Source organism: Amaranthus tricolor, chromosome 15 (assembly GCF_026212465.1).
Source record: "Amaranthus tricolor cultivar Red isolate AtriRed21 chromosome 15, ASM2621246v1, whole genome shotgun sequence".
NCBI lineage: Eukaryota > Viridiplantae > Streptophyta > Magnoliopsida > Caryophyllales > Amaranthaceae > Amaranthus > Amaranthus tricolor.
In genome coordinates, this window is record NC_080061.1 from 1539170 (window position 1) to 1670194 (window position 131025).

Consider the following 131025-nt stretch of genomic DNA (forward strand, 5'->3'; position numbering starts at 1 on the left):
AAATCCTAGATTTTTCTAGATTATTTTAACATTGTCTCTGTCCAAAAAGCGCAAGGCAATAAGGTGGAATCTCAAGCAACTACAAATTAAATTATCATTGGTTGATTAGTTAATGGTAATATGTGCAATTACTTGATTGTTTCTACTGTAGATAGTTGGATAATATTAAGTGCATACCTTCTACTCAATTCAGATAGTCTTGTGTGAAAAAATAACACTCGCGGATATACCTTTCTTAGTGCCTACATGCTATAAAGAATAACTTATTTCACTATTATTGTGATAAATTGTTTTCTCAGATAATCTCAAAGTAAGTTTATATTTAAATTTTTTTATAAATTTGTATTAAAATGATTTTATTTAGTTCATATATAAAATGCGTTTTCATGATGAAGCAGTTTTATACAACAATTTGTGTAATTTATTATAAGGTAATTATTATAATAGACATCAAAATAAAATTTCGAGAATATTAGAGTATATACATATTTTGGAATATAATTTGTGACCTTTTGTCACATTGGTTCTAATATCGTGTTAAAAAATCAACTTAACTAAAAGTTTAAGTTGATGATTGAGACATTTGCTATTATATCAGAATACAACAATAATATTATCAAATTGTTTGTACATCAAAATAAATTAACCTACAAAAAAGCTGTCAAATTAACTTACCCATGATCCATAAGTGGGATTGAGAAGTGTTGTTTAGAAACGATAATAAGATCTTTGAACTACATCATCAGATCAGATTCTGTGCAATTTCCCTATGGATTGTTATATTATTAAAATGTTCGGTTTGTCTCATCAAATTTGTTTAAATATATTTTATCAGTAATATGAGAAATGTGTAGATAAGATGAAAAAGTAAATTAAATATCTAGATGGAAAAATGATAAAACATAATTTAGGATAAAAATAAAAATGAAACAAATTTATTACAATGACTAAAATGGAAAAATATAAGAATTTAATGAGACAAGGTATGATTCTCTTTACACGTTCTTGTTTTTTTATTGAGCTTGGGTCAGAAGTCAGAAGTGCTTGATGCTAGTTGCGGCTACTAGTAAGCAGGGAGATAAGCATCATTGAGCTGCGGAAAAACGCGAAACAATAATATACTCCATGCGCTTTCCAATCAAATGTGTGTTAGTACTTACTACAATACTTATGACTTATGACTTATGACTTAATGACTTTAAGTGGCTCTTTGAAGGACGAAATGAACAAAATATCTTAATCAACATCATCAGCACAAATGATTAGTGCTGTCCTAAACAGATTAAGGAATATATTTATATATGCTTATAAATTGTATTAGGGCTTGTCTAGGGCCCCTTTGAATATTATAATCTATGGCTTGTAATTTTTGACCATTACCTTAATCAGCATCCACCACGAAATGTATACAATGTGCATTGGATTTTGAAGTTTTAGTATTGGCAAGGGGTTTTAGGGGGTAAAGGAAAGATTTTTTTAAGATTAATTAATATTGAAGTTGGATAGCTGTAAAAATATAAGGGCAAATGAAATTTGAGTTTGTATATTAGTAGATTTAAAAAATGAAAATATGCAATTGATAAAAAGAAGGGAAAATGGCATTTTATGATCATGCCCTAATGATCAAGTCTAGTCAAGGTTGACAAGCGAGCCAAGCAAGTTATTTTGATCATCACCAATCATCATCACGACCAAATCCAAAATATTAGAATACAATGGGCCGAACATTCATTCTACATTTGTACACAGTCAATTTGGTTGTCACTTTTTGTAATATATTACATAATTCAATATCAATAGGGTTTTTATTTAAATAATCTGGGTCATAGCCTAAACAGACCCGAACCTAAATTCTCCTGCCTATCTCGCGAACTCTATAATGGATTGAGACAAGATTAGTTCAGTGCGGCGCATTGTCACATGATTCATTAAACTTCTTCCAAATCGCAAACAAGATAAGCAAATTATAGTTGATTTTGAGCTATTTTAGGGTTATTTTGAGCGAATTGCCAAAGAACTTTCATACCCCTAATAATCACAGAAATCTTCATTACTGGTGTTATCCAATCTATATCAAATCAAAGTTACCAAACACAGCTAAAACCAATTTCACAATGGGACTAATGGCTGTCATAATCAGCATGAACACCAAACACCGAACACCAAAGTCATTGCTGCACATGGATTATGCCTATAACAGGATAAGTCTTTTGGATTCGAGGCGAAGTTCTGTCATTTCAAAACTGTATCACTATTACAACAGCGAAGAACTTGTTCAGACATAATCTCCAAATAAATGATATGCTACAGAAATTTATGTGATAAACAAGGCAACAGTGCCAAAAAATTGAAGGTAGTACTAGTAAATAGGGTATAACTATCCAAACAGAATCTATTTTTTCGTCAGCTTTTTACTCTGGTAGTCTGGTGGAACCTAGAGACTATTTCTTGGGTTTGACTTCAAAATTTTCGCTTACGTATCTTGAAGCTCGATGATCTTATGACATCATCGTCTGCTTTGAGAGATCCTTCGAGCGCTGAAATGGATTCGGTTTTAGTGAAATAGGTGAAGAGGAGATAGATACCGTCCAAATAAGTGTTGGATTCTCTGGCTTTGTTCTTCTTTTTGATGCTGTAGGCCAGAGGAATTACACCTCGGTTGAAGACTTCAACGTACATTGCTCCCCCAGCAACGAGCAGCTGCGAAATCAGAGGTATATCTTTAATAACAGTTGAATCACTGCTCATAAAATGATACTATGTACATGATAAGATTGTAACAGGAGGGATGGATGGTAGATAGCTAAGTAACATCTTAATCACTATCTTGAAATCAAGTACAGCATGTAGTAAATAAACAAGTGTGGGAGAACATGTACTATATATTCTACCCAAACAGTGTCGTAGAAGAGGTAATAGAGATGGCAATCGTAGATTTGGAAAATAACCTACATGTGAACCCACATCGAAGAATTATAGAGGTTGACTTATATATATACTTGATGGGCTACTCCTACTAATACCAATTGGTTTTAGGATGGAACTTCATCGGGTTTGTGTTACAAGCCCAGTAACGAATTTATCAATCTCTTCGTTATTGCACGGGTAAGGTTGTGCACATTCAACCCCCGCCTAGGAGGCAGCATTGGGATGATGACATGTTATCAGAATAAATTTTAATATCTCCGGACATAAATCAAAGTGGCAGTTAACTGCCTAGGCTATAACCCGGATCGTTTAATTAAAAACCTTGGTGATATTGAGCTGTATAACATGTAACACAAAAAAAATGACATCCGAGTTGGTTCTCTACACGTGTGGAGTTAAATGTTCGGTCGACCCTATACTAGTACTTTGAATTCACCCCTATCCGGCCACTACTAGATACTATTCGTGTTTAGCTACGCAAGTTGTGTGCAACTTATCAGAAAACTGTAGTAGAGCAGTGTAGAAAACTATAGTAATTTCAATCCAAGATGAGTTTCCACCTATAAGTCAGTCCACTTTTCTGTATTTCTTGTGTTGAATGAATCTAGCATTTACAGTCAGCATATTAAACTCACGCGACCTATCCATCAAAGACCAACTTCTTTCTACATTGCTTTGTTCAAGAGATTTTCCTTAGAGTGCCCTAAACATATCTCTGATGATATCATAATGGGAGAGGGATTGATTTCTCCCTTTTAATCCACCACTTATTTAGCATTTGCAACCTTTTCTTTATAATGGACATAATCTTACTACTAACCAGGTAAGATTATCACCTCTGCTTTCTACAAATGAAAACAAATCTAAGTGACAATGAGCGAGATGCATTTATGTGGCTGTGTTTTCACTTCTCGTGAACCAAATACAATGCGTACGCAAACCAAGATATCACCTATGGCAAGGGCAAGCCTTCACGATGTCCTATGCACACAAATGGCAGTACCTAGGCTTTTTTCCCTAAACTCCTCCAGATGGGTTGCACAAAAATAGAATTCTAAAAATGCCCCCATGCAGGATCGAACTACAGACCTTCAGTTTACAAGACTGACGCTCTACCACTGAGCTATAGGGGCCTTGTTAATATCTAATACTCCCTCCTATTCATAGAGAATGGGACATTTGGGTTTTACACCAACACCAAGGAGGGTGGGGGACCACTTAAAGATGGGCAGAAAATTCTCTTTTTTCATAAAAGGCATTGATATTTATGTGTTATTGTGTTGTTGTAGTAAGGATAAAAGGGTAAAAAAATAACAATAATAGATTTGGAACATTTTCAGTGAATTGGTCTAATAAGAAAATATTCCATTTTCTATGAATACGAGGGAGTATAACCTTTGCAAACTGATGCTTTTCTACTGAGCATATAACAGAAACCAAGCGAGATAACTTAAACATAAAAATTCAAATATAGCAAAATTGTATTATGAAAATTTTTTCTGCTGTTCTTCTGTGGATATGTTAAAATAATGTAATCTAGAAAAATCTAGGGAGTAATGTATCAAGAAGTAAGTAAAAAAAATTCTATGATATCCTAGAACTATCTAGACTAACACCCTAAAGCTAATAGTCTAGAACTATCTACAAGTTGTAGAAAAGACTAGAAACATAATGATGGTGAAAGCACCAACATAGAAGCACTATATATATGTGTTGCATGCTCTCATTTGTAACCAAGCCACATAATACAAAAAACCTTTTTTCACAAAAGCCATCAACTTTCCTCTTTATTTTTCATACTAGCATCTTCAATATTTATTAATCAAAATCAATAATCCACTACAACTTCCGCATATTAATTCTAACATTTGGTATCAGAGCCACTAATCCAGCCTTTTTTTTCAATCATATATCATCCAAATTTCATATCAATACCAACTCCACATATATATAAATGGCCTCCCCTAACCCCAATTCAAACACAAACACAAACATATTTAATCCCCAAGTTAATTGGGTACCTATATTTAAAGAAGAGAAATTTGATCAATGGAGTACGCAAATGAAATCAATTTTCATTACCCAAGATATATGGGAAATTATTCAAGATGGTTATGAACAACCCAAAGATGCCAATGAAGAGGCTTCTTGGGATGACACTAAAAAGTGTCAATACAAGCAAAACAAAAGAAGGGATCATTATGCCCTCTCTATAATATATCGTGGAGTAGATGAGACGATCCTACCAACAATCATGACCGCTACAACTGCAAAGGAGGCATGGAGCACTTTGGAGACAAAATATCGAGGCTCGGAAAAGGTAATACTCTTCAAACTACAATCTTTATGGGGTCAATTTGATAGTATGCAAATGACCGATAATGAGTCAATTCAATCATATACCGACCGAGTCTCAAATATTGTTAACCAAATTCGATCAAATGGAGACACCATTGAAGATGTTAAAATAATTCGAAAAATATTAAGAACTTTAACCAAAAAATTTGATCATATTGTGGCTGCTATAAAAGAATCTAATAAAGATTTAAGTTCACTCACCATGACTGAATTAATGGGCTCTTTATTAGCACATGAAGAAAGAATGCGTAAATTTGAAGAGCAACCAATTGAACAAGCTTTTCAGGCTAAATTAAAATTTTCTAATAATGGAAAAAATATAAATGGCCACGGTAATAATTTTCAACCAAAAAAGGGCAATTTTAACAACCGTGGTAGAGGGAGAGGAAATCATAAAAATCAAGGGAGCCGAGATAACAACTCTTATTGCATATTATGCAAGAAAAACAATCATAATACAAGAGATTGTCGGTACAAATGCAAAAGATGTACTCGACACTCTCATTTTGAAAAAGATTGTTATTTCCGGCAAAAGGAAGAGGCTAATTTCACAGAAAATAATGATCAATTATTTTACACATGTCTGAATGCTCAAGAAGAGCAAACTGACACATGGTACATTGATAGTGGTTGCTCCAACCACATGACCGGAAATAAAAATTCATTTGCTAATCTTGATGAAAATATAAAATCACAAATAACACTTGGTGATGGGAGTAACCAAGTAGTTGCCGGAAAAGGAACAATTGTTGTTAAAACAAAAAACGGCTCCTCTAAATTCATCCCCGATGTCTTTTATGTCCCTGGGCTAGCACAAAATTTGTTAAGTGTGGGTCAGTTAGTCCAAAAAGGCTATATGGTAAAATTTGATAATAATCAATGCCACATATATGATAAGAAAAAGGGGCAATTAATCACTGCCACTAAAATGGCTCCAAATAAAATTTTTCCACTTAAAATGCAATTGGAGTTTAATACTGCCCTAAGTACAATGGTGAATGAATCCGAATTGTGGCATTTGAGATTCGGACATTTAAATTTTGACAGTTTAAAACTGTTAAAAAATAGAGAAATGGTGATTGGGCTACCACCAATCACTAATGAAATGAAAATTTGTGAGGGTTGTATTTATGGCAAAATGCATAGATCACCATTCCCAACCTCATCATGGAGGGCTAGAGCTCCATTAGAGCTTGTCCATGCTGATATATGGGGTCCTACCAGGAATCCGTCTCTTGGCGGAAAAAGATACTTTCTGTTGATTGTGGATGATTTTTCACGCATGATGTGGGTGTATTTCTTGGAGAAAAAATCAGAAGCATTATCCCACTTCATGCAATTTAAAGCCCTAACAGAAAAACAAAGTGGGCATTCAATAAAGGTTCTAAGAACCGATCGTGGGGGAGAATTCACAAGCAATGAATTCAACAAATTTTGTAAACAACACGGCATCAAAAAGGAGCTCACAGTCAGACGCACACCACAACAAAATGGTGTTGCAGAAAGGAGAAACAGGACAATTGCTGAAATGGCTCGGAGTATGATGCAAGGAAAAAATCTGCCTAAACATTTTTGGGCAGAAGCTGTCCACACAGCTATTTACATACTTAACAGGTCTCCCACAAAAGCGGTAAGAAGCATGACGCCGTATGAAGCTTGGCACAAAAGAAAGCCAAGGGTTGAGCACCTCAAAGTTTTCGGGTGCATTGCATATGCCCACGTCCCGAAGGAGAATCGGGATAAGCTAGACGGAAAAGGAGAAAAATGTATCTTCATTGGATACAGTGACGAGTCTAAAGGATATCGTCTCTATCAGCCCGAATCCAAGGAGTTGATCATCTCCAGAGATGTCATATTCGATGAAAAGGCGCAATGGCAATGGAACGAGAACGATGTTGAAGTTCCAGTAGAAGTCATTCCACCACCAAGCCCAGATGAAGGAGAAGATCCAATTCAGTCACCAACTCAATCATCAGCAAGTCCATCACCATCAACCAATCTAGGAACACCATCAAGGAGCCCAAGAAGTCCATCTACATCACAAAGCTCAAGGTTGGAGCCAAGTCACTCAAGCCCAGCTCAACAAGTTCGAAGATCACAACGAGATCGATGTCCACCAAGCTACTTGGAAGATTATCAATGCAATCACACCATCATGGCACTCTTTGCAGGAGAACCACAAAACTTTGAAGAAGCAGCTCAAGAAGAAAGATGGATCGAAGCCATGAACGAGGAGATTAAGATGATAGAAAAGAACGACACATGGGAGCTTGTTGACAAACCTCAAGACAAGGATGTGATCGGTCTCAGATGGGTTTACAAGATCAAGCACAATGAAGATGGCTCCATTCAAAAGTACAAAGCTCGTCTAGTTGCAAAAGGATACTCACAGCAACCTGGAATTGACTTCAACGAGACATATGCTCCAGTTGTCCGTATGGAGACAATCAGGTCAGTCCTAGCTCTAGCAGCCCAATTTAAATTGCAAGTTTATCAATTAGATGTCAAATCAGCATTTCTCAATGGGGAGCTAGAAGAAGAGGTATATGTCGAACAACCTCAAGGATATATAATCAAAGGAAAAGAAGATAAGGTGTATCGCCTTCGAAAAGCCCTCTATGGGCTCAAGCAAGCCCCTCGGGCCTGGAACAGCAAAATCGATGGATATCTTCTCCAAAATGGCTTTGTAAAAAGCCCAAATGAGCCATCACTCTATATCAAGACCCAAGGGCCAAAGTTTCTCATCTTATGCCTATACGTAGATGATCTAATCTACACAGGCACCGATCTGAGGATGATAGAAGACTTCAAAAAGAAAATGATGTCAGAATACGAAATGACAGACCTCGGAGCTATGAAGTACTTCCTTGGCATGCAAGTCAAGCAAAGTCCAGGTAAAATATTTCTCTCACAAGAAAAATATGTCGAGGATATGCTCAAAAAATTCAACATGAGCGATTGTAAGCCAATGGCTACACCAATGGCTACAAATGAGAAGCTCTCAAAGAATGATGGAAAAGAAAAGGTGGATGCATCAATCTACCGAAGTTTAGTCGGATCTCTCATATATCTTACAAATACAAGACCAGACATCGTTCATGCAGTCAGCATCATCTCAAGGTTTATGAGTGAGCCAAGCAAAGCTCACTTAGCAGCAGCCAAGAGGATACTCAGGTATATCAAAGGAACAAAAAGCTATGGGATAATGTACGAGTCCGAAGCAGACTACAAGCTCATAGGCTACACGGATAGTGACTGGGCAGGAAGCATCGACGATCGAAGAAGTACAAGTGGATACGTGTTCCAGCTAGGGTCCAAGTCTATCTCATGGTCATCAAAGAAACAAGCTACGGTAGCACTATCATCATCAGAAGCAGAATACGTATCAGCGACAAGCGCGGCATGTGAAGCAGTATGGCTAAGAAGAATCCTAAAAGATCTACAACAAAAGACAGAAGATGCAACTACCATCTATTGTGACAATATGTCAGCAATAGCCATGACAAAGAATCCAGTCTTCCATAGTCGCACAAAGCATATTGAGATACGACACCACTTCATTCGTGAATTGGTCGAGAAACAAGAGATCAAGCTAAAATTCTGCAAGACAGAGGAGCAACTCGCAGACATATTTACCAAGGCACTTCCAACAGAAAAGTTCATCAAATTCAGAAGACAGCTAGGAGTCCAAGATTTTTCAGATTAAGGGGGAGTGTTAAATAATGTAATCTAGAAAAATCTAGGGAGTAATGTATCAAGAAGTAAGTAAAAAAAATTCTATGATATCCTAGAACTATCTAGACTAACACCCTAAAGCTAATAGTCTAGAACTATCTACAAGTTGTAGAAAAGACTAGAAACATAATGATGGTGAAAGCACCAACATAGAAGCACTATATATATGTGTTGCATGCTCTCATTTGTAACCAAGCCACATAATACAAAAAACCTTTTTTCACAAAAGCCATCAACTCTCCTCTTTATTTTTTATACTAGCATCTTCAATATTTATTAATCAAAATCAATAATCCACTACAACTTCTGCATATTAATTCTAACAGTAGCAAAATTAAGTTCACCCAAATCGTTTGCCAGATGATATCTATTGTTTTCTTTGGATGTTACAATGCGCTTCCAATGCACTTCCTTTTGAATCTTTGATCACATTATTAATTAAAACTTAGTCTCTACTCCACAATTGTAACTCGATTCTCAATAATCCATTACAAGTCATCAGACACGGTTAAGATTTGAAAAGTCCAACGGGCCCCTAGCTAGTAATTTTCCATTATAGGCCGTAACTAATAACTATTAAAACGTTGTTTTTTAATTTTTTGAATGAGATCAAGGCACAGGCCTCTTTTGACCCTTATAGACTTTAAAGTTAACTAAAAAAGATGGTTTGCACTTATTGGTTTTTCGAACAAAAATAATTCTATCAACTTCTTAAAATCTTCACAATAGCATTGAATCCCAATCGTATTTGAATGCACTTTAGACATACCATATAGAGTATGGAATTTCGTTCATGTTCAATCAATTCAATATAACAATAATTTCACGCATGCAATGCCGATACACCAAGTATAAAAAGCTCTCATTTCCAACAATGGAAGAACAAAACAACGCATTAAAAATGTAAAAATGCCCTCATGCAGGATCGAACTACAGACCTTCAGTTTACAAGACTGACGCTCTACCACTGAGCTATAAGGGCTTCATTAATGTCTTAATTCATTTCAATTATTAAGACAAACGTATAATTATACTTCACCCCACAAAAACCTAAAAAACCTAAACCTAAGCAGACCATCTTTAAAGGCCAAAGCTCCCAACCATTTGCAAATTGGTACACTTTAAAAATTACCATGATGATACAAATTTCAGACTCAGGGAATACTCGACAATATTTATAAAAATAAATAATTAATTCATCAACTGTATATACAAATAAACATAAAAGGGTATAAATTAAAGTAAAATAAAATTACCTCTTCGTATTTCTGGGTAAGAGAGAGACGCTCATTTTTAGTCATATCGGGTCTAAGAACAGCCATTGTTTCATACTGTCGGAGCCCCGGTGGGCATTGTGGCTCCGGTTTCTCTTCAGAAATCGCTAAACTAGCAGGTGGAGTTGATGGCGGGTCTTCATCCAAACCCTGAAACCCACCTTCAAACAATGAGCCCGAGAAGTCCAAAGCTAAGGCCTTTACTGGCGGGCCGCAATTGGGCTGTTGATGGTGACGGTGAGAGGGTTCGGGCTTGGGTTGGAAGGTTTTGATTGTTTGGGGTGAAATTGATGGTGAATGGAGTTGAAAGTTTGGGGAATGAGTGAAGGGAAGTGGGTAAAGAAGAAGTGAGAGAAAATGCTACCATTGTTTTGGCCTATGTTTATTGCTTTGCCAACTATGGTTCGATATTGTGGATGTAGATAAGGAATAATTTCATTTATTAGTTCATTTTAGGGGGTTTAAGCCTTTCAGGAAATGGAGAAAAAATAACTAAATTATTGTAATCAATTTTTATTTATTTTATTAAAATGAGTTTGGCTTTTTAATAGATTCTTGGTTAGTTAATATTTTTTGGGTAAAGATTAGCTTTTAACTTATTGATTAGTTAAATTAATAATTTTTTAATAGATTTTTGGTTAGTTAATCTTTTTAATATAAATTGTGTTGTTACTTTGTTCTATTTTATTTCGTATTATTTAAATTAATAAAGCCAAAGGTTTAAAGATTTGGATTTTGGCCGAGAGTTATTTGAACTTTCATGTTTGTGATTTGAGTAAATAAATTATGCACTTATGATTTTGGGCTCTTACATTATAGTTTACAGGTCTATTAATCTTGTGTTGACCTAACAATTTGCTCCAACAAACTAATAAAAGATTTAGCGAAAAAATAACAATTTTAATTATGGCGTATTATTTTATATTTTGATAATAATTACAAGCTAAAATCTTTACAATATGATCTCAATTAAGTAGGATTAGTAACACTGAATACATAAGTGCAATACATCCACTCCCATATGCATATTCGCCTACCAACTTCATGGTCACCATCAATCCACCATTCCATCAAATTAAATTTTCATATTAACGTCGTCTACCAACATAGATATATATACAAACAATCTCCGTCCAATATCTTATTGAATATATTCATTACTATTGTATATTTGTACCCGTCATTTTCACCCATACACTTATTATATTATCAAAATATAATCAAAACTTTATAATTGATTATCATTAACTAAATTTATATCCATAGTGTGAAAAAGGTACACATATTTTACCGACATAGTATAATCACATTATATACGACGTTATAAAAACCAATGTTCTAAACTTGAAAGTTAAACCTCTCAAGGGACTCGTATCTGGCTTACACAGTAAGTAAAGTTCTCCAAGCAAATATCGAAGCATTTGGAAGACTTCGAACTCAACAAAAGCAGCGAAGAAGTCATGGATCCAAAGAGAAGAGAGCTTAACCAGACATTTGAACGCTTCAAAGCCGCTGTTGTCCGCAATGATTTCGACACTTCCACTCGTCTTCTCTCTCAACTCAAGGTATTACTTCTATCGTCTTTGTAAACCCTAATTTTGTTCTTTTTTTTTTAATTATTTTGTTAGATTATAATTACTCGGCTTTTCTGATTGACTAGATTTAGTCATCGCACTTGGATCATTAGGTTTTCTTTTGGTTATTGTGATATAAGAGATATGAGATTTGATTTGTGGTGATTTTGCTGGAAAATGTACCTAATTGCGTAATTAGGTTAAAATCTTTGTATTCGGCCATCTATTACACCGATTTGTTATTATTAGGAGATTTTCATCGGCTTGAAATAATCGATATGCAATGCTGGTTAGAATTTTATGGAGCGTTAAGGATCTGATTTGAGGCATTCTGCTGGAAATTGTACCTAGTTGCGTTATTAGGTTCGGATCTTTGAATTGAACTGTCTATTAAGCTATTCTTAATTAATTGGAGACTTTCATCGGCTTGAACTAATCTATAGTCATTGATGGCTAGAACTGTATGGTGTGTGTGGTTTGGCAGAACATGTTTTCTTTCGAAAACAGGTTTCCATGAAAATTATTTTTTAATAGAAAATGCTAATTAATATTCTTTTGTTTGATTTGATGGAGAAGTCACAAGAAAAATAGAAGATTTAGGGATGAAAGAGTGTAGGAAATTTGGTTTTCTTCTATAGTTAGGAAAATGTGTGCAAAGTGATGAAAAACTAATTCCACAGAAATTAGAAAAAGGTGTTTTCCACGAAAATGTTCTTCATACCAGACTCTCCCTTAAGGTGTCTTAACTTTGGATCCCTAGTAGTTATTTTGGGGGGTTGTGGTGTTGTAATGCGTTTATTGGGTTTAGCTAGGTTGCGAACTGGTGGAGTTCATCTCGAGATTTTGAAGTGCTTATTGTGAGTTTGTGACTCAAGAAGCTCATGAACAAGGTGCAATACTTTATCCATAGTATACTTGGTATTGTGAATATTAAAAACTTGTAATGAGAGTAAAAGTGAACAATGATCCTCTCTAAATAGGTAAAACCTTAATTAAATTTTTTTTTACAATATAAAGCTCTGGAATCTGCTTGAGTTTGATCATAAATGTAACAGCCAAGCTGTGCAACCTCATTTTGGGGTTCTGATTAAATAATACCCTGAGGTGGAGGGCAGTTTCAAGTTATCAACCTTAATGAATGAAAATTGCTGCAAGATTGCTTTTGTTGTGTTGGGTTTTCAATACATTTATTCTGGAACAATATGGCATGCTCCATCAAGCTGAAAGAGAGGTTAATTTATGTAAGGGTATAAAAATAGTATACAGTGATGGAGTTCTTGAAGTATGAATAGTTGGTTCTTTTGACTGATTGTGGTACTTTTGTTCACCATGTGACATATTAACTTGATTGATGTACTCAATTAGTTATGTGTATTATCGTTGGTTGATTTTGCTTATATGTTTCAGGTATCGCTGATAGAGTTCAGGAGCCTTCCACCATTGCTTGAAGCTACACCAGATGCTGTTAATGAATTGACCTTAGCAAGTAACTTTGCTGAACTTTGTTCATCTTTTATCGTGATATTGTTTTAAGTATAGTTTTTCATATTTTTTCATGCCTTAATTTATAAGCATTTTTGCATTTATTTATTGTTGCTATTTTCCTTGATTGTCTGATATGCCAGGGGATGTCTTTGAGCAAGCTGTTTTTCTAAGTGTCAAAATGGAGGATCAGGAAGCATTTGAAAGAGACTTTTACCAACTAAAACCTTATTACACTGATGCTAGGTAAATCCTCGTGCCTTCAAGACAAATCTTCCTTATATGTTAGTGTGGTGTACATTTCAGCGAGGAAGTAAAACCACAAGTGTTTTGTGTGTATTGAGGATTATTGCTTTAGTTTGGAAGGCACGTTTAGCCTTCCTGTTTTAACTCCCTAATCTTCCATAAGCAAACATCCACTTTTACACAGTTTTATGTCTACGCATATAAATGTGTATATTATTTAAAATTCTGGATTTACGCCAAATTAATTTGAGGCTCTTAAGACATGGGCTAGCTTATCCACTATATACGTTGCATCCACGACATTTGGTTAGGTCAACAACTCGTGAAAGTCTGCAAATCTCACTTGGACTTGTTATCCATACAATAGAATGTATAGAAGTCACAGTGTAAAAACAAGGCCACATCTCATTGAATCAGCCACGTTGTAAAAGTTTTTAAAACAAACAAACTAATATTTCGTGTTGTTACGTTGTAACTGCATCATGACATGTTATCCATACAATAGCATTTGGTTCTGACATGTTATTGCTGAAACAGGGATCGTATTCCACAATCTCCTCATGAATACCCAATCTTAGGCTTGAACCTGTTGAGGCTGCTTGTCCAAAATAGAATAGCAGAGTTTCACACCGAGTTGGAGTTGCTTTCATCAACTGCCCTGGAGAATGCTTGCATTAAGCATGCCGTAGAGCTGGAACAGTCTTTTATGGAAGGAGCATACAACCGTGTTTTGAGTGCTAAACTGTCTGTACCTCATGAAACCTACGTGCACTTTATGGATTTGTTGGCTAAAACTGTGAGGTAAATCCTTTGGGTAGAATTTGTGTGTGATACTGTAATTTGCTCGTTTGACTTATTTATATACTCTTACTAACTCCTGTTACTATTTAATGCCATTGCTTTTGTTATTGCTGTTTAAATGCTCTCTGTATATTGCAGAGACGAAATTGCGGGGTGTAGTGAGAAGGCATATGATTCTCTTTCACTAAATGATGCACGTCAATTGTTGCTTTTCCCATCGGACAATGATTTGCTGGAGTACATCAAGGAGGTAAGCATACCCATGAAAATGACTCAAATCCATTAAATTTAATTTCAATCAGCAAAATTTATTTTCACAATGACCTTGGGTGTAATTCTGACTAATACAATTAATCTAAGAACCTTGTCCGTGTTATGACATCTTTCTTTTGAAGTATTCCTATTTTGCTCCTGCATAATTTGTTAGCTTCTGAACATCAACTCAATTCGTGTGATTTTTAGGAGCATCCTGATTGGGAGATCAAAGATGGATGTGTGATTTTTCAGAAGTCTAAAGATTCTGCACCATGCAAGGAGATTCCATCTTTGTTGCTCATCAACCAAACTCTCAGTTATGCTAGAGAACTCGAAAGGATTGTGTAGTGAAGTAGCTCGAAACAAAGATGATTCTTCGTTCATGCAAGTTAAATGCATCATCCAATTGTAATTGGGACAAATTGAGCTTCAAAAGGTGCATATGCACAGAACACTTTCGTGATAGTTTTGTATTTGGATTTTAGCATTACATTTCAAGATCATTTCTCCCAGTCACTGACCTTCCAGTTAATTTAGCTTTGAATCATTTGATTGTCCGTGTTATCAATGTCTTTGCCGTCTCAAAAGTGTTATAGGTCTCTTTTAAGTTCACTTGATTTGTTGCTCTATAATTTATCAACTGGATGGATAAAAGGATCAACTAGTGTTTCAGTGTTTGCATTTTTTGTGCTGTAGTGCTGCCATGTCTTTTTGTGCCAACTACTATTGTAATGCTCCTAGATTAGTACAGCTCTCTCTTGGAATGAATAAAAATGCAAAGGGAACCTATGTATGTATCTGATGGGTTGAACCCATTTTCTACATATTTTTAAGACTTTACATCTGACATTCAACGGTAAGGATGACAAAAGCCAATAGCTATGCTACTCAAAACTGCTGTTGACGGCAAGGCATGGAAAAGCGATAAAAATGTCAGCGAACGGACATTAGATTCCCAAGTCAAAACTGGGGCAGATGAAAGATATATCGGACTTCTGACTCTTCACGGACATCTTGGACTTTTTGATGCCTACATCATCGCCAAACCATTCCTGAAGCACTGGGATCAATTTTGGATTACCCATTTTTAAAGTGGAAGCTGTTTTCCCAACATTTTCCGCATTTGTCTCTGGCAGTTTCGTAGAGAACTGCATAGAATTAAATTTAAGTTCACAATCTAATCAAATTATACATTTAAACTAGAAATTTCTAACATATTCCAAATACGAAGACAATGGTACCCTCAAACCTGATGGTGAGTTATGTCTTCCCTTCTTACAGATGAATGACTGTCTTTAAAGTCTGCTCCTGTAGATGTTTAGTCAGGTTAATTGTCCATATCTTGAAAATTGATGTATTTTAAAGTAATACGCAAGCACTTACCTTTGGAAGAGTCAAGGATAACTGATTTCTCAAGCCCTACACTATATCCAAATGTATTTTGGCTCTTGCTAGGAGATTCAAGTGCATTGGGTTTGATAGTCTCAGCTGTTTGTGTAAAGACGGGTATTTCTGCAGTATCAATGTTCTTTGCATAAAGATAGGGTGCTGATGAATCAATATCAATGGGTCCAGACTGAATAACATTGTCTTCATAGCAGGTGCTAGCTTGTACTGTATCAGCAGTCATTGTAGACGTAATGGTATGCTTCCCTGCTGCCCTGATCTCTTGACAGCAATCAATTTGAAGTGAACCGTCTATGTTGTGTTTCGAAAGGCACTGTTCAACTGGAGAATCTTTGACAACGTTATTGGTGTCTCTAGCTGCAGATTTTTTCAAGATTGATAATATTTGATTGGCTGCAGAAAAAATGAGCATGATACTGTTCAGCGATATATTCCCCATTTTAGACAACATTCCATTATTCAATGCCATTAAGGGCCAGTGTGGCACCAACCAAGGCTTCCAAATAGGCATGGTTCAGTAAAATGGATATGCAATACTTATTAAAGATATCTTGCTTTGAATCGATTTTAGCATCACATCACATTATTCCAAAAACTTCAAAACCAGGAAGAATTTAAGCCAGACCGAAAGTTTCCAGAAAGGCAAAGCTTACAAACCATTACGTAAAGGCATGTCTTTTGTAATGTTCTCCTTTTGTTTGATCTTATCTAATCCAGAGCTTCTCACACTATTGTAAACACGTTTGCTGGAAATCACATTACCCCGAGATTGTCCTGCATAGAGTGATGACAAAATTGAGCTCATAAACAAGTATATTTGTATAGCAAGTTAACAAGGACTTGCATCCAGGAAAAAGTTGATTGTTAAATAACAATTCTTTTCAAAATCAACATACCTATCACAATGGAATTCCCAGAACCTAGGTCATCCTTTTGTGTAGATCCTTTGCTTTGTTTTGCATGGGAAACTGAATTATCTGTTATCAGAAGAGAACCTCATTCAGCCAATTTTTATGGCATACTCAAAAGGAATTTAATACCACTACAGCCTGAAGCTTTAGTCTCAGCTATATTCTCCTTTAGGTTAATGATCCCAAATAATTGGGTGTTTAATGAATCTTTTGGCAAGTGTGAAGTGCAGATACCACTAAACAGCTTTTTCCATTGACGACCAGCAAGTGTGTCTGATTTCTCTGTAGCATTGTGATTTCTTCTTTGTATCTTCACATCTGCATCATCTTCATTGGCTCCTGTAGGATCTCCAATATCAACCAAATAAGCATCAAATGTCAATGATTCACCCGAACTGACAACTTCATCCTTCTTCAGAAATCTCTTATCTATTTGATTTTTTCCAGAGTCAAACAAAATAACCTGAAGGAGATAAAAATGAGTCCATGTACTCTATGTAACAACAGATTAGGCCTAAATAGTTTAAAGTTTAGTATATCAGAATTCCATGTATCCCATGTAAAACTAACTCTACTCTGTCAGTAAGGTCATACAGAATATAAATTCTTCACATCAGGAGGAGGATAAATAACATTTCCAATAAATTCGTCCTCGGCAGAAGGATTAAGTTTCTTAGACAGAATAAAAATAGAAAATGTCTCTAATCTCTATACAATTATACATTGTAGTGCATTGAGAAATACTGTCTTTGTTTTAAACTTTTAATCTGATTTTACGCTGAGGCACTTCACTTTTCCACGTAAAATTACATCAGATGGCTACATGGTATTAGATAGGTAGTCAGTGAAAAGGGTGCATGCAATTTGAACTACACGACCTAGTCACAAATTGGTGGTGTTGAGACTTTCACAACTTAGTTCAATAAGCCAATACTTGCATAACAACCAGCATTCTCTGAAAATAAGGGAAAGTTTTGCCTAATGGAGAGTGGAAGTGAGTTCTTCAAACCAGAATTCTTTACCACGTCATAATCATCAACAAATATTCTACAGATACATTTCCATTAGATCAATTTCATCTCAAGTACTTTAAATCACTTGTGAGTATGTGTTTATAAACCATTAGAACCAACCTGCCTTCCCTCGGAGCCACAAATGATCATTCTTATGAACCCATCATGATACTTCTTGGCCTTTTGTGTGATGTGTGTTGTATACAGTGCCTCCCATTCTACAATACGAAACAGATTTTTAGTAGAATAGAGAAAAGTATAAGCTGCAGAGCAATGTGCATAATCCCACTTCACATTTAGCTTAGCTATTATTGGGGAAATCCAAGATTGCTGAAAGCGCATGTGCGATATGTTAAATTTGATGTATTAGCAAAACTTAAAAAAATTAAGACTAAATATTCGGAAACGCTTTGAAATCTATAAGTTCAGTTAATCAATTTACAAACAAAAAATGATATCAAAATCATAATTTACTAGAGGCTAGCGGCCTTATTTTCAACCAACCTTTAAAAGAAGAGGTTGCAGGACTAGTTGGACTATGATGTGCACCATACTTGATCTCTTGATTTTTCTTGAACTCTGCAGTTAGAAGACATGAACAAGCCAAGTACTCAAACCTCTGGGCGTTATTGTTAGAATACATCGTTATTCTTTACTCTCCCTAAAAAGTTCCATAATCCCCAGAGATGAGCACAAAAAACACCCAGTTTACACAACTATGAGTACATACAGGCAAAATTAACAAGATATCAAGCTTAACACGGATCAGGAAGGCAACAAAAACCTTTGATAATCTTCTGAGATGGACTTAAGCAATTAAATGAAGGCTTTCTTCCTGCTGTATTAAGCTTCCGATCTTGAAAAACAAAAGGGAGTGAAGATCATTTAACACTAATAAAATTCAAAAACAAATCAAACGAATCAATTAGTATAAGATCCCCTTACTAGTGAAAGTATGCCTTAACTTTTCATCTTCTCGAACTGGCATTTTCTTGTCAGACTTATTATCGTGCTCAGATATAGGATTCAAATTAGAAAAAGCTGTACAGTTACTATCAGGATCACCAATATCAACTAGAAATGAAGCAAATGTCAATGATTCGCCAGATCGCACTACTTCATCTCTTGTCAAGAACTTGCTGTCCAATAACTGCTCACATTCATCATACAACGCCACCTATTATCCAAGCAATCAATCTGATTATCCAAAAAAATATTTTCATTCCAAAAACATTCGATTCTGGAAAGTAAAAGCAAACAAGAACTAAATTAACTTATGTAAGTCCATAACTTAAAAAGCTGAAATTGAACAATTCAGAGATATACTTTTGTCAACTATTATCACAATCAATAAACTGAACAACGAATCTAACTCTCAATAAACTTGAAATTACAGGAATTCTACTCCAATTTCACATGTAATTAAGTTCAATTCCGCAAAATTGTTCAGAAATACCTAAATTGATTCAATTTTGACAAAATTTGTTATAATTAGGGAAAAGTAGTCAAATCGATTACTTCGATTTCGTGTACATAAACGCAATAGGTCTTCGCCATTTCACAAATAAAATATAGTCAAATCCAAATAATTCAGATTTCTAGCAAATTGATATGCATTTCCATTATGAAATCAAAACTATTCTCCTAAACACAATAAATATGAATCGATTAATATGAAGAAAAAAGAGGAAGAGAAAAAACCTTGTTGTTCAAGAGATGAAGTATGCCATCTTGATAAACCTTTCTCTTCTGCTTCAAATGTTTTGTATAAGTTACCAACCATTTCTTCACATCTCCCATTCTCTCTCCTCGTTTTCTCTAGACAGTAGAGATGAAGAAAACATCAGTGGCGGGAGACTTTAAAGTTGAAACGCAGAAAAAAAAGAGTATATATATATGCTTTCTATTTACTGTAACAGAACGCGAAAATTTGGGCTTTTGTGACAGATGATTTTTTGGCTAGACTTGTGTTTTAGAGAAAAAGCCCATAGCTTGATCCTTTGTTTTATCATAAATTCTTAAATTAGAGGATTTTATTGTGAGATTATTTTTATCGGGCTGATTTATGTATATTTAGTGTGTTAAAGTGATTATTTACAAATTTAATTGCTCAATCAGAGAAAAAGGTTAATTATAGGAACTCGTCTCATAATGACACGGTCTCATACATAACGAGTTGTTTTTTAATTTGAAATGAGATGATTGTGTATGCTCGTCTCAAGATGAAATGGCCTCGTTTAAGATGAGTTGTTAAATAAATAAATTTATTGTTTAATATTCAAAATAATATTTATAAATTCTCCTATGAAACAAGTAAAAATGAGTATTTTAATTGCAAAAGTAGATATTTTAGTTATTTTAGTTACGCTATTCAACCTAATTTAAGATAGACCGTGTAAAATTAGAATCACAAATTGTTTTGAGAGACGGTCTCTCCGAGAGACGCATTAGATTTATGGGCTAAAGAGCTCAATTAATACAAATTAAAGAAAAACGATCTCTCACAAGAGTAGCTAAATTAAAATTCGTGTAAAGTTGAACTTTCCTTGAAAACCACACAATCTTAGGCCAGCAACAAAATGGTTCATTTGGGCTGGATTGGGTTATTTTTAGTCAGGCCCATTTACGTTATAGAGCTTAGACCAAGTAGTTTTGTCAATGAAACCTCACTTGGCGTAAAAGAAATGAATTTGACATGAATAAATAGGAATAAAATAAGGGTTTGTCGGCTCGAGATAAGTATTACTTTTCCTAATTAGTATATGTTAATTAATCTTTCTACTTGGTGAATGAATCTTTTCTAAAATAATATTCCCATTTAAGAAGGTCGAAGAAGCACATCTCTTCAAAGGAAAAGTATAGAAAAATAAACAATAGGAGGTTGAAGAACAAATCTAGCTTTATGACATATGACATAGCAACTAGCAATGTTGAGTGTGACAAGGTGTGATATTATTATAACAAGTTCTCATCATCATAGAAAAAGACAAAAGATATTTGATTAATGAAATTTTGTTTTGGGATCATGTTATTTAAAAAATTTCCTACTTTTACTACAATGATTGTATATTAGTAGTAATAAATAACAAAAAAAATTATTTGAGATGGTCTAATAGTGAAATAAACTTCACACATGGATTAAATTGTCGAATTATATAAATTTTATTAGCATATAAATTTTATGTTTTGATTCACAAGAATAGCTTATAAATAATAAATTAATTATATATATTTCGCTCTATGCTCCATAGGTCATCATAATAACTAAGAAGAAGAAAACTACAAAGTGAGTAGGTTTGAGTTTGTTAACAGAATTCCAAATGGTAGTTTTCATAGTATATTGTGTTTTTGAACGATGGAATTAATGAATTTAGACTTTGAATTTAAGAAAGTAATTGAATTATTTTTAAGCTTCAATTAGATAAAAAGAAAAAAGAATCAACACTGTATACTAAGCAAGATTATAAGGTAACTTATTAAAATAACAACCATAAAGCTAAGTTAATAATTTATATATAGTTTGACCAGAAAGAAAACTTAGCTAACTGATCTAAAGACTAAAATTGAGATTCGAGCCGTATTAAATTGTTACGAGCTTTGAACTTAAATTTATAATTAATTCATGATTAAATAATTACTTTATTATTAAGCAATCGACTTTCTATTACTCCTTGACATAAGCTCATGAGTTTTTTCTTACTACATGCATGCCCACGCAAGGCTCACACTATGCCATGCAACCATCGATCAAGCGTGTGCAAGTGGCTTGAAAAACTTGTATAGTGTATTAATGGTAGCTTTATTTTCCACTTGCAAGAAAGGCCTAGCTTTGCTTTGCTTATGGTTTAATGAACAATGACCTTTACTTGTTGACTCTAAATCCTAAACAAACCAATTGAATGTCTTTGCTTGTCTCACTAATCACACACTTGACCACTTTCTCTAATAATTTTTTGCTAAAATATCTTCCCATAACAATTGAGAGTAGTTGTAAATGTATATCTCCCACCTTAGAGTATTTTATAGTAAGTGGGAATATTATAAGAGCATGAATTCATTTAAAAAAAAATATTATATTCTTGACTTTATATTATTCAAAATAGAAAAATATTAATCACATACAATCGTTATTAAAACGAAATATAAGACATTAATTATGTTGATTGATGTATCATTTTATGATAAATAATCAAAAAATTTTACATGCAGGTTAGGTGGAGGATGGCAAATCTAGTATGAAATCAAATAATGTCGATAATATTTTCTTAAAAAAATTGGGCTTAAGGAGATTAGAGCTCAAGTCAATGCATTCACATAACAAAACTTTTGGTATATGATTTTATATACTCAAGTGGACTGATTTTGAATTCATCCTTGGGTGGGAGTCAATGCGAGAATTGAAACCATCTTGTTTGAGAAATAAAATACTTGTCGTTATGATGACAAAACATGACACTCGAATCTCATTAAATTATTAGCCTAATTAATAACATTAATAATCAATTTAATTAATGTTTATATATACTCCATATGGATACATATATGTCATATATAACCTGTATTTATTTTTTGTAAAATACTCCGTAATTGTTTAATTTAAACATAAATCATAATATAAATTAACTACTAGAGATGAATGGCAACGAGGTTGGTGGAAGCAGTTGAAAATGAATAAACGTCGGTGATGATGAGATCAGTAATAATAAGTGATTGGTTGGGGTTTAATGGAGGGTCTATTAGATTTACCATATGATGTGATGCATGTTTTTTTTGTTATGGAACTAATTACGTGTGCCACTCATCATCATCTCCTTTTCTTTTTTCTTTTTTTCCTTTTGTCTTTCTCTATATTTTGTCTTCACCATGTTAACTCACTTTTGCTGCTACCCCCACTTACTCTAATTTCTTTCTTTATAATTATCATTACTATTTTGCTACTTAGCTAATTGTACATTTGTACTTAAATTAAAAGGAAAATCTTTTAGGGTTTAAAATTATGCTACTTATGTTAGTATGTTTAATTCATATTAGTTGTGATATTATGCACGTTTGTTTGTATTCTGGGATTGGGATCAGTGGCGGATTTAGGATTCGAAATTGGGGCACTAATTAATAGACGAAATTTCGACGGAGTTTCATTTGTAAAATTAACAATTAATTTTTAAATTTTGAAAAAATATGACAAGTAGAATCACAATAAATTTATCAAAATTGTGATCTTTTTCTTAAAAAAGTTTCTCGTAATTAAATAGCGTTTTCGAATAAAAGAATGCTAGTAATTATCATCTATCTTATTCACATGCATTACCTGAATTAATAACTATTTGAACTTATTTATTAAATTCATTTCTTTGTATTCAAAATAATGTAACTAGAGAAAAAGTTAAATATACTCTAAAAATAATGTGTATGCTGTAAATAAATTGTGGATTGATCTATTATAGTGCACATTCTTTATTAAGATTGTCTCACCGTGAAACGACCTCAATTGGGTCACCTAAAGTATTTTTAAAAAAATGTTTCTCATACAAGTGGGAATTTAGTTTTCATTGTTTTCTTTATGTTTTTTTACTAATGGGCTACTTGTATGGGCCCGTCTCACAGTTAGACGACCTCATACAAGACTTGCTAAAATAAATCAACTAACATAATAAAAAAGTGGGACAAAATAAATAAATAAGACAAAATTACTAAAATCAGGGAGTATTTATCATCAAAAAACTTTAGTATTAATTTTACACATTTACTCTTACCTATAGAAAAGTCTACTTTGAATTTTTTTTTTTAAAAAAAAAAACGCCTAGGGGCACCTGTCCCCGTAGGCCCCTATATACATCCGCCACTGATTGGGATAAACCGGTAAATATTATAGTTGAATGGTGTCCTTAATATAATATACGCGCATTTCTTCTGTGATTTGTGTGGCACATGAATTGGGTTGATGAGTGATGACTATGACTATGACTATGACATCATTAGGATAATGGGGCATTGAACAATTTGATATTTGGACAGGTCCTTAGAATTCAAATATCTTATACGTTTTTAAATTATATGATGCAAACTCAAAAGTGTGATTGAGGGAATATTATTTAAAATCGAAACCATAATTTTTATTTAGTGTAATTTAGACATCAAAGCATTAGATTCAACGGTACGCATATTTTAAAAAATTTTAAAGCTATGCTATTAATATAACAGCTACTCTTTTGAGAGATCGTCTCTTAAAGAGACAACTTCAAAATAAAAAGTCCACATTTTTATTTTCTCTTTCATTTATATTAATTAGGCTATTTAGCTCATATATCTAATACTTCTCTCGAAAAGACTATCTACCAGAATAATTTGTGTTTTGAGGTAACATTTGTGAATTTCGACTATTAAATAACTATAATCTGAAATTTGGGCCAACCTTTATCTTAAGTTTTCACTTCGTCCTTTATCATTGCTATATTAAGCTCCGTACCATTGGAAGGCTGTAAAAAAGATAACACTGTAATGGTCATTAATTTGACAATACAAAGTTACACAGTTGAAGGCGGCTTGAAAATTATACTCCTACAATCCAATTAGAATATTTCATTAATTCAATTAATTATTTTTTGAATCAGTAATTAATTAATTTTAGTAATTACTTAATTTTATCAAGTAGAGAAGAGTCTTCTTGTCTGTGGTGCGGCGAATGGTGAAACTTAATCAGGGTTTAATCAAAATTCAAAATAAGAAAATTTTGCTGATTCGTGATTTGCAATTGGGCAAAGAATTTGAAGCTGAAGAAGCCGGTGAATCTCTTACGTCTACTACTACTAGTACACCTACTCCCAGCTAGCCGTACACAATTTGGAAGATCCTTTACGTGAATTACTATACGAAAGTGACATATCTAATTGTGTGCGATTAATTTATGCTCAATAATATTTTTTGTTTAATTATTATTTACTAGTTTAATCAATTTTGATACTTCCTATGAAGCTTCCTAATGACAAGTATATGTATATATTTTTTAAAGAACAAGTATATGTATATTACTAACATAATTCTTCTTTTGTCTTTTTTTAAGATTGTTTTATTTAATGTTATTCATGAACATAATTTAAGTGACTGTCATATTATAATTTTGACAATCATTAGCCATTAGGAGTGAAAAATAACATATATGTTCAATTATATAATATGACAATTGAACTATTTGATTTCAATTATTGATATTTAGATTGATTTTTTTACATTCGAATATTTTAATATTATAAGCTAATATTTTAGTCCAGTTGCTAACAATAAGAGTGTTTTTCTCAATTTATTTAATATTTTATTTATTAATTTATCAGCACGTCAATTCACATTAAATTCAACCTTTAAAAAAATAGCACATGCAGTGCATAATCGAAATAGAAATAATAAAATATTATAAATTTCAAAAGATTACGATCTTAATAATAGAATTTGAAGTATGATAAACTTTAATCTCTCAATTGCAAAGTAGAATTTTTTTAATTAGACTAATGTAACACTATTGTTAATTAGAATATCATCAATTTCAACATAATAGGTGTTCCACGAGTAAACATATGGAAAAGGTTTCATTTTAATCATGTCATCCATGCTATTTGATTTATTAGAATATAGGAGTTGACATAGCATATTATACCTAGTTCTTTAGCTTTATTTTATATATATGTTGTTCAAACGAGTTATACACTAACTATTAATATAAATTACCAGATCAAAAGAACATAGAATTATAGGTTGATTATTGATATTATCATTGTGAAAGTAGGAGAAGCTCTCAAAACAGTAGGGGGATCAAAGGCAGTTGGACCTGATAAATTTCAATTGAGGTGAGGAGGGGTTTAAGAGAGGAGGGGATTCATTGGTTTATTAACCTCTTTAATGTCATCTTGAGGTCTAGTAAGATGCCAGAAGAATGAAGGGATTGTTTAAGAACAAAGGAGATGCACAAGTATGCGGGAACTATAAGAGGATCAAACTTCTAAGCCACACTATGAAACTGTGGAAAAGAGTGATTGAGAAAAGAATTAGACAAGAGACAGTAATTAGAGAGAACCAATTCGAATTCATGCTGGGAAGATCAACCACCGAGGCAATTCATTTTTTGAGGAGATTGATGGAAAAATATAGAGAGCGAAAGAAGGATTTGCATCTAGTGTTCATTGACCTTGAGAAAGTGTACGATAGCATACCACGAAGCATCGTTTGGGTTAGCCTCAAGAATAGAGGTATTTCACGTTAGTATATTGAGGTAATACAGGACATGTATGACAGAGCGTCGACTAACATTCATACACCGGTGGGTATGACAGAGTCTTTCCCAATTAAAGTGGGACTACATCATGGATCAACATTAAGTCCTTTCATTTTTACGGTCATTATGGAGGAAATCTCTAAATCCATCTGGGAGACCGTACCATGGTCCATACTTTTCGCTGACGATATAGTTTTGGTCGCGGAAACCGAGGAGGCTAATAGTAAATTGGAAAAGTGGAGGGAAGCCTTGGAGGGTAAGGGGTTGCACATAAGTCGTACGAAGACAGAATACTTGCGATGCAATTTCAGTGTGACAAAATCGATAGGGGATCTGGAGGTGACCATAGGGGGAGAAGTTGTTGCATGTACATCCAAGTTCAAATATTTGGGATCGATGATTCAGAGTAATGGAGAGATTGATGGGGACATTATTAATCGTATACAAGTGGGTTGGTTTAAGTAGCGAGCAGCAACCGAGGTGCTTTGTGATAAAAAGTTCCCGAGAAGATTAAAAGGTAAATTTTACCGTGTCGCAATTAGACCGGCGTTGTTATATGGGACAGAATGTTGGCCCGTAAAGAAGGTTTTCGAACAGAGATGTATGGTAATACTATGATGGATAGGATAAGAAACCAGGAGTTCAGGGAGAAGTTAAGGATTGCACCTCTCTCCGCAAATATGTGGGAGAACAGGTTGAGATGGTTTGGGCATGTGCAGAGAAAGACCCATTACGCCCTAGTAAGAAGGATCGAATGCATCATAGTGGAGGGCAAGAGAAGTCGAGGAAAATCTAGGAGAACGTGGGAGGAACAGATTAAAAGTGACATCCATGAACTTCACCTCTCCAAGGATCTGACCAAGGATGGGGGCAGATGGCGGCGCCTCATCTACGTCTTAGATCACTAAACCCTTCCCTTTTACCAATCGTTTGTTATCGTTCATTACCTTTATTTATCGCTCTTTACCTCCTTCACTTTTATCCTTTTTAGTTATTTGTACGTATTCTATTTATTATGTTTGTAAGTTGCAGGTTTCTCTCTCTTTGAAGACCTTTCTCTAGCTAAGTGACTCTTTGACCGCACTCTCCTCTATTGTCGTCTTTCTTCCCACCCTAGACCCTGACCATAGTTTTCAATGAGTGGGATACACTGAGTATGATGATGATGATGAGATCAAAATATTAATTTGTTATTATTAGTATGCATGCATAAGACTATTATTGTTAGAAGATTCATGTAGACTTTTAGTTGATGTTGTTAATAGTAACTCAAACTAGCAAGCACCATTGAAGAAGATGAATATGGGTCAAAAAGGTAGCCCGCGGGGGGCGGAGAAGCTGCTGCCCAGGTCCGCGGGGCGCGGAGTGCGTTCTGTCTTCATTTCGCGGCTCGCGTAGTCATACCTGGCTCGTGAAATGGCGGTTTCTTTTCACGGGAGGTGTCTTTTGGGACGGTTACTTTGTGTTTTATTATGTAATAACTTCCTTTTATTGGGCATTAGTATATAAACTCCCATTATAGGGTTAATATATGATGATTCACAAATTGAGAGAGATCACAAGAGAGCCATTAATTTGTGAGTGTGATTGAGATTCATCTTGTGATTCTTTGTGAGAATAGTGAAATTATTTGATCTTGGTGCCGGTGGACGTAGCTATCAAATTGATAGTGAACCACGTTAAATCTCTTATGTCAATTCCTTATTGTTTGCATTGAATTTTCTTCTTATTTCATTATTGTTCGTCGAACTTGCTTCCACCGTCGCACAACAGTTGAGATGTGCATTAGTTGTTCAATTATATTTCAAAAGTGTTATTTTAAATTATAAGTGTAGAGGTAGTAGATATATGTCCTCTTCATACTTAGAGGTTGACGATAAATATTATATTGCACTTAAAATGTGTGATGGATGAAATTTAACGGTAAATAGTGGGAAGAATAAAATGTTAGTAATTTGAAAAAAAAATTGAAGACAATCAGAAAAAATTGTAGAAACTTATAAGTGGGAAGGAGGATTGGAGGAGAGAGACGAAATTGGAGAAGATGAAGTACTGAAATTAAGAAGGAAGCTTAATCTCTAGTCATTTGAAAGGGGTATTTATTCTTGCTAATATGAGTGGGGGAACAAAGGAGTGTAATCAGTTATAAAGTAACGTGAAGTGTTATTCCAAACTCAAAACAAACACCAAGTAACAGAAATCTTTTTCTATTTTCGTTTCCAAACTTAAAAAATGCATACCAAACACCACATAAATGCACCCTATATTAAACTATTTTATGAGCAACGACATCAAGAAAAATTATAGCACGTAGTTATTAATATTGATTTATTTGGGAGATAAGATTTTTAGAGATGCGAATGAAAATAAAAATTGCAAATGATCAAATATTAGTTGCATATTTGTTTGCAATAAGCTTGGATGATTTTCTTGTATCAAGGATTAATTTTTCTGGCTGTAAGTGAACCTTGAATTGCACTCTAATTGGATAAGGAATTGATACATGAATATGACAACATAAGAAGAGGTGGGGAATAGCTTTTTTTTATGGATTAGTAGTTCCATATCCACACCATGCATTTTTGACATTTTCTTCATATCTAGGATGATTAGAGATAACGATTTCTAATTCTAAAGAAGTATTCAAGCATTACTACTTGCAACTTTCTATGTATATCAAATGTTTTATTTTACTATTTCGACTATTTATTAACTATTCTTTTGTATTATTGAGATTGTTACAATTAACTGTATATTTTAAGAGTTTTAAGGATTTATATTGGGAGAAACTTAGTCATAATTTGTATTAGTGATAGCATAATACTTATTGCATGTCTAATAAGTAGATTTGTACACGTGTTCATGAAGTAAAAGCTTCTTCTAATTCAGTTCCTTGAGGTTGATTGTAGTCAAAGACGATCAAAGGAGGTTGAATGAAGGTCGTCAAATAACCTAAAAATGCTCCTTTAATCCTTAAGTTGTATTTCTTCCATTTCAAATTAGTTGTAATATTGGCAAAAATAATACTATTTATTTATCACTCTTAATATGTGATTAGTTTTTAGTCTATAGGTTAAAATATAGTCAAAGATCTTGTTTAATTTGTCTTATTACAAATATTATTAATATCAAATTTTTATAATTTTTTATTATTCAGAATTAGAAATATTAAGGATTGAATTAATATATTAGATTGCGTGAAAAAGAAAAAATGGAGGAAAAACTGAAATGGAGGAAGTATGAAATATGAAACTAGGATTGTTTAGACAGATTTGGAAAAAGTTGTAAAAGCTTTTTTATAACTTGTAAACTTAGTTCACTTGGATTATTAAGGACATTTGTAGTAGTTGGATTTGTATGGGTATTAAAAGTTAATTAAATTTATTTTACGAACTCATTACTGATGAAACTGTGATAAATGATCGGAAATTAGACTTGACCAAATCATAGAATATCTTTAATTTTATTATTATGAGACACAATTAATATTAATTAGGGCTTTAGGTCTAAAACAAGATCAATTGTAGTGATCTAATAGAGCAGGCTAAGAAAATAAATTTGATAGAGTAATTTGTGAAATTATAAATTTAAAGTTTAAGCATTTTGCGAATTATAAATTTTAATATTTTTTTTTTTGTAAATTACAACTACTAAAGTATCATGTCTACAATGTTAAGGTCAATTCACCAGATTTGACCACTTTAGAGGTCGAAATTTTAGGTTAAGTAGTTCGAATCCAATAATATGGCCTAAATACTGTAGATATTGATACTTTGGTGGTTGTAATTTCCTAAAAAATTATTAAGGTTGTACTTCGAAAAAGACCTAAACTTTAAAATTGTAATTCATAAATTATTAAACCAATAATATATAATGTTCTTTTTTTCATCTCTTTTCAACCTACGAAGTTTCTCTACTCGTCGTTAACTCTGATCCCCTCGGTAATGTTCGAACCTATGCATGTGACTCAAGTTCAATTGAGGGCATGCTTATATTAAGGTTCAATATATATAGAGAAAATAAATATCAAAATAAGAGAACTATTTATGAAATATAAGAATTAGTTGTGAAGTGTTATAGAAAAACTTATCTCTTTATTTTTGGGGTAAATATTAATTTGGTAAGATGGTGGGAAATATGGGCATGCTTATATTAAGGGTCAATATATATAGAGAAAATAAATATCAAAATAAGAGAACTATTTATGAAATATAAGAATTAGTTGTGAAGTGTTATAGAAAAACTTATCTCTTTATTTTTGGGGTAAATATTAATTTGGTAAGATGGTGGGAAAATATTTCCCTCCTTCTACCCCAAATTAGGTTGATCATTTTTTGTTTTCTTCGTCTCCATAATATACCATTATATCATTTCTCATTTCAAATTCACTTTCACTTACCTTCATTTGTATAGTTTGAGTTTTATTTTTCCTCTAAATTTATACCCAGTATGCATGATTTCTACTGACGTATATTATTTTGAAAAAAATCACTATCATTTATAACTATAAAAAAGTTTTTTTTTTTTAATCTATCTGTTTCTTTTCAAAAGTCTCATTTGCTTTTGATTATTATTCATTAATCACTTTTAATTTGCGTTTTATTATAAATATATATATTAAAATATAATTATATAAAATCTTGTTTAATTCATTTCAACATAAGTTTATTAATATCTAATTTTTAAAATATTTTAACTATACATAATTATAGTTATTTAGTATTAAATTGGTGTATTGACAAACAAACAAAAATTAAATTAAATGGGACATAAGTGATTATAATTCATTCCTGTTTGGTAGCATCTGAGATATGTTTGGGTGTTGCTATTTTTCGCCACCCCTTTTCATTTTTTCGCCACCCCCCAAAATTACTTAATTGCCCCTGAATTTAAAAAATTACAAAAATGCCATTGGAGTTAAAACATAATTAATAAATGTAAATCACGCTTAATAACACTATTAAGAATTTAATGCGGATGATTTGTCTATATATATCGAATTCTGAGATGCGTTTGAAGTACGAATTCAAACACGGTACTATCTCTCTAAAAAACTGGTACTATCTCTCTAAAAAGTGTTAAAGAAGTTGTAAGGCGTAATTGGTTGAATATGGCTAACGAAAGCGACTATGAGTCGGATGCGGTACGTAAAACTGTCGTTCGGAAAAAAAAAAAAAAAAACAAGTCGCAGAAATCTAGGCGACTAAACCAAGGTTCAGTCGCACAAATCTGGGCGACTAACCCATGGTCCAGTCGCACAAATCTGGGCGACTGATCCATGGTCCAGTCGCCCAATTTTGTGCGACTGGACCATGGGTCAGTCGCCCAGATTTGTGCGACTGGTTTATTAATTTTTTTTTTTATTTTTTTTATTTTTTTATTTACGTATTAATGTTTTTTTAAATTATTATTATAATTATTGTTAGTACTATTATTATTATTATTATTGTTGTTGTCATTATTATAATTTTTATTGTTGATATTTTTATTTTTTAAATTTTTTAATATTTTAATTTACGTAATTTATTTATTTATTTAATTATTTATTTATTTATCATTGTTATAATTATTATTATTATTGTTGTATTTGTTGTCATTATTATTACTATTATTATTGTTATTATTTGTCTTGTCATTATTTATTTATTTTAAATGTTTTTAAATTTTTTTATTAACGTAATGTTTTTATTATTATTAAAATTGTTATTGTTATTGTCATTATTAGTTTGATTTATCGTTATCTATTTATTTATTTATTATTATTATTATTATTATTATTATTATTATTATTATTATTATTATTATTATTGTTGTTGTTGTTGTTGTTGTTGTTGTTGTTATTAATCCAATTATTATTATTGTAGTCATTAATGTACTTAATTTATATCATTTCAAATGTGCAGGAGTTTGAAAACTTTGGAGACAACGTAGACTACTCCGGTCACTTTGTTACGGATAGGGAATTTATCTCCATAGATGAGTTACATAGTTGGGCCGATGCGATAGCAATAACAATTGGTTTTCAATTTACACGTGCTTCTTATAAAAAGAAAGAAGGACGTTCCAGAGTTAGTTGTTATTTAAGATGTCACCGCTATGGTAAACTTAGGGGTGATGTAGATAATGTAGATAATGCTGCCCGACCTGGTTCTAAAAGTAGGAGTTGTGGGTGTAAATTTATGATTGTAGGAAGTAGTCGTAAACCAGGAGAAAGACCTTGGACGGTAAGGGTGTGTCCGGCAAATACACCTCCACAACATCAAAGCAGGTGATACCCCTGATGACTGTGGTGCGTGGGTGCTCATTCAGCAACGCAGCAGCAGAAAAATTGTAGGGAGTCCATTCAACCTGCATACAGGCCAAGTTAAAAAAAAATTTCCTACAAATAAAAAACAACATGCATGACAAAATGTAATGTAAAATACCTGAGTCTCTGTCATTGAGTCCAGAACCTTGCGGAACTCCATCAACCTGTCCAGCTCACGACCTACTTTCTTCGTCGTCCACATCTCCGCCCTAGTCATGTTTGGCACATCATCTCGGCGAGGATGAGGGCGGAAAGCGGGGAAGTACTCATAGATCCATGTCTGGAGCAATGTGAGGCATCCAGCAATGGTCTTGCAACCAGCCCTAGATGCCATTCCGAGCTGCCTGTACAAGAACGCCAAGGTCACCGCACCCCAGGCCACGTCCTGTTCATCGTCGTTGACGACAACTATCGGGTGAGGTCGCATGCCAGTCCTGGTCTTATCCGCCAACAAGGTAGAGCCGATGACAGCCATGTAGTACACTGTGGTCTGGGTATCCAAGGCCTGCGAACTATGACACAGTCGCATCAGTTCAGCAACGCTTATGCATCCGCTGGTGAATGAACCTTTACGTCGAAGCTCAGACAGAGGCTCGCCGACCAGATTGATGATACCAATCTCCCACTCCGCCTCCGAAGGCTCAGTCGGCAGAAAACCATCAATAGAAATGCCCAATATGCGTTGCACGTCGTGCAACATAATCGTCATCTCTCCCCAGGGCATGTGAAAGGTGTTCCTATCCGGCTGCCACCTCTCGACGAACGCCGATATCAAAGCAGAGTCGATGTACTGGTGCATAATGACCGGTAGTCGACCGAGGGAAGTGGAAGGTAGAAAATCGACTAGCTCATCGGACATATCCCTCAGTCCGATGATGGACTCCACCGGTCTCTTCCTAAAACGGCACTCCAGAATCGGAGGCGTACGCTCGGAGCCGTCATAAATAAGTTTAGCTATGTGCCCGCCATAGCTAGGGATCAGTCGCGTATCTGTCGGCCCCCCGGGCTGGGGTGATGTCACTAACCAGTCCGTGTTAGTGGACTGTGAGGGCCTGCCCCGTGGCGGCTCATTATCGACAAAACTTCCTCCTGCACGCTCAGATGCGGCGGAAGAACTCGGGCCGCCAAGGGCAAATCTGCCGTCGGGGCCACGAACTATAGTCCAGTCCAATGGGGCAGGCTCAGGAGCTTGGAACTGAACATCATCAGCATCATTATCATCATCACTATAAACCCCCCAACTACTCTGGAGGCTATCAGCCTGGTCATCAAAATGAGTACGCACTTGGTTCAGCGTACTCTACCTTTGGGCCTCACTGTGTCTGGCCGCCTCTTCCTGCCTAGCCCTCCTAGCAGAACCCGTGACCCCCCTCTCATGCGGGTCCCCTCTGAGTAAGGTAGGCCTAGAACTATTACCTCTCAACAATTGCCTAAAAAAACCCTTTCCTTTTCCTTGATTACCAGCCATTTTCTACAATTTTTTACGGTTTCATTCAATATTATAAATAATAATATTTCTAAAAACATAATAATCATAAATAAAATATGGAAAAAAATAACATAAAAAACAAAATAATTAATTAATAATACAAACATAAACAATTATATAACAACAAAAAATTAAATTATTATTAACTATCACAATAACAGTAATAACATAAAAAAAATTATATTTATAATAATAATCACCTTTTTTTAAAAAAAATCAAAAAAATTATTAATAATAATCACCTTTTTTTTTCCAAAATTAAGTACAATATTAACATTTTATTAAAAAAAATATAAAAAATTATTAATAATAATCATGTTTTTTTTTTATATTTCAAAATTTAAAATTATTATTCCTAAATAAACGGAAAAATTAAAAACAAATTTAAAATAAATAAATAAATAAATTATTTACAATATTAACATTTTATTAAAAAAAATATATAAATTTATTAATAAAAATCAGGTTTTTTTTTTAAATTTCAAACTTTAAATATATTTTTCCTAAATATAAGGAAAATATATATATATATATATATATATATATATATATATATATATATATATATATATATATATATATATATATATATATATATATATATATATATATATATATATATATATATATATATATAATCAGTTTTTTTTTTTAAATTTCAATTTTTAAATTTATTACTCCAAAATATACAAAAAATTAAAATAAAAAAAAAAAGAAAATGAGTCACCCAGATCCGGGCGGCTGGACCCCGGTTCAGCAGCCTAAAATTAGGCGACTGAACCGGGGTTCAGCCGCCCAGATCTGGGCGACTCATTTTCTTTTTTTTTTTTTTTTTCCGTAAAATATAAATAACATATATATACACTTACTAAAAAAATAAATAAATAAACATTACAACATACAAATTTAAACTAATAATTTATAAAACAAAACATAAACATATATTTAATAATAAATAAAAATAACAATAACAATAATAATAATAAAATTAATGATAACAACATTAACATATATTTAATAATACAAAATTAACAATCACAATAATAATAATAAAATTAATAATAATAACATTAACATATATTTAATATTAACAAAAATAACAATACAATAATAATAATAATTAAATTAATAATAATAAAATTAACAAAATACATACGAAAAATAAAAAATAAAAAAAAAAATTGGAGTCACCCAGGCGACTCCTATTTTTTTTTTTTTTTGATGATTAAATTTAATTAAAAATAACTTACCTCGATTGATAAATTCCGGATTGAACTTAATTTTTGCTCCCAAATTTTGCTTTTGTATGTTGGTTTTTAGTCGTAGTGAGAGAATTTTTAGTGTGAGTGTGGTTTATATAGAAAATTTTAGGTTTAATGGCATAATTGTAATTTTTTCAAAAATCAAGGGCAATATGGTAATTTACTAGGGGGTGGCGAAAAAATGAAAAGGGTGACGAATTATAAGAATTGTGATATGTTTCAGTGTTGTATGGACAAACCCAATTCCAAACCCCACTTGAGGTTGACATGGACAGCAGACTTTGCTACAGTCACACAGACAAAGAAACATGTACACATACGGTGGTGGTACCACCCATCTCTTAGGTTTCTACTTTCTAGGCCCTGGTCCATTTTATTTGTGTGGTGAATGGCAAATTTTAAATAATTTTATGAAGAAATAATTTAATTTGAAATCAAATAAAACTTTAAAAAATGAATTATTAGAATAATTTGAAGATTTATCTAAATTAAAGGTCGTAATTGAAATTCTAGTAGAGAATATAATATATAGTAGAGATGTGATTATTAGTTTTTTTTTAAAAAAATATTCGTTAAATCATCATATCATTAAAACTCTTTGAGATGTAGAATTGACTTACTATTTAGATTTATTTGAAAAATTACTTTTGGTTAGCTTTTTATAACTTTTGACTTTTTATTTATTAGCTGATCAAACATTTAATATATTTGATAAATAGTTTTTAATTTGATTGAAAACTAAAATTTTATATTCAAAACAAAAAATGTTTTGAGTATCTTTTTGTAGTTTTGGATTTTCGCCAACTATTCTAGTTTAATAAACAGCTAGCAAATCGACTATGACTAATTTTTAGTAACATGTCCTTCACATCTGACGTGTACAACTGACTAACAAAACTAATACTACTGACAACCAATCAAACAAACCAGCTAAATAATTCAACTAACTATTGAACCTCCCTTTATCTTCAAATGATTACTTTGTTTTATTGAAATGCAATGAATTTCAATTTAATACTTCTCCCACTTATTCGTGTTACTTCTCATTTGACTTCCTTCTATTAAATTTATTTTATTTTTATTTAATTTGGTTATTGTCCATACTTTTTTTAATTTTCATTCATATATTTAACTTACATCATCTCATTTGAAATTCTACATATATTTCCCACATTTTCAAAAAATACCATGTAATATATATTTTTTAATTTTCCCACCAAATATAAATCAGATAATTTTCATTAGACAGAGAAAATAAAGCGTTCATCTTAACTTTTTTGACACACTCTGATTTGTTTTCTTAAGAACTCAATAGCTATATTCCCTTCCTTCCACTCATTTTGCGTAATCTTTACGTAGGTTTATTTTGCAATAATTTTTTATTTAAAAATAAATTCAATCACCTTCGTTCAATTTTAATTACACATTTAAACTTTCCTCTAATATTATTCATACAATTTATTACCCTAAGTGATTATTGTGAAGAAGATTTAACAATAAATTATAATTATGTGGTAATTTAAAATCTAAAATGATTATTTTATGCAGAAAGTAATTTTTAAACAGTAAATATTCGCATTTTAAAACTTTAAGCGAAATTTTAAATAAAAAGTGGATACATTTTAAGATAGTCAATGTAACTTTTTGTTGACAATTATTGTACGGAGACGCGGATAAACTCAAACATCTTGAGGATAAGTGAAGTCTTTTACTCTATGTCTATGTCACTTTCACAAGAACTTAGAAGTTTAATTTCCTTCTGTATAATACTATTTTTTGAGATTTATTTCAGAGTTTATAAATTAAAGCGCATCTTTACAAAGCTAATGAAAAAAATTCTTAAAAATATAAGGCGTAATAAATAATATTTTTATTGCCTATTATTGTTGATTTTTATAAATTTTTATAAAAAAATCACTAGTAACTCATATTATTTATCCAAAAACGTAAAGTATTATTGAATTTAAATTAAGTTAATATCAACCTTGTATATGACAACATTTTAAACCCTAACAAAATTTAAAAATTTAATTATAATCTGTTTTACTCTTGTTAATCTACGACCATAACTATCATCTGAATAGCCAAAAGGCAATAGGTAATAGACAAATAACACTATGAATCACATAAACTTATTTTCATTCCTAAAAAGACTGTATATACTTTTATAAGATACTCCTTATTAATAAACTCATGCAAACCTAACAATATATATAAACCTTGCTAAGAATTTTATTAAGTACTCCCTTCGTTTGCTTTGATCTTCTCGGTTCTTAAGATAGTAATTTGAAATGTTATATGCATATGAAATCTTTACTATGTTTAAATAATCTTAAGTGATCTTTATATTTATAATTTTTAATGCTTAATTATGGTTCTAACATATTTTTCAATAATTTGTATTCCAAAATTTTTAATAGTGTTAGAGCTAAAGTGAAAGAATATCACGAGTTTAAATTTTATATACCCCTTATTATTTCAACTCGAATATTTAACGCTATTATAAACCAAACATGTATTCAATTTACATTGCAATTTTATAGAACTCTTGTGAAAGAAGAAGTAATAGAATCATAACAAACACTAATATATATAACCATCAGCTTAAATTTAGTTTAGTTGGTATTTTGATAAATTATAAAAAAAAAAATACATGTGAACACAATATATAATTAAAATGAGGAAATTATCAACCGATCCTTGTTGAGGATTCATGTTTCAAAGCAACTCCATTAATGAAATACCGTCAGCCCGACCACTAAGTAATGGGCCCAAAGAAATCTAAAATGCTATCAATAAAGATTCCAATATACCCTCCTAAGTCCTAATACATCAAAAAAAATATATACCCTCCTATTATTAAACAATTCTCAGTCGTTGATAATAAAAGTATAAAAATAAAATAAAATCTTGGTATTATTAGTTGTTTGTTGCCCTAGTCTCGTTATCGCAATTCCAAAGTATTTGAGGGGAAAGTGTACTTACTTTTGTACGTTTATTTGGAAAAACAATAGGGTGTTGGTATAATAGAAATAGCTTATTATAATATTTTAGTTATAAATAAAAGGGTTAATTTGGTTGTCAAATTATTTAATGTTAATATTTAGTAAATTAATTAGATGAAATAATTTATTATTATAAATAAGTTATTATTATTTTAATAATGGATTTAAAATTAAGTATTGAATTTAAAATTAGCTGACTAAATACTGATTTCTATGGGTTGGTCAAAAATCAACTAGCTGAATTGGGTGAAGTGTTGAGGAATCTTTGAATCACAATTTTGATATTAAGAGTTTGATATTTATCAATAATTTGAGGTTAATTAATATGTTGTTTTTATATAAAAATTTTTCGTTAGATTTTAAGCGTATAATAAATATTGATATATTTGAAAATTTGAGGGAGATCAATGTAATTAGTTATTTTTATGAGCTCTTTTGTGATTTAAAGTTTAGATTTTTAATGTATTTTGTCTACCATTCAGACTTTTTAAATCTTAAAACCAAATTAATTTTGATAAATTTTTAAATCATCCAACATGCGAATATCATATTACTTTTTAAAATAATACAATTGATAGAATGATCTTTTAACCTAAAATGAAAACTTGAGTAGGATTTGGATTTTGGGTACTTAGATCGTGGGGGTGGGAGAAAGAAAGGGAATCGTGATCACTAAATAATCAAAAACTAATGAAGAAAGTAAAGTACTTTTGATGTCCAAAGCAGCTTTAGGCATATAAATAATTCATGTTTAATATTTTATAATCATAAAATAGTAATATTCTAGCTAGATTTATGTACTATAAAGTCATGCAAGTGAATATATAATGAGAAAACAAAAAGGAGTTGGTAGAGGCCCTCAATGGTGCACCATTAATTAAATTAATTATTAATTAGGATGTACTTTATTTTTCATGTTACTTATAAACAAATTTTATGTGAAACTTAGCTCAAATATAAATTTGTATAGATTTTTATGATTTAATACTAGGTGTACTGTGGGCGATGACTAATAAAATAATCCCAATGTATTTTATAGAGCAAAAGTGCATTAAAACAAAAGTTTGTTATTCATAAAAATACTTCTTATGCAATTTTAAAATAAGAGGAAAAATCTAAATGAAATATTAGTGACTGCATTTGATAAACAAAAAGAAAAAGTAATACTCCGCTATGTTTTTTTTCTTCTCATTAACTTTTTTTAGATACCATAGTAAAGTTGAAAATCAAAATCACTTTAAAATAATAAGTATATATTTAATTAACCCAATAAAGTTGATTTCACTGTGAAACCATCACATTTGAGAATTTGTGTTTATAAAATATAGTCAATATTTAAAGGGCATTATTATTTATCGTCTTCCTTTTCATTTATCGTCACCCCTATCTTAATGAAATGACGAAAATGGCCATGGACTTAAAATTTGTTTAACACACTTTTCAATCTCACTTAATAACATTTTTATCACTTTAAAAACAATAAATCAAAAGTTTTAACGTAATCTCGAACAAATTTTTCACGATCCTATATATATTGAATTTCCAATATTGTAACTGCATAATAAACGAACTCAAACACGGTAATATCTCTCTAAAATCTCTCTAAAAACGCTCTCTGAGTTTAAACAAGCTAAACGGTGGAATCAATTTAGAATGGCTAACGAAAGCGACTATAAATCTGATTGGGTATGTACTTTAATCAATAAAAATGGGGTTTTTTTTAAAAAAAAAAAAATGAAGTCGCCAAAAACGTGCGACTGAACCATGGCTGAGTCGCACGCGACTCAAATTATTTATTTATTTTTTTAAATTTTTTAAATTTTTCTTTTTTATTTAAATTATTTTTTATTTTCTTATTATTTAATATACGTTGTATTAAATTATTTTATTTTATAATTTATATTATTATTATTTAAATTATTTAAATAATTTTTTATTTATTTTGTAATTTATATTATTATTATGTAAATTATTTTATAGTTTATTTTATTATTAATTAAATTTTTAAAATTATTTTATTTTATAATTTAAATAACTTATAATTTATATTATTATTATTATTATTATTATTATTATTATTATTATTATTATTATTAATATTATTATTATTATTATTATTATTATTATTATTATTATTATTATTTTCTTATTATTTAATATTATTATGTATTTTATTATTATTAGAATTATTTTATTTTATATATATTTTATTTTAGTTGAAATTTTAATTATTAAAGTAAATTATTTTCTATTTAATATTGAATATTTTTATTATTAATGTTTGTTTGTATAATGTTTTATTAACCTAATCTATGGTTTATTTCATATTTTAAATTTGCAGGACTTTGAAAACTTAGGGGACAATGTAGATTACTCTGGTAGATTTGTTACGGATAGGGAATTTGATTTCGTAGATGAATTACATAGTTGGGCCGATGAGATAGCAATAGAAATTGGTTTTCAAGTTACACGTGCTTCTTATAAACAAAAAGAAGGACGTTTTAAAGTTAGTTTGTATTAAGATGTCACCGCTATGGTAATATTAGGGGTGATTTGCATAACCTAGATAATGCTGCCCGACCTGGTTCTAAAAGTAGAACATGTCGGTGTAAATGTATGATTGTAGGAAGTAGTCGTAAACTAGGAGAAAGACCTTGGATGGTGAGGGTGTGTCCTGGGGAAAAAGGAAGACATAACCACCCGTTCTTAGTGTATAGAGATGGTCGTGTAAGGGCAAATAGGTTGAATGTAGATATTCGGCAGCACATACAAGAGCTTAGTGTAACTGGCATGCAACCTGCGTTTATCATGACCTCAATTAGACAAAACTTCCCTGGTTACTAGTATGAATCAAATATACAATGTTAGACAGTCAATTAGGAGAGAAAAGATGGAAGGTAGGACTCCCCTTCAACACTGTCTTTATATGGCCACAGAGCATAATTACGTGGTTTGGACAGACTTGGATAGTGAAGGGGAATTGAGCAGATTATTAGTTGCAAATCCTACATCCATCCAGATTATACGTACGTGACCGTATGTTGTGTTGATAGATACAACGTACAAAACAAATAAACAAAATTGGCCGCTGTGTGAAGTAATCGGAATGACGCCAACCATTCACAACTTCTTGGTTGCGTTTTTTTTTTATGCGAGATGAGGCGGTTGTGTCATATTCGTGGGTGTTGGAGGAATTGAGAGATATTTTTGGCACAGCTCAGACTCCTAGCGTCATTGTAACTGATCGAGACGAGGGTTTATCTGCAGCTATTTGTGATGGTTTCCCAGGTAAAAAGGTATTGTTGATTAATTATTGTTGTTCTGTTTATTGAATATATCTTAATTACATTCAATGTTCTTTTTAATGTAGATGTGCGACATTTGTTATACGTATGGCATATTGCCAATGATTTAGAGAGCATGATGGACAAATCGTGTGGCAGGGAAAGAAATCAACAAGGACAGATATTCAGGAAAACTAGATGGAACCCTTGGTTAACAGTTCTACACTCGCCGAATTTGAAGACAGATGGGAATCGATTGTGAGTACCTGGTCGGGTAGGAACAGAAAGGTCGTTCGATATTTGGCTGGAATATGGATTCCACTTAAAGAGAAATTTGTGCGTGCATGGACGAATGACTGTTTTTTCATAAGTTTATAATAATTGATTATAAATTTATAATAATAATATTAACATACATAATTTTTTACTCCCTCCGTTCTTTTAAGTTCTTCCACCTTACTATAACGGGTAGTATCATAAGTTTTTCCACTTTAGAATACTTTCTATTTTTAGAAAGTTTTTATCCCACTTTTACCCCTTAAAATCCCCCTTTTCTTTTAATGTACCCATTTTCTTTTATTTATAATTATTTTCTCTCTCACACTTTCAATACAATCATTACTTCACACTACTATTTAATTAAAATAATACCCACTATAACTAAAGATTCTCTTTTTCTTAATATGTGTGAAAAACCCAAAGTGGAAGAACTTAAAGGAACGGAGAGAGTAACATAAACAACAATTATTATTGACAACAACAATATTAAACTAATCATTATCAACAAATATAATTTAACAAAAAAAATATTATTTATTATTATTATTATTATTATTATTATTATTATTATTATTATTATTATTATTATTGTAATTAATTTTCTAAATTAACAACAACAATAATAATAATAATAATAATAATACTATTGTTCCGTTCAGGAACCTGTAGTTGAGCCTTATTTGTTCTGTTGGCTTAACTTGTCGTTTTGCTTGTTCCTTTTGTCGTAGTTGCTTAAGCCAAGTTCTTGTAATGCCGTGTGTGGCTTTTTTCAGATATCTCCGCTTCTCCCGTGCACATGAAGAGTGAGGTGGAAAACTCTTCCCAGAAGGTGGGCCCTACTTTCACATTGATGCAATTGATAGGGAGAACCCCCTGGATATCTGGGTTTATACCCTGTTTGTAAAGTTATTTTGTTTTGTGTTAATAGAAAATCGTTTGACAAAAAAAGTAAATAATAATACTAACAATAATAATAAAAAAATATTTAAAAATAAAATAAAATAAAAAATTAATAACAATAATAATATAATAACAATATCAACAATGATAATAATAATAATAATAATAATAATAATAATAATAATAATAATAATAATAATAATAATATTTAAAAGAAAAATATAAAGTTAATAATAATAATAATAATAATAATAATAATAATAATAATATTTTAAAAAAAATAAAAAAAACAACAACAACAACAACAACAACAACAATAATAATAATAATAATAATAATAATAATAATAATAATAATATCAACAATAGTAATAATAATAATAATAATAATAATAATAATAATAATAATAATAATAATGATAATAATAAATATATTATTTTTAAAAATAAAAAAATAAAAAAAAATTAAAGGGTGAGTCACGTGCGACTCTGCCGCGGGTCAGTCGCACAAAACCCACCTTTAATTTTTTTTAATAAAATTATAATTTAATTAAATTCGAATAAAAATTACATCGATTAATTGCTTGCGTTTTGAATGCCTTAGCTTTCGCTCCACAAATTTTATGTTGTAATTTTGTGTTTTAAGAGTGATAAAGGTGTTATTCAGTGAGGTTGGAGTATATATAAGAAATTTCAAGTCAAGGGATAAAATCGTAAATTCATTAAAATAAGGGTGACGATAAAATGAAAAGGGTGGCGATGTTTAAAGATTGTGTATTTAAACCCTAATAGTTTATATACAAGGAATATAGGAGTAATAATAGTTTTAATTAAAAATTTAAATATTACAAAATTTTTATTTTTTTAAGTGGAAGAAACACGTTTCTCCCATCCATCTATGATCTACCCAATAATATTGATGAGTTCTAAAAGTATACATCATGTTAATTTCAAAATTAATGTCCTATTTTTATGAAAATTATCTCAAAAAGAAAAAATAAGCCACCATTTATGAACAAAAAGGAAAATTTCCAAAGGGTTAAAAAGGGAGATTGAGAAAAGTGATTGAAGAAAATTGAATGCAATCAAGAATCTGGTGCACCATTCAAAAAAGTCCCAAAAATTAATTAAAAATAAAAAAAATAGGAGTAGATATAATTAAGATTCTAAATTCCACGAATTACGTACGAAGCAATCAGAGTAAAATACAACTCCATAAACAAAAAAAGCTAAGAAAGAAAAGACATTACATCAAAGATTACAAAATCTTATAATCCACATCAAAAAGTGTAAGTCTAATTATATCCACATCAAAATTAATTTATTTGTTCCGAATACTAATACTTCTATGTAAAAGAATTTAACTCCAGCAATATTCACTCATTTTAAAATATTAATTAAATAACTGTTTAAAATATAAAATTCTTATTTAATTATCATTTCTTATTAGATATCTAATACTCTGATGTTCAATTAATTTTGAAAATAAATACTCTCTTCGTTTCTTTTTTTTCTTCCCATTTATTTTTTATATATTTTTCAAAGCAATTTTCGAGTCTCAATATCTCTAAATATGCTTCATAAAGAATTATAAAAAATATATGATAAGAAAAAGACGAATTTAACAACATTTCACATGAACATATTTTATTTGCAATACATTTCACAAAAATCTTAATTAAATTTCTCTCTCTTTAAAGTAAAGTATTCCAAATAAGAAGAACATTAGAAAATGAAATAAGTAGAATAACTTGTACCATTGAGAATATTATCTACAAACATATGATGATGTCAAATGATTTTAGGGGATGTTTTGCCCGTAAGAATAAGAATTGTGAGATTTATATGTGAAACTTGATTTGAAACTTGGAAAAAGACTTTAAGAAAAAATATTTTAAGTCTTTGTGTGGTAAAATTTTAGAATGAAAAAAAAGTAATTAAAAATAGCTACAAAGTTTTTTTAAAAAAAAAACAAAATTTACAAAGTTATCAATTTACGCTAACTTATATTTTATTCCTTTTATTTCACTAATGAGAAAATTGTCATTTTCTTACAAATCCAAGTCTCATAACAATGTCCTCCTACCCCTAAGAGATTAGAAGGTGGGGCTTAAAGAGTTGAGATTTCCAAGTCTCATACACATTCTCCCATAAACAAACATGTTAATTTATTTAATCCATTTCTCAACTCCTTAATGCCCTGATACCTATTTTATAATAAGTACAAATTTAGCTCTTTGATAACTAAAGATAATTGTCGGAAAAACTAACAATTTATGAATAAAAGAAATAAAATAGTACTTCTTTGATTACTTTAAGCTTGTCGAACTTTTGTTGAGTTTGTTCTTTTAATTTTGCAATATTTTTCTAAAAAAATTTCAATCATTCTAATTAATTTCATCTACATATTTTTTATTAATATTTACAATTTTATATAATTCAAATATCTCTATCACCGTAAATCTATATAATAAGATTAAATATGAAAATGTATAAATACTCATACTTCACGTTCTTAATACAAGTCCACAAATGACAACCCTCCCACTTGTTTTTGCTTTACTTCTCCATGGAAGAAACATTATGGAGAGTAAAAAACTAAATCAATAAAAATGATCCTATTCAATAACACTCCTTTTCAATAACACAGGTAAGCTAAGCAAAATCTTCCTGCAAAATAGAAAAAAGAGAGAACATGTGGATTCCATTCTTATAGAATATATCACCATCAATTTCCTTGAAAATATTAATAATTTATTATTCCTACCACAAACAAAATAAATAAATACAACCCTTTTTTATTTTTTTATTTTTACTCATTATTGTATAATATTTATTTTTTTTAAACATTACTCCATAAATTTATGTGAACAATTCCCAATCCCTATCTATCTCTCTCCTCTTCAAGAGCATTTTTACAACAAACTCAAAAAAATAAAAATTCAAACATTGAAGTCATTCATTGATTATGTCCGAAGCAGCAACAACAGAAATTGAAGAAGAAAATCATCAAAAGTCTTCCTCTTTATTTGCTAATTATAGTAATAATTTTCCAAGAACTCGGGAGTTTCAATCAGGTGTGACGCAGGCGCAGCTACACCATACAATTCTAGGCCCTTCATCATCAACATTCATGGACCTTGATTTTGGGGATCTAGATGCTTCTTGGTCGTTTGATCAGATCCCAACTTCCCCAGTTCTTATTTCTACTTCTGACCAACCCTTTTCCCCTCTTTGGGCTTTTGCTGATGATCGGAATCCTACTGGAATTCGGATTCCTGCTGAACTTTCTCGATTTACTTCTTGTATGTTTTTTTTTTTTTTTTTTTTTTCTGCTAATAATGGAAAGTGTGTATTTTTTAATTATAATGGGAAATTTACTGCGTAAAAGTTTTTTTTGTTTTTTTTTTTCACTTGTATTGACTTTAATTTGTTGGGTTTTGAGGTGGGATTTGTTTGTTTGGTGAATTAGCAGGAAAAAAATGAGGATTCAAAAGTTAAAATTGATGGGTTTTTTTTTTATTAAACAGTTTTGATGAAGAAGAATGGTTTTTATTTGTTATAGTTTGAATTGGGTTTTATTTATTTAGTGAATTCAGAGGGAAAAAAAAAGAGGGTTTAAAAGCTAACATTGATGGTTTTTTGATTTTAGAAGTTTTAATGAAAAAAAATGGTATGTTTTGAATTGGGATTTGTTTGAGCAATAAAATGAGGGTGATCATTGATGAGTTATAGTTATTGTATTATTTTGATGAAGAGAATATAAACTTTTTAGCTTGAGATGGGATTTGTTAGAAAAATGGAAAAAGCAAAATGAGGATTGAAAATAATGCGTTTTTATGATTATATTGTTTTGATGAAGAAAAAGGAACAATATTAGCTGGATTTTACACAATATACTCAAATACTATCTCTTTTGACTTTGTTTGGTATGTTTAAATTTAGCTAATTTGCAATATAGGGAAGGTCAGGTGTGTCAATGGTGGATATGTCTATTTGAGTTAGGTCTTTACTGTTTAGTAGAAACTAGAGTCCTAAATTCCTTGATTTTCTTGGGCCTAATTGAGTAATTAATTGGAAAATTGTAAATTGAAAAACACAAATTCTTTTGAGAGACGTTCCCTGATTTGGTCGGCCCATTATCATCTTTTAGCTTAATTAAGCTTTAATGGATTGAGCCTGAAAGACGTCTCTCAAATAGACGGTCTCTCAAAAGACTGACTGATTGAAAATTGGGAAGTTTTGACTTTTGGATATAAAATGGTTAATGTAATTTGCTAAAATATTGTGATTTTGGTTCTTAATGATACTTATTTTCTTGAGATTTGTTTATTGTAGGTAATCCAGAACCTGCTAGTGAAAATGGAGGGGATGAGGGTGGTGATGACGACAACGATGATGATAAGAAGAAGATTCCTTGTCAAGTTTTGGGATTCACTCCAATAGACAACTTTGATGTATCGTTTATCATCAAAGAGAGAATGACACAAGCACTTAGGTATTTCAAAGAGTCAACAGAACAAAACCAGATTTTGGCTCAGATTTGGGCACCAGTAAAGAGTGGAAACAATTATGTGCTTACAACTTCAGGGCAACCCTTTGTTTTAGGGCCACACAGTAATGGGTTGAATCAGTATAGAACTGTATCTTTGATGTATATGTTTTCTGTTGATGGAGAGAGTGTAACGACTCTCGGGTTGCCTGGCCGTGTTTTTAGACAAAAGTTGCCGGAGTGGACACCAAATGTGCAGTATTACTCTAGTAAAGAATATCCTAGGGTTAATCATGCTAAGCATTATAATGTCAGAGGAACCTTGGCTTTGCCTGTTTTAGAACCTTCTGGGCAGTCTTGTGTTGGAGTGCTTGAGCTTATTATGACTTCGCAGAAGATCAACTATGCTCCCGAGGTTGATAAAGTTTGTAAAGCACTTGAGGTTCGTATATCTTCTTCCGTAAAGGCGAATTGATTAATGTTTCTTTCGCCTTTTTCAACCTCTCTTCCCCGTGTTTTGGTTGAGAAACGTTTGCTGTGAATTGGGGTTTAAATAAAATTAAAGTTATTTATTTTTAATACATTTTTGTTCTGTCTATATTTGCTGATTGCTGCATTATATTCTTAGGGTGTGATGGTAATTGTTTGTGAGAAAAATTTGGGAGTTAGAAGGGATGAGAAGTTTTTTTTGAACCCTTCGTGTTTATGTTATGCATTTAGAGTTTAGACGTCATCTGACAGATAGAGTATATAACATATTATACGGCTTCAAGTTTAACAATCAGCTTAATACCATGTCAAATGACTGATTTAACCAGAAGCTTAAGTTGATGGATGAAGCCCAAGGATATGTTATATACTCTATCAACGGGTTTGACTTTGAGGTGGTGATGGAAATATGGGTTTGGTGAAGATTAAGCATGGATTACACTAAGGGAAGTTTGATATTATATGAGAAATTCACACTAGAGTTAGGTTGGCTCGTGCCATTTTCAAGGAGTACTTCCAATTGCACTTTTCATGTATTTCTTCCTGATAATGCAGTTTTAAGTTTTTGATACCACAAATTGAGGAGAGTCAAAGATTAAGAGATGTAGACATGTAAAGTATGCCATTGCTTACTATTGAAGTGTTCATGTTCTTTTCATAGAGTTTTAGCCACAAGGATCCTTCCATTTGATTTGCGATATGTGTGGAGCAAAACGAGTCTGAGCGATTCATATATGGCAGGATTATTTTCGCTTCTTACAATATACTAATATTCGAAGATTTTGGTAGAAACCTATATGAGAAGTTGAAAGTTCTATATCTAGGGTACTCCTGTTTTCATTATGAAGATGTCAATGAACCGTGTTTTAGATTATCTCTGTTTCATGATGAATTTCACTTTGAATTAAGTCAAGATTTTTTGTTGAATGCTTACATTAACTGTAATCTTATCTCATTTTCATTCAACTGATGTATCTGAATGTTTATTAGTTTAGCAAAGTAAGGAATAATCTTTTGATTAGTCTTGTTTTGTGAACCATCAATTTTTCTATGCAATGAATATCTTTGTGGAAAAATGGCATTGCAAGTTAGAGCAATAGTTAGTCTTTCTATTACTTCCTCCAGCCTCCGACCAACTCATTTTGCATCAATCGTCATTTTGGCTTGTCCTTCTCATTTTCCATCATTTCTATTTTTCGACAATGGCGAACCACTTTCTTTTAATCTCATTCAGTTTAATTTGATCTGCACAATCAATTCTCTCTTTGTTACCAATATTCACTTTTTTCTTAAATAACACTCTATTTCTCTTTGATCCAAAATGAGTGGGACGGAGTAGTATATTATTATGCATACAACATATGGTTAGATCATTTTCCCGCTTTAATCTGTTCTATGATGCCTCAATTAATAATTTCAGCTCTTGCGCAGGCAGTAAATCTAAAGAGTTCAAAGATTTTGGATCATCCCAATATCCAGGTAAACGGTCATGCAATGCTTAAGTTCCACTATTTCCATTATCTTCAACGACTAATACAGAGATGATCCCATGTCCAGATTTGCAATGAAGGTCGGCAAAATGCACTTGCGGAAATCTTGGAAGTGTTAACTGAAGTATGCGAAACATACAAATTACCCCTAGCGCAGACTTGGGTTCCGTGCAGGCATAGAAGCGTTCTAGCGTATGGAGGCGGTCTAAAGAAAAGTTGTTCCAGCTTCGATGGAAGCTGTATGGGACAAGTATGCATGTCCACAACCGATGTTGCATTCTATGTTGTAGATGCTCGTATGTGGGGTTTCCGAGAAGCCTGTGCTGAGCATCATCTTCAGAAAGGGCAAGGCGTTGCTGGGAGGTCATTTTCATCCCATGGTTTGAGTTTTTGCCGCGATATTTCACAATTTTGTAAAATAGAATACCCCTTAGTTCACTATGCTCGTTTGTTTGAGTTGACCGGAAGTTTTGCTATTTGTTTGAGAAGCAAGCATACAGGGGATGATGATTATGTTCTCGAGTTTTTCCTTCCTCGTAACTTAACAGACAGTTCAGAGCAGCTCAGTTTTCTAGACTCGATATTGTCGACAATGAAGCACGATCTTCAGAATTTGATGGTTGCTTCCGGGCGAGCACTGGAAGAGGAAAGAAAACATATGGAGATCATTGAAGTGTCATCGGATGAAAATCTGGACTTACAAGTTGAATCTAATCTGTCGACTAGACCTTTACCGGTGGTAGAAACAATAAATGGCGTGCTACCATTCGTAAAGAATTCTCCTCCCCAGTTGGTGGAACCGGATGCTAGACTTGCGGGAAAAAGTGTTGGTGGGGCCGGGGGAATCCGCAATGGAATATCTCTAACTGACAATAAAGAGCCAAAGAAAGCCTCGGAAAGAAAACGTGGAAAAGCTGAAAAACAAATTAGCTTAGAGGTTCTTCAGCAGTATTTTGCTGGGAGTCTAAAAGATGCCGCTAAAAGCCTTGGAGGTATTTATTTGTTATAAATGAGTACATTTCTGACGGGCAAGTTTTTAAGAAGATTATAGATGGGTTGTGTTAGAGTATATAACATATGTTGTTGGAGTATATAACATATTTTGGGTCTCAACCATCAGCTTAAGCTTTTGGTTGAGTTGGTTTTTTGACATGGTATCAGAGCCAACGTGACAAGACGTCATGGGTTCGAATCTCAACCACCCATTTAAAGTGGAATATTCAGCGCCTATGCGCATCCATCCTCATAACGTATCCTGGGGCCTTAACCATCAACTTAAGCTTTTGGTTGAGTTGGTTCCTTGACGGTTTTTAAATTCAATGACCTAAAATTGATAATTTTGTTTTGAACAGTGTGCCCTACAACAATGAAGCGGATCTGTAGGCAGCATGGCATATCACGTTGGCCGTCTCGGAAGATCAATAAGGTGAATCGCTCCCTTACAAAACTCAAGCGAGTGATTGAATCTGTCCAAGGTACTGATGGTACATTTAGCTTGACTACCCTTGCTCAACCTACTATCCCTGTACCTGTTGGGTCTATTACATGGCCTGCTGGTGCGAATGGGACTTGTCAACAACAATCACCTACATATGTACCTGTCGATCTTCCGGACGAAAGGAGTGAAATGCCGCAACTTAGACAAAGAGTTGACGGGCAGACTAGTGGGAGGGTATCGAGTCATGAAGAAAGGATTCACGAGCCAAATGGGTTTGCGTCTAAAGCAAGTGGCTCTCGGGAAGTAAGTGCAGGGACGTCAACTTCTCATGGATCATGTCATGGAAGTCCTGGAACTGAAAGCACCCCGCAAAATGGTCATTTTGTTCCCAACTTTCACGAACAAGCCGGTCATTCAACAGGTTTGATTTGTGCACAAAATGGAGAATTACGTTTATCCGCTGGTTACTCGATCCCGGACACCCTCCTTGCGGCCCATCATCCTCAAGAAGCCTTTGGTGGCATGCTTCTTGAGGATGTAGGAAGCTCGAAAGATCTGAGAAATCTTTGTCCTTCAACAGCAGAGGCTAATATAGATGAGACCATTCCCGAACACGGATGGATAAACCAGCCTTGTTCAAACCCGTCTCCTAGAGTTGCAATGAGTGCTGCTGGTATGATGCCTAGATTTTCTGCTAGACAAGATATGAAGACCATTACAATAAAAGCCACATTTAGAGAAGATATAATAAGATTTAGATTTTCTTTGAGTTCTAACATTGTCGAATTGAAAGATGAGGTGGCAAAAAGGTTTAAACTCGAAGTAGGCACATTTGAGATAAAGTATTTGGACGATGATCACGAATGGGTGTTGATAGCTTGTGATTCGGACCTACAAGAGTGCTTAGATATATCAAAATCATCGGGAAGCAATATGATTAGATTGTTGATACAAGACATATTAGGTAATCTTGGAAGTTCATGTGAAAGTTCGGGGGAATGAAAGAAAGGCATTGAACAGTAGGTACTTGCTTAGGTTGTAACTCGTAACCTATTCTTGTTGAAGTAGTATTAGGATGGTGGGTAAGTTAGATAGTGTAGATCAGTGTAACATGATTTGCTTTTTGAATTTACGATTCGCTTAAATTTGCCCAAGAATAGCCCAAAACTGACCATAATTTGTTTTTTTGACTCGCAATTCGCGAGGAGATTAGCGAATCATGTGACACTGATGTAAATTGTTGTATCAGTTGGGCTCTTTATGCAAAATTGTATATAGTTTGCTGATTTTTAGGGTTTGCACAATGTGGATGTTCTTCTCTTTTTGGTTCAGTTTTGATGAAGTTTGTTCACAGTTTCTTGTAATTGTAAACAGAACATTTTAAGTTATATGACATGGTTTCTCCTGGAAAGAAAATTACTGATTCACACTTGTAGCTTTTTTGTTGAATAGTTCTCCGTGGTTGAGATACTGGAGCAGCTTGTGCTGCATACTGCTCCATTTCAAGTTGTACTCGACAAGGGCATTAGTAATAAGATAACACAAATTCTTGTGAAAGATGTCTCTTTGATAGATTATTTCTAATTGGCCTGGTCCAAAAAGGAAAATATAGAGAAAGCTCCTCAGTAGGCATTAAGAATATTGTAAGTAGGCATTTAGAATATTGTAAATCAGCAGGCATTCAGTATATTGAAAGTAGGCATTAACGACATTGTAAGTAGGCATTAAGAATATGGTAAGTAGGCTAGTTGGCTAAGTTTCTCGGTAGGCATTAAGAATATTATAAGTAGACATTTTAAGTACTTTTTGGGTGGGCATTAAGCATATTGTAAGTAGGCATTAAGGATAATGTAAGTAGGCATTAAGAAAATAGTAAGTGGACATTAGGGTTTAATGGACTGAGCCTAAGAGACAGTCTCTCAAGAAACCGCTAGATAATTAGAGAATAAGACAAAATACACATGAATGAAAGATATAAATATATGAGATGCATGAAGAGAATTAGTTTGTGGCCGAGAATGAAATGAGATCACTGCTAAAAAAAGGAAAAAGTGCAAAGTTATAGTAGTAAATTTGTTTTTTAATTTGAATTGTTAGGATAATAAAATGAAAAAACTTGAATTTTCTGAATACTTCTATTAGAAAAAAAAGAATTGTGATTTGTGTAGATAATAATAATTACATAAAATTATAAGAATATTTTGATAAAAGAAATAGAAAAAGCATTACAAATTCTTCAATTGAAAAGTGTAATAAATTGATAGGAAGTGAAGAGATGTCGTTTTATAGTTTAGTGTTTGACATAATTTTCACTCAAATTCATAACATGAATTAAATTTTGAATTGAGAATAATAATATATATGCTCAAAGTTATACTTTATGTCTTGGAATATAATTTTATGCTTAAATTTAATATTTATTTATAAAATTAATAAGTTCAATTTAACTGATTCAATTATTATAAATTACAAATAAGTCTCAAATAAATTCTTTATCTGTTAATATAAGATGTAATTTTAATTTACTCACAAGTCACAAAATTGAATATTATATGTATGTCATAGTATTGAGCTAATTTTTCATAGTTGATATTAAATTGTGAAAATAATAATAATGATAATAATGTCAATACTCCCACCATTGACCCCTCCCCCAGTAACAACCCTCGGCACCACCACTTACCCTTACAACCCTCACTCCCCTACCAAAATCGACCCCATCCCTATCGTCCAAAATGAGAAAAGTGACCAAAATTGAGGATCATGTGTGAAAGGGAGAGGCATATATACCTTACTCAAGGATCGTTTAGATGAGTGTTTATGATGTGTCTTAGTGTAGGAACCAAATAATGCAAGTTAGTGTACTGAATGACAATAATAAAGAAATAATTAAAACAAAAATTTAAGGTGGTTCACCAATCAATGGGTTATATCCACCATCTAGCCTAGATTGTATTAATGTGTTTAAAGAAGATAAACAAACTTGAAATGAATTACAAATGGAGGTTTAATGTAAGAAGAGAGGAGTTAATTAGGGAGTAATCTTAAGCAAAAAGGATGCTCTAACAAATGAGACTTTGGGTCGTCTAAGTAAGGCTAGAACAAGAGTATTTATAGGGGAAAAGCCTTGGTGTCCAAGGTTTGCTTCATTAACTGTAACAAGAGCGGCAATTTCGATATATAATTAGCATTTAATAATAATGTTTAATACAAAAAAAAAATTGCGGAAGTCTCAAAATGCCGAATTGTTAAAAACTTTAAATCATAAAACTAAAATTGTTTAAAACAAAAGTAAAATATTATTACCTCTGATAAGAAATATTGTTTGCTCAAAAAGAAAAAAATACATCATCATCAAGTCATCAATAAAGATACAAAAAGCAGCTAAGTTCTCGATAAATAGTAATTGCTGCGGCCTGGATCGAAACCTGAACTAAATCCTGCAAAATGCTGCCATCCATGATACGGATGACAGCCGATTGAATCGGTCAGCGCTTTAACGCCGAGCATAACTTCCTATCCAGCTCAAAATACGGAAATTATACGCTACATTTACAAAATAATAATTTAAGTACGGACTTATACTTAATTGACACCACTGTATACTTTTACCATGTTCTTTTTCTGTTACATGCTTTTAAGTCATTAAGATACCATTCTCGATCCTGACAGAAGTACGTTACTGCCACTTATACAATTCGGTAATCTTAACACTTGAGTAAGTTCATTTGGTTAATGCTCATAACCGTACCATGCATCATAGCATCAACACTAATCAAGTTTGTCACTGATCAACAAGCACATCAATATGACACATGATATATGTAAGGGTCTGGTTAGGTGAGAACCGTAGTCCTAAACCCTAACTGTGGTGGGAGTCACCCCTCCAATACAATATTTATGCTCGAGTTCTACAGGATAGGTAGCGAACCCCCTGTCTTACACCGCATTTTACGTGCCGGCCAACACGGACGCCGGGATTTTACATGCCGGTCCATGGTTCGACATTACCTTACTATCAGGGTCATTCAATCAATACATTTCACACAAGTACATCACATTTTTATTACTCCAAGTTGACTTTGAATTTGAATTTGACCAACCTAAGTGGTAACTTCATTTATTTAATATAATTCTTAATCATAACGTTTAATTTACCTTTACGTCTTTATATGTTCATTACTTAATTTTTACACATTAAATTTTATTTATAACTTTATTTTAATAGGTCACTAAATTCACACTAATAACTTAATATTTTATAAATAGTCTCCAAATTTGTATTTTCCACAAGTAGCTACTAAAATCTATTTCTTTTGAAATAAGTTCCTAAAATCAAAATTTCCAACTTTAAAATAAATAAAATTTTATTCTCCTCACAAAATCAAACATTCTAATTAAAATTCAAGTTAAACTGCAACCTTTGAATAAGTTTTCAAAATTCAACAAGTTTACCAAAATTAATTATTTCAAGTTTGGAAAAACAAGTAAACTTATTAGATTCGCAAATGTCAATATTCTAGTTATAAAACAAATAAAACTTATAATTTCACAAAAATCAATATTTCACACATAGTTTAAGAACAAGTTTACTAAAAATACTTTTACATCTTTTTATATAAATTTTGGTCAAATAGTTAGCAGATAAAATATTATTTTGTACTAAATAGTAATTAAATGTCACAAAAGTTTTGTTTTGTTTTTTTTTTTAATTATGAAATCTCATATATTTAAGAAAATCACTTCAATATTTAATAACTTATAAAGCTTTCTCAAAAATAACTTTTAAGATTTTATTCTAATATTATCACAAAATAGCTTATAATAATATAAAAAATAAATCAAACTCTTTTTCTTTTTAATATGATAATGGTCGAATGGCCTATGAGTATTTTGGGGCCTTTATCACTAACAAAACAACTTCATTTAATTAATTATAGTAAATTCAAGATTTAAATAATTAACATAACCATTAAAAAAATATAAACTTTACACAATAACTTAGAAATTTACTATAACTTTAAGGATAAACTTAAATCTTAGAATAAAGTATAATAACAATATTCTTAATATAATCATACTTAGTAAACGACGTTCATAAAATAACTTACTACCTTATAAACTAGTTTGAAGGCTAACATAAACATATTAATACAAAATTCTAACATAAAATAAATTCTTAAATATAATAACATTTCTAATGTAACACATAACTCATAAATATACTAGCACTAGTTTATAACATAAATCATGCTTAATATCACTAAATATAATTTTGCACTCAACTTCCTAAACTTGTTCAAAGATTATTAAATTAACATACTAAAAATACTTTTAGCATACACATACTTAATATAATCTTGATTATAATTTCATTAAACTAAATTCCACTAAAGTATATCAACATATTTTATACTTTGCATATTATAAAGTAAATATAATGTAAAATTCCACAAAAAGAGTAGGGTAAGAAGTTATACCATACTAACACCAAGGATTAGTACTAAGTACTAAGTACTAATTAAGAAAATAATAAGAAATAAGATCCTCCAAGATAAATAATAATGCTCCAAAGATAATTAATCCCAACTCCCAAAATAATGATGATGATTCAAGCTAAATAAAGAGTGTTCTAAGCTCCATGTTCTTTAATTTCTTCAATTAATAAAGGTATTAATGTAGTAAGATTTTAATGAAGTGAAGATATAAGAAAGAATGTTAGAAAGATTTGATGATGGTGGTGTAAGTGATCTCATGGCTAAGGGGGTATTTATAATGGGTTTGGGAAACTTTGTAGTTCATTAGATTGTACGAAAAAGAGTGTTAGGAGTATAGAAAAAGGTTAACTTGTGTAAGTGATTTAGAGTGTGTAAATGAATGTGTAAGAGTTGGAGTGTGTAAGTGAATGTGTAAGAGTTTGGAGTGTAGAAGAAGGTTAGCTTGTGTAAGGAAATGGTGATAGCTTGTGTAAGTGATGAACATCATGGGTTACCATAGAAAGGATTTTGGTTCATCAAAATTTTGTTTTAGTATGTACAAGTGAATATACTTTAAAATAATGGGTAAATTTGATCATGAAAATATGTAGTTTATTTAAAATTTTGCTTAAACTATACTTAATGTTCATAATAAAAATACGATTCATTTTTATGTATAAAATAATTATATCAAAATTATAAGGTTAAAATAATAAGTAGTAATGTTAGTTTAAGGAAGAAAGTTAAAAAGTAACGTTTTACAAAACCGTGAATATAATAATAAAATTTCACTTTTCGTACTATAAAATAATAAAATAATATTTTAGAGCTTTTAAAAAGATTTTAAACAAAATACTATTTTAAAGTTTAATATTTGAAAGAAATTACAAAATCGGAAAAGATTTAGGAATTAAAGATAGTTTGAAATGGATAATCAAAGGATTAGAGATTTGAATTGAAAATTCAAAATAATTAATTGGAAGATTAAAATTAAGAATTTTGAGTCTGTTATATTAACACTTAGTAAAATGTACTAGTGTACTTGTTTGATTCTCCATCATCTAATTGCAATGTAGTACTTGGTGCTTAAGGTTTGCTTCATCCAAGTACTCATTAACACTTGGTAAAATGTACTAGTGTATTTGTGTGATTCCCAAACAACCAATTACAAAGGAGTACTTTGTACTCTTCTTACATACACTAAAATGTTAGATTAAATTTCCTTATTCTTATTTTGATTATTTGATGAACAAAAGTCACCAATAATCCTAGCTAGGTGTTTCCCTATAAGTTCGAATTTGCTTCAAACCAAGACTGTATGGCATGACCTTAAACCCACGGTAAACAAGGCCCTATTGATGCAACTTAGAGAAAACCCACCAAACAGATTCTATAAAACTCTAGTCCATAGTTTTACACCCATTTTCACTACCCAAATTTTCGAATGAGACGGTTTTAAGTGCTTTTTTATTAGATCGGCCTAGTATGCATTTACAGACTTTAAATAATCACTGATAACCTTAAAGTGATCACTTACAATTTTAAAGTGATTAATTATAACCTTCAAGTGATCTTTTTGATCATTTACAATATGTCAAAGTGATCACTTTTAAATTTAATAGTTTTGAAGTGATCACTTACAATTTTTAAGTGACCAATTATAATCTTTAAGTGATCGCTTGAGCTACAATTTAAAAGTGATCACCCTTTGTAGTTTTAAAGTGACCAATTAGTAAAATGAGTAGATAGTATGAGTACGTCTTATAGTGAGACGACACCATATCAGACTTGTTGAATTTTTAAATCTTTGATTGTTATTTTATAAAAAGTTTAAAAATTAAGCATTGTATGAGAATAATTCTTAAAATAAGTGTCTCTTCATCTCAACATGTGCAAAGGATTGGGTCGCTAAGTTGTTAGTAACGACCCATTCGTAAAGGAGTGGTTCGACAACGAACCATTTGCTTTCTACTCGAGTGTCCATTTGGGCGTATAATATATCTTTGAAAAACTCTTAAAATACTCTTTTTTACGACAAAAGTATGGAAAGTTAAGGCATTCTGATTTGTAAATCATAGTTATGACTAAAACAAATGAATAAATTTTGCAATATTCATTAATTATTCTTAATTTATAGTGTTTTTTAATTTAGATGTTAAAACATTGTAAATAGAAATCTTATTTAATTTATCATCCATTTTTTTATAATTTTATTTGAAATTTAATTTTTTTTTTATAATTTTTAATTATATATAATTCTATTAAAAAAAATGATTGGTTAGTTTCTAAATAGAAATTCACGCGTTTTGGTTGGTGTGATTAGAGTAAAGAGTTGGCATCACTTGGAAATTGCCTCGGTCATGTGGTGGCCACATGGGGTTAGGAGTAGGGCTGTAAAAACGGGTTAAAAGGTCGGAAACAGGTCGGTCAAAAACAGGTTCGGTAAAAAACGGTCGGTCAAAAGCAGGTCGTATAAGTCTTTCGGTACCGGTCGGTTTATTCGGTATCCGGTCGAATCCGGTTTTTTTCCTTGGCGGGTGTCGGTCGGTATGGGTCCGGTATTTATCGGTCCGGTCATTACCGGAAACAGGTCACATTCGGTCGGTCAAAAACGGTTTTTTGCAGGTCGTAATCGGTATACAGATCATAACCGGGCGGTCAAAATCGGTTATCGGTCGGTCACAATCGGTATGCGGGTCAGAATCGGTCGGTCACAATCGGTCGGTTTTGGTCGGTATCGGTTCAGTTCAATTTAGTTGAACCGGGATTCAGTTCTGTTCAGTTCAGTTTTGGTTGGTATCGGTTCGGTTCAATTCAGTTAAACCGATATTCCGGTTAATTTGGTTGATATCGGTTCAGTTCAATTCATTTAAACCATGATTTAATTCAGTTCAATTATGTTCCAATTGTTCTGTTCCAATTTGGTAAAAAATCGCATCGTGTTGCCTCATAATGTCATTGATCATGCGTTTATCCATGATGGGAATGATATATAGAAGGTGGAACCTCACATCAAGTTTTATAGATGTCGTTAGGTTATGAGTTTTATGACATCAAATTCAACTAATCAACTCCGTCTAAGTTAATTAATAGATCATAACATGTTAATTGATCGACTTCATCTAATATCAATTAGACAATTACAATTTACAACAATAATATGTTATTAATGTCACAATGTAAGTTTGTTAGATTGTCTTAATAATATATCTTCATCACTGATTGAATTGACCTTCGTTTGTCCATGGGGTGTGTTATTTTCAACTAATGTGATCGGTCATAATGATATGACTTGTTCTCATATATCTAAACCGTTTAAGTTTATACGAGATCTTATTTTACTGCGTGGATGAAGTCAACAATGTATTATAAAGTCGATCCAAGTTATTCGATTTGTTTTTCATTATAGTTCGTTCTATTTAAGTTAAATAATCGATCATCTACGCTGATAAGTTTGATTTTAAACGAACTCTATTTAAGTTAATTAATATATTTGATCATAGGTCTGGTTATTTCAACTTGATAAATTGATTATAATTGATATATATTTGATCATATCAGGTTAATTATTTTCAATTTGATAAATCATGTTGTTATCAATGTTGAGAATGATAGAAGGTGAAACCTCACATCAAGTTTTTATAAATGTGGTTAAGTTATGAGTTTAATATATATATTCAACTAATCAACTTCGTCTAAGCTAAGTTAATTAATAGATCATAACATGTTATTACAGTCACAATGTGAGTTTGTTAGATTGTCTTAATAATCTATCTTCATCATTGATCTGAATTGACCCTTGTTAGCCCATGGGTGTGTTATTTTAAGCTAATGTGATCAATCTATCTAATCAATCTAGCTGCCAGCGATCTAAGTTAATTGATTGGTTTTTCATTCTATTTCGTCCTATCTAAGTCAATCATGACAAGTTAACATGTAAATCCATCTACGTTGATATGTTTGATCATAGGTCTGGTTGTTTCAACTTGATAAATCGATTATAATTAATTAATATATTTGATCATATCATGTTAATTATTTCTATTTGATAAATCAACTCGTGAATTATTCTAACGATTATCTTTTTGGGTGTAATTTATAGACTTTTCAATTTCAATATAGAATTATATAAATACCAATAACATTATAACATTGTTTTTTTTTGGCAAATAAAATAATAGTTGCATAATTAGAAGTATATATATATATATTTTAGAAATAAGAAAGAAAGAGGTTTATTTATTAAAATTAAGAAGTTTATTTAGAAACCATTAAATCAATGAATTACTCATATTTTAAAAAAAAATTTAGTTGTAAAAAAAAAAAACACATAAGATTATCCCATTGGTGCACAACCTCAATACATGGATTGTCAACTTGGCAAAAGGCATGATAAATCATAACCCTTCATTTTGAAATCAATTAATCTAAACCATTGATTAAACATACTCTAATATATTTAAAAAAAAAAAAAAAAAAAAAAAAAAACTAATATGAACCGTTAGATCAAGGGATCTAATCTAAACCGTTGATAAGCCCAAACCCTAACTTTCATCCACTTTCCTCATTTTCCACTCTCTCCTCACACGGCTGTCCATAACGGCTCTCTCTCTCTTTCACTCACTGATATCTCTCTCTCTACTCTCGTCTCTACTCAGTACTACTACTCACTGATATCGGGCTCGTCTCTTTCACTCACTGATATCTCTCTCTCTACTCTCGTCTCGTCTCTAATCCAGGTATTTTGTATTTTTTTTTCTTTGTTGTTCATTTTTTGTTCATGTTCAATTCTAGGTTTTTGTTAATTTTTTTTTTTCTGGGTTGTTTTCTATTTTTTTGTTCGTATGATGAATGTTTGGGTTAATTTGCTAAATCAGTTGCTAGATTCATACAAAATGGTGGTTCTGAAATTTTGTTCGTATGATGAATGTTTGATAAGATCTTAATACTAAATCAACCTCTTCACTTGTCTTTACTTAACCTTTGAATAAAGGAGATTTGTATGGCAATCTCCTTCAACTACCCATTTATCTTTCATTCTTTTTCTCCAATAAAGATTTAGATTAGAAACTTCTTCTATAGTAGACTTGACTTCGGTATTCTTGAACCAAACTCATTACTATTTATCTCTCTAAAATGGTGGTTCTGAAATTTTGTTCGTATTGACTGATTTTGATTAAAGTATCTTCTTGATGTTTATAGGAAATTTTGGTCTGACTAATATAAATTCAAATGTACTGTTTATCTTCTTGATGTTTTTAAAGTCGTTTTTTGCGCTCTAATTTTTTTTTTTTTTTAAGGTATGGCTGACCCTGCTGTGGCTGTCCCCGAACAAAGAAGAGTTGTTAAACATAAAAAAATTACGTCACCGGTTTGGGATCAGTACCATGTATCGTACCCCAATGACGTACGGACGGTAAAGTGTAAATACTGCGATTATGAGGCGGCAGCACCAGGTAGTGCAGGTACAACTAATTATAAACGTCATACTGAGGGCTGTAAAGGTTATAAAGAGTTCATAAAAAATAACCCAAACGCTAATGTTGTGTATGATCATGATACTTACGTGCTTAAGTTTGCTGATTCGATATTATATCATGGATATTGTTTGAGTATGGTAGAGCATATTAAAACTAGAGAATTGCATCGTTGGTTAAATCCTAATGTCAAAGATGTGTCTAGATATACGATAACTAAATGCGTAATGGGTGAACATGAAAAGTACAAAAAACTAGTATTTGACAATATGCAATCTTGTAAGAGTCGTATATGCTTAACTTGTGATGGATGGACAGCATGTACTTCGCGTTCATATTTTGCCCTTACTGCCCATTTCATCGATGATGATTATAAATTGCATTCCCTTTTGTTAAATTTTCGCCGTTTTCCCCCACTCCACGATGGTGAATCTATATTCATGTTTGTGAAAGGTTTGTTGAATGACTGGAATATAGGTAGAAAAGTTTTTTCAATCACACTTGATAATGCTTCCTCTAATAATAGGATGGTTGAAAAACTAAAACGTGATTTGCACTCCTCTTCTCCTCTCCCTTTAGATGGCAAGTATTTTCATATAAGGTGTTGTGCTCATATTTTGAACCTTATTGTTAAAAAGGGTTTGAAACTTGTTGATAATTCCGTGACTAAGTTACGTGCGGTTGTTATATATGTTGATTCTTCTGATTTTCGACTTACAAATTTTGAGAAAGCTAAAATTGATAAAGGTTTGCAATCAAAGGGTAAATTAGTTTTGGATGTTTCCACTAGATGGAACTCTACTTATGACATGATTCATAGGGCTCTTGAGGTAAAGGATGCTATTGATTTATATCTTGTTCGTGAAAGGGATATTGATGTTGATATTATTTCTGAGAATGAGTGGGATACAATTCAAGATATTTGTGATTTTCTTGAGCCATTCTATGAGATTACCAAGCTTTTTTCTGGTTCAAAATATCCCACTGCAAATTTGTACCTTTCTTGCATAATATGTATTGAAAAGATTTTGACTGATTCCCACCAAGATCCTAGTGATGCTGTGAGAAAGATGGCTGCTCCTATGTGGGAAATGTTTGATAAATATTGGTCCGATCATTCTATGGTTCTGTCTTTTGCCTTTTTACTTGATCCACGTTTTAAGATGACTTTCCTTAGTGATTATTATTCTATGCTGTATGTACCTACTGCGGTTGAACAAAAGGTAAATGATGTGCTTGCTGCGTTTGTTGCTTTATATGAATGTTATATGAATACCACTCAATCTGCTCCTGTTGCACCCTCTCCGTCAAACCTTGGTCCTCCTCGTCCGTTCCAAATGCGCAAGTTACGTCATGATTTTCCTCGTATTTCTGCATCTAGGACGGCGAGAGGTGATGTGGACTCTTATTTGGCCATGTCTCTTGTTGTTGATTATGATGGTTTTGATGTTCTTGAATATTGGAAGGGACAGTCTACTTCTTATCCAACACTCGCACTAATGGCTAGAGATATTCTAGCCATTCCAATTACTTCTGTTGCATCTGAATCTGCTTTTAGTGTTGGTGGTCGGATCCTTAACAAATTGAGATCTTCTTTGTTACCAAAAAATGTTGAAATTTTGGTGACAACGCGAAATTGGCTATTTGGGTTTGAACCCGAGGAAAATGCGAAGGAGATATTAAGTGTTATTGAGGAAAATAACACTGATCATGATGATAATGCTTCAGGTAAGTGTAGTGCTCTATGAAGATTTTTTTCTTGTAATTTGGTTTTTTACCAAATTATCATATCTGAGCGCCCAATTTATATTTTATAATTAATTTATATTTTTTTTATTTTATTTATTATAACTTTCTGTCGTTTTTCCATCTCATGCTCTTAATCATAATACTCAGTATCTGAAAGTTGTTACTTTTATATGATCTTAAGGTACACTAAGTTTGGTGGAGCAGTTCCTTACAGATTATTGAAAGGCGGTGTCGCATTGAGGACTAGGAGCAGGAGATCTAAGGTGGTGATGGAAGAGGAGGAAGAAGATGAAAGTGATGAAATGAGTTATACTTCTGAGAAAATTAAAGAAAAGAATGTGTCTGTTACTCCTAAAAAGAGGAGTAAAAAAAATGGGGATAACAAGGGTTCTGTTTCTCCAAATGGGTCTCGGAATTCTCCAAGATTGAGGCAGAAATCTAATCAGTTTAGTTTTGCAATTTCTTATGCATAACTAAAATTTGGAAAAGACTTTTTGTGTAGTTAGGATTATTGATGTTTATATTATTGGTAGGGAAAAAAATGTAATGGATCTATTTTAAATTTCGTCTAAACTATTAAATGAAATGAAAGTGGTTTATCAATTTCATAGGTTAATATTTTGTATTGGTTTATATTGTTATATGTTGATTTTAATACAGTATTAATTAGTCAGGAAATTAACCTGAACTTGGTAATTATATTGGTTGCAAAGTATGAACTATGTTTATGCAATTTTGCAATTTCTGAGTTTTGTAAAATTTATACTTAATTTTTTAGAAAAGAAAAAGGCTTTACTAAATTACTGAGTTAATATATATTAACTTATAATTTATATATTTATTTTATAAAAATTTATATTTAATTTAATTTTTATCATATAGAAATAATATAATTAAGTTTAATTTAATTATTTTATATAAAATTTTATTATATTTTGACAACTTAGAAGAATTATGTAGATAAGTTCGGTCCAAAACAGGTTCGGTACAAAACAGGTTCCAGGTTCGGTATAATACAGGTTCGGTACAATATAGATTCGGTCAAAAACGGTCGGTTAAAAACGGGTATTAAGCGGGTCGAAAACAGGTTTCGGTCTGAAAACAGGTTCGGTATCGGTCGGTCACTGTATGATAAAAACAGGTCGAAAACGGTTTTCGGTTTAAAACAAGTTCGGTACCGATCGGTTTCGGTATGTGTAAAACAGGTCGGAAACGGTTTCGGTCACCATTCGGGTTCGGTAGCGGTCGGTATCTGGTCACTTGTATTCGGTCAAAAACGGGTTCGGTATCGGTCGGTAACAAGTCGGTAAAACAGGTTTCTGACCACATTTACAGCTCTAGTTAGGAGTGTATTTCTTGAATCTGAACTTTATTCGATTGTGTGGCTGGTGTGATTTATTAAAGCTGGATCACATTTACTTGACTTTGACTAAAACAGGGTGACCACTAGAAATTAGGATGACAATAGGTTGGATATAGACCGAATTCAAGTGGACATAAATTTATTTTTGTTTCTTAACGGAGGATTCAAATTCAGATTCAATGGGTTTAAAAAATAAGACCTTGATATACCAAAATAAATTCAGACTGAGTCGAGAATTCATTGTCATTTCTAGTGAATAATATTCTCTAGCTTTCCATATAAAACAAGAAAACAAAATTTTACCGAAGAAAAGACTAAAATAATTCTAGTAATAGAACATCCTAATTAATAATGGTGATTTACAAATCATCATTAAAAACAAAAGACATAATAATATAATAAACAAAATAAGAAAAAGATAAAACAAAACACCAAAAATTTCCCCAATAAAATTGTGCTACATAGTGGTGATTTATCATTTTTCCAAATAATCGTAATCTACTTAGACTTTCTCATTCTAGTAATGAAATAAGTTTAGATGAATAAATAAAAGAAAATTAAGGGTAAAGGAAAAAAAAGAAAATTAAGGGTAAAGGAAAAAAAAAAGAAGGGTAAAATAGATTTTATGTAGATATTTTTTGTAAAAATAAATATGTATCAAGTAATTTGAAATGATTAAAAAAATATATATAGATGGAGAAAAGAAGTTAATAGCTTATATTATGAATCAAATTTAGCTAACTACTTCCTCCCTTTCAAATTACCTGCAAACAATTGTATATAATAAAAAATTATAAAATTTTGATATTAATAATCTTTGCTTCGAGACAAATCAAACAATATTGCACTTGACTATGTTTTAACTCATAGATTTAAAATTAATTACAAATTAAGGATGAAAAGTAAATAGTGCAAATATTACTAATGTTGCGATTAATTTGAAATGAAGGAGGTACCTTATATCAAAATCTGCCACCGGTAGCACGTATGTTCCTCTTAGTTTATTAGGGTCTCCTAGTTTGGTACTTCTATTTTTTTATCATTAAATCATTATCTTGTGAATAAATTGTTTTTTTTTTACGGTGACGAGTGATTAAGTGAAATAAATCTAAACTATTAGAGAGAAACCTAATTAAATAAGTAATGTACCATAAAAATGCGATAGAGCCAAGAATTAAGGAAATTAAAGTTAAAAATTCGCTTTAAATTAAAGAAAGGAATGAAATTTAAACAAAAGAGATTAGAAAAGAGTGATTGAGTGAACTATGATGTAGTCAGATTTAATATAGTGAAGAATTGAAAAAAGGCAAAAGAGTGTACGCGTGCAAATTTAAAAATGGAAGAAAAGGGTACTTGTGGCCTGTGGGACTTGAAGAACCGACCTTATAGATAAAAAAAACAAGTAAAGAGTAAATAAATCATTTTTCAAAATATTATTGTCAACTAAGCTCCTTTTCAGTAAGTATATATTCATTTATCCCTTAAGAGTATAATATTTACGTAAATCTATGTGAGAGCTTTTAAGAATAAATATTGCAATTCTAATGAAACAAAAAGAGTATGTTCATATAATCATATTGAATATTGAGACAATAAACCTTATCATTTTCCTTAATCACTAAAAAGAAAATATATAATGTCATTAGATAATATACAATACATATTACATAATATACTCAATTTATATTTAGCATAAATATAGATGATCAATGAGTGGTATTGATTGGTCTCCTAAATAAAAATTCACGCGTTTTATTATATATTCCATTTATTCTACAAATTATTGACATTGACATTGACTAAAACAGGGGTAGTGGTATCCTGTTATTTATGCAATTGAGATTGAAGAGGAGGCTTTACAATTATTAGATCAAACCCACTCTTTATTTCTCTTCTTTTTGCTGGAAAAATATACTCCTATGGCTACTCAATCACTTGACATTCTAGAGAAACATTGGTCACGTGTAAGGAGAGAAGAGGGGACCGAGGCTTCCCGATTGTATCCGGACGGCTACTTGGAATTGAGGGAGGATCCAGCGGCGTGGATTCAACATTATCCCCAAGATCGTCTTCAGCTAGTGCGAAGATTGAAGTTGGATTATTTATTTGTTAAAGACGATGCGCAGGAGATCGGAGATTCCATTGGAGAGCTGAAACATCTCACCCACTTTTCTATTATATCGGCTAGATACCTCAAGTGTCTCCCTAACGTTATCACAAGGCTGCACAATTTGCAAGTTTTGAATATTTATTGTTGTGCTAATCTTCAAATATTACCAGCAAGTTTGGGTGAGTTGCATAACCTTACACATCTCTCTCTTTCTGATTGTGTGAATCTCCAAAAATTACCAGCAAGTTTGGGTGAGTTGCATAACCTTACACATCTCTCTCTTTCTGAATGTGTGAATCTCCAAAAATTACCAGCAAGTTTGGGTGAGTTGCATAACCTTACACATCTCTCTTTTACATTCTGTATTAATCTCCAAAAATTACCAGCAAGTTTGGGTGAGTTGCATAACCTTACACATCTCTCTCTTTCTAATTGTGTGAATCTCCAAAAATTACCAGCAAGTTTGGGTGAGTTGCATAACCTTACACATCTATCTCTTTCTAATTGTGTGAATCTCCAAAAATTACCAGCAAGTTTGGGTGAGTTGGATAACCTTACACATCTCTCTCTTACATTCTGTACTAATCTCCAAAAATTACCAGCAAGTTTGGGTGAGTTGGATAACCTTACACATCTCTCTCTTACATTCTGTACTAATCTCCAAAAATTACCAGCAAGTTTGGGTGAGTTGCATAACCTTACACATCTCTCTCTTTCTGAATGTGTGAATCTCCAAAAATTACCAGCAAGTTTGGGTGAGTTGCATAACCTTACACATTTCACTCTTTGTTATTGTGATTCTATCAAGTCCATTCCTAATATGAAAGTGGAGACTCTTTATTTTAAATCTTTGGAAGAAAATCACTTTCCTAGCTTTGGAAAACTAAGCAACCAAACATCAATCCTTGGACTTTCTCAAATTCCCATAAATTCGGATGGTATGTCTCGACTATTATTTCTTGACCTTCAGAATTCACAAATCAAGCACTTCTCTGTTCTCGGGAACATCAAAACTTTGCCCAAATTGCAAATACTGTTCCTGCCTGAGTGTTTCAGACTTGAAACATTGCCATTTGATTTGAATGATTCTCTCATCATTTCAATTGATAAAACACAATCACGCAAAACCTGGAAAGAACTGAAGACAGAGATGATGTGCTCATTCTCTGATCCACTTACTGGATGTGAGTATACTTGCTTTTCTACATAATTAATTACATTTGTTTACTACTCTCAGTATTTTGTCTTGTGTTTTTTTCAAAGTTTTGGTTTTTTTTTTTTGGTGTTTTTCAGTCTGAAAATTTCTTTACTACCAAAAGGTCTAATTAAGCTAATAGGGAACAACAACACTCAATTTCTCGTACTTAATACTTCTTCCCATTCATTTGAGTTGTCCCATTTGAGTTGGACACCCATATTAAAAAAGTGGGGGGACTATCTTAAATAGTTTAGGCATGTGATGTAGGAGTATTGGTAATGAAGTTGATTAAATACTAATTATTCCCTCCAATTTGAATAAATTTAAATTTAGAGGGAAAATTTAAAATTGTTAAATTACATAATTAAAATTACAAAATTTTCATAGCCATTAGTTAAATTACATAATTAAAAATTACAAAGTCTTCATAGCCATTAATTAAATTACATAATTAAAAATTACAAAGCATTTTCAGTCTTAAAATTTCTTTACTACCCAAGTCCAATTATGCTAACAGGGAACCTCAATACTCATTTTGTACGACTACAAGTACAACTACTTTTTAATGTGTACAAATATATTAGAATTTAAGAATAATTCTCAAACTCTAATATAGGTATGAAGTACTTTGATGAACTAATAACAATTTTAATGAAAAGACAATATTTAAAAGGAAATAAACAATGCAAAAATGACACAAGTATTTACAAAGTTCACTCAATGTAGGCTACAACTTCGGAATGTGTAGTATCTTTGTTTATTCTAAAATAATAGAGTTTTAACAACTTTTTTAATGAAGGATTACAATTAAGAGTAAGAGATTATAACTATGTGTTTAGGCTAAGGAGTTTGTGTTTGATGTGTTTGATGTGTTTGATTATTACAAATATGCATACGAGCTTTCTATTTATCGGGGTGATTGCATTAATGAGTATACATTAAGGCCTTGAGTTAATAGCATGATAATCAGCTCCAAGAACATGAATAGTCGAAAAACAACATCCTAGGCCTTCTACGAGCACCTTTTGCAGAGCCAGATTCTTGGACTTTTAAGCTTTTCCATTTAGTATATTAATTATACACTTAGCTATTACCATTAAGCCACATGTTTACATTGATTCTCATTCTTAAACACCACTTTAATATCATTTTAACACCTATTATAATTCACATCTTAATGTACTCTATAAAGACACATTACTCACCTGAAAAATTCTACATCACATATCAATGCATAAATTTTATTTATGCATTCAAGTCACAATTATTTGAACAACATTTGTTGATTTACTGATTCAAAGTTAGTGCTTTTTAAAAAGTGGATTGAAGTTTTTATGTTCTCCGCTAGTAATTTTTAGTGGTTAGAAATTCTTTTAGTCAATTGTTTTTATATTAAATTAAGGAAAATTTCACATAATGATCTCGAGTTTTTGGCTTTTTCACATGGTGGAGTAGTGACCCTAAGCTTCTAACTTATCTACTTGGTATCTAAAAAGTCAAAAATTTTGTCAAATTTATGTTATTTTTATCCATCATAACGAACTTTTTTTAAAGAAAAAGGTCCAATCATTGTTAACCGCACTTTTTCAAAAAGTTGCACGAAATAAGTACTTAATTTAACAAAGAATTTAACATTTTGTCTAAAATTAAAAGCGGGTCACATTTTAGATTAAAAAAGTATTTTTCTACCATATGGAAAATTGAAAAACTTAGTATTACCTTTAAGAGTCATTTGACATCTAATGAAAATCAACATATATGCATGCAAATACATAGTAATTGAGATCATATAACATTCTATATTAATATAAGTGTAATCGATGTAGATGATAGATGATATTTGACACCTTTACATATCATTAACAATATCAATAATAGAATCTTACAAATATTATTTTTGGAACCCAATTAGACATCTACGACATAAATTATTCTAATACAACTTTTAATGAGGGACTTTTTTGACCTGATATAGTTTTCATAAAAGAATTGAATTCGAGACAACTATATCATTAACAATATCAATAAAAAAATGTGATAAATAAATATTATTTTTGATTTTTGTTGATCAAATTAAGGTGAAAGAAACGACTATATCATCAGTAATATCAATTAAAAAAATCTTACAAATATTATTTTTGGAACCCAATTAGACATCTACGACATAAATTATTCTAATACACAATTTTTAGATAAATAAATATTAAATTGAATTAATTTTCATCTAAATGAATTATATGGAAAGTTCAAATGCATACTTTATTATTTGTGTAGTTAATACTATTTATTATAATCATTTATCATTTAATAATCATTTAATAAAATTAACCTATTTGTTTATTATACTTATACTAGAATAAAAATTAGTGATTAAAAACTAAAGTTTGGTACATGAATTAGATATATAAACTCATTGTTAAAAGTTGCTAATATAAGCATTGAAAAAAACTATGCGGTAATTTTTATTTTTTACGTTCTATGACACATTATTTTTTACGTTCTATGACACATTAAAGATTTGTACTTTGTACGGGCACATATACTAGTAATTGCAATTTTTGCGCTCTATTGGTTTATGAGGCCGAGGATTAGTGGCCTTGGCATTTTCTTTCTATATAAATTTATAAAAATATTACTAATTGGAGTACTTCTATCCGTATATTTTTATGAAGCAGCTCAGAATCCCTTCAATATATCTCCTGATGAATGCCTATTGCTGAATGAAGCTTCAATGCTATTGAATCGTAACTTTTATAAATCAGTGCGATTGCTGGACTTGTCAATATGCGAAGATGATGCTGAGAAGTTAAATTCCATAAAAGAGCTGTCACAGCTCACTCACCTCTATATCAAAGGAAGCAACATTGATCTCAAGTATCTTCCTAACACAATCACAAGACTCAGACATCTCTCCCTCCAAGATTGTGACTATGAGTCCTTTAGTGATTGCCTGGATATGCTAACCAACTTGGAATCTTTGGATCTAGATTTGTATGGAAATGAATTGCCAGAAAACATAGATGTTTCAGTTTTAGTCAGCCTTAGATGTCTCACCCTACGATATTGGGATATAGAGTCACTCCCTGATAGATTGGCAAAGCTTTCTAACTTGACAACTTTAGTTCTCCACCGCTGTTACTTTCTCAATTCACTGCCACCAGATATGAATCTTGTCAAACTCAAGCTTATTCATACCTTTATCCGCCCACTTCCTACAGGTCTACGCCACCTTGAAATTATATTATATGACTCTGAATGTGATTTTTTTGAATATTATGAAAATACTGATTTCAAGGAATTGGTCAACTTGGAAACACTCTCAATAACTTGTAACCGTACAAAGTTCCTGCCTAGCCTAGAAGGACTGTTAAATTTGCAAGAACTGCAACTTAAAGACTGTTTCAATCTAAGAAAAATGCCAAAAATGGGCAAATTGAGCAATGTGTGCACCATTGATATTAGCGGTACGAGAATCAAGACCCTGCCTGGTTGCATTACAAATTTACACAATTTGAAATACTTGATCCTCCCCAAGTGTTTCAAAAAAGAAAGCTTGCCACATAACTTTAAAAAAGAGCCCGTTGTAACTATTGATGACATACATGAAGCGTACTACAAGTATATGGGCTTCCATGATTATTATGAAACCTCTAGTGAAGACGACTATGAGAAAACATCTTACACTGAGGAGATAGTCAATGAAGAGGATACCACAATATCACAAGAGGGTCACAACACTGTGCAGACTCCATTGCATCAACTGCAGAATTTACCTGGTGATCAGACACCTGTTCTTGGAGGTTAGTTATATTTACATCACAATCATTTGTTATAAATAAGCTTTTCCGAATCACGTTCTCGTTATTTGAACCAGCTTCATCAGAATCTGGACAAGCGATTATCAACGACAAGGTGGCATCACCAAAGTCCATATATTTAGATAATCCCGAAGTCCCTCAGTTTCCTGAAGGTGTGTGCTTTTTCTTGAAGTGCCATTATATACATTTCAAGTCATTTTCACATGAAACCTGATGCAATCAACAATACTTTGATGCTAATAGTATACATCTATATTTGAAATTTGGTTGCTCGTGAGAACAGATCTAATGGGTGAATATAGCCGCCGTGTGCAAAATGTTACTTCAGGAAATGAAGTAAGGAGAGCACATATGCCTAACAATGAAAATTTGATTTTACCCCAAACAGAAACATTGTCTACATACAAAGGCATTTCGATTGATACTGCTAATAAAGTTGAAGGTATAATTCCATTCTGTACATCTATCACTTTCTAAATATCAAGCCTCATTAAAAGGATTGCCAATGCTTTGCGCGGGTGTAAAGTTTTTTTTTGTTAATACAGGACATCATTCTCATGGAAGAAACACTGCAATATGCGAAGATAGCCAGCATGCACTTCACAGTTTACAAAACCAGCAGACCGAACTCGTAAGTTCTAGAAACATAGATGTTTTTAGCTAACTCTGTTAATGGCTTACTTGCACATTGTGTTGGAAATAATAATAATTGCTTTTGGAAATTGGCTAGAATAACAACCATCAAAGTGATGATAAGAAGGTTAATACACAAAAGAAAGACATTCCGCGTGAGAAGATACAATCACTGATTTCCTTAAACATGACGATTGAAGAGGCTGCAAATGATCTTGGTGGTATAGAACTACCCTAATTTATGATTGTAATTATTTGTTATTTTTCGACATGTGCTTCATAGCTTTCTCTCTTTTCTTAATCAATAATCTTATTTGATGCTAATTTCAGTTGGAAAGTCTACATTGAAGCGCAGACTGGAAGACCATGGCATAAAGTGGCCACGACGCAACACAAAGATTTGTAAGGATGCAAAAACGACAAAAGACGATGTTGAACCGTCTTCGAGAAAATGTTCCTCACAGTTCAATTTGGTGAATCCTAATAATCTAAGAGACCAGAAACTTGAAGTTGGAGTAAACCAACTTGCAGCATTGCCAAATAATGTACCATTTGAGTCTAATGTTGTTAATCACTCATCCAATCCCACCTTAACAACAAGAAAAGTAGAATCGTCCAGTACTCGATTGAAGAGCACAGGTATTTCGATTTACGTGATAGTTTGTCTTACATCGATAAATTAAAGATGGTCTGCACAATTTATGTTGCGCGACAGCGAAAGCAGGATCGATGAATAATAATAAAACAATAAAGAAATTCAAAAAATAAGAAAATGACACAAGAGATTTAACGTGGTTCACTATCAATGTGATAGCTACGCCCACCAGCACCAAGATCGAATAATTTCATTATAAACGCAAAGATTACAAGATGAATTAAATTCCGATCACACTATGCAATGGCTCTCTTGTGATCTCTCTATATGCTTGTGATAAACCTTAACCCTAATAATTGGAGAGTATTTATATTAAACACCAAAGGAAAAGAAATTAAGGCTTAAATAAAATAATTAACCGGCCCCAAAAACGTGAAGAAACTGCTTGTCTTCGATCCCGTAACCGTAGCCGAGTCGGCTGCAGCAGCTCCACACAAAAATGCCGAGTCATCGAAACTTGCTGGAAAAAAACGTGATTTTGGCAGACTCCAACCGCCGAGTCGGCGGTCCTTCCTCTTCCACGAAAGCCAACTCGGCTAAAGTCTTTGGAAAAATCTATCATTTGCTTCATTCATAGCCGACTCGTCTTCAACCTTGGGCCACCAAAAGCCGACTAGGCTTTTGCTACTAGAACGTTCATGACTTCCATCTTCATGATTCATCTTAAACCCATGGCAACTTACTTAGTTTGGGTCACCATTAACAACAATCTCCACTTTGACGAAAACTCGTATTCAGCAAACAATCTCATCAACACATATTGAACATATCTCAAGCCAAAATATGATGCACATGCATAAGCCGTACATCCCGATAAGTCTTCAACCAATACCCATCCCGACAAGTCTTCACCCAAGACCCATCACGTACTGGTCACCAAGTTCCGGGCAAGCTCCACCTTAAGGCCAACATGCCTACAACAGGAGCTCCCAAACACCGCCCCTAAGGGCCTACTACATCACATAGTAATCAATAATTAGCAAGTCTAAGCAATGTTTAAACTTATTAAATGGAACATACTTAGTAAAGAAATCAGCTGGGTTGTCAGCGGTCCCGATCTTTTTTACCTTTACCCTCTTGTCAGTACGCAAGAATGATTCTTGACATCAATTTATGTCATTGAGCCCTTACTCCCAAAGTTATATGGTTTTGGAAAGTTATCTCCTTGTCTTATAAAGTGTGTGCACCTTACATTTGACAATAATTCCAGCTCATCCACTTTACAATTTACAATTTACATGTTAATGTTAAGTACCTTATTTACTGCTTTTTGTTATACTTACCTTTTTTGCAGCACCGTATGCTCCAGCGATTAATAAGATGACACTAGATTGTTTTAAATATATGAATTACCTTCCGGCAATCATGCAACCATTCCTTGAAGGTTGGTTAAACGTGAATGCAGATGGAAATTGTGGGTTTCGAGTAGTGGCTGATGCATTTCATGGTGGCGAAGATAATTGGGCTCATGCTCGCCGGTCAATGCACAATGCGCTTGGTTTAGATACAATCTATAAGAGATTATATGGAGGCGAACAAGAGGTGAGAGAAGCAATGAATCGTATATTGTGGCATAATAATGTTGAAAGTGCACCACCAGAGCACTGGATGACGAGTATCCAAGATTTGTTTGTCATTGCCACGTTCTACAATTGTGTGGTGATTTATTTTAGCTTCGGAGCAACAACTGCTTTCCATACTATTCTTCCACTAAGAGCTCTCTCAGGCATACAAAGACCTTATGGTGAGTTGGCTATTGCTCATTGTGGTACTCCTCCGCATTATATTAGAGTGTTCTTGTTGAAAGATGCGCCGTTGCCACCTGTAGCGAGCTATTGGCATAAAATGTGTGATCAAAGTGTTAGAGGATGGGATGAAAATTATGCTGCGCGACTGGTATTTTGGGAGAAAACTCTCAATATCGGGACTCGTAATGGCCAAATTTGACTAAGGTTTCTTAAACATATAAAAGATAAAATATATCTACGTGAGACTACGTTAGATTATTCATTTTAATATATATTTTTTTATTCTATATTTTAAATTTATATGATATGTATTTAGAGATATGAGACTAATTAAAATATATTTTGAAAATTGTACAAAAGTAAACTCGAAGAAAAAAAAATTTTGCTTTTCGAGTACTCCATGTTGATGATTGGTGACTCGAATCGAGTCTTGATCGTGGTTGTAGATGAATTTAAGAAGAGCGAGTGAAGATATGGGTCAAAGGCTAGGCAACGACTCGTCGCTTCTGGAGTAGAGAAAGCGACGAGTCGTGGCTTCCTCTCTGAAGTCGCATTTTTTGGTTAGAAACTTTGTCACGAGTCGTGGCTTTTTTGGAGACGACTCGTCGCTTTTGACGGTTATGCGTTTTGTCTTATTTTCACGTGGGTTTTTGACGGTTATTTGAGTTTCTTGGAGCCCAAGTATCTTTTAGTTAGGTTTTAGTATATATATCTCCTTCTATTAATGCTAGGGTTTGATGATTCACAAATTAAGAGAGATCACAAGAGAGTCATTATTATTTGTGAGTGTGATCGTAATTCATCTTGCAAATTCTTTGCGATCATAGTGAAATTATTTGATCTCGATGCCGGTTGATGTAGCTACAACATTGATAGTGAACCACGTTAAATCTCTTGTGTCATTTTCTAATTATTTTGTTTAAATTCATTTATTGTTTTATTATTGTTCGTCGATCTTGCTTTTGCTGTCGCATAGGGAGGTGACAAGGCTAATTACAAAAATTCTTTCACATTGTTTTAGGAATAGTTCAAAATTACTTAATTTGGACGAGCTATATTGTTAAGTTAGATTAGGAAAATTAATTTTGAGGTTAAACAATGTAACCGTCAGTTTAATGGATTAAAGCAAATGCCCACAAATTGCTATGAAATTAGAAGCAGTAAACAGCAAGCAGCAGGCCCACCAGCAACTTTAATAATTAAAGCAATTTTACAGTCTCTCAGGAGATTAGCTCCTTGGGAATATCTAAAGTCTCAAGCAGAATGTGCATTGGGCTTACGACCAGTGAGCTTCTTTCTCGACCCACGACTAACAATTCGCGGGACTGGCCATTATTCGCAATCCGCAAAGGCCATTAACGCGATTTTCCAATTTTGCTTTATTTTCTTATCTTTTTTGACATGATTTTTACGGTATTGTTTTTAATAGCTATATAACATTACTATTTTATAGTCTTTTTGACTCCACTATTTTCATAATACTTGTAATTATATTCTATGAAATTAAACTTTAGTACAATTAGCATACTTATAATTATATTTAAATTTTTATTAATAAATAGACATTAAGAATTTTATTAATAAATAGATATTTATAAATATCTAATCAAATTGTACGAACGCAAACTCTTTTCACCTTCCCTAGCCTCTCCTTTCCCACATCGTATCCTTCTCCTTTACCATTGTTCTTCTTTTCCTTCTTTCCTAATTTTTCTTAACCCTCACCATTTTTCTTTGTTTCCTTATCTTTCATGTTCTTCCATTAAGAATTCATTAAGGTTGATTTTAATTTTCACACCATCTCCCTTGCTGATTTTTTCTTTGTAAATTTGTGCTTTCTCGGTCAAAGGGGATTTTAGGTTTGATTTTGTTCTCGCCATTTCCCTTGTCAATTTTGTTCACGCCATTTCAATTCATTAACGTTAATGTTAGGGTTTATTTAGGGTTGATCCATTTTTATATCTGGAATTTTAGCCTTTTGATCTTGTTGGGTATTACTTATTTTGATGAGTGGAAGATCTGTAAAAGATTGCAGCTTTTTCTCATTCAAAGGGAACATGGGTTCACATTTTTGCAATGGTAAGGTTTGTATTCAACCAATTTTTCTTCCATGTTTAAATGAAAGACAAGTAGAAAGCTTTTTCTCACTAAAACAGCCTTTTTGCAGTGGAAATGGGTTCATATTTTGTATTCAACCAGCTTCTTCTCACTAAAACAAAAATGCTGACAAGGAGAAAGCTTAGAAGTACAAGGTATATTTGAAGTTATTGCTTTCCATTTGATCAAGTAGTTTAATTTATATTGATTTCAGTTGGGTTTAGGGATCAAAGTTTAATCTTATAGTCATGAGAATGAGTTTTAAGATTTTGTTATACAATTGTAAGTTTACTGTAGGATTACTAGAAAGCTTTCACTTGTAGTTTGACATAATCATAATGCCGGATCATAATCAAATAAGTTGGATTGTGTTAAACAAATTGTGCATACTTGAAATGCTGGATCACCAAGTGCACTAATCTGAGAGTAAATAAGTAAGATTTTGCTATATAATCATAATTAATGTCATTCTCCCCTCAATAAAGCTTTCACTTGATTTTGATATAATCATAATAAAACATATAAAGGTGTTGGCTTTTGTGATGGAATTCAAGAATTCATCTTCCCGTATTCAGTTTCAACAACAAGAAGATGAAGGATTGAAAATATTACTTGTAATTGATGTTTCAATCTCCTTCTTGAATAAATTACTTTATCTTCTTCCAATGATGTACTAACACCATTTTGTCAGACAGGGGTAGTCAAAATTCTCTAATGTTGTAAAAATCTATCTATTATCCAAACGGGTTGTCAGGTAACTTCGATGAAATAAAAGTTCTCTCTTCATAGAAACGCAAACTCAAACATTCAATCCAACAAATAGAATTGAATTAGACTAAGGATATGCTTGGATTGAGAGTAAATATTAAAAAAAGTAAAAATCAAAGTAGGAAGACAAAGGTAATTAGAAATGAAACTAATATAATTTTACTGTTGGAGAGGGGAAAGAATTAGTTGCAAAGTAATGAGAAAGGGATATAATAGCAACTAATTTCTTCTTTGTGGAGTAAAAATTTCCTCCAAATAAGGAAAATCATCCTCCTTTTTTATTTATTATTTTAATTTACTCTTATTTTACTTAAAAATTCGCTTTAAATTAAAGAAAGGAATGAAAGTTAAACAAAAGAGATTAGAGAAGAGTGATTGAGTGAAGTATGATGTAGTCAGATTTAATATAGTGAAGAATTGAAAAAAGGCAAAAGAGTGTACGCGTGCAAATTTAAACATGGAAGAAACAAGGGTACTTGTGGCCTTTGGGACTTGAACAACCGACCTATGTATAAAAAAACAAGTAAAGAGTAAATAAATCATTTTTCAAAATATTATTGTCAACTAAGCTCCTTTTCACTAAGTATATACTCATCTATCCCTTGAGAGTTGAGAGTGTAGCATTTACGTAAATCTATGTGAAAGCTTTTTACAGTAAATATTGCAATTCTAATGAAGCTTAAGGAGTATGTTCATATAATCATACTCCCTCCTATTCAGCTTAAATGTTCCATTTGACTTTTCACGCTTGTCGGGGCAATATTTTAACCCTTAATATCTTAAATTATTCTTAATTAAAAATTATAAAAAGTTAATATTAATAATCCTTGTATTGAAATGAATCAAACAAGATCCTACATGATTATGTTTTAACTTATAAATTAAGAGTAAAATACAAATTAAGAGTGATAAGTGAATAGTGCTAAAAAGAAAACCTTATTATTTAGCTGGATAGATCCTACATGACATTTAGGCTGAATAGAAGGTAGTATTTAATATTGATACAAGTAAACCTTATTATTTTTCATTAGTCACTAAAAAGAAAATATATAATGTCATCAGTTTTTATTTTCTTTGTTTAGATGGTAGATAACATAAATAGATGATAAATGTGTGGTACTGGTTGGTCTCCTAAATAGAAATTCACGCATTTTGATACGTATTCCCTTTATTTCACAAATTATTTTATCTAACATTTTTTTAAAATTCGTGCTATTAAATTTATTATTTTTTTATTTTTGAGAATATCCATTACTTTTTATTTGATTTTAATTGGCTTTTTAAATTATCTACTTTTTGGTTTCCTACAATTAATATAGCACAAAATTTCGTGGGACAAAAAAGAAATTATATTAGTATGACTGAAAATTGTGTTGGGGACTTGGGGTCATGTCATGTATAGTAGTGATGGCCAGCTGGGGATAGTTGACTATTGACATTGACTAAAACAGGGGGAGTGGTATCCTGTTATTTATGCAATTGAGATTGGAGAGGAGGCTTTACAATTATTAGATCAAACCCACTCTCTCTTTCTCTTCTTCTCATCTTATGGATTCTCGATCACTTGACATTCTAGAGAAAAAGTGGTCACGTGTAAGGATAAAAGAGGGGACCGAAGCTTCCCGATTGTATCCAGACGGCTACTTGGAATTGAGGGAGGATCCAGTGCCGTGGATTCGACTTAATCCCAATGTTCTTCAGCGAGTGCGAAGATTGAATTTGAATTTACCTTATAAAGACGATGTGGAGGAGGTTGGAGATTCTATTGGAGAGCTGACATATCTCACCCACTTCTTTATCCGATGGGCTAGATCCCTCAAGTGTCTGCCCAATTTGCACGTTTTGGAAATTCGTCATTGTTATAATCTTCAAGAATTACTAGGAAGCTTGGGTGGATTGCATAGCCTTACATATCTATCTCTTTATAATTGTTATGATCTCCGGGCATTACTGGCAAGCTTGGGTGAGTTGCTTAGCCTAACACATCTCTCACTAGGACGGTGTTATAATCTCCAAGCATTACCGACAAGCTTGGGTGAGTTGCGCAGCCTAACACATCTCTCACTTGAAGGGTGTTATAATCTCCAAGCATTACCGGCAAGCTTGGGTGAGTTGCGCAGCCTAACACATCTCTCACTTGAAGGGTGTTATAATCTCCAAGCATTACCGGCAAGCTTAGGTGAGTTGCGCAGCCTAACACATCTCTCACTTGGAGGGTGTTATAATCTCCAAGCATTACCGGCAAGCTTGGGTGAGTTGCGCAGCCTAACACATCTCACTCTTGATAGTTGTAAAAATCTCCGGGCATTACCGGCAAGCTTGGGTGAGTTGCGCAGCCTAACACATCTCTCACTTAGATGGTTTTATAATCTCCAAACATTATCGGCAAGCTTGGGTGAGTTGCGCAGCCTAACACATCTCTCACTTACATGGTGTCCTAATCTCCAAGCATTACCGGCAAGCTTGGGTGAGTTGCATAGCCTTATACATTTCACTCTTTGTTATTGTGATTCTATCAAGTCTATTCCTAATATGAAAGTGGAGACTCTTTATTTTGAATCTATGAAAGAAAACCACTTTCCTAGCTTTGGAAAACTAAGCAACCAAACATCAATCCTTGGACTTTCTCAAATTCCCATAAATTCGGATGGCATGCCTCCACTATTATTTCTTGACCTTCGGTATTCACAAATCAAGCACTTCTCGGTTCTCGGGAACATCAAAACTTTGCCCAAATTGCAAATACTGTCCCTGCCTGAGTGTTTCAGACTTGAAACATTGCCATTTGATTTGAATGATTCTCTCATCATTTCAATTGATAAAACACACACACGCAAAACCTGGAAAGAACTGAAGACAGAGATGATGTGCTCATTCTCTGCTCCACTTACTGGATGTGAGTATACTTGCTTTTCTACATAATGAATTACATTTATTTACTACTCTCAGTATTCTGTTTTTGTTTTTTTTTTTATCAAAGCTTTTTTTCTTTTTTTTTTTTTTGTTTTGCATTTTCAGTCTTAAAATTTCTCTACTACCCAAGTCCAAAAGGTCCAATTATGCTAACAGAGAACCTCAATACTCATTTTGTAGGACTACAAGTACAACTACTTTTTAATGTGTACAAATATATTAGAATTTAAGAAACAATTCTCAAACTGTAATATCACCAAGATTGAAGGTATGAAAAGACAATATTTAAAAGGAAATAAACAATGCAAAAATGACACAAGTATTTACAAAGTTCACTCAATATAGGCTACGCACACGCTTTCTATTTATCGGGGTGATTGCATTAATGAGCATACACTATTAAGGCCTTGAGTTAATAGCTTGATAATCAGCTCCAAGGACATGAATAGTCGAAAAACAACATCCTAGGCCTTCTATGAGCACCTTTTGCAGAGCCAGATTCTTGGACTTTTAAGCTTTTTCATTAAGTACATTAATTATACACTTAGCTATTACCATTAAGCCACATGTTTACATTGATTCTCATTCTTAAACACCACTTTAACATCATTTTAACACCTATTATAATTCACATCTTGATGTACTCCATGAAGACACATTTAACCATCACACTGTAAATTACACTTAACTCACCCGAAAAATTCCACATGGTGGAGTGGTGACCCCTAGCTTCTAACTTATCTACTTGGTATCCAAAAAGTCAAAAATTTTGTCAAATTTACATTATTTTTATCCATCATAACGACCTTTTTTTAAAGAAAAATGTCCGAACACTGTTAACCGCACTTTTTTAAAAAGTTGTACGAAATAAGTACTTAATTTAACGAAGAATTTAACATTTTGTCTAAAGTTAAAAGCTACAGGTCACCATATAGATTAAAAAAGTATTTTTCTACCATATTGAAAATTGAAAAACTTAGTATTACCTTTAAGAGTCATTTGACATCTAATGAAAATCAACATATATGCATGAAAACACATAGTAATTGAGATCATATAACATTCAATATTAATATAAGTATAATCGATGTAGATGATATTTGACACTTTTACATATCTTTTTCACATTGTTGTTTGATACAACTTTCAATGAGGGACTTTTTTGACCTGATATAGTTTTCATATAAGAATTGAATTCGAGACAACTATATCATTAACAATATCAATAAAAAAATGTAGATAAATAAATAGTATTTTTGATTTTTGTTGATCAAATTAAGGTGAAAGAAACGACTATATCATTAATAATATCAATTAAAAAAATCTTACAAATATTATTTTTGGAACCCAATTAGGCATCTACGACATAAATTATTTTAATGCACAATTTTTAGATAAATAAATATTAAATTGAATTAATTTTCATCTAAATAAATTATATGGAAAGTTCAAATGCATACTTTATTATTTGTTTAGTTAATACTATTTAGTATAATCATTTATCATTTAATTATTCATTTAATAAAATTAACCTATTTGTTTATTATACTTATACTAGAATAAAAATTAGTGATTAAAAACTAAAGTTTGGTGTACGGATTAGATATATAAAGTCATTGTTAAAAGTTGCTAATATAAGCATTAAAAAAAAACTAATTGGAGTACTTCTATCCGTATATTTTTATGAAGCAGCTCAGAATCCCTTCAATATATCTCCTGATGAATGCCTATTGCTGAATGAAGCTTCAATGCTATTGAATCGTAACTTTTATAAATCAGTGCGATTGCTGGACTTGTCAATATGCGAAGATGATGCTGAGAAGTTAAATTCCATAAAAGAGCTGTCACAGCTCACTCACCTCTATATCAAAGGAAGCAACATTGATCTCAAGTATCTTCCTAACACAATCACAAGACTCAGACATCTCTCCCTCCAAGATTGTGACTATGAGTCCTTTAGTGATTGCCTGGATATGCTAACCAACTTGGAATCTTTGGATCTAGATTTGTATGGAAATGAATTGCCAGAAAACATAGATGTTTCAGTTTTAGTCAGCCTTAGATGTCTCACCCTACGATATTGGGATATAGAGTCACTCCCTGATAGATTGGCAAAGCTTTCTAACTTGACAACTTTAGTTCTCCACCGCTGTTACTTTCTCAATTCACTGCCACCAGATATGAATCTTGTCAAACTCAAGCTTATTCATACCTTTATCCGCCCACTTCCTACAGGTCTACGCCACCTTGAAATTATATTATATGACTCTGAATGTGATTTTTTTGAATATTATGAAAATACTGATTTCAAGGAATTGGTCAACTTGGAAACACTCTCAATAACTTGTAACCGTACAAAGTTCCTGCCTAGCCTAGAAGGACTGTTAAATTTGCAAGAACTGCAACTTAAAGACTGTTTCAATCTAAGAAAAATGCCAAAAATGGGCAAATTGAGCAATGTGTGCACCATTGATATTAGCGGTACGAGAATCAAGACCCTGCCTGGTTGCATTACAAATTTACACAATTTGAAATACTTGATCCTCCCCAAGTGTTTCAAAAAAGAAAGCTTGCCACATAACTTTAAAAAAGAGCCCGTTGTAACTATTGATGACATACATGAAGCGTACTACAAGTATATGGGCGTCCATGATTCTTATTATGAAACCTCTAGTGAAGACGACTATGAGAAAACATCTTACACTGAGGAGATAGTCAATGAAGAGGATACCACAATATCACAAGAGGGTCACAACACTGTGCAGACTCCATTGCATCAACTGCAGAATTTACCTAGTGATCAGACACCTGTTCTTGGAGGTTAGTTATATTTACATCACAATCATTTGTTATAAATAAGCTTTTCCGACTTAAGTTCTCGTCGATATTTGAACCAGCTTCATCAGAATTTGGACAAGCGATCATCAACAACGAGGTGGCATTACCACACTGCATATTTTCAATTGAACCCCAAGTCATTCACCTTCCTGCAGGTGTGTGCTTTTGCTTCAAGTGCCATTATATACATTTCAAGTCATTTTCACATGAAACCTGATACAATCAAACGATACTTTGATGCTAATAGTATACATCTATATTTGAAATTTGGTTGCTCGTGAGAACAGATCTAATGTGTGAATATAGCCGCCATGTGCAAAATGTTACTTCAGGAAATGAAGTATGGAGAGCACATATGCCTAACAATGAAAATTTTATTTTACCCCAAACAGAAATATTGTCTGCATACAACTGCTTTTCGATTGATACTGCTAATAAAGTTGAAGGTATAATTCCATTCTGTACATCTATCACTTTCTAGATATCAAGCCTCATTAAAAGGATACCCTATGCTTTGTGCCGGTGTAAAGTTTTTTTTTTTGTTAATACAGGACATCATTCTCATGGAAGAAACACTGCAATATGCGAAGATAGCCAGCATGCACTTCACAGTTTACAAAACCAGCAGACTGAACTCGTAAGTTCTAGAAACATAGATTTTTTAGCTAACTCTGTTAATGGCTTACTTGCACATTGTGTTGGAAATAAAAATAATTGCTTTTGGAAATTGGCTAGAATAAGAACCATCAAAGTGATGATAAAAAGGTTAATACACAAAAGAAAGACATTCCGCGTGAGAAGATACAATCACTGATGTCCTTAAACATGACGATTGTAGAGGCTGCAAATGATCTTGGTGGTATAGAACTACCCTAATTTATGATTGTAATTATTTGTTATTTTCCGACATGTGCTTCATAGCTTTCTCTCTTTTCTTAATCAATAATCTTATTTGATGCTAATTTCAGTTTCAAGGTCTACATTGAAGCGCAGACTGGCAGACCTTAATATAAAGTGGCCACGAAGCAACAAAAAGATTTGTAAGGATGCAAAAACGACAAAAGATGATGTTGAACCGTCTTGGAGAAAATGTTCCTCACAGTTCAATTTGGTGAATCCTATTAATCTAAGAGACCAGAAACTTGAAGATGGTGTAAACCAACTTGCAGCATTGCCAAATAATGTACCATTTGAGTCTAATGTTGTTAATCACTCATCCAATCCCACCTTAACAACAAGAATAGTTCAAGAGTGCCCAACGACAACTCAAGGCAATATGGATGATAATCAGCAAGACCAAGAGATTGCAGTTGAACCACCACATGAAAACTCAAGCACCTTTGTTGTGAAGGCTACTTGTAATGGACATACAGGAAGGATTAACTTCTGTTTAACCAAGAGTATTGACCAACTAAAGGAAGAGGTAAGGAACAAGTTAGAGCTTGAAGAGGATAATTTTTTTATGGAGTATGAGGATGAGGAGCAAGAATGGGTGATAGTGAATAGCATTTCGGACCTAAAGCATGCGGCCTTGTTTCATTCTAAGTCGTCTTCTAGGCGAAATGTTAGATTGAGAATCATTCCCAAGAAAAGTTGCTATTCAACATCAATGACAACGCCTATGTCACAAGTCATCCATGACAATTTTCAATCTGATACTCACCTAAGAGGAAAAGTAGAATCGTCCAGTACTCAATTGAAGAGCACAGGTATTTCGATTTACGTGATAGTTTGTCAAACATCGATAAATTAAAGATGGTCTGCACAATTTATGTTGCGCGACAGCGGAAGCAGAATCGATGAACAATAATAAAACAATAAAGAAATTCAATGCAAACAATAAGAAAATGACACAAGAGATTTAACGTAGTTCACTATCAATGTGATAGCTACGCCCACCAGCACCGAGATCGAATAATTTAACTATGAACGCAAAAATTACAAGATGAATCAAATTCCGATCACAGTATACAATGGCTCTCAAGTGATTTCTCTATATTAACCTTAACCCTAATAATTGGAGAGTATTTATATTAAACACCAAAGGAAAAGAAATTAAGGCTTAAATAAAATAATTAACAGGCCCCAAAAACGTGAAGAAACTGCTTGTCTTCGATCCCGTAACCGCTGCCGAGTCGGCTGCAGTAGCTCCACACAAAAATGCTGAGTCATCGAAACGTGATTTTGGCAGACTCCACCGCCGAGTCGGCGGTCCTTCCTCTTCCACGAAAGCCGACTCGGCTAAAGTCTCTGGAAAAATCTATCATTTGCTTCATTCATACCCGACTCGTCTTCAACCTTGGGCCACCAAAGGCCGACTAGGCTTTTGCTACTTGAACGTTCATGACTTCCATCTTCATGATTCATCTTAAACCCATGGCAACTTACTTAGTTTGAGTCACCATTAACAACATTCTCCACCTTGACGAAAACTCGTATTCAGCAAACGATCTCATCAACACATATTGAACATATCTCAAGCCAAAATTCGATGCACATGCATAAGCCGTACATCCCGATAAGTCTTCAACCAATACTCATCCCCACAAGTCTTCACCCAAGACCCATCACGTACTGGTCACCAAGTAAAACAACTCATAATGCTCCACCTACATCACAAGTTCCGGGCAAGCTCCACCTTAAGGCCAACATGCCTACAACAGGAGCTCCCAAACACCGCCCCTAAGGGCCTACTACATCACATAGTAATCAATATTTAGCAAGTCTAAGCAATGTTTAAACTTATTAAATGGAATACACGAGAATGATACTTGACATCAATTTATATGTCATTGAGCCCTTACTCCCAAAGTTATATGGTTTTGGAATGTTATCTTCTTGTCTTATAAAGTGTATGCACCTTACACTTGACAATAATTCCAGCTTATCTATTTTACAATTTACAATTTACATGTTAATGTTAAGTACCTTATTTGGGGTTTATATTTACTGCTTTTTGTTATACTTACCTTTTTTGCAGCACCGTATGCTCCAGCGATTAATAAGATGATGACACTAGATTGTTTTCAATATATGAATTACCTTCCGGCAATCATGCATCCATTCCTTGAAGGTTGGTTAAACGTGAATGCAGATGGAAATTGTGGGTTTCGAGTAGTGGCTGATGCATTTCATGGTGGCGAAGATAATTGGGCTCATGCTCGCCGGTCAATGTACAATGCGCTTGGTTTAGATACAATCTATGTGAGATTATATGGAGGCCAACAAGAGGTGAGAGAAGCAATGAATCGTATATTGTGGGATAATAGTGTTGAAAGTGCACCACCGGAGCACTGGATGACGAGTATCCAAGATTTGTTTGTCATTGCCACTTTCTACAATTGTGTGGTGATTTATTTTAGCTTCGGAGCAACACCTGCTTTCCATACTATTCTTCCACTAAGAGCTCTCCCAGGCATACAAAGACCTTATGGTGAGTTGGCTATTGCTCATTGTGGTACTCATCATCCGCATTATATTAGAGTGTTCTTGCTGAAAGATGCGCCGTTACCACCAATAGCAAACTATTGGGGTAAATATCGCGATCCAAGTGTTGAAGGATGGGTTGAAAATTATTCTACGCGATTGGTATTTTGGGAAAAAACTGTTGATATGGAACTCAAGATGCCCAAATCTTATTAAGGTTTTTGATACTTCAAACTACGTGACATTTTTATAATGTGTATTTAAAGATATTAAAACTCAAAAAATTTAAGTTGAAAATTATACAAAAAGTAAATAGAAAGAAAAAAAAACAAAAGGAGTATGAATTTTTTACCCTTTGTTTAAAGAAAAAATAAATTCAAGCAAATTTTCTTTATGCCTTTGAGTACTCCATATCTTTTATTAGTCGGGTGAGATCGCTAATTATAAAAATTCTTTCACTTGTTTTTTAAGGAATAGTTCAAAATTACTCTATTCGAACGATTTATTTTGTTTAAGTTTTTCTTAGATAAAAACTGCATTTTATTTTTACTAAAAGTGATAAGAATTAAGAGAAAGGTTGACTTTTAAAGCTAACCATTACAATTATATAACTTTATCCATTTATTATTTTAGGATTGATTTTTTTTATTAATATACACATCGGCCATTATATTCATAATCCTACCCGCTGCACATGAATATCATAATACCATATAAGTGATTGACATCATAATACCATATAAGTGATTGTGATTAAGATATACATTTCAACAAATCTTCACCTTCACAAAATACAGTCAATTCCACCAAAACACAACACATCAATTAAACATCTTCCGAAAACCAACTAAATACAAAGGGATGCTACCAAATATTTCCTCCGTTCTGAAATACTTGCTACATTTCGTTTTGGGCACTATTTATCGTTTAACCTTATTTTGTATATTGTGGCTAATATGTAAGTAAAAATATAGTCAAGTGGGATCTTGTTCAAATCGTCTAATCGTATACTTTCATAATATTAACATTTTATAATTTTTAGAAGTGCATAAGTCAACATATAAAATGAACAAAATAACATATTGGATTGCGTAAAAAGTCAAATGTAGCAAGTATAATGGAACGAAGGAAGTACCCTTTTTTGCAAAGATGTATCCATCTCGAAGAGATGCACCTCCTTTAAGGAGAGTTTGAGCCCCACTCAAACCCAATCTGAACCAAAGACGAAAATTTGAAAAAAATAAGAGCATTGAACAAATTCCAAAAATAAGCTCCGTGAAAACTTTATTCCCAAAATAAGCGTCCGTACATTCAAACCTAGGCTTGATATAAGTCGTTGTTACTAACAGCGAAAATAAAAAAAAATTAAATAAAAGCCTAAGTCGCTGTTACTAACAGCGACTTAAAGAGTTAACCAGTCAACTCTTTAATCTCGTAGGTTGGAATGAGCAAGTAACTGAAATAATGAAAAAGACTTAAGTCGCTGTTACTAACAGCGAATTTATTATTATTTTTTTTTTAATTAGTAACAGCGACTCATACCAAGCCTAAGTTTGGATGTACGGACCCTTATTTTGAGAATAAAATTTTTACGGAGTTTATTTTTGGAATAAAGTTGTACAATACTCTTATTTTTTTCACATTTTCACCAAAGACAACCACAATTTTACCCATAAGCCCATTAAATACATGGAAGTAAACATCCAACCCAAGAACACCAAACCACAAACCACAAAATTTTGAAAGCGCAATAACCTCGTATCAATGCTCATCTTATGTCTATGCATAAAGATCGCATCCACCAATAAGAGCATTTTTACTCATGACCTAAAAAAAATCATCTTATTATTTCATAATTTTTTTCTCTCCTAAAGTTCATCCTTCAACCTAATTTAATTAATAATAACCTCTTTTAAAAGGTCATCATCCTCTCTTTCTTACTTTTTTTCCACCCCACTTTAATTTCTCTCCCTTAATTTATCTAACATTTATCATTATTTTTTTATAATAATATTTTCATGTAAAAAGTTAATATAATTTTTTATTTGATCAAAATAGATCTACTATTTTATAATTAAAAAAAATTATTCTTTTAATAAAACTAATATTTTTTAATAAATATAAATGTAGAAATTAATGATAATTAAGGTAAATTTGTTAATTTCAAATAGAAATTACAATGCGCATAAATAAAATAAATACACAAATTAAAAACCTAAATTTTTAAATGATACATTAATTGCGGTTCCCTCCAAACTTTTGAGGAACATAATAAAATGAATTTGGGATATTTTGAGGAATATAGTAAGAAGAATTTGGAATATTTTGAGAAATGAAGGATTAAATGGAGGATTTTGATACTGAATATGAACACTTTGATTGTTAGAAGATTTTTTTTCTTGGTTTTTTTTTTACTTGGATTTCTTTCATAATTTGGGTTATTTAAATCCATATTTTTTGGGATTATTGAAATGATCATTTTGGTATTTTTTAACAAAAAAAAAGTAGGAAAATAAGAAGAAAATATATAAATATAAAATTATGTCAAAAAATTATCAATATGAATCTCATTTTATAGATCTTAAAAAAATATGACCGTTCGTATAATTTTAAAAAAAAAATTAATTAAATTCGAAAAACGGCTATTTTTTGGCAACCAATCAAAAGCAGCCATATGGGTTGGTAGATGACAGGGAGTGCAGGGAGAGCTGCTAGTTTCCATGAACCAATAAGAACGAGACACGTGGCAATTTTTTTGAAAAAAAATTGACCAAAAAGAGATTATCATTATTGATGGTCTAAGCACGTCATTTCATTTTCATCTTTGTGGGATACAAACACACGTTCATGCTCAAGGAATTATGATGACATCAAAGAACAGAGTTTCAAATTATATTTTTATTTTGAAGGGAAACAAAGCCTAGAATTGATATCCACATTACATGACTTTATCCCACCTTCTCAAATGGCTAGCAATTCAATGAAACTAACACTCCGCAAACTCACAACAATGAACAACTTTTCAAAGACTACATTGCACGTACTTATATTATTACTTGTATTAAATCTCTAAGATTATGTAGTATTATTACTTGGAAGCTGGAATTATCTTCGATCCATACAACTCAATTTAGGTTTCAAGATGATAAACATCTATGTATATTGAATAGGGGAGCAATCATGGTTGTTTGGGACAATGTTTAAATCCTTCATTTTTTGCTACAATTTTGGATTTTAATGTACTATTTTTTCTTCTCCTTTATCTTTTGTATAGTTTTTTAAGAAAAATTGAGCTTTAGTCTCTAATTATGTATATCATGAAAAATACACGTTTAGACAAATCTAGTAAAATCTCATAAATATAATTTATTTTTATACTTCTTCCGTTCCATTACACTTGCTACATTTTAATTTTACGCATTTCTATGCGTTATTTTGTTTATTTATATGTTGAATTATACAAATCCAAAAATTATAAAAAGTTTATAATATAAAAGTATACGATTAGACGATTCAAACAAAATCCCACTTGATTATATTTTTAGTTACACATTAATCGTAATATATAAAATAAGCTTTAAACGATAAATAGTATCCATAACCAAAATATAAGAAGTATTTCAAAACATAGTAAGTAGTTCCAAAAATCTTAATTAAATCTCTCTTTAAACTGAGATAATCTAAACTGAAATAAGATTAAAAAACTAAAAAAGTAAGGAAATTAATCCTTTAGCTGTGTACAATCATCCAATTAAGAAATTAAAATATCAGAGTTGGTCGATTTGGAGACCCTCCTTTTTCCATGGTAACGGTGACTCAAACTAGCAAACACCATTAAAGAAAACGAATATGGGCCAAAAGAGTAGTCCGCGAGGCCCGGAGCAGCCTCTGCCTTGGTGCGCAGAGTGCGTTTTGTCTTCCTTTCGCGGCTTACGTAGATGTACACAGCCCGCAAAATGACGATTTCTTTTCACGGAAGGTGTCTTGTAGGACGATTACTTTGTGTTTATTATGTTATAACTTCTTTTTATTGGCATTATTATATAAACTCCCATTTTAGGATTAATGCATGACGATTCACAAATTAAAAGAAATCACAAGAGAGCCATTATAATTTTGTGAGTGTGATTGAAATTCATCTTATAAATTCTTTGCGATCATAGTAAAATTATTTGATCTCAGTGCCAGTGGACATAACTATCACATTAATATTAAACCATATTAAATCTCTTGTGTTATTTTTTCATTGTTTGCATTAAATTTTCTTATTATATATTATTCATCGAGTTTCTTATTATTTATTATTCATTGAATTTATTTCCGCTATCACACAACACCATGTTACAAAACAGAGTTTGTCATTGCTCAGATTATCCGATGCTCTAATTACTTTTTCAATTGAATGATTTTCGTCACGCCTCAAAAGCCATATCTGTACAATCAAACTCATAATGGGTTTCTTTTGTTCAAGAACAATTCCTTAATCGCCACAATTGGACATTTTATAAAATATATAGAATCATCTTGATAGTCAAGCAGATTTCTCAAACAAATCAATTACCCAATTTATCAAACATATATCAATATGACCACAATGTAGCATATAATTTCCCAGAATCACTGATTAAACTTCAAAATTCAAAAGGTACAAATTCTGAAATGAATTGAACAAACATCAATGTAGAATATTGAAAAAGCCTAATTAAATTCCATTTAATATTAACCGTTAACTCAACTATTACAATAGAGATTAAATGTTATGATCTCCGATTTTTCATAAACCCTAATAACATCCACCGAAAACAACAAAACAATCTAGTCCTAATACCAACCTCGATCCAAAAACAAATCTAACCACCAAAACCGTAAAGAGTACGTCCCTGCCTCTTTAGAGCATAAACAACATCCATGGCGGTAACAGTCTTCCTCCTAGCGTGCTCAGTGTACGTAACTGCATCACGAATTACATTCTCCAAAAAAATCTTCAAAACACCACGAGTTTCTTCATAAATCAATCCACTAATCCTCTTAACTCCACCTCTACGAGCCAAACGACGAATTGCTGGCTTTGTGATTCCTTGAATGTTATCCCTCAACACTTTTCTATGCCTCTTGGCTCCTCCCTTCCCTAACCCTTTTCCTCCCTTTCCTCTTCCTGACATTTTTTCTCTCTTTAATTTGAGATTTCTGAGATTGAATTGTTTTATGATTTGATAGAGTTGGAGATGAGAGAGTAGAAAATGGGTTAATATAGTGGGACTGTGGTCGAAATTTTGAGATTTTGTCTTGGAGGGGGAATTACCGCGTTCATGATATCCGTTAGATGAGATTGTATCTGACGGCTTTAAAGACGATCCGTGTGCTTTGCTGCCAGAAGTTGTGGAGCGTGGATTTATTAAATCTAACGACTATTATAGGTTTTGTGTTAAAGTTAAAGACCACTTTTTTTATAAAAAAAAAATGTCTTCATAGGGAAGGATTTGCTTCTTGATTCTTGAATGCGCTAATGTAGTTGGATGTGGGCATGTCACATGTGACCCATGTTTACGGCATGTTTGATAAGTGATAATTTTAGTTAAAAAATTTTTTTGCTACTTTGATGTTCATACTTATCCAACTTCAATCATCTCAATTTCTTCATAAATTTTATTTTAAGGCATTACCATTGGGGGATGCAGGTATTCGGTAGTAATGGAAATTTATAAATAAAAAAAAATTGTGATCAAAATTTCATTATCGTGAGGATGACATGAAACTTTTAATGAAATTTTACACTACAAATCACTTCCATTACTACCATTTGATACCATTAACCAAACTGGTCATTAGTGTAAAAAAACAAATATAACAATTTAATTTCACACATTTTTATTCGTATGAAAAAGTTTCTTCTTGAGACACGCTTTCATAAGTTCAATAGCTCAATGAATATAAACTTATACGCGACTTGTAGATTTGATTAATTGGAGTTGTATTACAAGAAAAGTTCGCATAATTAACCAATATAAGTAAATGTCTTGTAAATTAAATATTAGATTATGTTTAACTAGGTTTCTTATTAGTCAAGTCAAGTAAGAATCTCAAATTAAATATAATGTTGAGTTATATTTTATTAGATAACTGAAATAATAGAGTCCAATTTGGCTCAATAATAAGTTGTGTTTTTAATTTTTTTGCGTTAAAAATGGGATTCTCTTACAGTACTCTTATTTTTTAAAAGCAAAATATGGGTAATACATTATTCAACATGAAAAAATCTCGTGACTTATACGAGTCAACTGCTAAAATTTTCAAACCTTCTTCATTCTACATATTACCTAAGTTAAAGTAGTTTAAGATGGGCACCATTTTTATTAAAAAAAAAAAAGAATAAACAACAAATTAAAGTGCAAACACTAAATGGGAATGAGAAATCCATGATTGATCAAGCCGTTGTAGATTGTTATTCTAGCAAGGTCAATAATCAGCTAAGTGGATTTGGGCTTCATGGAATCTGAGCCCGACCGTTTTGGCCCAATTTTTCAGAGTTCCCATTGTAAACTTCTGATAAGCCCATTGCAGATTTGGCTTTTCTTGCTGCAAGTTGTTCCTTGGTGGACTTGTAATATGTTGCATATAATATTAATTGGACCAATGCAAACAATGATCCCAAACCATTTGGTGCCTGCATTTGAAAACAGAAACCATTTGTCATTATCTTTTGCAAATTCAAAAAATAAGAAAGTAAATTTTAAAGAATATATATATATATATATATATGAGTAATTACCTAAAATAATTCAATTTTTTTATGATTTTTCTACAAAACATTCCAATTATTAATTAACTATGAATTATTCCTATTTTATAGGGTATTTTCCTAGAGTAAACTTAAATACCCGAATGATCAGCTATAGTAGGTAATGTACCAAAAAAGCAAACTGAAAATTAACATTCTTTTCGACATTTATTTTAACTTATCTTTTTTTAAAAAAATAAAACTTGCAATAGCGAGTCATCCGGTTATCTGAGTTTGCTCTGGACAAATACCCCATAAAATTGGGATTATCAATGATTAATCAATAGGAGGGATTAATATAGGAAAATCATAAAAAAGTTGGATTATTATGGACAATTTTTCATATATATATATATATATATATATATAGATATTCACAATTCCGACTACATGAGAAAGAGAAAGAGAGATAGAGGCTTACGGCAATGTAAGGATCCAAGGGAAACAAGGCATAGATTGTCCATGCAATGCCATTAGCAAAGGCAGCCAGTGACAAGGTGAAGGGCATGTACTCCACGCTTTTTGTTGTTATTACCAATTTCTGTTCACAACACACAAAAATCAAAGATACTAATAAGTTAAAGTATGGACTCGATCAAAAAATTAGGCCGATGATTGAAATTACTTGATATATTTTATCTAATTGTCAAGGAATAACCAATTTATCCAAAAGATAAACCTAATGGTTTAGTTGATTCCTAGTATCAAATTAACTAACTGATACTTTTTGTCTAAACGAGATTTGATGAAATTAATCCCCATTCATTTTCTTCTACTATTAATTTCAATAGAACTGTAAAAAAAATTATTTTTTACTTGACAAAATAATTGAATCAACTAACTTGAGAGCTTAATTCTTTTAACATTCGCAACAAATTATTAATATTAAAACTCCTCGTCCTCGTTGTGTTTCACCATTGTAGATGCTCTTAATGTCACATGGTGAATCAAGGTCCAAGCCTAAGTCATCATCCAAGTCATTTGAAAAAGGATTCTAATACTGAATTGGATGCCATTTAATACAAAAGACTAACAGTCGAGTCTCGAGTTGGTTAATCACACATTCACACGTAAAAGATAAGTACTATTTGACCTATAAATAAATTATCAGTATTCTAGATTTGCCACTACGTATTGAATCTTATTAATTTAAATAATTTAAGGGACTAAATGAGAGAAATTAAGGAGGATTAAAATTTAAAGATAGGTTGATGATGTGCAATTACCATAACGGACAATGGAGAAGCATACATGAGGATGTTGCAAATGACACCAATAACACCAACAATGGAAGATCTACGTTTGGTGGTATGAGCAAAAGTGAGGACCAAGGCAGTCATAATTCCAACAACTATAATTTCACCAATTGCAATTAATACAATTTTGATCCTCTTTTTCTTGTCAGAGTAAATCACAAAGAGTATTAAGTAAAGTAGTTCAATGAAGAATCCTGCCCCATTTATTGTCACCACCAAAATGCTATGTGGATGGATGAATGGCATGCCATATACAACCCAAAGCATGCAATTCACGAATGTGGCTAAGTATGGAATTGGTGAGTATTGCTCCACTGTCTTCTTCTTGCATATTCCGATGAACGTCGGCCTAGTAATAACATAATAGAAAGAATCATGATCATCGATACAACACGTCATTATTCAATAATATATAGTCTAGGCAAAGTCAAAAAAATAAAAGATTAGAAATTAGACAATATATAATTGAAAAATATGTGTGCAGATTAAACTAGAAATATAAATCGTAAGAATAAACTGCGAAATTAGCTAGCTAGGTCGCAAAATCAGGCTTCCGTCGACCTCATGTGGCTTTGTCCGGTTTCCCCTGACATGCAACAATCTCAAATGTTGGGTGATTTCCATCTAAATGAGATTTTAAGTATTTAGTTGTATGTTATGCTATATAATAACAATGAGGAATCATAATGATCATACAAAGAAGTATTTATAATGTTTGCTTTGGATCTTAACACTTACATTATTTATCTCAAAACCCTTTTCTATTCGAGGAAGATGTGGTGGTGCAAGGACTTGATTAATACACGATCATTTTGTATTTGACTTTTTAACAAGTTTGTTGTTTGACATGATAGCTGGTCATATAACTAAAATCAATTTTATAGGTATCGTTTTAAGTCAAATGAAAAAATATATAGCTTTTAAGCTAAACTGAAAATTTTTGGGTAGTTTTCTTATTGCCTTTTATTTGATTGTGTTTTCCTAATTAACAACCAAAAATAAATGATTGATTTTCTTATATATTTCTATTATAGTCGACTCTAATACTGCGGGTTGATCAAAAGCCATTTCCCAAACATCAAGCACTACATGATTAATTTTGTTACCTAAGATATTGTACACTTATCTTTTAAAAAATCATCCCAAATCACATGAAAAAAAAAATTTATTTTTGAAAAGTATTCTTTTAATTAAGTGATTAGAAATGATGATTTTATTAAAACTGATTGTGATTATTTACGTAATATAATTTGAGATGGCCGTATTCAAAAAATAAATATAAATATGTTAAGAAAAATTAAAAAACAAATATATTGCTAACATATTAAAAGTTTTCAATTAAAACTCTGATGTTGTTATTTTATTATTGTGTTGTTGTTGCTAATATATTTTTCTGTTTATTTATATATATATGTGCACAGCAACATTTTTTGTTTGGGGACAGCAGAAGATGTTGCTTGTTCTTAATCTTCTACATACACTAAGAAGTAAGTTTTCATTGCTAGAATTCCATTGCGAATAAGGCTAAGCTAACTTACACCGGAGATAAAAACAAGACCAAAGCTGTTATATTTCCTGCATCCCAAAACAAAAACCAATTAATAAACTACAAAGTGTTAGGAAGAAAATTTATAGTGCTTTCTGGATTTATCCTTTTCATTTGTTTTTGTTATACCTTTTCACATAATATGTCAAATTGGCATAAACAAACAAAACGAACGTATCAATTTAGATTGATACGATGAGAAATAACACAAAGATTAAAAAGTGTAAAAGTGAAAAAGAAGAAGATATGCAAGTATAATTTAAAGAAATTGGTAGACACATTAAAAAATAAAAAAGTTACAAAGTAAATAAATGACTCAAAATAGAAATATTGGCAAATTCATAAAAATAAAGAGAGTTATTATTAGACAAAAATAATAGTACTATATTGTAGTTACCGATAATTCCAGCAGCAAAACGAATTGCTCCCGCTGAAACCATGATTACTTGATTTTAAGCAAAATAATTCAAGTATGAAGGTTGTTGTTGCAAAATTAAGAATCAAATTATAGAAAAAAAGAGATTTATATAGTTGGGACGTACAAGAGAATAATTTTGGTACATTAAATAAAACTTTTCCTCATATAATTTGAACACCAAATTCCAAAAAAACTACCAATAAATGGAAAAATAAGAAAGGCAACTAAAATTGTTTGTTGAATTGCATGACATGTATAGAGAATTTATAGGGAGAAATTTTTTTTACAAATGCGTGAAAAATTGTGGCACTTATTTCTAGACGCTTAAATATCAAATGGAGTATATATTATTATCTCTAGCTAGTGGTATATACTCATATCTCATCTCATGTCTCAAATTGTTGTAAAGGCCATACCGATTAGATTCACACTTTAAATTCGTATAAATATGCTCATTAATATTTACACCCTCCATAATATTTTTGCTATATAATCATTTAATTGCATGTATGCCACTTGCCATGCAAGAATGAAATTGACAAAACACTAATGCAAGTGGAGAAGGAGTGTAATGTCATAGTTAGGGTTTGTTATGTATGATTTTTTTTTAGAAAACAAGTTTATACAAAAGAAATTAAGTTTATTCAATTATATGAATTTTTATTATACACTTCTATTTTTATAAAAAGTTAAAATAAATTAAGATAAATTCAGATAGTTAAGGCTAATTAATAGGCTTGATTAAGTTCATATAATAGATGTAAAAATAAACTTACTCATGCTGAGTACGAGATGATCGCAAGCACCTAATTAAATTTAAAGTTGAATATCAAAGGCCAACAAAATCGCTAATAGGTTCATTAAGTTCATATAGGTTCAGTTAATACATTTAAATTTAAAATACAAGGTCTTCAATTTGATTATTACCTTGGTAATTTCTAATAGAAAAAAGGTCAAAGTAAATCAAATTTATAATTGAATTAAAAATATGACAAAATAAAAATAGCTTATCATTTAATTACTCCCATGATATTTTACTATTGAGAAGATAAAAAAAAACTATCAAGTTCATATAATAATTTTTTGAACTATTCTTGTAAGAGATCGTCTTTCAGCGAGATGACCTGAAACAAAGAACTTATATTTTTATAATATATATAAGATGGATTATTTAACCTAAATATAACACGACTCATTCAATAACACCTTCTCTTACAAAAATGTGTGAATTCCTATTTGCTAAATGCTACTATGCGAAATCCCAAAATTTAAAATAGCTCTAAAAGTTGTCGTGAAAATCAGGCAAAGCCCATATTACTTGGATAACATTTGACTCGTAGATAAGTACGCATTTTCTTCCTATTTCCTCTAATTGCACTTGAAAATTTTCGAAAATCATACAACCTCTTGATCATCAGATTTTTTATGTTATGTTATTCCAAATTAGACAAATACTCTCTTTATCCCTCTCAAATACACCGGTTAAATTTTGAGTAAAAATTAGTATAAGAAAATTGTGTTATAGAATAAGATAAAAAAAACAAATAGATGATATGATTGATTGGTTAAGATGAAAAAAAATTATAAATGAGATTAAAAATAATAAAAGTAAAACATTGTAAAAAAAAAAAAACAACAAAATTAGTAGGACTAACTTGAATAAAATTGGTGTAAATTAAAAAAAATGGGGAATAATGAATGATTCATTGATTCCATTACCTTTTATCAAACTAATTCACGAATTTAGTTGATGAAAATCAAAGCTAAGGCTTAGATGGGCCATACTCAACTTATTATGAGCTGAATTTGTTTTGATCACTTTTGATACTAGTCCGTACGTCAGGTATACTTACAAATTAGTTAAAATATACATTACATTTTGTAAAACTTTTCATATTTTGTTAAAATAACTTATAATAGAGACTTAATTGTCACAAATGATCATTAATATGGTATTAATTGTTTTTTTTTTATTTTTGTATAGATTTTGAATCGCAGTCATAAAGTTAATGCCACATATATAATAAGCACAAAGCTTATAATATTTTGTCATTTTGCAAGAGTGTTATAAACATAAAATTTGTCATTTAGCAGCTTTTTAATTACATTGTATGATTGAATTTTTATTAGTTTAATTAAAATTTACATAATAGTTTTTACATAATTTATAATGTTAAAATAAATAATAATTAGATTTTAAACTTAATACAAGTCATCAAGACTATTTGCCAAACCAGCATGGGACAAGCCCATGATCATTAGTGAACTCGTGTGTACATACCCACGTAAAAAAAAAATTAAATACCCACAAATTATGAAGTTAAAAAGTTTCTTTCTAAAATTATATGATAGTAAGAAGAATATGTATTCCATCAAATTTACATATAAATCAGAATCTCACTAATCAAATATTAATAATATAAGACCATATGTGAACATTTCCTATTACCATTCTTTCAAGAGATTTAAATTCGTGATATGATATTCCAATCCATACAAAAACTTTAGACATGAAGCAGCAGGGAAATACTTAATTTACTTCCCTCTGTTGTTCAATATTGCTACATTTCTTTTATGCACGTAATTCAATTCAATGTATATTTCCATATTAAATATTTTTATTTTGTCTAAATAAAAAACTTATAAAAGTTACATGTTAAAAAACCAAGTTTTTAAAAAATTAAAACAAAATCTCATATAACTATGTTATTTTTTATATATGACTCGGAATTATTAAAAGAAGATTAAAAATCAATATTTTTACTATAGAAATATAGCAAGTATTATGGATTATTTCGAAAAAAGTATATAATAACTACATCCAGCGGACTACTATTACAAAATCTAGCCAAAAGGTCACCATTATTTTAGTTGCGCGTCACAACTTTTCCCTTAATCTTTAAAAATTGTTGAATATGGGTAGCAAATTCTATTTATTTTAAATGTTATTTACGGTTTTTAGGGTTGTACATAAAAATTAGCAAATTCTCTTTATCATCAATAATTTTAAATTTTTAAGAGAATCTAATCCAAAAATTGAAAAATAATTAATATTTGTTATAATGATTTTAACTTTTCAAGAAAGAATAAATATTAAAATAAAAAATATAATTAAATGCTCATGTTTGCAATGTAAAAATAATATTAAATTATATAGTTAAATATAAAATTCTTTCCTTATTTGTATTTCTTTGACTTGCAGTCTGCAAATGGAGAGAATATATTCAGATCATTATGAGGTGAAATAAATGATGCATGCTACTCACTGGCCACTCCTACTATAATGTTTTATACTCCAACTCTCCTACATTAAAAAAGGTTGGTAAAGCCTTAATTTAATTTACATTATTGTCAAAAATTAGCATCAAAGATCATAGTGCAATATATACAATTTATAAATCACAACAATTAAATTTAATTTAATTTATTAAAAAAATGAATGATAATGATTGGATTAATTAACGACGACTGTCCGTGCAAGAAGTTAAACTCGTAATATAATATTTATTATAAGGAAACTTTAGACAATGGATGCATGTATTCTACATATTATAATCACTTAGAGATGGAGATATACTTGGTAATTAAACATTGAAGAAGTCACCAAAGTACTAGAAGATTTGCTTACGTAATGGTATATTTTTACTAGCTAAATCCCATTTGGAATTACTCTCATTTGCTTTTTTGGACACTATTCATCTCTTACTCTTAATTTGTATTTTATTATTAATCTACAAGTTAAAATATAGTCATGTTGGATCTTGTTTGATTCGTCTCAATACAAGGATTATTCATATCAACTTTTCATAATTTTTAATAATACACAATTAGAGATATTAAGGACTGAATAAGTGCATTGGATATAGTGCATAAAGTAAATGGGATATTAGTGATGAATTGGAGGGAGTATTATTTAACATTATTTTGAAAAGGATTAGCATTTGCAAAATTCCTTTTTTCAAAATATAGTATCATCAAATATTCAAATTAGAATACAAATCGGACTAGAAATATATTATATATATTGGAAATATTTGATATGTCCTATTATTTAGAAAGACAACTTTTTGTATTTTAAATTAAATTCAATTAGAGATATTTAGAATTAAAATAGTGTATTAACAAATTATGGTGTATAAGGGAGTAATTGATAACAAATACTCCCTTTATTTTTTGAATTTACTATAACATATTTAAAAAGCTTTAACAATACTTTACGTAAAATAGCAAATTTAATGTATGCATGTATAGAAATAAGTGGTGTAAAAGGAAAGCATAAGTTGAATATCAGGTAAATAAGTATAAATAGTGCATCTCTATAAATATAATAATTCTCAATCTCAACACCAGAGCATCAAGAATATAAAGATCCAACTTCCTAAAATTTTCAATTAAAAGAAGTAAACAACCAATGCAATGATAGAATCAAATACCCTTGCAAGATGCAGGCAAATATTAGCTAATAAAATGTCGAGAAGTCTTTGCATATATCTCTCATGTCTCAACACACTGCGACGGCTCAAACATACTCCATCAATTTGCATGCAAAAAGGGTGTATGGATGATTCCTTAGCTTTTAAATGTAGTTTCGTTGGTTTGTAAATCTTTTTATTTTGTTGGGGTTGTAGGAGTCACCCACACGCTACAGGGTTCTTGTGGATCCTATATAATTGATTGATTGATTTGAGCAATGTGAATATAATGTCACAATAAAAAGACCGACAAAACTAGAATCACAAATTCTTGTGAGAAACGATTATATTTAGAGAGTATCTCTATTGAGACGGTTCATATATATTTTTTAAAATATTGTAAATAGGCATTAAGAATGATGTAAGTAGCACTACAAAAAAAAACAAAGTTTGGCGACAAAAAAAAAACTTTTGTCTCTAAGTCTGGCGACAAACTAAGCGACAAAAAGGGATTTTTTATCGCCAACATTGTTATTCAAAATTTTTAATCATTTTATTTTTTAGTAATTGGGCGGGATAAGTTTGATTGAACAGTAAAAACTTTTTTGCGACAAATTCTTTGTCGCCTACTTTGTCTCCATTTTATCTCTCTTAATTTTGGTGACAAACTATGTGACAAAACATTTTGTCACCAAAACTTATTCATTTTCTTTATAAGCTAAGTACTCCATTTGTGCCATATCTCTCTCCATATACTTCCATCTCCCTTCTCTGATACATTTCTTATCCTTCCCTAAAACCCCATAAACTTATCTCTACAAAAAGCTTAATCACTTCATTAATAGAAGCTACTACCCTTCGTTCTCCTTCCTTCGAAAAGAACACTTATTTTCTATGTAGGCATTTTAAGATATTGAAAGTAGGCATTAAGGATATGGTAAGTAAGCATTAAGGATATGGTAAGTAGGCATTAATAATACGATAAATAGGCATTAATCTTTAATGGACTGGACTTGAGATACATCTCTCAAAAAGAGACGGTATCTCAAGAGACTAGTTGAACTAGAATAATATCGATACATAGTAAACCGAACATTTTTATCTATATGTGTATTGAACTAAATTGGTTCTAGTTTGTGGCTAGAGTTCATTTGAAAGAGTCAAAACTTATCATAATCTACAACTAGACAAGAACAAATACAATTAATTTGTACACTAACTAGCAACTTATTGTAATCTAAGAAGTACAAAAGAATATAGACATCTCAGCTTTACAACATTATGGCAACTTGGCAAGTTAATTACATCGTTATCATATTTCTGTTTGAATAATACTTTCTCTGTTTTGAAATATTGGTTAAATTGAGATTTGAGGTTATTGACATTATTTATCATTCAAACTTATTTTACACGTTGTAGCTAATATGTAATAAAAAATATAATCAATTAAAATCTTGTTTAAATAGTCTAATCGCATATTTCATAATTTTAAATTTTTATAATTTTTAAATATGTATAGTTCAATATATAAATTATCAAAATAACACATTAAATTATTTAAAAATTAAAATATAGCAAGTATAATAGAACGGAGGAAGTATAATAATAAATTATGTGAGAAATAGTCAACGCGTTTAGAGCATTTAGGATTTCTCCACCCTTTAATTGAGACTACGTAATTTAAAGTTATTGTTTTATATTCTCAATAACTAAATTATTCTTGTAATAAAATTTGTATCAATTTGTTGAGTAACAAACACAGGAAACGGAAATTCACTTCTTTGTATAGCACATAACATATAAATGGGACATATTCTCTTGGTTGTTTGTGGTTTGTGGTCTTAGAATTAAATCTTCTAAATTTCAAGCCACCATTTTAAAAGATTGGCATAATTTTTATTAGTTTTCACAATCATGATTTTAAACTTTCACAATTATGATAATTAAATTATAATAGCGAAACAGTTTAAAAGTACAATAGTAAACAAACAAAGAAACACATTGAAGAGAATAAAAGTAGTGCAATTAGGATTTATTAAGACAATTTTTATGAGTGTTTCATTTGTCGAAGTTTCACAATTGGAACAAGCTAAATATTTGTCAGGTTGTTAGAGACATGTAGCCTATTTTGAACAACTATTTTAGTTTGTCTGCGGTTGCATCTAGAACAAATTTATAAAATTTAAAAATATTATTTTTTTCAGTAGCACATGATATCGAATGTTAGGCTGGAATTTAAAAAGTCAAATTTAAAAATATTTTGTAAGACAGTTGGAACAATAATTACCTCATAGTACATTGAGATTTGAGACATATTTGTGCTCCCTAAAATTATTGTTCTACCTTCAAGTCATTGTTATGAGTAATCTTTTCTTAGAAAAAACATATAGTAGATGACAACATTTCCAATATGGAATCCTTGCTAATCTTTAACCTAAAAAAGTAAACAAAAAACTTTAGCTAGTGATGTATTTTAGTTAATTTTATTTTGGTTTGTTAAACTTGCCTTTATTTAGAAGTCTCAAAGATGGAAATGTTGGACTTAGTTGTGTCCAATACTCATCTACTACTCTTTATTAGCACGCAATTGAATCAATCAAAGTTTTGATACATAATATAATCTCCAAATCTTTATCCTACCTTTTGTATTTCATATACGTAAAATTTTAAATTCATACAATAAATTTTTCTTATGTGACTCTGCAATTATTTTTATTTAGTTATTTTCATATCATTAGTTCAACAACTTTTGGGCATTTCATTATTATTTTTGTTATATTTTCATGAGTAAAATACTCTAAATGAGCAAACACTAACCAAAATGTTCAATTCATGTATCATCATTTTCATTATTCCTTATGAATGCTGCTTATATGGACTATATAGGGTTTGGGGAGGAAGGAAGATGGCAACGCCCCATGCCTATAAAAGAAGACGCGGTCAAAGAGTCTTTCGACTCAAGATAAATCCTCCGAAAAATAAATATACAAGTAGAACCATTATATGAAAATTTTTAAAATTCGCATTTTATATAAATAGGAACTAAAGAAAGTATTATTTCCAATTAAATTTACTCGAGCCAATCAAATACAAAGAAAATAAGAATTGACATGGAGTAAAAAGCATAGTTGATAAGTAACAACAACAATAATAATTCTAATACAATTACAAAAATCAAAGATTAGAGGCAAAATCGATTTCTTTTGTCTGAGGGGCAATATAGTCATTTTCGGGAAGGTTGTTGACCTTATTGGACTCCCTGGTGACCACAATCACTTCTTTAAGGCCCATCTCAACCTTTTGAACCTCCGCATTTCTTCTTTCTTCAATCTGTTGCTTAGTGGACTTATAATATGCTGCATAGAGAATCAACTGGGCCAGCCCAAAAAAGCTGCCTATTCCATTTGGTGCCTGAATTTCAAAAAAAATAATTTTGTAAGTCCAATTTATTTTTTATATTCACCAAATAATACCAACACCATCTTTATATTTTTTTTAACAATTAAGAATCGCAGAAATATAAAATAACGCAAATACTTAACTAATTTAACTATCATTCTTCTATATTATATGTTACATTATATATTTCCGATAAATCAGACCATGATAGGGGAATGCTTAACCTATATTTCTCTTGATGTAAATTGTAGTTTTTTTTTTAATTTAAGGGAATTATCTAATTAATAAGAATCGAGAATCGATATTAATGATTTTTTAATTTAATTTGGTTGTGGAGCATTACGTAAGAGCAACAATTTTTATTTGACTTTTGTCTTAGGCACTTTTTGTGTGGTGACCATTTTGTTTGTAATCCATCTTTTTGTTAAAAATGTATATAATTTTTTTATTAATTTAATTATAATTGCTCAACTACAAAAGTTGGTCAGATAATTTTTTGTCTTTTAGTCCACGTCAGCGTTTGGGCAGAATTCCATAACATGAAGACTGAAGTAGGCCTTAAAAATTTAAGGTTAGGTAGAGACTCATCCCAAAATTGTGGAAATTATATAAAATAATACGTTTAATGATAATATAACTAAAATAATGAGAATAATAATAATAGACCGCTGCTTTGAGTTTGAAGATGACATTGAGACTCCGTAGCATTCTAGTACTTGCTAGCTAGCCACCACCAATAAGATCTCTCAATATTTTATTTCACAAATTAATCATACACCTAATGGCTAATGTGTGATGTGTCATTTCTCATACTAATAATTGATTTATCCATTTAATCCAAAACTTCATTATATTAAAAAATATAATAAATTTGTAAGAAGGAAGAAGGTTTATATATAAATAATATACTTTAGATTTCAAAATATTTGTAAGAAATTCTTATATATTCTATATATATTAAATGAGGAAATTAAAGTAAATCATGTGAAGGAGTTAGTTGGTGTGAATTGCCAAAATAATCTATGATAGTGAACAAAACTTCCACAAGCTAGGTAATAAATAAGATTTTATAAACTTCAAAGAATTTAATTTCACATATATGCATAATTTCTCAGATTTCTTTTCGCGCTTAATCGAATTTAAAATATATGTGTAATTTTTGAAACTTTTTATTACTCTTAAAAAAAGCAAAATAAGGAATCTCACTAATAAAAAATAATTGGTATACCAATATGAATATGTGCATGAAATTAATCAATTATATATGATGTCACGCATGCATGAAAATGTAAAAGATATAAAAAAATAGAGAATGTACGTACAACAACATAGAGATCAAATGGTCTTATGGCATAAAGTGTCCAAATAACTCCACTAGCAAAGCAAGCCACTGAGACAGCCAACGGCATGTATTCCACACTTTTGGTTTTGATCACTTGCTTCTGCATAATATTAAATGCGCATTTTCACAATCCGAAATACAAATTAAAAAAAAAAAATTTAATTTTGGTTTAGTTGTTAGAAAACAATCAAGCAAAAACAAAATAATTTTTAAGAACTGATTTAAGTGAAGTTATAAATAATATTTTTAAATGAAATTTTTGTTGTTATAAGATTAAAGTCTTGTACATGCTGTTTATAAAATTTTATTTATTTTACTTTTTGGTATTGAAATTTCAATACCTAGTTAAAAAAAATAATTAAATTAAAATATATATTTTATGCATATTAATTTAAAAGAGTCTATATAATTGAACATCTTACTGTTGCTCAACTCTACTCGGAGTGTTAATGTAGTATTTTGCTAACATAAGGAAGCTTAATAATGCTTAATTAAAGACAATGACTAATCATTTAGTAATACCGGATTTTTGTTTTCTTACTTATTTTGATTGTTATTTAAAAATGCCCATTAAAATACACCAAGTGTACTCACTAGCTAGTTATTATTATTTAACATCATGTTATATATCACTTTAATATATATTCTCGTCAAAATAGAATTTTATAAAACAACATATACGAGATTTTAACCTTATAATAACAAAATTTTCCTTTTAAAATATTATTTGTAACTTAATGTAAACAATTTAATAAACAATATATATTTAGTACTAACCATGATAGATAAAGGGGCAGCATACATAAGAACACCACTAACATCGCCAAGTAACCCAAAAATGAGACCTCGTGGTTTGGTGGTGTGGGTGAAGAGAAGCACCAAGCCAAGGGCTAATCCGACAGCGGCAATCTCAGCGACGACAAGGAGAATTAAAGTGATTTTTTTCTTCTTGCCGTCAGAATAAATGATGAATAGTGTCAAATAAATAAACTCAATAATACAGCCACTGGCTGAAATTGTAGAGACCAAAATATTGTTTGGTTGAATAAAGGGTAATCCATAGATAGTCCATAACATGCAGTTTAAGAAGGTCAGCAAGTATGGAGTTGCTGAATATTTTTCTACTGATTTTTTTTTGCATATCCCAAAAAATGTTGGCCTGAAAAAAAAAAGATTTAAATTTAATCAAAATCTCTAAAATAATTAATTAATAGTCAAGGTTTACATCATATGAAAATCAAAAACTGTCAGATTATGGGAGAGTATAATTCTCTGGGTCCCGCAATTGTAAAATGACTACATATTCAACATGCATGAAGCATGTGTACGTGTGATCACTGATTAGTAATACGTGTGAAGAAAATATGTTAAACATAAAACTTAAATAAAAACTTAAGCCTTAAATAAAAGCTTAAGCGGATCCGATATTTCTAGTTGCTATTTTACTTACGCTCTCTTTGCATGAGAGGATCTTTTAGATTATAAGCATATGTAAATACAGAATATAACTCCTTATCAGTGCTGTTTATGATAATTTTTGAATCTTAGGCGAAACATAAAAAAGGTCCTTGTATAAGTGAAGTTTCGGTTATTTTTTTCTGCAACTCTGCATCATATAATTTCTCTGTCTTTTTTTCATTACATTAATGTCAAACAAAATTAAGTATAAATTTAAGATCATATAATGACAAGGTAAATATGCACAAATTAATTTCAAATAATAACGATTAACTCAATTTGAACCCCTTTATAAGTTGGGGCCCTAGGCGATTGCACCTCAAAACTAGCCTTAGAAACGACTTTGCTCCTTATACATGACACTAAATGTTGCACTTGAAAAAACGAGATGTGTGGATATAATTTGAGCTCGCAATCTTTCTCATGTACGTTGACTTCTGAATCAACCGATAATTAGAGCATCATATTATATATGTTATATGCTCTATCAAAAGATGTACAATAAACAAATAAAAAAAGAGAGATCAGATGTACTTACATGGGAGACAAGTAGAGAGATAGAGAAACGATATTCCCTGGAATAAAAGCAAAATGACCTTACGTCAAAATTGATGTATCATAGCATGATGAAAAATTTTAGGAACATAAACGAATCATGTGGTTAAATCACCAACATCAAATTCATGTTTATGTTGATTCATTTTCGTAGTTACAACTACGTACATATTAGTAGTACCTAAAATGCCGACGGTGAAGCGAGCGACTGCCGGAGAAATCATAGTGATTAAAGATGATCAACTAAAAGTGTTAAAAAGAAAAGGGGTGAAATTTAAGAAGTTAGTGTTAAATTTGTGAGCTAAGCTAAAAGAGTTAATTTTATGAGCTAAGGAAAAAGAATGAATAAAAGGAAGAGAAAAATAATACTAAAATTCTAATGTTTTGTGTTACTTGAAAATGTATGAGGAGAGACTATATATAGGGAAATCCTATACGGACAACTTTAGGGTAGAGATATAGAATAACCAATAAGTTTAGAGGGTCCCATTAATATTTTTATTTGAGAGAAAATATAAAAAAAAAAATAAAATGAAAGGAGTCAAAAAATTCAGCAAATTGGTAGTGGCCTTCCAAAGTAGTACGTAGTATGTGCTGTCTACAGATTCCATTTTTAATTAAAAAGTTTTCTTTATAAGATTAGATGGCTGATTTTCTATGTGATTTCTATACATGTAAATTTACATCTCTCCCTTTAATCCTTTTGTCGAATTATTCTTAGCTCATTTTTGGATTATATCAGAATTCAGGTATTCTTATTAATATTGAAATAGGAATCTAAGACAGAATAATTTTTCTTAGTGATGTTTTTCAAACTGATTTAATTAGTATAGTATACGTAGGTCATAGTAGATTAAAGACTTTGGCTTGTTCGACAAACAATTAATAGCAATAATTGATTATATTGGTCGATTTGATCAGCTAATTGGTTTTATTTGCTGATTTAACCAGCTGATTTGAACTCTTACTCTGTACAACTTGTTTAAAAACAACTTATTCATAAGTTATTACATTAACAAGTTAATTTACTGACCCGATTTATTAATATCAAAATAAGCTAAAATTATATAATAAACTATTTTACCGAACACCCTCTTTATATATATGATTAGAATTAAGGTTTTAACATTAAAATTAATATTCTCTTAGGCTATGTTCTTGCTAATGTTTTCTCATATTAAATGTGTGTTTAAATATTCTTTATATTTATTATTGATGTAATTTATATTCAATTCAAAAATATAGTTTAGTGCCTAATTGGATATAATTTTATGCAACGATTGAAGGAGTTGATTATAATGAAATATTATGCTAAGAGGTAATTGAGTACAAGACATGTTATTTGAAATGGAGAAAAAAGTAGTTGTCATTCTATCACTATGTAAGCAATTAGGAAGGTTTGTTGTAATGGTTTACTATGGGACTACATCAAAGGTGGTCCATGTATTATCAAAGGTTCAACCAATGTAGATTGAATTATCGACTTGGTCATAATTTGGTAAAAATCAAGGGCGGATTTAGGATGTTAATATATATAGTAAGTCGAATTTTTATACGTGTTCAGAATCAATAAGATTTATCAGTATTTTATAATTTTTCTGTGTTATGTATTACACAATTAGATGTCTCAAATCTGCGGGAGGACGGAGTAAGGCCTAGATTTTCGTCTGATAAGAGCCTTCATCTTACCTTGAAATACAATGTTTAACAATGGATATACAATTTGAACTATGGTAGTAATTAAAGTGCTAATATTGTGACTTATATGTGTATTGCTACATATATGAAGTAATGATATATTCTATTACTTGTTTGTTATATATATATATATATATATATATATATATATATATATATATATATATATATATATATATATATATATATATATATATATATATATATATATATTCTATCTCCCTTGGAATTTTAATTAATGTCTTCCCCTACCCTAATAAAATAAACAAGCTCTTTAATACCTTTTAATGAAGAATAGAATAAGAATTAATTGAAACTAATGGACTTGAGTGTATGTCAATGATTCACAATATATTTTAAGAGTCTAGAGTACCTTATTCTAGAATAATAGCCAAGGTGACTCATATTTTTTTTGGGGGGTTGAGACAATATCTAACGTTGAAGAATAAGATCATTAAGAATGTAATTAAAACAATTTTTTTTGGCTCATTAATAAGTTGTTCTCAACTTTTTCTTTTTTTTTTTAAATGAACTTTCTTTTGTTTAGTTTCACACTCTTTCACTTATGTTCTTAATTTTATGGATGGCATACATCAATTTCATACAACTTATTTTCTACATAATGAATTTTGTAAAACATTATAAATTCTGAAATTTTAATGCCCTAAAACCGTACCTAGGTATATGTACTGTTATGCTTTTAATATCAAATACGAAAAATAAATTAAATATTGGAATTTTATGGGTATAAAATTTTGTGCAAGGATCCAAATGTATGTTTTTCTTACTTTACCTCAAATAGGACTAATTTTATTTGCATAACAAAATTAAATATGTTATATACTTACACAACTACACTCATTATATATAGCCAGGGTTACATGGTTTTTGATTATTTTCTTTCAAAATATTTTAAATGTTTAAAAAGTTTAAAATTATGAAATATAGCTTAAATGAATCCGTACCTTCCAATAAAAACAGGAATAGTACTTCAAATGAAATAATTAAAGAAAAGCATGGAAATATATAGTGGTAGAACAGAAAATGGGCGGCAAGAGAGTAGGAGTAGTGCTTGAATAGGATCCAACATTGAAATCAGATTAATTAATTAATTAAATAATTATATTATTCTAATTACAATGCCTGTCAATTACAATGTCTTAATTAAAATTAAAAAGAAGTCATATTTTGAGGCTATGCCTATAATAACAATACAGTACCCTAGCTAGGACTTATTAGCAGCACCAAGTTAATAATATCAACGGTACTAAATCAATGTTGGGCTGTTTTCATGATTTTTTTTGTCCCTTTGTTCTTTGCAACTAGCTACTCTTAACCCATATCTAGCGTATTGAGAGACCGTCCTTTTAAAAGATGTATCTTAAGCTCAACTCATTAAAAATTTATATTTATTTACCTTATTTTTAATGTCTATTTACTTTATCCTTAATGCTTACTTATTTATCTTAAATGCCTACTTTTAATATTTTGAATGTCTACTTACTTCATTCTTAATGCTTACTTACAGTATATAATGAGTCAATTCAATTAAAAATGGTCTCTTAAAAATAATATCTCTTACAAGAATTTGTGTTTACTTATTTTGCTATTGAAATTGAGATCTGAAAAGTTATATTTTTAGTATCCTTAAGGTTCTTCTCAACCTTTATTTTTCTTGCATTGAACTTTTTTCTCCTGAAGTTTCCGCGTTCGGGTACAACTTTGTACTCATGACTCATGTAGTTGATTGTACTTCACAATATAATATTATACGGTAAAAGTTTATATGTGTTATAAATAGTTTTATATTTATTTTATAGATGTTTCTTGTTAGTCTAAGAATGAAATTTTTACATTTAAGTGAAACTTATTCAATATTCTCTATTGTCTCACGAATTTTATTTTATTTTATTTTTAATATGTTTAAAATTTGTCAAATTTTTATTTTTAATCATGACTCATATTTTTTTAATTTTTATTTATACAATGAACTTACATTTTGATTGTATTTACATATTTCTCAAATTTATCCATAAAATAACATTTTTATCTATTTTTCTTGATTTGTTCATCGTCAATGATGAGTAACCAAATTTCTATAAAATGACATCGGAGCAAATTTGATGGGACAAAGAAGGATGTGGTACAAATTTTCATGACTTGTATAGTGGATTATAACATTGGAATATAAAACATTTTTTTTTAAATGAAATTGTTTCATTAAGTCAGAATAAACACATACAAAAGTATGGAAATAAAGAGAGAACCCATAACTCTCAATTTGCATCGGCATGAATGAGAGACACACCTTCTAAAAAGGGTTTTTCCACACACTCTTCATATGCGTACAAGAGAAACAGAACACCAAAACAAGATTAAAAAGCTATACAGTGTCTACAGTAAACCTAGCTATCTTGCTTAAAAATCATCCTAATCCAATGGTCATCAATATTAACGCCTTTGATCGAGAGTAATATTAACGCCTTTGATTGAGAGTAATATTTTCAGTTGAGTATAAATTAATTTAGAATTTGAAATGCGACAAGATATATATGAAAATTTAAGGGTTTTTTTTATATATTACCTTTGTTTTGAAATTCTTGTAACTGATTATAAAAAAAAAACACTCCCAATATTCCGCACAAGGCAGGGTTCGGGTGAAGGGTTTTCTTTTTCCTGAAAGATGCAGACAAATTATACCGTTTCTCCAAAGAGGGAGTAAAAAAACCCCCAATTAATGAAATCCTTATAACTGATTATGAATACTGCAATATCAACTACAAGTTTAATGAAATGAAAGAAGTATGTTTCTCTATATTCAATTAATGCTTACGTCTATAGTAAACAAAAGTCATCTAAGCTAAAGGAGAGTGTGCAAGGATAAAGGAGAGTGTGCAAGGATAGTGAAACGAAAGAAATATTTTTCAAGGTAGGAAGAGAGTCAAAAGAATATTGTAGTTAAAAATATAAAAAAATGAAAATGAAATGGATATTTTAATTATTTTTTTTGAAACAAAGAAAGTAATTAAGAAACCAAAAATTAAAATGTAAATGTATAATTTTGTAGTATATTTTCAAATTAGTGATAAATGAGCTAGAAAACATATAATATTCAAAATTTTATATAATCAAAACTAATAAAATATTAATGATAAGGTATATGAAGTACTGTAAATTAGTAAGAAAGTAAATGTGAAAATATAAATTTATAGTTTTTCTGGTATACTTCTCTAATAAGTGATAAATGAGAATATAAAATACATAAAAATGAATATAATTAAAATTAATAAAAAAATGAATGACTATTTTAACCATACAAAATTCATATTTATTAAAGATTTAAGTTACATAGTACTGTATTTAAACTAAAAGATTGAACAGATTGAATAATAGCTTTGGGATCCAATTACATTCCCTATTTACAAGTGCTGTTGGAAGCCAATTAATTAGAACCATGTATGGTGCATGTACATACAAAGCCTAGTCAATGCCATCTCAGGGTGAAAAGGATAATATTAATTTTTATTACTTTCTTTTTTTCTGAATCTATTCTTTTTATTTTTTTAGTCATACGTTGATTTTTTCTGAATAAATTATGAAGTGTTAATATTCTTTGTTTCCTAGCTTGTTGCAAAGAAGGTATCATCATGTATATAATTTTAAATTAAAAAGATTGGATTGTTTTACGAAGATGACATAAGAGAAATGCATAACTCTTGTCTATTTAGGAATGACTAGCTAAATTATGATTAATTTAAAATTAGAAATGTTATTCAGATAGTAGTGGAAGTATCAAGGTTGGTGAATTGATTTGGGCTTATTTAATTTACCTTAAATTTGATTTTGACTAGAAATAAGTTTAGTAAAAATAAGTGTATTTGAATTAAAATAAATTGTGTGAGAAAATGAACACACAAATAAGAAAATATAAGCTAGTTTAATTTAACAAAGAAAAATATAATAAATATGTGAAACTTAGAAAAATCTTTAAATTGCGTTTGGAAATAAGTGTTTCATTTTAAATTATATATTTCAATTATAATTCATTAATAAAGAATTTGAGAATGATAAAGTTTGAGAAGTCATTCTTATATCCTCATCTTTAACCACTTTTATAACGGTGAATTTGATTCAAATTTAAATTTAAGTTTTTTATTTGCCAGATGTTAAATTTGAGTCAAATCTATATTTTTAAATGTAATCATCATTCTCAAATATAGCATAAAGAAATTCATATATTATCAATAAGATATTACTATTTTTTTTTCTAAAATTACTTTAATAAAGAAAAATATAGCAAACTATTTTTGGATTAGAATTTTTGAGGGAAAGTAAAGGGGAGGGGAGGGGAAGAAAAGGGATGGGAAAATTGACGTGTTTTCTTTTTAAATCTTTTAATGATATGAAAATTTTTATTTTTTTATAATAGGGTTGTACACTAAGGCAAGGGCGTGAGCTTAGTGAGAATCTAACCGAATATTTTTTTTTAAAAGTGATACTTGCTTTTTAATAGAAACTAAACCTGATTCTCTTGAAATAATTTGTTTTGTCTAAAATATAAAGGTCTAAAAAAGATTCTCCTTTCAATTTCACTTTCTTCATTTATATGTCAAACCATAAAAATTCTTGTGTAGAACTCATATATTTTTTGGCATATGAATTGAATATATTCTGAAAAATGACAATCTACAGCAACTTAAAAAAATATTAATGAAATATTAAATTCATGTGAATATGTGATTAAGGCGTCAATCTTTCATTAAAAATGTATTTAAGATCATAACAAAAAGTGTATTTAATATCTTAGACGCAACTCTACTACTTCATCAAAGTTCAAACTACTCGAACAAAATAGTTGATTTGATTAAAGGTCAAGATTAGTCATTTAAATTAAATTAAGTCAAAGTGTTTACTTGATGATTGAGATATGAGATTATTTAATTAGGTGTAATAGTTTAAGGTCCCACACTTTCCGTAATATCAAGGCTGTTGGCTATGATGTTACACAACACCTGCTTTGGTATCAAAATAAAACTACCATTAAATCGTTGACGATTTAAAAATAAAATTATTATAAAACTACCATCAAAATAAAATTAAATTAAGTCAATGTAATAATTCTCATGCTATATTATACTTCATTTAAGTTTTATGTAATGTGATGTATTATTTTAATTATTAATATTTTTAAATATGTTTAATTAAAATTATTATAAAAAATTAATATTATAAAAACTAAGCATTACGATTTAAAAAGAAAATCACTTAATTAGATTTTTTCTTACACATTATCGTAATTTATAATATTACTTAATGAATAGTCACAATAATGTAGTACTTCCTCCATTCTGCAATATTTACTACATTCGACTTTTTACACAATTCAATGTGTTATTTTGATTATTTATACATTAAACTATACACATTTTAAAATTATAAAAACTTAATAGTATTATAAAAGTATGCGATTAGATGAATCAAATAAGATCTCACTTGACTATCTTTTTCTTACATATTAATCGCAATATATAAAATAAACTTAAATTATAAATAGTATCAAAAAATTATTATTTAACGAGTATGTCATAACATAGAAAGAAAGTATGTAACAAGTCTTTAAGAACGGAGAACTTCAATGCTTTTGATTGTCAATGATGTTCGTGCAATTGTATGTTGGTCTATTAAATATTGATTCTAGCTAACTAAGAAAAGGACATTTATAGTCCATAGGATCACTTATAAAAATTAAGTTCAAATCTTAAATTTAATATTAACAAATTAATAAATTTTCTTTGTTATTAATAATTTAAACTTTTCAAGAGAATTTAATTTAAAAATTAAAAAATAATTAATATTTAATATAATTATTTTAATTTTTCAAGAAAAATAAATAATAAAAATAATTAATTATAATCAAATACTTTCTTATATACGGCCCTTAAGACTGTATATATCATTTTTTTATTTTAAAGAAAATTATTTTTGAAAATAATTTTTTTATTAAGATCCGAAAATAGAAAAAGCAACCGAAAATAACCGTACAGAGACCAATAAGATTAATTTTTGATTAGTGTATCACGTTTTACTCCTTTAAGAAATGCATGTAGCTAACAAGCTACCAAAGAAAGTTGTTGCCTAACAACTTGTCATACGTATTTAAGAAAAACACCTAATTTGTCAAAAACCCTCCCCAAGTTTTTCGGTCTATGTGTTTGCTGAGAGCCTGAGACTTATTTATTTTCAATTGTCATGTATTGAAGAATAGTCATATTCATAAATCATAATCATAAATTTGTTATTCTACACAAATTAGGGTGGAAAGAGAAAGATAATGGCTAAATTACCCCGTACCCCTTTTTAAGAATAGGGCAAACAGAAATATACCTGGAAAACTTACCGCACTAATCCATAGAAATAAGTAAATGAATATTAGGCAATAATGTGTACATTTTGTAATGAGAGTGAAGTCAACTTGCTTTCATACATAATTATATACTCAGTTTAATTCAATATAGCTAACTTAGCAAATTTTAATTCAAAAATTGCATATAAGAAGATCTAAATTTTATAATAATCTATCCTAACATAATAAATTAACTCTTATGAGTCACTAAGTAGGTCTCATTTTTTTTTTATTTTAGTATGTTTTAATGATTTTTTTATATGACTTTATTATTTTTATTTTCTATATTTTTTTTCTCTTATCTCTAATTACCTGTATATAAATGGAGCAAAATGATTACGGGGTGTTTGGTACTTGGCTTTTACATTGGCTTTTTGGTTGACTTTAAACTTTAGACTTTTGGCTTGTTGGTTGGTCAAACAGCCAAAAAAAGTGTTTGGTAAATGACTTTTAAGCTAGGTGAAGAGCTGACTTATAAGTCAAAGTAGAAAAGCTACTCCAGTTAGCTTTTTTGTTTGCTTATGGCTTATTGGCCTACTTAATCTCTAATAAATAGCCAACAACTAATACTTAAATTTACCAAACATCTTTATAAACAACTGGCTTTTTATCACACAACACCCATCCTCTATTCGAAAACCTTCTTTACGGGCCAATATTTTGTCCCATATAACAACACCGACCTAATTGCAACGCGGTAAAATTTACCTTTTAATCTCCTCGGGAACTTTTTATCACACAGCACCCTAGTTGCTGCTCGCCATTTAAGCCAACCCGCTTGTATACGATTAGTAACGTCTCCATCAATCTCCCCATTACTCTGAATCACCGATCCCAAATATTTGAATTTGAACGTACATGCAATAACTTCTCCCTCAATAGTCAACTCTGGCTCTCCTATCGATTATGTCCCACTGAAATTGCATGGCAAGTATTCTGTCCTCGTACGACTTATGCGTAACCCCTTACCCTCCAAGGCTTCCCTCCACTCTTCCAATTTACTATTAGCCTTCTCCTTGGTTTCTGCGACCAAAATTATATCGTCAGCGAAAAGCATACACCATGATAGGGTTTTCCAGATGGATTTTGAGATTTCTTCCATAATGACCGTAAAAATAAAAGGACTTAGTGCTGATCCCTGATGTAGTTCCATTTTAATTGGGAAAGACTCTGTCATACCCACCGGTGTATGTATGTTAGTCGACACTTTGTCATACATGTCTTGTATTACCTCAATATACTTACGTGAAATACCTCTATTCTTGAGGCTATCCCAAATGATGCTTCGTGGTATGCTATCGTACGCTTTCTCCAGATCAATAAATACCAGATGCAAATTTTTCTTTCGCTCCCTATGCTTTTCCATCAGTCTCCTCAAAAGATGAATTGCCTCGATGATTGATCTTCCTGGTATGAATCCGAATTGGTTCTCTCTAATTACCGTCTCTCGTCTAATTCTTTTCTCAATTACTCCACATTTCTTGGATATAAATAACAATGTAATTTTTTTTAGTTGTATTAAGTATAATTTCATATAAACAGAGGCAAAGTCAGAAATTAAAAATTAAGATGGTGGAAAAACTATGAAATATTATTAATGATATATAATTGAAAATTTGTGAGGGCCGAACTACAATAATATTTTAGAAAAATAGACCGTGAAAGTAGACCGCGAGGGCCCTAAGCGGCTTCGCCCTTGTTGCATAAAAATTAAAGATAGTTTAGCAAATGGTGAAAATTTTCAATATTGTCTAATTATATAATAACATTACAAACAAATGATTGGACATTAAAGAAATATATTAAAGTTTATATGTATAAATTATAATTGATTTTATTTGGTAGTGGAGAGAATTTCAATTTTAACCTTTTGAAGAATTAAAGGGTGGACCACGTTTATAAAGTTAATAAGGTAATTTTTACTAGAAGCAAATAGTGTAACTAATAAAAACTGTTAACAAAATTCTTAAACTTCATAAAAGCGAATTAAATAATTGTGCACAATTCAAAATTTCTCTTCTTCAGAAAATTTATAATAAATATGATTAGAAATACTATTCACCCTTATTTTACTCATATTAATATTCTACATAATGAATAGTGCATTAACACTGCCCACTATTTGTAAAGTATTACACCTCATTAAAGTTAAGCAAGTTGATTACATCAATTACATCAATTCTTATACTAATTATTCTTTCTTTCTTCCTAATTTGATAATTTTTTTAAAATTAATTCCAACTTGGATGGGATAAGAATTTTAAAGATTTTTTTTTGTTTTTTTAACTTGTTATGCTTAGCATCACTTCATCCCTCATAATCGCATAGAAGTACTAATTAATCAATTGGCTTCAATAATCTTCAACCTTAGGAACAATGCTAATCATTTTTCCATGACCTACTTCAAGTCCATCTTTCCACCCATTTTTCATCATGCATTATGGTGATCCGATATAATTGTTTGTTTGTTCTTGGTCTTAAGACGATTACTTTTTTACCAAGACAATCTTCTTATAAACTAAACTGAATTGAACCGAAAATCGTAACACTAAAATTTTAATTAACTTTAATTTAATGGATAAACTCAAAATCCAACAAAGATATAATCTATCAGACACCATAATTCTTTGAATTTTAAACTTCAATAGATAAAGTATATAAATGATGTTTCCAATCCAAACAAAAACTTACAATCTACTCATAGACCACCAATTAAAAGGAGTTTTGTTTTGGCAATATTTATGAGGTTGGGGGATAAGCATTGAGATTAAGGGATGATCAATAATAGAAATAAGGGGCCAACTTGGTTTGTTTGGTGGTTCATTCTTGAATCTTGATTAAGCACATCCTCCAAACATTCTAGAAAAATAATATACTTTTAACTTTTTACCTTATCATTCAATGGAGAATTAATTATTTATTTAATTTAGATGCAAATAATTATTGGCATGTACTGCTAAAAATCTTCCACAACTTACTATTTAAACATTATGCGCTCCACATCTATTAGACATCAGATGGACAATCATTTGTGTAAAGATTCAATATTTTACTTGAATTATTAAGATTGTGATTACGTTCTTCCATAGTCTAGAATTCGACATGTACTAATACTTTCTATTTTCTAAAGTGTGTTTCCCTGTTTAATGATCATCGATACAATATTGAGTGCTTCTAGCTTGGACCAATCATAATGTAGCATTTTCTTTATAATTAATTATTATTTTAGACACAATCAAGGTTGGTTTGTACAATTGGAAGATCCAATATGCGGGTTCTTATTGATTTGTCAAATAATTATCTCTTAATTATAAATTTAAACTATCTCTGTCTTCTAGAGTTTATTCTGTTTGACGAAAAATAATCTTAAATAAAATAATTAAAAGAAACAAATACCAAGGCCTGAAGTAGAATTGTTAAAGATTATTAAAAATTCGTTACTTAAAACTTTATCCCACTCCTTGAATTTTAGTTACTGAACTAACGGCTCATTTGATAATCGTTACTGAATAGTGGAAATAATAATGAAAAGTTAGTGTAATTTTGTTAGAAATATCTCTTGACAAATATTTGTTCATAAAATCCATTCCAATGCACATGTGACATTAGGTGGTAATGAAAATTTAAAAAAATTTTAATCAAATTTTCATTGTTATAGGAATGACATGATACATATCATGAAAATATACCATGAAAATTTATACTACATTCAAATTATTTTCATTATTAGTTACCACCCATTAGTATAGATAACCAAATGGACCGTAAAAGTATTGATGAAATCACACAATACAATGATTGAAATCCTAAATTATATGTTAAGTATTTTATAATAATATATTTGAGATTTAGATTTTCTTAAATCGTCAATATTAGAGGGGGAATTGAATTTAATGATCCAAAACATATAGGACCTACTCGATAATTCAATTATATATCTAAATTTTCAATTGAATTGATTACTTGATTTTTTAATACTCACTCCTATTCACCTTAAGTGTCCCATTTACTTTTAGGACGCTATTCATCTATCACTCTTAAAGTGTATTTTATTATTAATCTGTAAGTTAAAACATAGTCATATGAGATCTTATTTGATTCGTTTTAATATAAAGTTTGTTGATATCAACTTTTTATAATTTTTAATTATGCATGATTAGAATTATTAAGAATTAAATAAGTACATTTGATAGAGTGAATAAAGTAAATGAGACACTTAAGATGAATAGGAAGGAGTATAAATTAGAGTCTTTACAAACATTCTCAAGAGTCAACTACTATTCTACCTACCAGCTTGCTAAAGCCGACTCTAATTATAATCTCCGGCCTTAATGTGTAACATTTTTATTTTTATTCTGAGTTTTTTAAAAATAAATGTAGCAAATTTAGTAGAACAAAATTAATAATTAATTAGGTGGAGCTGAGGGAGGTTTTACCACAGTAATCTTAGGCATCCTAGGATCATCGTTGAAAAAGACAAATATTGTGGAAAATATAAAATCTATTTATGTTTGACTTCTAATAATAATTATGGACCAACATAAATGGGAAGCTCCACTAATTTACTGTATAGCCGCCGAGGAACTCTAAATATCAGAATTGATGCGTCGGATCCACCTTGAATCTGACATGGCATTCATGAGAAGGAAGTAGCATGAATTATTCCAACAGCCCCCACTTAAGCTTGTCAAGATACTCAAGAACTAATGGTGAAGTGGGTAATTTGTTTTCTAATTCTTAATTCTAAATATAGCATTCTTACTTTTTTTAGCAGGTTTAGATTAACTTATTAGATACCTACGTCTTTAGTAAAAGATTGTGTAGCAATATATATTTATATTATTATATATTCTCTCTGTATATATTTTATTTAAGAGTAGTACACGGAAATAATTACATCATTTATTTAAAATTTAGTATACTCATATATCTTATAAAAATAGATTTGTTACATTTACATAATCATCGTAAGATCTACAATATGTTTTAGCCCATTTGACTAATTAATAAATATGTTAGGACCAATATTGTGTTATTTGTGTGTTAAAACCGTAAGTATTTTATTATTATGTCTATACATTACTTTTTTCTTTTTTTTCATTTATTTTTTTGCATAATATTTAAAGTAATTTTTAAACTTGTATATTTTTAAGGACACATTATTATAAAGAATCTAATAAGATTAATAAGAATATATTTTATCTTTAAATATCTTTAAAAAAAATTATTTAAATCTATCTTCTTCCAATAAATATTAAAAAAAAGCTTTTTAATGACCGTCCAAATAAAAGTATTAGTAGTACCTCATTCTTTGTGATTCCCATCCTATATATTGCATACTAGGATAGTTCAAAAGAAGTAAAAAAATAAAATGCAAAAAAGTGAACAAGTTGAATAATTAAGCGCTATCAATTGAAAAGGACCAAGTTGAAGTTGTTTTGATCAAAGTTTGAGTCTGATCTACTAGCTTAGCTTGTTCCCTTTTTAATGGTTCTAAATAAGTTTTGTCGTGGCCTTTTTACGCGTAGAATCCATCTGAATGAGTTAGACATAGACATTGGACATGGACATGCTTTACCTTTGTTAGCTTTTTACCAATGTCAATTTTGAGGTACTATCAATAGGTGCATCATGTTTTTAGGGATCTTTAAGATTGTTACTGAAGTTCTACCCTTTTTAGTTATTGGGTCGTGTGTATAATAACCCACCAAATTTGGATACTCTTGTGGATTATGACTAATGACTAATGTGCCAATGTCATCCAACAATTTTCTAGCTACTTCAATTATGCAACTTATTGAAGGGTGGTCAAGCATCTACTCCTAATAGCTTGTTTTTTCTAAGAGAATGGAATGAAAATGAAATGGAGTATATATATATATATATATATATATATATATATATATATATATATATATATATATATATATATATATATATATATATATATATAATGAAAGAATTCTCAATTGAACTGAAAATGAGTTTGTGATTTAAATAAATCATAAGTTGCATTTATGATTCTTAGAGTTGTATAAAATTTTATATTAAGGTGTATAAATAAACATTTTAATTAGTCAATTTATTTTCTATATGTTTTTATTGTAATATTTTTTTTCATCTTAACTTTTCAAGTAGCTAGAAGTTAAAGATATATATGACAATTATACCCTTTATTTATAGAAAAATTATCGTTATCAAGAGATTTTGGGTTTAATAAAATTGTACATCATCCTTTAAATAACATTCAACCGTACCCAAGGTTTGAATTTTAGTGACTACATTTGGAGGTAAAGCATGTTCCTTTTTTTTTTTTTATTACAAGTTAGGAAGAGATTGTCTCTCAATAAGACGATCTCAAAACAAAGAGTTCATACATGTATTAATAGTTGTATTAGTTGTGCTATTCAATCCATTTAGGGAGAATGTATCACGTTGAAATTGTCTCACTCAAAAATTATGTAAGTAGACATTTAAGATACTGTCAGTAGGTATTAAGGATATGATAAGTAGGCATTAAGACGTCTCTCAAAAGACTCTGTAGAACAATAATGCATTACATCTAGCTCCCAAACACTTTAACTAGTTTCAAGGAAGGTACATAGTAATGCTCATAGTGGCTAGACGTAGTAAGTAGATAGAGTAGTAGGATGATGAGTTCAATAGATAGTTTGCTTCCATATTTGAAGAATATCCAGTTCTTAATCTTCATGCTTCAACAAAGTTGATTGACTGCTAGCTGTAACCAAGTTTCGCACATTTCTGGTAAAAGAATGTGCACCCATTTTCCTTTGTGTAATTGCTTGCTAGCTAGCAGCAGCCAATGCATAAATCAGCTGCACTTTCTTCTGCGCTCCTTCCCAATTTCTTCTGAAATCAAATGGTTTTCATTTTTCAGCGTGGATGATTAGCAGTACATTTGTTAGATAAAATAAGGTTTTAAAGTGAATATTTTCATCATTTGACTTAATTTAAAGTTTAAAATAAAAGTGAGTGTAAATTATATCATGCGTTATTAGAATCTCGTCTAATTTTGGATATCAGAGCAGAAAATAAAAAAAGCTCTTAAAAATTCAAGGCGTAATAATTAATATGGTAGTGATTTTGTTTTGTATTTCTAATATATTAACTATTATATTAAAAAAACTCTAACAGTTCATACTATTACATAGCAGAAAATGTAAATTATACGTAAATTTAATTTTTTTGATATAAATTTTGAACATAAAAATATTTTTTGGGGCCCTAAGAAATTTGGGGCCTTGAGCGATTGCCCGCTTTGCCCTTATTAATTAATTGATAACCATGTGCGTTATCACGTAATCACATGACCATATGATAGTCTTTTGGATTATAAACATGGATGAAGCAGTGAACGCCAAATATTACTTCTTTCGCATTGAGACTTACATTTATACCATGTTTGGACGAAAACTCAACTAAAAGAAACTCGACCAAAAGTCAAATTATTAGTTTGTAGCCAAAAAATGTGCTATATATGAAAATATCTTACAAAATCCTTGAAAATTTCACTGATAATTGTTTTTTTTATCATTTAAATTTATTAAATTATTATAATCTGAAATCTATTGCAAATTAATAACAAAAAATATTAATTTATTTTTACTTTGCGTCATATTCTTTTTAGTAATAGTCATATAACTCACTTTTAATGTTCTCCACAAATTCTTTTCTCTTTACTATTATGGATTTATCCTAGCTTTTCATCCCATTTGTTATATGCTTTGTTCATTAAAATCAAATTAATAATCGCATATTTATAAAAAGAATGCAAATTATATACGACAAATAGTGGTCCCGTTGTTTTTAAAGGAAGGTTTGTTTTCCTGCTTGTTTTCGTAGCTTTTGGTAAGAATAGCATGATTAGAATGATTCTTCAGGTTTCTATCTTCTGAAAAGTGCAGTGTAGCCCATGATTTTCCTATCTTTTCCCACATGAATCCAATCACAGTGCTCTACGTGGCTAATCGTTCTATCGTCCTATTATCGGCCTACAGTGACATTATATTTTATGTTTCTTTCTTTTGGCCTTTTGCATTCCAGTTTCGGACCTATAATTCCCATTCCATTGGAGTTAAATAATTATTGTCAAACAACAATGAAATTACAAGAACAAACTAAAGGACATAATAGTAATTTGAATTAAAATAAACTAAACGTGTCTTTCTAAGAATTAGGCCTAACATATATAATTTAATTGAATTTTAATGAAGATAAACGAACCCAGTAGAAGTAGATTAAACTAAATCGAAGTAAATAAAGTTAAATTACAATGAAATAAACTAAAAAAATTAAAATTACTAATAGCTAGTAACGATAATACAATTAAAATACAATTGCAATCCTTTTAAATACATGTATAACAAAATTAATAAGTATATATATATAGTACAATGATCATAAATTCATAACTTATAAAATAAAGCGAAAAAAAAGTTATAAATAAATAACCACTAACATTAACTAAAATTTAAGTATTTTAAATTAAAATTCATGATACAAATTAAATTTTAAGATCCTAAACAACATATATATTGTCATAAGATAAGTTTAAAAAAACATACCTTTCTTGTAACACAATAACCTTTTCCACATGCATGACATAAATCATACATCATACTCCACACTCTACATATTTCCCATGTAGCACTTCCTATACGTACCTGCATAGTTGCAGATATGGTGACCTTTTCTATATGTGAGTGTAGCATTATATACGTGTACAAGTATACATTATCTTCTACATTACAAGATCTTTGAAACTATACGTGGTTGATTCGGATGGATTAGTTTACTATGTATGATCATTACTCCTGCTAAAGTTACTTTATTTTTTTTAAAGTCAAACTATATACTCCATGCATACTTAATTCTTAATGCTAAGAAGTAATTATCCTTAGATGTTTTTACATGTAAGAAATACATATTCGTTTAATAAGGTCAATGCGATTCATAAGTTCTATCGATGGTTAATGCAACATACAACATAATGTAATTATAAAGTTGAGTTAGTCATATTTAGGCAAATTAAATAATAAAATTAAGAAGAAATATTTTATTCAGTATTTAATTTACACCCACTTTGATGCATGTAAAGTTATAAATTTGATATTAAAACGTTTTCAAACAAATAATCTAAAAAGGCTTGAGTCTGAATTTTAATTTTCCCGAGAATATTTTATAATAATGAGGTAACAATATAAATAGTTCTCTTGATAATGACAACAAAATTAAATAGTTGGTGAGGAGAAAAAAGCCCCCGAAGAATGCTGGAGCTAGAAAAAGATTCATAGAAGATGGTGGCCTGGTATGTCAACGAACATAGAAAGAAGACGTAGTATAACAATTCTTCCACTCAAAAAATAAGATGGCATTTAGAGAATTGGTCATGCACGATTGGCTATCATGTAGAATAAACTTTCACTTTACAGCAATGATCCAAGTAGACAAGAGATAAGCAATATTAACTCTTAAAAAACTTTTCTCCTTAGTTTGGTCAATTCCTACTACATGTCTTATTGGTTTCAACATTCATCTCTAATGCTTCAATTAAACATGTATTATTCATTGCTTAATTATAGCAATGTGCATGTACTCTTATAACTTTTCTCTTAATTAGCTTAATTTGGCTACACAACTAAAATGATATACTCAATACAAGTGGAGAAAAAGATATACTTAATTCCTTGTAGAAATGTATATGAGAAGTGTGCCCTAGTAAGGAGTTTTTAGATATGGAAAATATTTCCTTTTTTTTTTTTTAATATATATCGGATTAGAATTCTTGAAGATGACATTAACAAGGTATGAAAGAGATGGTTATCTCAATATTCTTAATGTATAAATAAGGATAGTAAATTGTATCTGTTGAAGGTGCCAAGAAATATTAGTGTATTGAAATCGGGTCCCAACATCACTAGTTAGGTAGATACTAGATAGAGAGATATTAGTGCTTAATTGTATTATTTTTATTGGTCAACAAAATTGTGACTTTTGTAGTTTAGTTTAATCTTACCTTAATTCCTTGATTAAGTATTTGCTTGTTTTAGTGTTCTACTTATTACACATTATATTAAAGGTTAGGATTAGTGGATAATATTTTATTAGAAGTAATTGATAGTTTAGTCTAGTTTTAGACTACTCTTGTATTCTTTCTTTGGACGATTTGTACGTGAGTTTGATAATATTCTGTACATATTATTAGTGATAATACCAGTTATATTTTTACGTATTCACTTTGCTAGTGATAATACGAGTTATATTTTTACGTATTCACTTTGCAGATATTTAGAGGCGTTTTAGAATAAGTTTATACTAATTAGCTAGGTTTAGGTTATTATGATTAGAAGTTTCTAGAGATCCAATAAATATATAGCTCATGTTAACCTTTTGATTATATTAATTTGGTTTCTTCACTCTCCCCACATATTAATAGATTTACTTATCTCTCTGCATGTAGACGTAGCTAATGCATTATTAGTGAACCACATTAAATCTTTATGTGTTATTTGTTGCTCTCTATTTATCTTCCTTATATTTGTCATAACATTATTATCCTTGTACTTTTATAACAATTTTTATAATTTTGTAATAATTAATAATTTGAGAATTATGCATAATTTCTTCTATTTATTAGTTCATTTCATATATTTCAATTAGAAAATTTATAGCTTTATGAATGTATGAGACAAAAAAAACACATACTCCTAATAGATGATGACAAGTAACCTAAAAAGAATATATGACAATTAGTTGAATTTAGGTGACTTTGAAGTTGAAAAACCCAGTCAACCAAAAGCATATATTGCTCACTTGTCATGTATGAGAGGACAGCAAGTATAATTCATATGACAATGGCATAGTTTATCTTATCAAAATACTTAATAGGATTTCTTTACATTCTAACCTTTAATAGAGGCCACATTTTGAAGTCTTCTTTATAGTAATTAAAAAGAATTATACCCTTTTATATTTAAAAACTGCATTACAATTGATATTTAATTTTTAGGCTTATATGTCAGTATAGTTGTATGTAAATATGTAATATTTTGAATTTCTAACCTACGTGTATAGTCTTCAGAGACGATTATATATACCATAAACTCGATCCATGTAAAAAGGACACTCAAAACACAAGATGAAATTTCTTTAAGTATAATTAAACTTATTTCGATTTTTATATCATTACAGCAATCCAAGATCGAACATACATTTTTAAAATCAAAATAATATATACATTTCAATTTACATAAACAGATTTTTTTGTTTCTTATTTTATCACGAAATATATAAATTTAAAAATACTATTTCTTTCTCGAACTCAATCGAGCCAAATATAAAGAGAAAAACATTGGCCATCTATCTAAGGTTACAAAACTCATAAGGCAAAAAAATGATCGTCCTCCAGTTTAGTGATGCGCCATCCTTTGTACAAAGCTTCTTTTACACTCCTAGCTTACTTATTAAGCAAAAAAATAATTATATTTAATCTTATCTATAATCACCTTTGATTTGGCATAACTCATAAGCATATTTTGCCGACCTTAGCAATTAGTAATCCAGTTGAAAACTTTGAAGTCAAACACTTATTACTAATACTAAGATTAATGAACCAATTACATGACTTTATATGATTCTCCAATACTTTTTACTTCATCAATCATCAAATGTTGGCCATCATTTTGAGTCATTCAATTGGTTCATTAATATGTTTAGTGACTAGTTAGTGCTCTAATTACAAAGATGCTTTCAAGTTTATAATACAATGTTATCTCTTTTTCACGCAAAGTAATAACTATATTAGACTTGAATATGCCATTATGGTAATAGCATATTAATACAATACATTTTTACTTTGCTTAATAAATGTTGTAGTATATAAGATATTGTTTGGGTTAGAAGTTTGGACGTAGTACATGTCTTTTTCATATATGATGCTGAGTATTTTACTTTAAATGAGGGATGATTGAGATTTAAACCTCAGACCTCTAGTCTGGTGGCCTTTGATACTATGTCAAGGAATCAGCTTAATTAAAAAACCACACTACAAATAAGTATTGAAATAGCGATGGAAAAATAGCGAGGGGATGACTCGGTTGCCACCTGGCTACGGAAGGGTGAGGATAAGTTGGTCGCCAGATGGAAAAGTTGGATGGCGACGGGCGTGGTGGTCACCGGTTGGTCGCCCCTGTCAAAGAATTTTTTTCCTTTTTTTTTTTAAATCGTTGGCGACGGCTGGTTTGGGTCGCCGGTTGGTCGCCCCCACTGACAGTTTATTTATTTTTTTATTTTATTTTTGGCGACGGGTAGTGTTAGACGCCATATCGTCGCTCCATATTTGAATTTGAATTTTAAAATGGCGCCAACTTTTGTATATATAAGACGCAAAATTGTTGTGGATTGTATATTTCGGAAACTAAAGAATTAGAAAAGTTCAGTGATTTTCTTATTTTATTATATAGCTTGTTTTTTTATCTTTAAAGTAGTTGTTTTATTTATTTATGTTTTTTATATTCAATTTTTATTGTCATTATTTGATTTAATTTTATTATTATTTACATGATGTTTTTTTTATAATTTTATATTTTATTTTTGTTATTTAAATAGCGTTTATAATTCATATTAGAATAATTATATTATTATCGTATATTGTTATTTTTAAGAATTTTTTGTATATTTTTCTTGTCATTGACTTACTTTAGTAATCAATTGAATAATTATATTATTATATTATATAGGTGTTAAAAATGAATTTTAGGCAAGAAAGAAGTTAGATGTACAACCGACGGAAAAATGAAAAGTTTAGTGTAAGATTTATGAGAGAGTTGGAAGAGTTTTTAGATTTTGCTTGTACAAATAGTATGAGTTATGAGATTAGATGTCCTTGTAAAAAGTGTAAAAATTCTTATTATAAGGAACCAGATGAAATAAGAGAACATCTAGTTAGAAGGGGGTTTGTTGAAAATTACTATGAGTGGGAATATCATCATAACACAGAGGTAGGAACAACATCTGATGTTGTAGCGGTAGTGGGAGAGCAATCGTCAGACAATCCAAATCCATACTCACTGATGGTGCATGATGCAGTAGCTAGTGTATTTCCAGACACTTACCATCAGTTTTTTCCCTCTCAGTATGATGTACTATCGGTAGACAACTTACCACCAGTACATGTTGATGAATATCCAAACCCTCTGTGTCAACAGTTTTTTGAAATGTTAAATTCTGTAAATAGTCCTTTGTTTGAAGGTTGTAAAAATCACACCAAGATGTCTATTATTGGTCGACTTACAAACCTGAAGACAGACCATCGTCTCACTGAGAGGTTTTACGACGATATTTGTGCTATTGTGAACGAAGTGTTACCAGGAGAGAATACGATGGTAAAAACTTCTATGAAACGAAAAAACAAATAGCTACCCTTGGATTACTCGTTGAGAAGATAGATTGTTGTCCTAACGGATGTATGATATATTGGGGGAATAATGCGAATGCAACTTGCTGTTATATTTGTGAAACTTCCAGATGGAGAAGAAACAGTAAAGGTGATAAGGTTTCGCGGAAACAATTTTATTATTTCCCCCTGGGCCCCAGATTACAAAGATTGTATGCTTCAGAGGCAACAGCTAGACATATGAGGTGGCATGCAGAGCACCGCACTAAAGATGGAGAGATATACATCCGTCCGATGCTGAAGCGTGGTTGACATTTAACGACATACATCTAGACTTTGCAATGGAGACTCGAAACGTGCGGCTTGGTCTGTGTACAGATGGTTTTAACCCCTTTGGAAGTTCAGGTCAACAGTATTCATCGTAGCCTGTAATTGTCACACCATACAATCTTCCGCCATGGATGTGCATGAAGAAGCCGTATATGTTCTTAAATGTGATTGTCCCTAGGCCTAGGAATCCAAATTAAAGCAAAACATTGACTTATATCTTCAACCACTAATACAAGAGTTGAATATGTTGTGGGAGGAGGGGATTTGTACGTATGATGTGTCAAGAAAGGAGAATTTCCAACTGCGAGCAGCTTTAATGTGGACGATCAATGACTTTCCAGCTTATTCGATGATGTCTGGGTAGAGTACCGCTGGCCGATATGCTTGTCCTTACTGCATGGATGATTCACAAGCCTTCTACCTTACGCATAGCAAGAAGATGTGTTGGTTTGACTGTCGTAGAAGGTTTTTAGATAGAAGTCATCCGTATAGGAGAAATAGAATTGCTTTCAGAACGGGCGTTGTGGAGAAAAGGGATCCACCTCTTATTCAGACTGGATATGAATTGCTTGATGAATTAGACCAGTTTAGTTCCAGCTTATTCGATGATGTCTGAGTAGAGTACCGCTGGCCGATATGCTTGTCCTTACTGCATGGATGATTCACAAGCCTTCTACCTTACGCATAGCAAGAAGATGTGTTGATTTGACTATCGTAGAAGGTTTTTAGATAGAAGTCATCCGTATAGGAGAAATAGAATTGCTTTCAGATCGGGCGTTGTGGAGAAAAGAGATCCACCTCTTATTCGGACTGGATATGAATTGCTTGATGAATTAGACCAGTTTAGATTTTTGAGAGTATATGAAGAAGACGCACCGGAACATAATAAGGAAGTTAGTAAGTACTTTGCTGGATGGAAGAAGATGAGCATATTCTGAGATTTGCCATATTGGAAAGCTAACATGATTCGACATAATTTGGACGTTATGCACATAGAGAAGAATGTTTTTGATAACATTTTCAACACGCTGTTGTGTGTGCCAGGTAAAACAAAGAATCACCTCA

The 131025-nt window shown here is 30.9% G+C and overlaps 8 protein-coding genes, 2 non-coding genes and 1 pseudogene across 20 annotated transcripts; 4 read left to right on the forward strand and 7 right to left on the reverse strand.

Annotated features, from left to right (window-relative positions):
• Window positions 1-1703: 1703 nt before the first annotated feature.
• On the reverse strand, window positions 1704-10703 carry LOC130801560 (30S ribosomal protein S6 alpha, chloroplastic-like; annotated as a pseudogene).
• On the reverse strand, window positions 3990-4061 carry TRNAT-UGU (transfer RNA threonine (anticodon UGU)). Its single transcript has one exon. It is a non-coding gene; the product is annotated as a tRNA-Thr (tRNA).
• Window positions 9932-10003, reverse strand: TRNAT-UGU (transfer RNA threonine (anticodon UGU)). Its single transcript has one exon. It is a non-coding gene; the product is annotated as a tRNA-Thr (tRNA).
• Window positions 10704-11627: 924 nt separating the features above from the next.
• LOC130801400 (26S proteasome non-ATPase regulatory subunit 8 homolog A) lies at window positions 11628-15373 on the forward strand. The gene is made up of 6 exons (XM_057665244.1): window positions 11628-11860; window positions 13277-13355; window positions 13495-13597; window positions 14135-14398; window positions 14537-14648; window positions 14861-15373. The coding sequence occupies exons 1-6, from the start codon at window positions 11756-11758 to the stop codon at window positions 14999-15001; spliced, it is 804 nt and encodes a 267-aa protein (XP_057521227.1). The 5' UTR covers window positions 11628-11755; the 3' UTR covers window positions 15002-15373.
• A 133-nt stretch (window positions 15374-15506) lies between these two features.
• Window positions 15507-19831, reverse strand: LOC130801399 (uncharacterized). 3 transcript variants are annotated; one of them, XM_057665242.1, is made up of 11 exons: window positions 19686-19831; window positions 18930-19161; window positions 18769-18840; window positions 18489-18563; window positions 18105-18202; window positions 17206-17434; window positions 16957-17037; window positions 16718-16834; window positions 16037-16453; window positions 15903-15955; window positions 15507-15801 (listed from the first exon to the last, which is right to left on the reverse strand). In XM_057665242.1, exons 1-11 carry the CDS (start codon window positions 19782-19784, stop codon window positions 15601-15603), a joined length of 1674 nt encoding a protein of 557 aa, XP_057521225.1. In that variant the 5' UTR covers window positions 19785-19831; the 3' UTR covers window positions 15507-15600. The 3 variants fall into 3 exon arrangements, with proteins under 3 accessions (XP_057521225.1, XP_057521224.1, XP_057521226.1); XM_057665241.1 differs by having other exon boundaries at window positions 15903-15961; XM_057665243.1 differs by having other exon boundaries at window positions 15903-15961; window positions 18930-19181; window positions 19686-19817.
• Window positions 19832-45306: 25475 nt separating this feature from the next.
• LOC130800775 (protein NLP6-like) lies at window positions 45307-52108 on the forward strand. The gene is made up of 5 exons (XM_057664433.1): window positions 45307-46077; window positions 47111-47706; window positions 49185-49232; window positions 49311-50235; window positions 50596-52108. The coding sequence occupies exons 1-5, from the start codon at window positions 45741-45743 to the stop codon at window positions 51681-51683; spliced, it is 2994 nt and encodes a 997-aa protein (XP_057520416.1). The 5' UTR covers window positions 45307-45740; the 3' UTR covers window positions 51684-52108.
• A 14435-nt stretch (window positions 52109-66543) lies between these two features.
• LOC130800777 (uncharacterized) lies at window positions 66544-75177 on the forward strand. 2 transcript variants are annotated; one of them, XM_057664443.1, is made up of 8 exons: window positions 66544-68041; window positions 70731-71855; window positions 71930-72025; window positions 72157-72315; window positions 72419-72504; window positions 72604-72727; window positions 72837-73145; window positions 74456-75177. In XM_057664443.1, the coding sequence occupies exons 1-8, from the start codon at window positions 66667-66669 to the stop codon at window positions 75106-75108; spliced, it is 3927 nt and encodes a 1308-aa protein (XP_057520426.1). In that variant the 5' UTR covers window positions 66544-66666; the 3' UTR covers window positions 75109-75177. The 2 variants fall into 2 exon arrangements, with proteins under 2 accessions (XP_057520426.1, XP_057520425.1); XM_057664442.1 differs by having other exon boundaries at window positions 66561-68041; window positions 70728-71855.
• Window positions 75178-76527: 1350 nt separating this feature from the next.
• LOC130800776 (uncharacterized) lies at window positions 76528-87336 on the forward strand. Of its 8 annotated transcripts, none has more exons than XM_057664434.1 (10): window positions 76528-76988; window positions 77077-77161; window positions 79226-80670; window positions 82377-83507; window positions 83585-83680; window positions 83813-83971; window positions 84077-84162; window positions 84261-84384; window positions 84494-85234; window positions 86506-87336. In XM_057664434.1, the coding sequence occupies exons 3-10, from the start codon at window positions 79323-79325 to the stop codon at window positions 87165-87167; spliced, it is 4347 nt and encodes a 1448-aa protein (XP_057520417.1). In that variant the 5' UTR covers window positions 76528-76988; window positions 77077-77161; window positions 79226-79322; the 3' UTR covers window positions 87168-87336. The 8 variants fall into 8 exon arrangements, with proteins under 8 accessions (XP_057520417.1, XP_057520420.1, XP_057520419.1 ...); XM_057664437.1 differs by having other exon boundaries at window positions 83918-83971; XM_057664436.1 differs by having other exon boundaries at window positions 82380-83507.
• A 4155-nt stretch (window positions 87337-91491) lies between these two features.
• Window positions 91492-92174, reverse strand: LOC130800779 (histone H4). The gene has a single exon (XM_057664444.1). It carries the CDS (start codon window positions 92111-92113, stop codon window positions 91802-91804), a length of 312 nt encoding a protein of 103 aa, XP_057520427.1. The 5' UTR covers window positions 92114-92174; the 3' UTR covers window positions 91492-91801.
• A 925-nt stretch (window positions 92175-93099) lies between these two features.
• Window positions 93100-97170, reverse strand: LOC130800780 (bidirectional sugar transporter SWEET4-like). Its single transcript, XM_057664445.1, has 5 exons — window positions 96929-97170; window positions 96524-96560; window positions 94956-95334; window positions 94151-94270; window positions 93100-93615 (listed from the first exon to the last, which is right to left on the reverse strand). Exons 1-5 carry the CDS (start codon window positions 96969-96971, stop codon window positions 93436-93438), a joined length of 759 nt encoding a protein of 252 aa, XP_057520428.1. The 5' UTR covers window positions 96972-97170; the 3' UTR covers window positions 93100-93435.
• Window positions 97171-104382: 7212 nt separating this feature from the next.
• LOC130800781 (bidirectional sugar transporter SWEET4-like) lies at window positions 104383-108506 on the reverse strand. The gene is made up of 5 exons (XM_057664446.1): window positions 108297-108506; window positions 108099-108135; window positions 106880-107261; window positions 106083-106202; window positions 104383-104772 (listed from the first exon to the last, which is right to left on the reverse strand). The coding sequence occupies exons 1-5, from the start codon at window positions 108337-108339 to the stop codon at window positions 104536-104538; spliced, it is 819 nt and encodes a 272-aa protein (XP_057520429.1). The 5' UTR covers window positions 108340-108506; the 3' UTR covers window positions 104383-104535.
• Between the last annotated feature and the right edge of the window lie 22519 nt (window positions 108507-131025).

What these genes read in the sequence shown, in the direction of transcription:
- LOC130800776 (XM_057664434.1), top strand. Translation starts at nt 79,323, where the DNA reads ATGGATTCTCGATCACTTGACATTCTAGAGAAAAAGTGGTCACGTGTA. An exon ending in TCAGACACCTGTTCTTGGAG is followed by an intron (nt 83,508 to 83,584) that starts GTTAGTTATATT and finishes TATTTGAACCAG; the next exon opens with CTTCATCAGAATTTGGACAA. An exon ending in GGCTGCAAATGATCTTGGTG is followed by an intron (nt 84,385 to 84,493) that starts GTATAGAACTAC and finishes TGCTAATTTCAG; the next exon opens with TTTCAAGGTCTACATTGAAG.
- LOC130800777 (XM_057664442.1), top strand. Translation starts at nt 66,667, where the DNA reads ATGGCTACTCAATCACTTGACATTCTAGAGAAACATTGGTCACGTGTA. An exon ending in TACTGCTAATAAAGTTGAAG is followed by an intron (nt 72,316 to 72,418) that starts GTATAATTCCAT and finishes TTGTTAATACAG; the next exon opens with GACATCATTCTCATGGAAGA. An exon ending in GGCTGCAAATGATCTTGGTG is followed by an intron (nt 72,728 to 72,836) that starts GTATAGAACTAC and finishes TGCTAATTTCAG; the next exon opens with TTGGAAAGTCTACATTGAAG.
- LOC130800775 (XM_057664433.1), top strand. Translation starts at nt 45,741, where the DNA reads ATGTCCGAAGCAGCAACAACAGAAATTGAAGAAGAAAATCATCAAAAG. An exon ending in ACTTTCTCGATTTACTTCTT is followed by an intron (nt 46,078 to 47,110) that starts GTATGTTTTTTT and finishes TGTTTATTGTAG; the next exon opens with GTAATCCAGAACCTGCTAGT. An exon ending in TGCCGCTAAAAGCCTTGGAG is followed by an intron (nt 50,236 to 50,595) that starts GTATTTATTTGT and finishes TGTTTTGAACAG; the next exon opens with TGTGCCCTACAACAATGAAG.
- LOC130801399 (XM_057665241.1), bottom strand. Translation starts at nt 19,784, where the DNA reads ATGGGAGATGTGAAGAAATGGTTGGTAACTTATACAAAACATTTGAAG. An exon ending in AGACATGCCTTTACGTAATG is followed by an intron (nt 16,454 to 16,717) that starts GTTTGTAAGCTT and finishes TTTTTTCTGCAG; the next exon opens with CCAATCAAATATTATCAATC. An exon ending in TATCCTTGACTCTTCCAAAG is followed by an intron (nt 15,962 to 16,036) that starts GTAAGTGCTTGC and finishes AAACATCTACAG; the next exon opens with GAGCAGACTTTAAAGACAGT.
- LOC130801400 (XM_057665244.1), top strand. Translation starts at nt 11,756, where the DNA reads ATGGATCCAAAGAGAAGAGAGCTTAACCAGACATTTGAACGCTTCAAA. An exon ending in GTCTTCTCTCTCAACTCAAG is followed by an intron (nt 11,861 to 13,276) that starts GTATTACTTCTA and finishes TATATGTTTCAG; the next exon opens with GTATCGCTGATAGAGTTCAG. An exon ending in CCTTATTACACTGATGCTAG is followed by an intron (nt 13,598 to 14,134) that starts GTAAATCCTCGT and finishes TTGCTGAAACAG; the next exon opens with GGATCGTATTCCACAATCTC.
- LOC130800779 (XM_057664444.1), bottom strand. Translation starts at nt 92,113, where the DNA reads ATGTCAGGAAGAGGAAAGGGAGGAAAAGGGTTAGGGAAGGGAGGAGCC.
- LOC130800781 (XM_057664446.1), bottom strand. Translation starts at nt 108,339, where the DNA reads ATGATTTCTCCGGCAGTCGCTCGCTTCACCGTCGGCATTTTAG. An exon ending in CTTCACCGTCGGCATTTTAG is followed by an intron (nt 108,136 to 108,296) that starts GTACTACTAATA and finishes CTTTTATTCCAG; the next exon opens with GGAATATCGTTTCTCTATCT. An exon ending in CATTTGATCTCTATGTTGTT is followed by an intron (nt 104,773 to 106,082) that starts GTACGTACATTC and finishes TTTGAAATTCAG; the next exon opens with GCACCAAATGGAATAGGCAG.
- LOC130800780 (XM_057664445.1), bottom strand. Translation starts at nt 96,971, where the DNA reads ATGGTTTCAGCGGGAGCAATTCGTTTTGCTGCTGGAATTATCG. An exon ending in CTTCTCCATTGTCCGTTATG is followed by an intron (nt 94,271 to 94,955) that starts GTAATTGCACAT and finishes TGTTGTGAACAG; the next exon opens with AAATTGGTAATAACAACAAA. An exon ending in CCTTGGATCCTTACATTGCC is followed by an intron (nt 93,616 to 94,150) that starts GTAAGCCTCTAT and finishes TTTCAAATGCAG; the next exon opens with GCACCAAATGGTTTGGGATC.